At 34.7% G+C, this 144,179-nt stretch overlaps 1 protein-coding gene across 1 annotated transcript; it reads left to right on the plus strand.

Moving 5' to 3' along the window:
* Positions 1-8,028: 8,028 nt before the first annotated feature.
* BCHE (butyrylcholinesterase) lies at positions 8,029-67,020 on the plus strand. The gene is made up of 4 exons (XM_059163583.1): positions 8,029-8,178; positions 14,603-16,127; positions 59,189-59,355; positions 66,104-67,020. The coding sequence occupies exons 1-4, from the start codon at positions 8,064-8,066 to the stop codon at positions 66,226-66,228; spliced, it is 1,932 nt and encodes a 643-aa protein (XP_059019566.1). The 5' UTR covers positions 8,029-8,063; the 3' UTR covers positions 66,229-67,020.
* Positions 67,021-144,179: the final 77,159 nt, after the last annotated feature.

Below are 144,179 nucleotides of genomic sequence, written 5' to 3' on the forward strand. Positions count from 1 at the left end.
GCGGCCAGTGTTTCTCTACTACTTATACACACACACACACACACACACGCACGCACACTCATGTACACGTTTGCTCCAGAATCATTGCGTAACAACACTCACACACACATTTGTTACAGAATCATTGAAAAACCATATTAGTCTGTACTAAAAAACTCAAGGATTCTCAGGAGAGATTTATACCTCACTGCAAACATCATCCATTCCAAAAGGCTTTCTTAGACACACAACTCCACAACATGTGTACTCTTTAAGATGGCTCCCCAAACCACCCCGCTCCTGTTAGTTCTTTTACCTTACCCATCCTAAAATCTACTAGGTCCGCTTCTTCAAACTGCAACTTCTTCTTCTTTTTTTTTTTCTTTTTGTTGTCTTTAACTTATTTTGCCATGAAGTTTGTATATTTTAATATTATCAAATGGGTAGTTTTTCCTCTTTCCAATTCTCTGAACCCGTTAACACAAGCTAAATCATTAGAAAAGTTCAGGGTGGAATTTTTTTTTTAAAGATTTTATTTATTTATTCATCAGAGAGAGAGAGAGAGAGAGCACAAGCAGGCAGAGTGGCAGGTAGAGGTAGAGAGAGAAGCAGGCTCCCTGCTGAACAAGGAGCTTGATGCAGGACTCAATCCCAGGACCCTGGGATCATGACCTGAGCTGCATGACCTGGGATCATGACCTGAGCTGCAATGGCTTAACCGACAGAGCCACCCAGGTGTCCCAAGGTGGAATTTTTTAACTGTTATTTAGATTTGACTTTCAGTCTAGTCATATATAAATAATAATTATAGGATTATAGGAGCAATAGTTTTGCATTACAGAAAACTAGAAAACAGAGAGCAGCAAACATTTAGAAGTATTATATATACTCACTGTACAACAACAACCACTGTTAATATCTTAATGTTTATCCTTTAGAATCTTTGTGTGTGTGTGTTATGTGCACAAACCACAGTGGCATCATATTTTCATAGTGTTCTGTGACCCACTTCTTTTAATCAAGAATTTTTACCACGATTATGCTCATCTAATGTAACACCAATAATTATTCAGATTTTCAAAACTGACCCCCAAAATATCCTTTCTAATATTCAAGAACCCATTGCTAGTCTTCACCATGCACTGCATCTGATTACATCCCTTACATACTACCCAGTCTTCGTAACTGAATCTTTCTTCAGTTTTGTTGAAATGACCAGGCCCTACATGGAGCACTGGGTATGGCCCATAAACAATGAGTGTTGGAACACTGAAAAAAAAAAAAAATTAAATTTAAAGAAAAGAAAGAAAAAAGAAAAAGAAATGGCCAGGCCCAAGCGACCCACTTTTGGGAGTTGCTGGTTACTTTATTGTGATGTATTTTATTTTTTAATTTATTTTCTTTGTTTCATATTAAATCATATTTTAAAGCTTGATGATAAAACACGCAACTTAAAATTTTTTAGGTAGACTAAGTATTGTGCTATGCTCAGTATTCGACTGATCCCACCATCCATGAGGCTAAATTTGACCCCCCTGCTTAAGTTATGAATTTTCTGAATGTATTCTGTGTGGGTTCTTAGGAATATCAAATATCCCCAGTTCTTCATCAGTCATACATCTGATGATTTTGACATCAATTGTAAATTTTTGTCTGACTCAGTATGTTCATCAGGTTTTGCCAAATTTTTTGTTTCTAGCATTTACTCATTCTCCATTTACTGGTGGCCCTTTTTAAAGTTAAAATTGTCCCTCAATAGCAGAGTTATTTAGTTGGTGTTCTATTTGTCAGACTGCTGATCGGACTCACTTACATCTACTGCCAGAGGCAGGTAGATTTCCATAGATCTTAGAGGATTATTTAGGAATAAAGGATTATGAAGACTGCAAATAACACTGAAATAATTCAGAAAAAAATTATAGACACATATGTGTCTATATACATATATTATTCTATATATACATATGAAGAAAGAGAATGATCTTGAAAATGGGTTAAAATAGTAACATGGGAATCTGAGTAAAGGTCTCTGAGAGTTCTTTACACAGTTTTGAAACTTTTCCACATATTTGAAATTATATCTAAGTAAAAATTACATTTCAGAAAACTAATAAACACATGACAATACATAGTTGTGTGGCACCTGAGTGGCTCAGTCAGTTGAGCATCCAACTCTTGATTTCAGCTCAGGTCACGATCTCAGAGTCCTGGGACTGAGCCCTGTGTCAGGCTCCACACTCAGCAGGAACTTGGCTCAAAGTTCTGTCTCCCTCTCCCTCTACCACTCTCCCCAATCTCTCTCTCTCAATCTAAAATAAATAAATATTTAAGAAAAGAAAATACATAGTCAATCATATCAGTAAGCAACTGAATTAAACATACCAATATTATTTATCATGTGAAATGGGAAAATAATAATCAATTTTCTTCTGAGCATTAGAAAAGGAACATGTTCTTAAATTGCAGTGGAAATATAAATTGATAATATTTTGTGGAGGTAGCTGGTCATACAAACTTAGTCATAAAGTGCACATTACTTTTGAACAATTCTGATTTAAGTAATTATCCCATGAAAAATAAGAAATGTATAAAAATATTTACAATTGTTATGTTCACTTTTATATTACTATTCCCCTGATAAATTTAAAGCAATCCACTTTTACAACAAAAATGAATTAATAAAATAATAGTACAACCTTAGAAACGATTAAAATACAGGCAATGAAATTAAGTTGAAGAGAAATATTTGATAGCATCAGTTATATGAAAGCCTACTACAAAACACTATATTTAACATTGTTTCCAAATTAGCTTAAATTTAAAGGTAATGGCACATAAGTGGCTAGGAGGGAAAAGATAAGGATACATATGATAGGGGGGTAACAATTTCTTGAGGAGCCCAAGCCTGAGACTCTGCCTCCTAGAGTGGGATCTGTGAACTTGCTCAATCAGCCCCATATAGGAAGCTAGTTTATTTAATTATTTTTTAAAATTCTTTATTTAAATTCAATGTAGTTAACATATACTGTATTATTAGTTTCAGAAGTAGAATTTAGTGATTCATCAGTTGCATACAACACCCAGTGTTCATCACATCGAGTCCACTCCTTAATGCCTGCCCATCACCCAGTTACCCACCGTATCCCAACCATCTCCCCTCCAGCAACCCTCGGTTTGTGTCCTAGAGTTCAGCATCTCTTATGGTTTGTAAGAGGCTAGTTTAGAAGATCCCATCGAAGATCTACTAAAGCCAAAGTCCAGCATGATTCTTTTTAGGAATCAGGATGTTTAAAGAGCCCTTGGTCGATTCTGTGGCATGTTACTGTACAGTTTTTCTGAAAGTAGAACTCTAGGATTAATCAAATGTTGGGCAAGAGTAAATTTAAGCCACTTCAATAAATCAGATTCTAAACAAAGAAGGTTGCTGTTCCTTTTCTCTCTTTCTTCGTGCTTAAAACAATGAGTTTTTCTTTCCTTGCTCAAGCACTGTGTGATTTAACTTCGAAGTGTATTTCCTTATTTTGATTCTCCTGCCTTGCAACTTCCATAAAAATCAGCTTGGTACCACATAACCTTAGAAGCCATGAATTTTTCTTGATTTTAATTATCTTCTTCGAGTCTAGGGTTCAAGATCCTAACCAGACTCTTGGTTGCAAATAAACCTCTCTCCAGAACTCTTTTACGCAAAATCCCTGTATGTCCCTTAAATAGCACAGGGCTACTTCAGACTCCCCATCTTTCAGTCTTCCTTAACTCCCAAAGACCTTTGTTGCATCTCTAATCACCTGTGGGCACTTTCATATGAGTTGCCATCAACTCTTTTTTTTTTTTTTTTTTTAAGATTTATTTATTTATTTGACACAGAGAGAGAGACAGCAAGAGTGGAAACACAAGTGGAGGGGGGAGGGTAATGGGAGAGGGAGAAGCAGGGTTCTTGCCAAGCAGGGAGCCAGATGTGGGACTCCATCCCAGGACCATGGGATCATGACCTGAGCTGAAGGCAGACGCTTAATTACTGAGCCACCCACATACCCCATTGGTTGCCACCAACTCTTAAATAATTTTATTGTTTGCAGTGCTAAGCCTACTTCTAAAATCTGTCCAGAAATCCACATTTAAACACCCATCATATCCAGGTATGAATATATAGTTTCTTAGTTCCAGAGACTTTCTCAGATTTATTCTGATTCAGAGGTCCCCTTTTTGCCCAAACTGTTGGAAACAGTCCATGGAGAATCTCAGAAGATTGGGGAAAAAAAAAAAAAGAAAAAAGAAAAACAACAACAAAAAAAGAAGAACAAAAACAAAAAACAAACAAAACAAACAAAAACAGCTACTTTGTATGAGTCATATTCAGTTATTCCACATCTAGGAAAATATATTAAGAAAATAAGCAAAAGTTATTCCTCAGTATACATGCACAAAAATGTCAATTGTAATAGTGTTTACAAAAAAATATATTAGAAAATACTTTTATTACCTGTATGAAACTCTCTGTGGCTAAGTTTCTTCCACTGTAAGATAAGGATAATAATTATACTTATTTAAAAGGTGCCTGGGTGGCTCAGTGGGTTAAGCCTCTGCCTTCGGCTCAGGTCATGATCTCAAGGTCCTGGGTTCAAGCCCCACATTGGGCTCTCTGCTCAGCAGGGAGTCTGCTTCCTCCTCTCTCTCTCTCTGCCTGCCTCTCTGGCTACTTGTGATCTCTCTCTGTCAAATAAATAAATAAAATCTTAAAAAAAAATGTTTTGAGCTTTAAATGAGTTAATATATTTAAGCTGCTTAGCACAGTGTTTGCAAATTACAGTTTTTATTTAAAACTATTATCATTAAAATAATAAATGGTACAATAAATTATGGTATGCTAACTATAATACATCACTCAGTCTTCAAAGTACTTAATAAAAATTAATATGATGAAATAAAATAAAAAGCAGGAAACAAATTTATGATACCTATTTGACTATTGCTATATATAACTCTATAATTATATGCATACCTTTTTAGAAGGCTAGAATGAAATACAGCAAATGATCTTTTTCATCTCTGTGATACGTAAAATGTAGATATATACTTTTTATAATCCATATTTTCTTTAGAGAAGGTATTATTCTTGTCAAAAAAAAATGACAACAACATACAGAGGATTAATAAAAGATTAAGGTATCTTATGACATCAATATATGCCTAAGGAAGACTAATGTATAATATGGGATTAGTATTTCCCACTCTTTCAAATCTCCTTGAGTGCTGCTATCTAGAAAGAAACAGCCCATAGTAACTAAGTTACAATAAAAGCTTAGAAGCAAAAAGCCAGCCTCATAGGCTAACTGCAAATGAGCAGAGTCAAGACCATAATGGCTGTCTTTCCAGAGCTTCAGCATATATGCTTGCAAAATCTGAGCAATGTTAATGCTTGTCAACAGTCTTATGGTATTTTAGCAATGTCACTTTCGAGGCATACCTGACAGCAACATGATCTTCATCATCCACGGTGACAAGTAGCAGAATAACACTTCCCTAACCCTGAAAAAAGACTCTCACGGAATTCGACCCACATGATCCGCTGGATATATGTGTACAAAAAAAAAAAAGGTGATGTCACAGAAGTAAAACAGCTGTTGTATGTTGAGCCACAAAGAAAGAGACCCTCAAATAAAACAGGAGGAAAAAAATGCAATGAAATAATGCATCAGGTAATGTGGCATAGTTGAGAAATCTGAGAAAACAAACTAAAGGGGCAGTTGTAGGTAAAGGTGGCCCACTGAAGCAAAAATGCTGAGTTGAGGAAAAATAGCCAGTTTTTGTAGTCAGTTGATATTGCTAGTTGGCCAATTCAAACATGTGTTGAAAATAAAAATCTGCTGGGACTCCTGGGTGGCTCAGTCGGTTAAGTGGCTTCCTTTGGCTCAGGTCCTGATCCCAGGGTAGGGTCCTGGAATCAAGTCGGACATTGGGCTCCTTGCTCAGCAGAGAGCCTGCCCTCTCCCTCTTCCCCTGCTCATGAGTGTAGTGTCTCTCTCTCTCCCTCCTTCTCTGTCAAATAAATAAAAACTTAAAAAAATATGCTTATAACAGATTATTGTATTGCTTAGCTTTCTATTTAATGATGAAAAGGAAATATGTGTATATACGTGATATATTTTACACGGGGAGTCGATATGAGGAAAATGGAAAAATGTTCTGCCGAAATTCACAACCAAAAACATCCCTTGACAACTGTCAGATGTGAGAATAAGCCACTCCAGCACCGAAAACAGTGCAGCAGAGCTGTGTTGGAGAGAATTTTGACAATTGCATACAAAATCACACTTACTAAACCAATTAACTCTCTTTCACCTTTTTTTTTTTTTTTTAAGATTTTCTTATTTTAGAGAGAGAGAGAGAGCACAAGCAGGAGGGGCAGAGACAGAGGGAGAGAGAATCTCAAGCAGACTCCATACCAATGAGTGTGGATCCCCAGGTGGGGTTCCATCTCACAACCCTGAGACCAAGACCTGAGCTGAAAACCAAGTCAGATGCTTAACCAATTGCTCCATCCAGGTGCCCCAGAATGACTACATTTTAGACGAGATCGGGTGTGTTCAGGTGGTAATGGCTGTAGGCCAGAATGACTACATTTTAAACAGAAATCCCATCAATTTATAAAGCATTGCTTAACTGTCACTATACACCTTTTAAAAAGCCCTTCCTTCTTTAGGTAAACCATATATTTTATAACTTTCATGTGACTAGGTTGTCTATATGAACTATATTCTAAAGGCCTTACAAATCATTGTGATCGGGAGGTTTTTTAATCTCATAAATACCTCCTGAGTAGTAATTTTTGCAGAAAAGATATTTTTTAAGACCAAAGTGGCTATTAACTTGTAAGCAATTGAAATGAAATGACATCAGACAGATTTAAATTAAAATTTTCATTCCAACAACTACTAGTGGTGAAATATACAACAAGTATCTTATCTTTATAAGCCTTAGCTCCTTCATCTAAAAAACACAGTTAATGATATTTAACATATATTATTGGAATAAAGTAAAATAATTTATGTAACTGTCAACGATAATGATTGGCACAAGATAATATCAATAACAAATGACAGTTCTTACACTTGCATGTTTGAAATTTTAGCACAGTATTAAAAACAAAAACAGGTTTACCTACAATTACATGCCTACTAATTAGTCCATAGTGAGCCAAAAAGTGAGAGATTTAAAAGTGAAAGCTATCATTTGCAAGAGATAAAGAATGTAACTGTGTTGAGAAATCAAGCATTAAAAGTTTTTCTTTTTCATTTTCCCAAATATATATTTCAAGGAAGGTAAGCCTGAAATTTAAAACTACATCCCTGAGAATTCATATTCTTCCTGCTGACAGATGTATCTTTTTAAGAGTTTGAAAATTGTTCATTGTATTTTTTTTTATTGACCAGAAAATTGTGGCTTCTCATCACATTTGACCACCTGCAGGACCCCTGACAGAAAATTACAAATGCTGAGATTTATAGAACTTAAATAAGTATTGGGATACAGGGCTTGGAAGGATATACATAACAGAGACATTCATTCAATTAATGTAACTAACCTTTGATTTGCATAGCTTTATTTACAGAGTAATTATTTTGTTTCCAGTTTTCTCTTTTGCACTCCTTTATAACTACATGAAAGGCACAGGTTGAAGGTACAAAGAATTTCAGTACTAAATTTCTTTAGAACCATGTGTACGTCTTTAAATCTTAAAATGAACACCACCACCACCACCACCACCACCCCCCGCAAATGTATATTCTATAAAAAAGGGGAAAGACCTTAAAAGTTCTGGTGGCATTTAAAAAGGAAAACACATGCATTCTCTGTTCAGTTTCAGCTTCTGTTAAAGAAGCTTCTGTATCGTTTTTTTTTTTCTTCACTCTGAAATGAACGGCTGCAATCGTAAAGCATGAATCTGGTAATACTTTTGTAAATGAATCACTATTGCATTCATACCATTAGCCTCTGAACAGATGTCAGAAAGTAAAGATTGGCTGCCTCTAGATCAAGTTGCTGCTGCCAACTCTCGCGAGCTTTGTCAGTAACAGTTGATTGTAATGTCAGTGCAGTCCAATTTACAGGCTGGAGCAGCAGCTGCATACTGCTTTTCCCTGAAGTATTACATGATTTCCACTCCTTGCAAACTTTATCATCTTTGTTGCAGTGAGTCAGGTAAGCTGCTCTGAATTTACATGTTCCTGTAGAGATGCAACTTACTGTGAAGCTCATTCTGTAAGGAGGATTGTTATCCCTTCACTTGTTTGCTGTGCCCCTTTGGTGCTCTGTGGAAAACAGTTATTGCAAATGGGACAGATGAAGCAAGCAAGCAGACACATGCATAAGATCTGCCTATTATTCAGGGAACGCAAACTGAGCCCATTTTAACTGCTGAGGAAATAATTAATTTATTCAACTTTGTGTAAAGGACCGTAGCACTTGTGGAATCACTGTGGTATATGTTCCTAGTGTGCTCCCTAAGGGAAAACATTTTTATGCTGTATTTTACCCTTAAATGCACGATTCAGTGAATCTCTTTCTCTTCTGAAAAGAGTAACAAAAGTGGTCTTTGACTAGTCTTAGTTTATTTTCTTTTTTCTTTGTTTGTTTTTTGTTTTTTAAGTGAAATGAAATGAATAGTTCTCTTATTGTCTGTTTTGACAGGGTACTTTTCTTAATCAACATTTTGTCATCTGAAACTATCAACTGGCAAAGAATAAAGTCAAAGTTTTTTTTTTTTTTTTATATCTAAAGGAAAATTATGTTTCCTAACTTGATTTACAAACTTTACCCCCTTGGTTCTAATTGTCCTTTTTTTTTTATTAGTGCATTTAAATTGTAGCAAAATTTTGTAAATTTGCTATTATTTCTACTATTATAGAAACAATGAGCAAATACAGATTTTTTAGTATTGTAAATCTACCTTTACTTTGATGGTATCAGTTCTTGTTTAATCAGAGAATTAAGCATTGAGTATAAAATGCATGAATGATTAAAAGTAAACTGAAATGCAGAATTATTTCATTGTTTATGATTTCTATTTATAATTTATTTTTTATTTCAAAAGTAGATCTTCCAAATTTTTATGAACATATTACATAATAATAGACTCAACTAGGAGTTACTAGTCTGTATAATGGCTTGCATAATCTAAACTATCTCATACTTATGATAAGTATGATATTTCATTTATGTAAATAGTTACGTGTTTAAGGATGAGCGTGTGTTTTTAAAGAGTTGCTTTATACTTTAAATGAAAATCTTTAGACTTCTCTGTGAATTTGAAATAACGTCACCTTTGAATGACAAATAAAATTGCTCATTGGATTTGTTAAGTTGTTTTGTTTTCCTGATTTGTTGTTGTTTTATTGTTGTTTACTTTTAATGTCCTGCCTCTTTAACTGTAAGAAAATATTTGAGATCTATTCCACATCTATGCCAGTTTTTAAAATATGAGTTGATAATATCTTTAAAAGTCACATCTTGCTTATCAATTTAGTTTCTACTTTGAGTCATTTTTTGACAACAATTATTAATAACATATTTAAATTTTATGTTGTATTCATATTAATGCTGTATGACAAAAATCTGCTCATTCTTATAAAAACTGAAGGATGTTAGAGAATTATAATTGAATAGATGTCAACCTAACACCAGATTCAACTTTCAAAGAAGATCCAAGATATCTCTCTAATATTAAACATTTGAATTATTTGCCTAATGAAAAGTTTGTGAATGTTCTTCCTGATTAAGGACAGATAGGGATCTTAGGTTTCTCATACCTAATATAGTGTCTTCTCTCTGTATGTGTTCTTTTAGTGACTAGTGGGTATCTGAGGGATCCCTGTGGTATAGTCTATTTATAAACAGACTTCCTTAATTCCCCACTTCAGATAGCCTTCAAAAAAACAAGCTTTTTAGGTTTGGTATAAAGGCTTAATTGTTTAATTTTACCAAATACATTTCAGAGGCGCTTATTCTAGATCACATTATCTAGATGGCTTTTGTCCCACTATTTTATGAAGGTTTGTTTTTATATAGAAATACATATTATAACTTTTTTAAAAAACAGGAAAATTACACTCAGAGAAAATTGTTACCATCTTTTAAGAAGTCCTTGGGTGGCCAGTCGTTTTGAAAATGTGGCTGATAATCAACCATGGCAAATATATGGCAAGTTAAATAGCTCTTTCTTCCAATCATTTCATTATAGCCATGTCTTACGGTACAACATATATTTCTTAAAATTGATACTACTTTCAAAATTAAATCAACAATGAAAAAAGTAATTTTTTGCCTTTTTTATTTTCAATGCTATATTGTTAAAAGTTTGAAATATTTCCCAAAAATCACCAGGAGATTTTGATATCCCAGACCACTTGATAACTTTGGAATACTATACTCTTCATTATCTTTCAGGTATTTCCTTCTTCCCATGCTCATCATTCACTTTCTCTTGCATTTCCAAACAAAGACTCTTTGCCTTTCTTTCAGAAACTGTAGCGTAAGTTAAGTGATCTATTTCAGATACTCGGTGATAGTTTGTATGAAAATTTTCCCATTCTTTATCATGTATTATGTATTCTCAGAGTTTAAATTGTTTATCAAATGTGACATCAACCAACTTGCACCAAAATTTATTGAAAAAAAAAGAAGCTTTATTTAATGTTTTAATTATTAGTAAAGATTTAGATATATAGACTAATCACATTTTCTTAGTGATTCATCTTTTGATTATTTAATACTGTGGTAACATATACAAAAAATACAGAGCAACCTGTTAGAATAGAGAATACCAGATTATGAAAAGAACAACATAATGCTTATTTCAATCAGTACTACAGCTAACTATAAAAATATTACCCTACACTAATAATGTGTATGTGAGCATATACATACTTTCATATTAAAGTCTAGACTTTATAGTATGGTGTATTAATGCTCCACTAGGTAACATGATGGTGAGCTGGAATTATAATACCATTCTTTCAGTGAATATATGATTACCATGATACTCTTTAAATGTTATTAATTACATTATTTGTGAGGTGAGGACTCATAGATCGTAGCTGAGAAAGCAAGATTATTATTCACATTAATCATACTATACAACATCATCTATTCAGCACAAATATAAATAAAAACATACAAGAAAATCAAGCTAGGCGGCATATGAATGAGATTATAGACTTTTAGGTCTTATAGTAGATATGTTTTAAAATATTCAAGGAAAATTGTTACATTTATTAAATACATACAAAACCAAAATGTTTTGGTAGTATTATACTTGCTGTGCAATAAAATTATTAAACCGTGCAACAAACATTTGAAAATTAACAGAGACCAGAAGTTATTAACATTAGGTGTTTGTTTTATAAAGGTAAAATGATATTTATATAAAACCCCAAATACACACACACAAAAACAGATGATCTTTACTTTAGATTCAGAAGAACATTGCTTGAATTGGGCCACAGGGAGAAATGAATACAACCAGAGATGATGCAATTAATCTGTTGAAATGCAGCTTAGAAAAAACCCGCTTTGTGTTTTAATTCCTATTTTCTTTCCAAAGCAGGTTTTTAAAAAGAAACAAAAAAAAATCCATTGTAGCACTTTGTTCTCCAAATGTCACCTCCATCTATTTGAAAGGGCTTGGAAATTATCAGAAGGAAAAAAAAATAAGACTATGATAGCTATGCCTCTAAAACTCCTAAATTGTCAGAAATACAAAATTTCATTAATAAGTGTTAAGTCTATAAGAACTTTTACATTATTGTTATATTATCATGGAATTATGATATGATATGATTATATTATATCATAATCAGAATAATATAATAAATATTATATTATAAATATTATATTGTATCATATCATAATAGTATAGAAATCATAAATAACATGATAGTATAGAATAGTATTAAAATGTTATATAGCTCAATAATATATTTAATAGTCTTAACACAGATTCAATTGTATCAAAACTGATAACATAAAATAATGTCATGATTTTATTTCTTAAAATCTTATTATTTTTATACTTATTATATATAGACATATATGTGTGTGTATACACACACACATATAAATACATATATGGACATTGATAGAATTAGATGTATATATATATAGATATGTAGATATAGAAATACCCATAAATACATTAAACAAAATACTGTACAACTGATCAGGTTATCCAGATCTTTTGGGGGGACTCAAAAAATACTTGTTGATCAATAACTGTACTATTAGCAGCGGTGAATGAGGTTGATTTAAAATGTGAGAATCCTAACCCTGAAAGAGTTTTCAGAATAATACTTTATTCTCTCTACCTTCTGAGACAATCTAAATTAAAAAAAAAAAACAAAAAAACACTAATACAAATTCTCAATGCTCACAGCACTAGCTTCTTAGGCACCTTAGACACATAGACTGTATTTAAAATTACAGTATCAAAAAATAATACAGAAAAAAATTTTGTACATTTATGGACCTTTGTTATTATTGTGTGCATGAAAATCAGTATTTGTATTTGACTGTTTTAATCAGGTTTTCTTTCAGTTATACAAAGATGTTATTTCTTTTAAATGATACGGGCATTTCATTTTTGTGTTCCTCTTTGTCATGTAAAGTTTCATAATCTGATTTTTAGGTTTTATTAATTTTAAAGAAATTCTGGTGTGCAATATGAATTTTTTTAAAGATAGATTTATTTATTTGAGGAAGAGAGAGCATGCAGAGCACGAGTGGGGGGCAGGAGTAGAAGAAGGGGGAGGGAGAGAAGCAGACTCCCTACTGAGCTTAGAGCCCTATGCAGCTAGATCTCATGACCCATGAGATCATGACCTGAGCTGAAACCAACTCACTGAGCCACCCAGGTGCTCCACATTATGAATTTTTTTTAAATTTTTTTATTTTTTATAAACATATATTTTTATCCCCAGGGGTACAGGTCTGTGAATCACCAGGTTTACACACTTCACACACTTTTGCACTCACCAAAGCACATACCCTCCCCAGTTCCATAATCCCACCTCCTTCTCCCAACCTCCCTCCCCCCAGCAACCCTCAGTTTGTTTTGTGAGATTAAGAGACACTTATGGTTTGTCTCCCTCCCAATTCCATCTTGTTTCATTGGTTCTTCTTCTACCCACTTAAGCCCCCATGTTGCATCACCACTTCCTCATATCAGGGAGATCATATGATAGTTGTCTTTCTCCGTTTGACTTATTTCGCTAAGCATGATACGCTCTAGTTCCATCCATGTTGTCGCAAATGGCAAGATTTCATTTCTTTTGATGGCTGCATAGTATTCCATTGTGTATATATACCACATCTTCTTGATCCATTCATCTGTTGATGGACATCTTGGGAGAGCTGGAGTAGCCTAGAGGTTAAATGCACAGAGGGTGGAACCAAGCTCCACATTATGAATTTTTAACAAAATTTTGATTTCCATAAGCAATCTTTTCATGTCATCAATAAATATTATTTAATAAAATGTCAAATAGTTTTGATTTCGTAAGGCTCAAAGATTCCTTTTTCTTCTTCTTCTCTTTCCAGTAATTCCTCAGCATTAGTCCTCTTAATCTCACTTATTTTGTCCACTATAAAAATGCAAGTAATCTGACCATGTTAACACATGTAACCTCACCAGTTGCATATACTTTGATCAATTAACAAATAACAGATGTGCATTGAGTAATCCCTGCATGTAAAATTCTTTTGAAGTATCTGCTCAAACATTGTATTATCAGCTGCTGGTTCTCCCATTAACATTGTAGTTCAGCTAGAGAAGGCTTTCTTCATTACTCACTTTCAGGGAAATTGTCTGGTATATATCCACAGTTCTCTCTCCCAGTTTTTCCCATAGTTCTTTACAGTGGCAGCAGATTTGTTACTATTCACAATTTTTAAAATTGATGACAACAGTTGTATTTTTGTTACTTAATATTCAATGAATAGATTGTCCAAATTCTCTTCTGGATTGTGTAGAGGAAGAAACCAGGAGGCAAAAAGAACCACAGGAGGGACTATGGAAAAAGAAAATGCTACTAACAGAAGTCTAAGGACCTTTAAAGGTTCTCAATCTACTTCACAGTCTGTCAAGAGTCAGCTGACCATGAATAGAACTGTACATATTTCAGAGAACACATGAGCTTATATTTTCTCCTCTAACTGAAGTAGAAATGATATCTTCATGAGTTGACTACCACTTAATGCCACTTTTGGTGGGTCTGTGTATGATTAAAAAAGTATATATACCCGGGACAAATTTCCTCCTTAAAATACTAAATCTTCCTTACAGAAACTTGATAATGAATCTTCCCAAAGTGAAATAATTTGTAATTTCCATTCCACTTATTCCTGTTCTAAATTGAAAACTGAAATATCCCCAAGCATTTTCTATATGTGTGTGTGTGTGTGTGTATGTGTGTGTGTTTGTTTAACAAAATCTTTATAGTAGTAGCAGATTTATTAGTTTTCATAATTGGCAGGATTAATAAGAACTACTGTATTTCAGTTAATTATCATAAATAAAATATAATACTTGATGCATGAAGCTTTTAAAACTTTCTAATTACCTCTCTTTCAGAAATCAAAATGCAGAGCAAGCGTACAATCATAAGCATCCGATTTCTCTTGCGGTTTCTTCTGTTCTGGGTGCTTATTGGGAAGTCACACACAGAAGAAGACATCATAATTACCACCAAGAATGGAAAAGTCAGAGGGATCAACTTGCCGGTGTTAGGTGGCACGGTAACAGCCTTTCTTGGAATTCCCTATGCACAGCCACCTCTTGGTAGACTTCGATTCAAAAAGCCACAGTTCTTGACCAAGTGGTCCGATACTTGGAATGCCACAAAGTATGCAAATTCTTGCTATCAGAACACTGATCAGAGTTTCCCAGGTTTCCCTGGATCAGAGATGTGGAACCCAAACACGGATCTCAGTGAAGACTGTTTATATCTGAATGTGTGGGTTCCAACACCTAAACCGAAAAATACGACTGTAATGATCTGGATCTATGGTGGTGGTTTTCAAACCGGAACATCATCTTTGCCTGTTTATGATGGCAAATTTCTAGCTTGGGTTGAAAGAGTTATTGTAGTTTCAATGAACTATAGGGTGGGTGCCCTAGGATTCTTAGCTTTGCCAGGAAATCCCGAGGTACCAGGGAACATGGGCTTGTTTGATCAACAGTTGGCACTTCAGTGGGTCCAAAAAAATATAGCAGCCTTTGGTGGAAATCCTAAAAGTGTAACTCTCTTTGGAGAAAGTGCAGGAGCAGGTTCAGTTAGCCTTCATTTACTTTCTCCTAGAAGTCAGCCATTGTTTACCAGAGCCATTCTGCAAAGTGGATCCTCTAATGCCCCTTGGGCAGTGATGTCTCCTGATGAAGCCAGGAACAGAACGTTGACCTTAGCAAAATATATTGGTTGCTCTAAAGAAAATGAGACAGAGATAATCAAATGCCTTAGAAACAAAGATCCCCAGGAAGTTCTACTGAATGAAGTCTTGGTTGTCCCCTCTGATCCACTTTTGTCTGTAAACTTTGGTCCAATTGTGGATGGTGATTTTCTCACTGACATGCCAGATACACTACTCCAACTTGGACAGTTCAAAAAAGCACAGATCTTGGTGGGTGTTAATAAAAATGAAGGGACAGCTTTTTTAGTATATGGTGCTCCAGGTTTCAGCAAAGATAACAACAGTATCATAACTAGAAAAGACTTTCAAGAAGGTTTAAAGATGTATTTTCCAGGAGTGAGTGAATTTGGAAGGGAATCAATCCTTTTTTATTATGTGGACTTGTTAGATGATCAGAGAGCTGAAAAATACCGTGACGCATTGGATGATGTTCTTGGGGATTATAATATCATATGCCCTGCCTTGGAGTTCACCAAAAAGTTATCAGAATTGGGAAATAATGCCTTTTTCTACTATTTTGAACACCGATCCTCCCAACTTCCTTGGCCAGAATGGATGGGAGTGATGCATGGTTACGAAATTGAATTTGTCTTTGGTTTACCTCTGGAAAGAAGAGCTAATTACACAAAAGCTGAGGAAATTTTGAGTAGATCCATAATGAAACACTGGGCAAATTTTGCAAAATATGGGTAAGTGCTGATTTTTGTGATTGTTCTTGTTTGATTTTATTTGGTTTTTGCTTAGCTTTGCTTGTTGTCTGGTATAGGTGTCATTAAAGGCACATAAATGTTTTAATTATTTACTCTTTTTGGACCATAAACTACTTTTGGTTTTTATAATTTTTATAATTTTGGTTTTTATAATATACTTTTATAATTTTATTCTATTAAATAATATTAATAATATTATTATATTATATAATGAATTTCAATTTCTTACATCAGGGTGGTTAAAAGAAATCATGAAGAACTTTTATAAAAAATATTTTCTGATTTCATTTCTAAAATACTGCAAAGGACTGTAGTAATATTAGCCAAAGTTTATATGCAAATAGATGTTAACTTTGAAAGCTAAAGTTATAGTGACCATACTTTTTAACCTCAAAGTCTATAGCGTTTCAAGGTTTAGGGAAGTGTAGGAATGTATCTTCTCCTCATACTCATAAGCAAAGGTAGTGGTAATTGCTAGGTGGAAAAACACATTGCCATTCAGGAAAATCAAAGGGCAAAACAGTGTTGGGTTGGCCCTCAGATTACTTCAAATACAAACGCAGAATTTGGCATTTTATCAATTTTTTCCCTAATAGGTTTATTCAGAGCTTTCAGGTGACCTGTGTTGGACAGGAGCAGCTACAAGGGTCTTCAGGTTTAGCTAAACTGCTTTTGGCTTGAGCAATCATATAGCTGACATTAGCTAGTGAGAAACATGATAGAAGAACATATTTTTTCCTTATATGTTATAAATATTCTGATATTATGTCCCCAAGAGTCAGAAAAAAATAATCTGTTCAAATATATTTTCTTATTTGTGTCTCTTAAATATACAAATGGATGTGTATAGAAAATAAGGGTTTTTTTGTAACCCCCAAAAGAATTTTATACATTGGGATAATTCGTATCAAAGAGAAAAACCAAAGAAATAGAAATTTGAGCATCTATTTTTAAAATACTGTGAGTACTTGCAGAAACTCACAAATTAATAGATGCATTAATCCAATCTGTCATATTATCTTTTATAATTGGGGAGAATGTTGATAGTGATGCTATTGCGTTCTAGTTTTCTCTTCCAACCTCCATCTGAAATTCATTATTTCATGTCACTAAATATATCTTCTACAAAGTTCTTATATGGTATAATTCTTCTCAAAAATTTCTAATGCTATCCATTGTGTCTAAAGCAAAAATTCTTCATTCTGTCATTAAAAGACATCTATAATCTTACTGCAACCCATAATCTCCAACAATACCTGGTTTCTTGGTGGGCCAGTTATCTCATGAATGCCAAAGATTTCAAGCTTAATATACCTTCTAGTCTTGTTCTTGTTCTGCACCCTGTTTAGAACAGCTACCCCTCTCCTTTTTAATAACATGAGTCCTACTCTTTTTTTAAGGTCCTGAGCACCCAGAAGTTTCACCTAGTGTATCTTTAATTCTTAGAGTTGCAATTGCTTCAGACCTCTTTTTCACTCTCAACAGAAGTTACTGACCATAACTTGTCTTGGTGAGCTTTTTCATTGTATGCTGAGCTTCCCAAACTAGGCTGAACTAGCTTCTGAAAAGAGAAACTGATTTTACTGGAAACTCATTAAGGTACTGGGTGGGTATGTGACATATTTATCAAATATTTGGTTGTCAAACCATTGAACAAAAACAGGTTAAGGCTAGAATGAGTAAAAAACATACATATGTTTAAGACACGTGGGCTATTAATTGTAGTTGTGCAATATCTTATGACTTCTCCACGTCATTTTCTGCTGAAGAGGGATCATCATTTCTAGAGAAGCATTAGAGTTATTTCTGTCTCATTCTGTTCTCGCCCTAAAGACTATATCCATATTAAATCATTTTATTATGTTTTAAATTCTTTCTTACAATTCTAGAAAGTATTTAAGGAGATATTTTTCTTAAAATTATTGATGCCTGTAATTTTTAAAGAACTTTATTTTGCATGTTGAAATCATCAAGGAATTTACACTTTCTTATGTCACAATGGAGAATACTGAGAATCAGATGTCATGAATATCTTGACACACAGCAACAGTTCAAAGAGAGAATCTCCGATGCTCAATGGAATAGATTGTTGAATTCTAATCTACTTCCATGATTAGCATAATACCATGGGAGTATGTGAAGGTTTACACATTTTAGTTATAATGATAAATTCATTCAATGAGATTATAAATCATAAAGATTAAAGTAAACTTTTTGAAGTAGTTTGGCTATCACAAAATGTCATTTTCATTGAGGAGTTTCTTTACAGTCCATATTTGCACAGTGAAACAGAAATAATAATACTTCGTATATGTTGAGGGTTCACTTATTGGCAAACACAATGTTAATCACCTGGTATACATTATCTTCCTTTAAAGTATACCTAGGAATAAATATAGAAACTTAGAATGGTTAAGAAAACTCCAATAGAAAAAAAGTTGGTAAATGTACAGTTTGTAAATCCATCCCCATTTATCTGACTACAAAAGTGACCACAAAAGTTCTAGTTCTGTGGTTTTCAATGCAGGGAGATTAATCTCCTGATACCTCCTCACCTTCCCACTTCTAGAAACATTCAGTAATGTCTAGATCTGTGTTTGAGTGCCATATCTGGGAAGGGGAGTTGCTACTAAGGAGCCCAAGCATGTTGCTACACTTCCTGCAAAGCACAGAATAGCCTCTACAACAAAGAACTATTCATTGCAAATGTTAGTTATCCCAAGATGGAGAAACTGCCCATTCCTATTTCTTCATATCCCAAAAATAACACATGAAGAAAGTAAAAAAGTAGAACTAGGAGCAGTAATAATTATTCAGAAAAACGAGTTTTCAAGTTCATGGTTCATTAAGTGCTTTAACAAATTCTCCTTCTTAAATAATGTCTAGTATAAATTATATTTTTGATATAATCAAATTCAAAATAAGGGGTGCCTAGGTGGCTCAGCTGGTTGAGTGTCTGACTCTTGGTCTTAGCTCAGGTCTTGACCTCAGGGTCATTAATTCAAGTCCCTTGTTGGGCCCCATGCTGGGTCGGCCTGGAGCCTACCTTAAAAAAAATTAAATTCAAAATAATTTTGGTGATTTTTTTATTTTGCCAATGGGTCATTTAGTAGACTTGTTATTTAACTCCCAAGTATTTGGATAATTTCTAGATATTTTGTTATTGATTTCTAGGTTAATTCCATTCTAATAATAGACAATACTCTGTAAGATCTTCCCCTTTGAAATATATTTAAAAAAAAATGCTTTATGACCCTTACAATCTGGATGGGTGATTAGTTTATGTGCTCTTCCATTACTTGGTATGGTGTGTTCTGTAAATCAGTTAGTTCACAGTTGCTCAGGTCTTCTTATATTCTCCCTAATATTTTTGCCTATTTGTTTCAAATACGAAGAGGTATTCACATCTTCAGCTGTCATTGTGGTGTTACTCATTTCCCCATTTAGCTCTGCTATTTTAAATCTATGTTATTAATTTTAAATTAAATGTTATTAGTATTTTAAATCTATGTTATTAAATATGTTATTTTAAATCTATGTTATTTTAAATCTATGTTATTAATTTCTGTGCATATTTAGGATTACGTAGTCCTGATTAATTGACCATTCTGTCATCACAAAGTGTTTCTTTTCATCCCAAAGTTGGCTTTGTCTAATATCAAGATAAACATGTCAAGTTTTCTATACTTGTGTTTCACATTTTGTTCTATCCTTTTATCCCACTTGTATTTCTAAAGAAATCTTCCTTAAGTTGAGGTAGTATGATTAACTCATTTGACATTTAATGTGTTTATCAATATGGTTTTAAGTATATCATCTTCCTTTTCTTAAGTTCATTCTTCCTGTTGTTCCTTTGCAGCTTTTTTTTTTTTGCATTAATTGAAAGTCTTTTTTATTCCATTTGATTTTTATATAGACATCTTAATTTGCCTTTAATATTTTTTCTCATGCTTGCTTTAGGGCTAGCAATTATTTCTTTAATTTGTGAAAGTCAACTTGCGTTAAACTGAAACATTCTGCATTTTGTAACTGACATTTCCCACTTTCTTCACAATTCACATTTCCCATTTCTACATCACCCTAACTACTTCACAAACGTAAGAAACTAACATTATTTCATGTATTCTCAGTGTTCCTCACCTTGCTGTTATGTTTAGGCAATGCATAATATAAAATCTCTTTTAAAATATTATTTGCTTCAAACCACCAGTTATATTTAGGCAAATTTATAAAAGAAAAGGAAAAATAGTCTTTCATATTTACCCACAGAATTGCCATTTCTAATATTCTTTATTCTTACCTGTGGATTCTAGTTTTCATCTGGTATCATTCCCTTCACGCTGAGGAACATTCTTAAGGATTTTTCATTGTGTAGGTTGACTAGCTACAAATTCATTAGCTTTCTTTTATCTGAAAATGCCTTTATTTTACCTCCACTGAAGGATATTTTTTAAGAATATAGAGTACTGGGATGCCTGGGTGGCTCAGTGGGTTAAAGCCTCTGCCTTGGCTCAGGCCCTGATCTCAGAGTCCTGGGATCGATTCCCACATCAGACTCTGCTCAGCAGGGAGCCTGCTTCCTCCTATCTCTCTGCCTGCCTCTCTGCCTACTTGTGATCTCTGTCTGTCAAATAAATAAATAAAATCTTTAAGAAAAAAAAAAAAAAGAATATAGAGTATTGAGCTGATTTTAGCCTGCTTCCTCCTATCTCTCTGCTGGCCTCTCTGCCTACTTGTGATCTCTGTCTGTCAAATAAATAAATAAAATCTTTAAGAAAAAAAAAAAGAATATAGGGTATTGAGCTGATTTTTTTTCTTTTCCATTATCTTCTTGTATCTTTAGTGTTGAAGTGAAGTGAGATTTTATTCATATGATTTTCCCCCTCTATGCAATTTTTTTTTTTTTTCCCATGCCTCTGGATCGAATTTTTTTTTTTAACATTTTTTTTTAAGATTTTATTTATTTATTTGACAGAGCTCACAAGTAGGCAGAGAGGCAGGCAGAGAGAGGGAGGAGGAAGCAAACTCCCTGCTGAGCAGAGAGCCCCAGGTGGGACTCAATCCGAGGACCCTGAGATCATGACCTGAGGCAAAGGCAGAGGCTTTAACCCACTGAGCCACTCAGGCGCCCCCTCTGGGTTGATTTTAAAATTTTGTCTTTATCTTGGATTGTCAATAGTTCGTCCATGATGTTTCCCAGTATAACTTTTTTTTGGGGCGGGGTGTCTGGAGTTCACCAAGACTCTTCTTGTTGATTTTAATACCACATTTGTATTATTTTGTGTCAGCATTTCATCAAATATTCTTTCTGCCTCCTTCTCATTCTCATCTCCTTTAAGACTCCAACTATACATGTACTAGGTAGTTTAATATTTCACAGGTCACTAAATTTCTATTCCCTTTTCTTCAGTTTTGCTTCTGTTATTCAAATTAAGTATTTTTTATTGATTTCTCCACAAGCTCACTGACCATTTCAACCTTCTCCAGTTTGTAGCTGAACCCATCCCATGAGTTTTTTATTTTGTTTTAGTTTTCAGGTAAAAATTTCCTTTTTAAAAAACAATTTCATTTCTTTGAGAAGAGTCCCTCCCTGTCTCCTATTTAAAAATATATTGTTTTTTAAGTTCTTGAACTTATTTAAAACAGTTTTAAGGTTTTGTTTGCTCAGCTAATATCTGGTTCATGGGTTCAGTTTCTATTTTTCTATTTCTTTGCATGCTTAATAATTTTCAACTTTATAGTGGACTTCATGGATTATATGCAGCAAAAACTATATTATTTTATCCCTCTCAGAAGAAGTATGCTTGCACTGAAGAATGTTTTCCTTTTTTACCAGGTGATTCGATTAAAAGTTGTGTATACACTGAAGTTTGTATCAAATGTGTAATAGGCATGGTTTTATATTATGTTGGAGTGGATCCAGGGGAGGTCCAACTTGGTAGGAATTAAATTCAAAAGTCAGGCTTAAAAGTCTGTCTTTACTTAGGGTGTTAGAGATACTTGGTTTCAGGATCTGTTAGGATGGGGTAGACTAGGTCTCCCTGTACTCCTTACTTGTAAGGTTTAGCTTTGCCTCCAGCTAAGTATTAAAGAGGTACTAATGTGATGTAAATGAAGTGTTGACAACATTTTGATAGCTATTCACTCTCCAACTTTTCCCATCTCTCTTCTGCTCTCAGCCCCGCTGCTGCTTCTCTCTCTTCTGCCTCTTAGACTCTCACCCTGTACATAATCAGCCCAGGCCTCAGCCAAAAATCTGCAGGAAATCCCTGCAGAGAATTTTAGCCTCACTCCTTCCTTCTTGGAGTCGGCCTCCACAGATTGCAGATTCTGTATCCAGGAACTCTTATTTCTGTCCCTTGACCTCAGTGAAGCTACTCAACTGTTTCGTCTCACACATGCTGCATCTTGGACAAGAAATTCTCATGTAAGTAACTGCAGTAAGCACAGGTTTACATTGGAGTTCCCTGCATTCAAAGAACACAGACTTCCGCTGCCAGTTATCTGGTTCCTCAAACTCACTGCCCTGTTTTTGTTTTTGTTTTTGTGAGAAGGTTAAGCTAGTTTAAATCACTCCATTGTGGATAAACACAGAAGTCCAAACTTCCCCCATTTGTATTTTAAAGGAACCTTAACCTTTGTATTTCTCATTTGGTTACATGAAACTCTTTTTTTGCAGTTACTTTAGAATATCTTATCAATTTTCAAGACAATAAAAGTCTTTTTAGTTTGACTTCTTGGCAAAAATGAGAAAACATTATTCTGTGATAGCACTAAAGTGTATTCAGATATGGTATCTCTATTGTAGTGCTTTAAATTCCTTACAAAACAGAAGCCACAATATCATGTAAACCTTTGCTAATTGTAATTACCACCTATATGTACTTTGGTTGCTCCTACTTTTCCCTCAATCCCATCTTTGAAAATGAATTTAAAACCTTACCCAAATAATACACAGGTCCATTGTGCATTATACCCAATACTCTATACTATTATATGTTGAAATATCAATTCACATATATATCCATCAATCATTCATCCAAGCAATAACTTTATTTTTGAGAGAAAGAGAAAGAAAACTAACAAGGGGGAAGGAAGGTCAGAGGGAGAGGGAGAAGCCGACTCTCTGCTCAGCAGAGAGCCTGATGTGGGGCTAGATCCCAGGACCCCGGGATCACAACCTGAGCCAAGGCAGATGAAGATGTTTAACCGACTGAGCCACCCAGGCGCCCCTAAGCAATAACCTGATGGGCAAGAAATTAAATTAAGCAGAACTTAATAACATCCATTCAGCACTATCCCAATTATACAGGAAATTGGTGAAATCAAACTTGATTTATCAGAGAGACCAGAGCAGCTAAAGAAAGTAAAATAGCCAAATATAATTAGTAGCATAATGTAAGATAGTGGAGGATCATTATTCCAGGACCCCTCCTGTTGCTTCCCACTGTGTCAGATAATCTTTTGTTTACTGTATCCTCTCCAGGTGCTCTATTCAGAGCTTCTCCAGTGTACAACTTCAAGGGGAGCCATTCACCGCTAAGTTACAGTCATCCCAATTGTATGTGACAGCCGTTATGTATCCAGTGTTCATCTTTCTACAGATCTTATGTTTATATCACCTTAGGCAACTTACTTCAAACTCCCTACTATTTTTCCTTATCTATAAAATGGGGATATAAATAGACCTCCATTACTGACATATGTAAATGTTACCTTATCATTTACAGAAAATTGCATTCGCCCTTACAATTAAACAACAACAACAACAACAAACAAACAAACAAACATATTTTCCCCCTACCAGGCACAAACTACTTCAATCTATTCTTATCTAAGATCGAATTTGCCTTCTCCCCCCAAATGTACAATTGTTTACTTCCCAGCTCCACGGGAATTAATTAATGAAGTTTTCAAACAAATAAAGATAAACTAAAAGTTGAAGCAGCTAACTGGTTTCTGTCTTTTTGGTGATAATCCCTTTATTCAGAATCTCTCTGAAGTGGATAATGTTTCCTGACATATTTTTTTTTTTTTTGCCAGACATAAATGTTATGGCATACTTTTGTCTTATTTTGATATCATGACACCAAAAAAATTCCTTAACAAAGTATTTGTAACTTGATTATAGCGTATCTGCTGCTACTCTTATGTATTTTATTTATTTCCAATTTATTCCTTTAGACTGGAAAAAACCTTATCACAGATGGAACAATTTAATAAAAGGAAACAAAAATATACGACTAAACTTTCAGTCCCATGATTCGCTGATCCATTAAAAACAATAAGAACAGTTCCTGATTTTTGTACTGGAAAGTAGGTGTGATTAAAATAAATGCTAAGCCATAATTTCTTAGTGCACGACATTTTTTTTAAAATAATTGAGACAATTTAAAAATAGGCATGCTTTAATATACTAAATTGTAATTATAATGATTATAATTTAGAGATTTGTCAGACTTCTAATGCAGTAAACTTTGTTTCCAATTTAAAATATTTGGGATATATATATCTTCATATACACACATGCATTAAGGATTGGGTGCTTCAAAGACATTGTTGTAACTTCACTATACTAGTAGGAAGACATGCAATAATAATGTATTTTGTAATATTTATAATACAAAGTAGATTTAATAATATTAGTGTTTAATAGGTGTGATTCTATCTCGTTTACTTATATATGACACACAAAATAAGGTGATTGAAAGGACAATTATTTCAACCCCACTTATTTATTTATTTTAATATTTTATTTATTTATTTGGCAAACAGAGATCACAAGTAGGCAGAGAAGCAAGCAGAGAGAGAGGAGGAAGCAGGCTCCCCACTGAGCAGAGAGCCTGATGCGGGACTCGATTCCAGGATCCTGAGATCATAACCCAAGCTGAAGACAGAGGCTTTAACCCAAAGAGCCACCCAGGCACCCCAACTTCACTTATTTTTTAAGTGAGTGTATTTTCTTTATGTGTTCTTATTTTACCCCCTCCTGCAATCATTTTATATTTTCAAAAGATAATAGAAAAACTAAGGAAAGTCAAAGAAAGTGTAAATAGAAAACTAGTGCTTTTTCATTCTAAATTTCTGTAGGAATTAGTATGTGTCCCTATTCATTATGTAAAGTTTGCACAAATCTCTTCACCAAGAAATTAATTTTCAAATTATACTTGAAATTATTTTTGTTGTATGTTTTAACTTAACAAAATAAATATTCTGGGACTTCATTACAACACATTTCTCAATAAGAGTTGCCTTAAATATAGCAAAAGGATAGCAGGTAAAGATTGTGTTAACGTGAATGATATCATTACACTGGCAAGGTATGAAGTGTATGGGTTCTATTATTAGAATGAAAAAATGCCAGAATGATGACATTATCTAACATTTCAGATGAGAAGTGTGTGGTCCATAGAAGAAAAGTGAATTGGAGCTAATAGGTGACAGAACAAAGATTAACTATGACTCTAGACTATTAACTTTCATTTCCTTGTATTATCCATTCACCAGGCTGCCTTCACCATGATTTATTGAAAGCAGTCATTAAACAGTCTTAGGAAATGCATTTGGTTGCAAACTAATAATTTTAACATGTTAGCATGCTGATACCTGCCTGGTTAATGTTACAAGGGTAAGGGCAGAGAACAGACTAAAATTAGACATCATGAGATGTAGAGACAAGTTTAAGTTTGTGAAAGGCTGTCATCTGGCCATCTAGTGCAATTATTATCAGGCTTATAATTAGATTTTCTGACAGATAATAGTTCATGTGGTTTCCAGAGTGAAGAAAAAAAATCCTTACCCTCTGATTCTATAATTATTTGTGGTACATTATCATAATTAACCTAACTGAAATATTTTGATGACTTTGCAAAAGGGTCAGAGTTCCAATCCCCTTGGATTTATTTTATTGCTATCATGACAGCATCAGTGTTCTATCACTTCAAATTCTGCCCCCCTCCTGAGGAATTAGATGTGAAATTACTCTGTAAGGAATAAAAAATGAATAGTAGCTGCAGTGTAAAGTACCTTAAGTTTAACAGATTTTTTGTAGGTTAAAAAAATGCATGCAGGGTGCCTGGGTGACTCAGTCGATAAGCCTATGCCTTTTGCTCAGGTCATGATCCCAGGGTTCTGGGATCAAGCCCCACATCAGGCTCTCTGCTAGGCAAGAAGCCTGCTTTTCCCTCTCCCACTCCCCCTGCTTGTGTTCCTTCTCTTGCTGTGTTTCTCTCTGTCAAATAAATAAATAAATTTTTTTAAAAAATATATATACATGCATTAATGTAACTTATTTGAAAAGGAGGAATTACATTATGGGACAGTTTAATGTGTACATAGGATCACTTGCAAAACCGTTTTAGAGGGCTGCAATATTTTACCATCAGTGACAGTCATCTGAGAAGAAAATACCAGATCCCTGCCAAGGGTTGCATCTATGAAGATAGCTATAAAACTAAAATACATTTGACTAAATGTTTTGAAATACTTTATCACAGTGAAGTAGGGGAGAACTAATGTTTTTATAATATAAGGGGGCTCATTAAAACATGAAAAATCACATTGACAGGAGTTATTTACTTGGAAATAACAATGTGATTTGTTCTATATGGTTTTCGAAATGTTTTCTGTATTTGGGAAAAAATATAGCATTCAGTGCACTTGTAAATCTAAAGTTCAGTCTGACAGTAGAATTAATGAATTATTATTTTAAAAATCGAAGTCATTATTTCAGTGACATATAAATGCAATACTTCAGAAGACCAGTAAGGTATGAAGTAATACGTCATATTTCACTAAGTAACAAAATGCAGTAGCCAAAATGTGAATTTAAATATTTTACTGTATAAAATACGATTTCTCTGACTGTTTCATAATTAGATATAACTAAAATGTGTTTGGTCAGATTTATGAGTTCTAAGAAATTATTCTTGCTTCAGTTTTCCTCCTAATCAATAACACTCAAGATCCTAGTGCTAAAAAGCATAACTCCACCTGATTTTTATTTATATGTTAATATTTTACCTAGACTCCTTCCTATTAGCATGATAGATACTATTAACCTTGTATGATAATCTGTAGATTTATTGTAAATGAAATGCCTGTATTAACTTGTCTACAGACCTTTGTTATATAAAAACAATTGAGTCTTTATCTTATACAAATTACATTATTTTTGGTGTATCAGTCTCTAAGGATTGCTACCAAAATAATATTTGTTTTTATGACTAGAGTTAAAATATTAGCTACCAAAATATATTTTATCTGGTAAACCATCACAAACCAACAAAATAACCCAATGGCATTACAAGTGTTAGAATTCCTTGCTTGTTTAAAAGCCACAATTCCAATCATGCTTGTACTGGTTTCATAATGTTTCTGGAGGTATGAAAATCAGACATTTTGTAAAAGTCCTTGATATGAAAATCTACATTTTTTATAGAGTACTTGTTAATCACAAGTTAAAACTTTTTGTATGGTTGGGTCATATAATATACAGGCCTGAAGAGAGGGTAAGCAATGTTTGGTAGACAGAATACATACATCTGTTGATTAAGTTCTCTGTCTTAAATGGACAATCTTTGTAGTGACCAAAAACAGTTACAATAGTAACATCAAAGGTCACTGACCATGGATAGCCATAAGAAATATAATAAAAATAATGAAAAAAAAATTGCCATGTAGTGAGAATTACCAAAATGTGACACAAAGACATAGAATGAGTAAATGCTACTGGAAAAAAAAATATGCAAATATCCTCGCTGGAGGCAGGGTTGCTGCAAACCTTCAATTGTAAAAAATGCGGTATTTGTAAAGGGCAACAAAGAGAAGCACCATAAAACAAGACATACCTGTACTTTGAAGAAAGATCTCGTAGGATTTACTAACAGACTGGGTGTGGGATGTGAAAGAGTAAGTGATGGCAAAGATGTCCCAAAATTTTTAGTCTAAGCCACAAGAAGTGCCATTTTCTGAGATAGGGATGCCTGTGGGAGGAGATGGTTGGGATTTTGTAACCCAAAGTGCTATTTCAAACGTTGTAGGTTTAAGATGTCTATTTTATAGATACTTGGAGTAATAAAATAACAATTCTGACACTGTTGTCTAGAACTCAGGGGAAAGGTTGCAGTTAGAGATATAAATTTGGTATCTAAGGGCATGAGGATGGTATTTAAAGCCACGAGATTGATAGAGGTTGTGGACGGAGCAGATGCCTGTGCACTCCAAGCCTAGAGGTCAGGAGAAAAAGAGCAACCAGCAGAGAGAATGAGTAATCAATGAGTTAGAAAGGCAACTAGGAGAACAAGTTATCTCCCCAAGAGCAAATGAAGAAAACCTTTCAAGGATGGGGTAATTTCATTTCAAAACGTATCAAGGAAGGGGTAATGAAAGTATTAAATATAATGAATAGATATAATGAAAACTACATGAAACTGTACACAAAGGTCTTTGGGTTTGGAAATGTGGAGATTTTGGGCGGCAAAGGCATAGGATTTTTGATGGAGGGGTTGGGAACTAAAACTTTAATGGAGATTCCAAAGAGAAAAGGAGAAGAGGAACAAGGAATTTCAGTTTGAATCAAGTTTTCGAAGAGGCTTACCCTGAAGTCAAGTCGGGAGATCAAATCTGGGAGGCAGAGAAAAGAGGGCAGGAGCCTTTTTGATTGTGTCAATTTAAAATTAAGAGCCAGGATGAGAGGGAAATGAGTGTTTATTTGGGATCAAAGAATTGCAATTCGGGGAGCACAGAACCCACAGAATCAGGGAGAGACCCAAATAGTGTTTCACTTGCAGGTGAAAACAGGGCAGTTTTGTGAGGAAAGAAAAGGGGGTAATTCCATCAATTGAAGGAAAGACAAAGTTTTTCTGTGGTTGATAGTACTGCTTCTGCAGGTGTTAAGTCGCAGATTACTCCAGGTTATACATGAGTGGACTGCAGATTTTATCTTCAGAAAGTCCACAAGTCTCAGTCTTATGGCCAGGATGTCTGTTTTCCCACCGATTTCTAAAACAATTGCTTAAAGCACTTGCTTTTTTAGCAAGTACAAAGGTTTGGCCCCGAGCAAACAAAGGCACATAAGGCAGTTTGTCTGCAGTGGTTGCTCAGTGGCTCTAGTGATGCCAATTTTTTCACAGTTGTTCTTGCCCCTCCCACCTTAAGATTTTATTTATTTGTTTGTTTGTTTGTTTATTTGACAGAGAGAGAGAGAGAGAAAGTGTGCATGGACAAGCAGGGGGAGCAGTGGAGGGAGAGAGAGAAGCAGGTTCCCCCAGGAGCAGAGAGCCCAATGTGGGGCTCAATCCCAGGCCCTTGGGATCATGTCCTGAGCCAAGGGCAGATGCTTAACTGACTGAGCCACACAGACACCCTTGTTTTGCTTTTTTGATGGGAGATATTGCGACATGTCTATGGGCTGATGGGACTAATACAGTGAGTGATTAATGTGACTATTTTGGTTTTGTATCAGCATCATAACCATCTACTTAATTGTACTTATTTACTTATTTTCTGTTTTAGAAAACAATGCATCTCCATATAATGCACACTACTTAGTTAGAAGTCAGGCTGCCGGTAACTTGGATGTTGCAGAGCACAAATTAATGGAATCAAGAATAGGGAATCAAAGGGAAAATAAACAAAACCACCACCGAAATAATCGGAACATCAAAAAAAAAAAAAAAAAAAAAAAAAAAAAAAGCTATCCTGAGATATTTCTTTGATATTTATTCCACTGAGAAGGTGGTATTTCATCATTTGGAATCTTTTGGCTTTGTAATGTGCCCCAAATTCTAAAAGAATTATTCGTTTGTTTTTTAAAATGGGAAACAAATCAGAAGCAGTAGTTTTTTGAGAGCTGAGGCAGAAAGCAAGCAACTTTGCAACAGTCTGAGAGGTCACAGGGACAGCAAGACAAGCAACTAGGGGGACCATACCTCTGATACTATGAAGCAGGGAAGCAAGGTTCTTTTCTCACAGAGTCCAAGCGTGAATCTCAAGGACAAAGGAGAGTGAGCAAAGCAAAGAGTTTTATTAAGCAAGGATAAAGGAAATACTCTCAGGAGTGAGAGGGGTTGACCGGGGTGCCACCTAAGCTTTTTATCTCTGAACTTTTGTTAGAATTTTACCAGGAACTTACCGATGGGTCAGGGATCTGGAACTAGACATGATGCTTATCATTGTGTGAGAGTCTTTCTGTTTTCTGTGACATCTATGATCTATAGGTAGGTTTTGCTAGGTCTGGTTAATCTTTATAGTTAACTTCTTCAAGGCCTGGTCATTTTTTTTTGTGGTTGTTTTCTATTTTCTGTAGTTACAATGTAATTATTAGAAAAATATTTGAACCCTTGCAGTTGAGACAGGGCATCTGGTTTTGCTTTCTTGTCTTTATTTTTGTTCTGTCTCAGTGTCTGTACCCCTGAAATAATCTCAGAGCCTAGATGGGGTCCCTATTTCTTCCCAACTTGAAGTCCCATCCTTTTCCTATTCAGCTAGTGACAATGATAACGCAATATTAACCCTGAGATCAAATAACATGCTGTGGAATGCCTTCTAGGTATCCTTTCACACTCAAGGAAATATTGTGCAATGCTTGTCAGGAAAATTAATTTGTTAACATAAGATGAATGTGGTTATAATTAAAATAACTGAGGCCTCAAGCAACACTCTTTGCAAGGGACCTATAAGTAATAATAATTTGGCCTTACTGTGTGGTCAGAATCTGCTTAAGAAAGTACTGAGAAGCCTTTGGATTAACAATTTTAAGCCTAGACTATTGTTTGTATTAATAGCATCAATGAAAATACATTACCTGTTAACATGTGCTGGTGGTCTGCTTAGGACTTCACTTCCATTACGCAACTCTCTAAGGAAGTATGGTGGTCATCAACAGATGGTGTGATAGGGCACTGAAGCTTACAGAGCTCAAGCTGCCCCCGATTCCTACAGATATTAATGAAAACCCAAGATCCCCAGTTTGAATCCTGTGGTCTGATAGGAGAACACAGATACTTCTCTCTTCCCTATACTTCGCCCCTCTCTATTAGGATTTGTGTGTGCCATTGGGAAAGGGAAAGAGCAAATAATCGAATCCTTTTTGTCCTTAGTTTCCTCATCTTTAATATGGGGGTGCTAATACCTATCTTCTGGGTTAGCATGTAAATTCAAAAAAACTTTATGCAAAGTAGCTGACATATTTCCAGACACATACTACAGGTAGCACTGCCAGATAAAGTACAAGATACCTAGTTAAATGTGAATTTCAGCTAAACAACAAATGATTTTTCTTAGTGTTAGGTATCCTCCATAAATTTGCACAGGGCATACTATATTAAAAGAATTAAATTACGTGTTGTTGAGCTAAGCAACAAATTCATATTTAACTGGTAGTTCTGTTTGTTGTTGTTGTCTGTTTGGTTCTTGCTAAATCTGGCGACTCGAACTGCAAGTCAGAGGGCCTACAGAGTGTTCTGAGTTCGAGCAGGATTTGGCAAAAGCTGAGAAAGGTTCCGTAAAGACATATTAAGTCAGAGGAAAAACAGAAGGAAATACAGAACATTGTAGTGAGAACTGGCCCTCACAATTGTATCAGGCCAGCAGGGCCTGGAGAATGGGGCTCTGAAGGAACACCTTCCATTTCTTAAGTCCTGGCTGCATTCCTCAAGATTAGCTCTAGGGCTTGACAGGGCTCAGTTTGCAAGTTTAGGATTTAAGTGTCCTGAGCTGAGGTGAGCAAACAGTAACATCAAAAGAGCAAAGGTTGATCAAAATATTAACATTACAACAGAAATAAGGTTTTCTTTTCCCTCAGTCAAAATCTCCAAAGCTCTGAATATTCAACTTGAGTTTGTTTTATTGTTTATTTTTTAATCTTTTACTCTCCTTTTTCACCTAAGAAAAGATAGCCTCTGGGAAATGAATGTTTCATAAAATAATTCATTTTATTTATGAAAACTTTTTTTGAAGACTTTGAATCATATTAATGAAACCTGAAATAAAGAATGAGGGGGAAATAATATAAACAAACAAACAAACCAAAAAAAACATTATTTGCAGGATTTTCTAACATTCTATTCTATTTATAACACTGGATTTGGCAATCTCAGATTTCATTTTCAAATTATTTGTTACTAAAAATAACAATTTACAATGCTCTGCTTACTTATAAATTTGAGTTATCAGAAATAAATTATTCAGACCTTGTAATTATATAAAGGGTTTTATTACAAAGTAAACATTATAGAAGTCAAAGAAACCTAACACTTTTAAAAATGATTAAAATTCAATGAAGTACAAGTCCTAATTTTATCATCTCCATCAAATTTGGGTTCAGATATTCTATTACTTAGGCTTATAATAGACTTTGGGTAAATTAAGATTGGCTTTTTGATCTCTACTGAAATTATTACATGGAGCCACGTTGATTGTTTTATACCTTCTCTATTGAATTACGCTTCTTTTCTACTATTTCTACTCTTAGTACAATAGACATCATTTATATATAATGAATAAATAATGTAACAGTGAGAAAAATTATTACTTTTAAACATTAAATTGAACATCATCTTTACAATTGGCCTTCCTTATGTTAAGACATTTACAGAAAATTAGCTTAAAACTTACAAATGTATATTTATTGTCAAATGACAAAAATGAACACTGTAAAGCAGTGTTGACTTTACCAAATATTGGTATACATATTTAAATTCTCTTATTGTGAACCTATTCTTGATATAATCAGATATCTACAAATGGAAAATAAGATGGAAAAATCAAAATTGATCTTCGATCTTTAGTGATCAGGAACTGAAAATTATTTACTTAATAAGGAAGAAAACCAGAAGAGATAAAAGATGATTGTAGTAAAACGATCAACACAAATATTTGATAATTCAATATATAAAAGAATATAAAAATTATTTCAACATCAAAGAGTCTACCTACAAAGTATCTTTCTCTTATTTATCAACATGCTATAGAGCACTGATTGATCATAATTTTTCAGTTTGTATTGTTTAATTCACAGTAGCTTCTCTTTCTATCATTTTTTGTCCTGATTAAAACTAAAAATTTTGAACCAAAACGTTTACAAAAATATATGCAGAGGACCCTCACTGAAGCTGAGCATAAAAGTAAAGATTTTCTAGCAATTAGAGAATTGTGACAATCTCATGACATTATGAAGGGCATCTTCATAATGTACATGTTCAATAACTTGAAATGATAGATAACAGAGAAAGGGGGGTTAAACAAAATCTGGAGGAACTAATGCCAATGTTCAATGCTTTGTAGCATAGTCTGTTCATGACTAGAGTACACATCCTTGTTTAAGAAGACATACCATCAGGGGCACCTGGGTGGCTCAGTGGGTTAAGCCTCTGCCTTCGACTCAGGTCATGACCCCAGGGTTGTGGGATTGAGCCCCGCATTGGGCTCTCTGCTCAGTAGGGAGCCTGTTTCCCCCCTCTCTCTTTCTGCCTACCTCTCCACCTACTTGTGATCTCTGTCTGTCAAATAAATAAATAAAATCTTTAAAAAAAAAAAAAAAGAAGACACCATCTCACACTATTAGAGAGCATGCCTATTCACAGTACTATGCTTCTTTCCATGAAATATCAGTTAAACATCTTTCATCATGGGAAGATACCACATTAAAGACAGTGCAAATAATTAGTAAACAAATAATAAATTTAAAATGTAAAAAATAAATGTAAAATGTAAAACTTATGTAAAATTGAGTTATGAACATAATGCAAAGAATAAATTATAAGGAAATAAAGATATTATAATCCACAAAATTAGAAATGCCTATCCAAACACAGTTTAAAATTTGAACATGCTGTTTATTTGGAACTATAGTAGTTTTATGGTTTTCCTATATCTAGCATATGAAATAAGTATAACTAGATTATCATGTCAACAAGAGCAAATTAATAACTAAAACTTAAACATAAAATATACATGGTGATAAATATGTTTGTATTTTAAGATTTGTAATAGAACAACAAAAAAGTAAAGGACTTATGAGATTCAAATTTTATCTACTTACGGATCCATATCTAAGAAATCTTTGGATGAAGATATAATAGTATTTTTTTTCTTCTCAAACTGTTTAACTATTCTAAAATTGTATCTTTCAGATGTGTTACCAAAGTGTAAAAATGCATAAAGACCAAAATTATTTATTTATATAAATTTCTGTTTGGTCCTGATAAATCAAGATGGTCACTTATCTGTTCTTGAAAGTTAGTATTCCCATAGACTTCAGGAGGCAACCTGAAAATACTCTGAACTCTTGAACAATCTACATTAAAAAACATCAATAGAGAATGAATGAGAAGGAGAAGAAAGGAAATAAATGAAAAGAGGAAATTTTATCAGGTTTCTAGCTCCTGACAGTGCTTTCACATATTAACACATTTACTTTCTATAACAAATTTGCTAAGATGTTATTATCTCTACTAATTAAATGAAGAGGTAGGGTGAGTTAAGTTGGGCAAAGTCAAATGGCTGGACATGATTTGAAATGAGAAACTTACAGAAGATATTCTGACACCAAAGCCCATTTCTTTCCACTAGATCACTTAAGCGTCTTGTCATTATAGATTTTACTATGTTAACTATTATTTTCTAATCCCCATTTTGGTCAGTACTTACTCATACTTCCAGGCTGAAACTGGAACTCCATGCACTAGGAAGGTAAAACAAGTGCACCTGGGTGGCTCAGTCAGTTAAGTATCTGCCTTTTAGGTCTTGGGATCAAGACCCAAGTCAGGCTCTACTCAGCAGGCTTCTTTCTCCCTCTCCCTCTGTGTGTTTGCTCATTCTCGCTTGCTCATTCTCACTCTCTCACAAATAAATAAATAAAATCTTTAGGGGCACCTGGGTGGCTCAGTGGGTTGGGCCACTGCCTTCGGCTCAGGTCGTGGTCTCGGGGTCCTGGGATCAGGTCCCTCATCAGGCTCTCTGCTTGGCGGGGAGCCTGTTTCCCTCTCTCTCTCTCTCTTCCTGCCTCTCTGCCTACTTGTGATCTCTGTCAAATAAATGAATAAAATCTTTAAATGCATAAATATATAAAATCTTAAAAAAAAAAGAAAAAAAAAAGGAAAAGTAAGGTAAAACAGTGGCCATCCATGTACCCTCCCATCTTGCTGAGGAAATAATGTCCAATTTATCAGATTCAATTGTCTTTATTTCAAATTTACAAATTAAAATCTTAATGCTTAAAACAGAAACCCAAAAAGGGAATTTTTGAAGAGCAAATCAAATTAATTTCTTTAGCTAGTTGAGGGTTTTTGTTTTGTTTTTGGTAGGTGCAGAGAATTCAGTTATTCCTAAAACATTACCACTGTCTGTTTATGCAAAGACTTCTCTCATGTCAGTTAAATTATTTTATTATTTTTTCACTTATGCCGCATTCTTGGATCGCCTCGTATCACGAGCACGCTAAGGTTCACACACAAGTTGTGTCTTTCCTCTCATTTTTAAAGGAATTTAATCCATCTTGGGCCCCTGCAGACCTCCTCTGGTTCTGCTCCTCATCAGTGTTGGGGTGCCAGCTTTGTTCAATCAGAAAGCCATGTTAATCACAATTATAAGGCAGGTTCAGGGTTGCAAATTCCACGACATTTCACCATGTGATAAAACTTGGCTTTTCACACAGCGCACAGAGCAGGACGCAAGACAAATCACACAACCAGCAAGGTAACAGAAAGGTGCAGGAACTGATCGAATGGAAAACTAAGTCAGTCTGTGGGCATGCAGTTGAGATAAGAAATCGGTCTATGTCAGAGTCAGCTCTGGGCACCGCCTACTTCTTGCTCAAGCGGTGAAGGACCACAGCTCTGTTCAGGGATCAATGAGGCAGAGCCTTTTGTGGGATTTGCCTTTTTTAAGTGGTCAGACATAGGGAGGTAGATCTGAAGAGTCAGACAGTTTGTTGCCAAAATCCTCCCTTTTTTAAAGGGATTTAATCAATCGTGGGCCCTTGCAGACCTCCTCTGGTTCTGTTCCTCATCAGTTTTGGGGAATCAGCTAATGTTGGTCCTGGTGATATCTTTTAACTGCTGTACCTTTAACTGCTTGTGTCATTGCTTGACACAGCCTCCTGCCTAACAGGAGAGACTCCATTTTGCTCTCTGCACCCCACACGCTTACACTCTGTTAGGTATGTTTGCACAAGGTGGGGCATCTGTTCATGAATATATAGGTAGATATGTCTTCACTTTTGCTTCAGATTGTTGTCCTTCGGTATCAGATAAAAATTTAATTAAAAGAGTTAGACCTTCACTTGCATATGAAGAGTCATTTCTCATTTCACCTTTTCTGTGGGGCTTGTAGCTGCATATTAAATGGAGATCTAAATTTCTCAACTTTAGATTATTTGCAGTTTGGATCTTCCACTTTTGAGCAAGATCGTTTCATTTCCTACTTCCTGAGTTGCTATATTCTATTAATTAACATTTAACATTGCTGCAAAAACAAAAAAATTGTTTTTTTAAAATAATGATTTATGGTATCTATTTTAGTTATCAGTTGTGTAGCTTTATTTTATCATCCTATGAAAAAAATGTCAATTTAGCCTACGACTCTTAAGTAAAATGTTATGTTTTTCAAAAAAAAAGGGGGGTACTCACTCATTGCATGTTTTAATGCATTAACCCTGAGTCAGATGTTTCTATTCTTCCGAAAGTTTCCCCTTACTTTTATCTTCTGATCTTGCCACAGTCTGTCCTTTGAGATAAGAGCTCCACACCAGTTCTTTTGGTATACTAAAGAATAAAACTTTTTAAAAGAGATAAAAAGAATAACAGCTCACTTCAAATACTGTTAAAGAAACCCAATACCTAACAACCTCCTGTTAATTTCAAGTAAAGGAACTTGTTTCTTTGAATGGCCACCCAGGCAGAACTGATAGCACCATGCACCTCTACTCCCAGTGGCTAGTGGTATTTGTCCCACTTGCACAGCCTAGCCTGGAGACAGAAAATTTGCCGACAAAATAACACACCCAAGGAGAAAATGGAAACAAATGTTATAAAGTGAGAAAGTTATATAAAGTATAGGGGGAATCCTTCAAGATACAACATTAGCACACAAATGAAGGAAGTGTAAGTACCAGGAATCTGCACTACATATATTAAGATTTTTGAGTGGGGGCATAGTCTTCTCAGGAGGGATAGTATGAAAAACTTCCGTAAACTTTGGCTCTGTGAATTGGAATCAGCTGCTAGAAAATCACAACTTGAACAGAAAAATATTACCCTTAACTTATATTGAGTGTAACTGCATCCGGCTCCTTGCTCAGTAGGGAGTCTGCTTCTCCCTCTGCCTGTCACTTTGCCTGCTTGTGCCTTCTCTCGCTCTCTCTGACAAATAAATAAATACAAAATATTTTTTAAAAAATCAAATATTTTATATTAGCATTTGCCCCACATCTCTATAATATTTTATAATTTTATTCATTGAAAAAAAAAACTGTTGAGCACTAATTATAAGCCAGGCACCATGCTAAATGCAGTGGAATCAGTAGAAATACATGGTAGAAAAAAAATGCAGTCCTACCATCCAGGAGGTACCACTTATTGCTGAAAGAGAGCAGCAAATAGCAATTTACCATGCACAGTGAAAAAGACTACACCATGAATGAAAAATAGACCTCTGTGAAATACAACTAGAAGAACCTCGAGTGAGTCCTAGAGTATTATGGAAACCTTTCTCAAGGAAATAGTTACTCCTTTGGGAAGATGAAATAGTATTTGCAAAGACCCAAAGGTGATAGAAAGGACAAGAGAAAACAAAGAAGGCAAGCAGGTATGGGAAGACATGGTTCTGGAGAGACATGCAGAAACCAGTTCATTATTGTGTCAATCCCACTAGTTTGGGATTATATCAGAAGGGTGCCATGTGAAAACATTTCGTTTTGTTGCTTCTTTGTTTAAGTTTGGGTAGAATACTATTAAACTAGCGTTTTAGTAAGATCATCCTGTCTACAGGGAAAAGGATAGCCTAGAGGTGAGCAAGAAAGGTGACGGGGAATATGACTTGGAGATGGGTTTTAATTGTTCAGGGCAGTAATAATAAGCCTAGAATAGAAGGGTTCTTTTGAGAATGAAAAGATCAGCCAGATGCTGGATTTGAGAGGTTCAGTGGATATAAGTCTTAGATACATATAAAGGACATTATAGAAGAAGGGGAAATCAGTGAATGTTACCCAGTTTTTTGACTTGACTAGCCAGGGTCGCTTCCTGAGTTAGGTACATGGGGATAACAGGGTTAAATTGTTTTCAGTCCTTCATACATTGGGTTAGTGCCTATGAAACACCCAATGGAATAAGTTGGTAGGTACTTGGTTATAAATGGTAATTTAATTAACGAAATTGGGTGTGATTACTGAGATATTTTATGTACAATGAGAATCTAACAGGCCTATAATGCTTAACAATAACCGATGTTAGGAAGGATGAAAAGGAAAAGGAACCTAAAGTAGGAAGGAGTGGCTAGAAAATTAGAAGGAAAAAGAGAAAAATAAGAAATTTGTGGTGCTTCTAAAGGCAGTGGAAGTAATTTTTTTTAAAAAGAAAGGTAAAAAATTAGCAAAATAAGCACCAAAGAAATGACCTTTATATTTAATGATCTAGGTCATTGGTGTCATTAATCTGTGCTGTATCTTAGATTTTTCAGAATCACATGAAGAGATAAGTGTCTCTTCTTCTGCCCATATATATATATATATATATATATGTGTGTGTGTGTGTGTATATATATATGTGCAACCATTAAGTTGATTATTCAAAATATGTAATAAAACATCTTATACCACTATGAAATAATCTTGTGTTTAAAATCTCTTTGGAAATGTATTTGTGTGTCTTTAAGAAGCTATACTGAAATATGAGCTAATCAAATTTCTACTTCTTCTAAGCTTCCAAAGCCCTCCTACTGCCCTTCCGGGATTCCCAGTCTGGCAACAAAATTCATTGCAGTTTCAGTTTTTAAACATTTCCTTCATTCTTTGGTATTAACTGATATCGAACTGATCCTGAAGATTCCATTTTACCTTCAGTCCATTCAGGTGATTTCTGTCTTTATTCCAGTATTTATGTACCACAGTGTTGTAGAAATATCTACCTGAGTGTTCATCACCATTTCCAAAGCATCATTCCTCCCACTTCCCTGAGAATAATTCAACTCTGAATTCTGTGAATTCTGTGAAACACTGTCAGACTCTGCTACCCACTCCCCATTTTTGCTGTATTATCTGTTTAAATACTAGTGAATCCTACTCATTCACTAGAGATTTCCAGCATCTAGCACACTTGTCCTCTCTCTACCATAAATCACATAACCATCTTTAAATATTTCAGCATTCATAACAATAATCCATCCAATGATTAGAGTCTTCTCAATATTTCTCACCTGCAGGAATCACAGTATTATTTATGTATAAATATACAATTGCAACTAAACAGTTTAATGTCAACACACACACACACACACACACACACATTGCTAATAAATTCAGGAATTTAAACTCAAGATTTTTAATATTGCCTGGTATTAAATGTCACTAGCCAATTTATTTTTTCAGCTTTTCTAGAGAATATTTATATTTTCTCACTCTTCAAAGTTTAAAAATTCTGCTTCCCATCATAATTTTAGTTATAAACTTGCATTTTCCACACACACACACACACACACACACACAGACTTGGTCAGCTCACCAAATCGGTCAACCTATCAGAATTCATGCCTCTGTACCTTACCTTCCTCCTTCTGTAGTTAACATTCTGTCTCCCATCCCTACTGTGAGTGGGATTCTATAGAGCCCATCCACTCATGACAATGCAAGAACTAGCTTTTAAGATTATTGTCCTTCTCTCTTTCATCATTTATTTCTCTATATATCATTCCCATTATTTTATTAATATATATCTCTCATCTTAAAAAAAATAAAGACTTCACATTGTTCAATAGCTACTTTCTCATTTTCCTATTCTCTTTGACAACAAAACTTTCTAAATGAGTTTTCTCTACCAGTTGCCTACTTTTCTTCTCTCATTATAAATTTCATTATCCCATTACCCCAGTCACCTCAAATTGATGGTCTCATAATAGTAAGCAAATTATATAATCATTTCTCAATCTTCTTGCTTAACCTGTCACTATTGTTTGACCTTCCTACATTCTCAACTTCTGGAAGTATCTTCTCTAGTTGGGTTCTATGAACCCAGCCAAGGCCAGGTTTTGTCTAACCTTTCCAAACCTACTTTCACCCCCTTTATTGTTTCTTCTCCTCTCACCAATGCATGTTGTAGCATTCCCAAACTTAGTCTTTGGATGTGTTCTCTTTTCTGTATATTTTCATCCCATAGGTGATCCTATCCAATTTCATCACTTTAACTACCACCAATATACCAATGACTTCTTCCAAAGTTGTATCTGCAGCCCAGACCTCTCCCTTGAACCTCTGGACCTTATATCTGTATCTGTTTGGGTATTTAGTAAAATCATAAACTAAATAGCCATAATTTTCTTGTAATATTCTCCTCACAGGCTTTCTCATCTCAGTTAAGAACAACTCCATTCTTTCCTTTGCCTAAGCCCCAACTATCAGGATCAATGTTGCTGTCTCCCTTTTTATCCTTCCCTGCATCCTGTTTGTTGGTAAATTCTGTCAACTTGACCTTTAGGAATATAACCACTCCAGACTTTCCTTGAAGAGTATATGTTGCTTACAGTGATTAATGCTCATTGCATATCTTTAAATCTAAAATAGTCATAAATAGAGCCTGAGCATTCAGTGATCCTAAGAAATTACTGTGAAATTTATTAAGTATGGCAGTGCTGTTTTAGCTAGGTAAGAATATGTCCATTTCAGGGAGAGGGAACTTCAACTGCAACTTCAACTGCTTAGTTGAAGAATGTAATGTCTGTACTACAGCATAGAACAAATAAATGGAAGGAGTTTAGGACTCTTGACTGTTTCACTGCTATGCCTTTGGCTCAGACCACCATCATCTCTCACATGTATTTTTCCCTCTAACTTTCTGCCTGGTGTTTGTTTTCTTACGTTCACTCTACCTTCATCTCCTCTCAGCACGCTCTCCATTCCACACCTTGCTGTCTCCTTGCTGTTTCCTGAATGGATGGGTCTCCTTCGATACATTTATCCTCTGACCATCCACAGAGTTCTTCCCCACTGATCTCTTTTTGCCTCCTTCTCCAGATATTTGCACAAATATGTCCTTCATTTTCTTAGGTTGTACAAAAGTTATGGGGGCCTTTTCTGATTGTCTTAACATGGTCTCAATTTGCTATGCATTTAACGTTTTCCTTCTCTATACTTTTGTCCTTTTTATGTGTATTATCTAGCAGATTGATTTTATACATCATCTCGATCTCCCACCAATATATAAGATCCAGAAAAATAGAGGTTTTGTTATTTTGTTCAGAACTGTATATCCAGTACCTGTAACATTGTTGGGCACATAATAGATGCCATAGTCAATGAGCAATTGTTCAATAAGTAAAGAAGTAATTCAATGGATTCTTTTCAACTTTGCTAGCACTAAAGCTCTCCAGATCTCTTCCCTTTTCCTTTACTATACCCTCCCCTAAGTAAGCTCTTCTATTTTGAAGATTTTAAACATTATATATATGTTTATTAATTCCATTTGCAGGTCTATAAATGTCTCTGACATGTATAAGTTGTTCAAAAACGTCAATCTTTCCTATCTTTAATTTTTTACTTTTTTCATTCTACATCAGTGAATTCTATCGGTTCAATCTTCAAAATAGATAATTTAATATATATGTTAAATATATAGATAGATAATTTAATATATTTTATATATATATATATATATATATATATATATATATAATATAATATAATTTAGGTCTCATTGTTTCAGATACAAGCCTGTCCTGTACCACCGACGTACCTATTCTGGTTTACTACAATAGCCAGTCTCTCTGATTCCTTCGTTGTCTCTTTATAGTTTATTCTCCTTCTTTATAGTTGAGTTATCTTTTCAAAATGTTAACTGGATCTCATCACTGCCTAGATAATAGCTCTCTAGTGATTTCTTCTTTTATCTAGAATAAAATCTAAATTTCTTATCATTATCTAAAAGGGCGTATGCGACATGTTCTATGGCTGTCTCTATTAAGATTCTCTTTCTGCTTAGTATGCTCCAGCCAACCTTGTGGTCCTCTTGAGATCACTTATTAAAAATGTATGGATAAACAGGCTCTGAGAAGTTGAATAACATCATGCAAATTCAAGCCATTTTTAGAAGTAGACTCTGGTTTTGAAGTTTGTGATTTCAAACCATACATTTTGTGGCCCCTCGGGGTGTTATGTGATAATAGGTGCACGTTGGGGACATTAACTGAATCTGAGAACACAGAGGGTGTCATTGGGGAGGTTAAATGTAGTGAGGTTTCATAATGCTGAAAGAAAAGCAGAATGATAAATGTAGGTGTATATGCAGTGGCAGGGATTTCCAGGCTAGAGCCCAGCAAGGTGTTATGGATGAAAAAATGTGGAGACTTGTGAGTTCATCATGTACCAGCATAGTTAAAACTGAGAATGGATATGTTTGTCAAGGGAGTGGATAGATGCAGAAAGAAAATTTGAGTCAAAGTTATCCCTTGCAAGCCCAGAACCAAATAGCAGTTTGATTTTTAATTTATTACAAACAATTGAATAACCAGGTCTTACTGGCCTCTGGAATATTGGATCACAATGACTGTGACTGTAAAGATAGGGAAGAGGACATACACTTTGATCAAAATCTCTAAGTGAGCATGTGCAATTTTATAAAGCTCTGCAAATAAATCTGAACAACCCCTAAATAGATGTGTCTCCTTATCACTACCGTTTTCTCCTCTCTTATTTCTCTTCCCATTAAGAATCACTGCTTTATAGCATAGGAAACAAACACACCTAAAATATTTTTTTCAAGTTACACAGACAAAATGAAGGTTAATATAATAGAAAATGATGATAGTAACAAAAGATAGATAGCAAAAAAATATGTATTTAAATTAAAAACAATGTCATGGGGGGTGCCTAGCTGGCTCAGTCAATTAAGCATCCAGCTCCTGATTTGGGGTGAGGTCATGATCTCAGGGTCCTGAGACTGAGCCCATGCCAGGCTCCATGCTTAGTAGAGTCTGCTGGAGAGTCTTTGTCCATTTCGCTCACCACCTCCAAGCTTGTTCTCACTGTCTCTCTCTCAAATAAATAAATAAATCTTTTTTTTAAAAGTGCTGTCATGGATAACATTCTCATCAATGTGCAAATAAGATTAAATTACTGGTAAATGCACATCTGAAGGAATGTGTTTTTTAATAAAAAGTTGGGATGAAGATTTTTTTAATTACACATATATTTGAAAGATGAAACACTATTTCATTTTCATTACTTTTTAATTTTAAAATATTAAAAATAAATCACATTAAAAGTTGAAAATCTAAACATACACTGAACTATGGATTTCTTTGTTTTTCACTCCCCTCCAACAAAAAATAACCTTGTTTTGTTGTTGAACTTCCAGCTAACTATAATGGATCAGAAAGAACATGAACATGGCCATTAGAAGAAGATGCAGTTGATGCTGAAGTTCATGTTTACCATATAGTTTCCACAGTGATTCATTCCTCTGGGTCTCTATTTCCCTAATAAACCTACCTCACATCTTTATTGGAAAACCCTGTCCAGTGAGTCATACAGTCATAGGTATTCTACTGTGGAAAGCCTAAAAGAAGCAGGCAAAATGGTTTTGGTGTTGTAGAACAGTGCTGTTATCTTCACTGTTATTATTTGTATCCACTTCATCATCACCCTTGAATTTATTAAATATTTTATCAAGACCCTGGTATGACTCTAAGCATTCTGCATAGATATTTCATGCATTCTTTACAACTAATCTATATAAAATGCATTAATAGCCTTATTTTACAAATAAATTGATGATTGGAGAGTTTAGGCAAATTGCCCAAGGTCACATAGTCAATAACATTTTTCATAAACACTTTTTCTGCCTCATTTCTTGATACCAAAATTGTTTCTAAATTATGGTACCTGAAATAACAGTTTAGAAAACTTTAAACTGTGAGATAAATGTACTGTTGGCAGGGATACTCCCTATCTTCCTTATATAGCTACTATAGAAATATATAGCTTTCCTTATATAGCTACTACTATGTAGAAAATAAACTTTTATCCCACCTCTCAGATTAAGGACATTTTAGGATTTCTAATTTCAAATGTATATTTATTAATTTTGTAAATTTCACAACATATTTATTTCATATTTACATATGGACATAAAATGTTAAAAATAGATTTGATTATAGCAAGATAATTATTTCTGTAGCTCTTAGCAAAGAAACAGCATACAATTTAATAGAGAAAATATTTTTAATTCTTCAGCATTACCTCAAATATTTTTGCATAAAATTCATGAAAAAGTGTCCAAGGAACACTTCCTTTATATTCACAAGTTATTAAATCATACTAGCCAGTAGAAAATAATTATCTTTTTAACTTTTATTATGGTACATCTGCTTTGAATATAAGAAGTAAAATCCTGTGACTGACTTGGCAGCAATTTGCAAGTCGTTCAGAAATTACATTCATCATCATCACTAAGGAAAAGTCTGGAAGGAATTGCCTGAGCTGTATTTAGCATCTATGAGAACTGCACAGTCCACTCTGTTCATCCTTCTCACATTTCCTTTCGTAAGGAAAAACCAGGAAACTATAGCTAAGAAGCAGTACATAAAGTAAGGTTTGCTTTCAATATCCTTCAGCTCACCTCAAACTCTTTTCTATGACTCAATAAATAGCCACTTCTAAATTAGTACATGTTTTTTTCAAAGATGTTTGGTTGCATTCCTTGTCTTTCTTCAAAGACAATATTACTATCTGAATTTTTAATATCTATTACTTTGTTTGTGTATTGTCTATCTCCACAGATTAAAATGAATCTCTGTGATCACAGAACTTCTCAGTCCTATTCACTGATCTTTGTGATCACAGACCTTCTCAGTCCTACTCAATGCTATATCCACTATCCAGAAAGGAGTTCCTGGCAAAAACTGGCAAACAAATTCAAAATAAATAATAATCAGCTTCTTGAAAATAAAATGAGGTTGATATTTTATTGTGGATTTAAAAAATTCAGTAAAACACTATCATGTGATACATCTACAATTAAGAATAACCTTATTGTCTCACAAGTGAAGAGGTTACGTTTAGTCTGGAGGATATATAAAAAAGGGTTCGTTGAGGGGGTCGGTGTATGTGGCTTCAAGTAAAACAAAAATGTGTCATAAAAGAGAGTTTAGATATATTCTATGTGGGCACAAAGCAGAGAACCTTTGGGTAAAATTCATTCAGAGACTATTTTTAACTTAGTATTAAAATAAGAAAAAAAATATATTTCTTTTTGAGAATGAATAAAAAACAACGTTAGTGCCTGGAATTCTAGTAGAGGCTAAATACAGGTCTATTCTATCAAGAAGAGTTAGTAGCAATAGAGTTGTCAGGGGTTAAAATGACCTTCTCCAGAATGTGAGGCACATCCCATTATAAAAAGTGCTCTATTCATTTTAGAGAAAATGAAACACTGCATAGGAGATTAGACAACAGTATTTCAAGAAACCTTTAACATTATTTATCTTTGAGTAAAAAATTAAAAATTATTTAAGCAATACAAAAGTTAGAAAAAATACCCCCAAAACAGTTAATTTAAAAATAGAGAATCATTGATTATAACACTCCAACTGTCCAACTCTACAGTAATAAATAATAAAATATAATACGTTAATGAGAAATAGTTGAAGGTTGAATGAGGCATCATGAAAGTTTTAAATAATGGCAAAAAATGGATAGCATAATTTTGAATTTACTAATTATTGGTCAAATAGTTAATAGAAAACTATTAAAAAATAACATCATAATTTATATAGTAGGTGGCAAACAGGTATTTACTGTTATCTCTGATAAGTTATTAGTTATATATGATAGACTTACTATCATTTAGATCAAAGGTTTTCACCTTTCATTAAAATGAAATAAGATTATTTTATTTACATAACAATTTTAAAGATTAGAAATTCAATATGCTTAGGTGCTTACTTTGGAAAATTCATTAAGCATCATTTGAAGCTCTGTATATATGCATATTGCAATAAAACACAGTTAAATTATTTGTTGTACTGACAGTTTTCTCCAAAAATAATATTAATCGCTGTCTATGTACCTTAATGTAGCACATTTGTTTCTTTTAATTTTCCCTAGAAACAATGCTCCATAAATATGTAACTAAAATCACATATATAGATAATTTTAAATTTTATTTTGCAATGTATTCATCATATTAACTAATTTCTTTCCTTGCACATCAAAAAATTATATTTATACATCTGTACAAAAATTACACTAAATTCCAATACAATCAATGTAATGGTTTACTTACTTAAGCAGGTTCTGGTAAGTAAAATCTTTACCGAGTAACTTTACTGAGCACTGACTATATTAGGCTCATAGAGCTTTTCACTCTAATGGAGGTGATTACTCAAATATAGGGACCTCCAGTGAATAGTGATATAAAGAAAATAACTTTGAATTCAAGAAGAACTATTTGATATGCTCAAACTACCCATTAAGGAAAAAAAATTGCAATAATTATGATTTTGTATAATTTTCTTAGAGCATTTGATTTCCCAAGTCCCTTCTAATGTTTAAGTGTTCCCTTAAAATTAAGCTATTTTAAGACTTATATATGCTACTACAAAACAAAGTTTTCAGGACTTTTTCTTGGCATTTCCTAGGCTTATTCCTGAAACTGTGGGATTGCTGTCATTAACTTTATGGCAGAGACTAGAGCAAACCAACACAAAGAAGAGCAAACTGGTAGAACTTGGAACACTCAAAAGAGAAGCCAATTTGCTTCAAATTTGAGATTATTTTCTATCCATAATTAAGTCCACCCTTTATTAAAATAAGTGCCATTATGGGAAAGTGCCTTTGAACTTTCTACAGACCCTTGGACTATAGCCTCTCTGGGAAATCATGTGAGTTATCCAAATGATAGTGGTTGCCCTAGTGTCACTAGAAAACAAAAATAGTTACAAATATAGTGCATTTTGACACCTGGAAATTAGGCAAGATATCTGGGTGCACTTGCCAAGCTAATAAAAGAGAAAAGAAGAATGAAAAGAAGGAAAGGGGGAGGAAGAGAGGAAGAAAACATTTCTTCTTCTCTCTAAACTTCTGCACAGTGGAGGAAACAATCAACAAAACTAAAAGGCAATGTACGGAATGGGAGAAGATATTTGCAAATGACGTATCTGATAAAGGGTTACTATCCAAAATATACAAGGAACTTACAAAACTCAATACCCAAACATGAATAATAAAAATGGGCAGAAGACATGAACAGATGGCTAACAGACACGTGAAAAGATATTCAATATCACTGATTATCAGGGAAATACAAATCAAAACTACCATGAGATATCACCTCACTCCTGTCGGAATAGCTAAAACCAACAACGCACTAAACAACAGGTGTTGGTGAGGATGCGGAGAAAAGGGAACCATCATACGCTGTTGGTGGGAATGCAAACTGGTGCAGCTACTAGACAAAACAGTATAGAGGTTCCTCAAAAAATTAAAGAGAACTACCCTATGACCCAGCAATTCCACTATTTACCCAAAGGTTATAAAAACAGTGATTCAAAGGGGCACATGCACCCTGATGTTTATAGCAGCATGATCAACAACAGCCAAATTATGGAAAGGGCCCAAATGTCCACCGACCAATGAATCGATAAAGAAGAGGCAGTGTATACATAATGGAATATTACTCAGCCACAAGGAAATAATGATCTCTTGTCATTTGCAACAACATGAGTGGAGCTAGAAATTATTATGCTAAGGAATAAGGCAGACTGAGAAAGACAAATAACATATGATTTCACTCATATATGGAATTTAAGAAACAAAGGGGAAAAAGAGAGAGAGAGAGGGAGGTAAACCAAGAAACAAACTCCTAATCATAGAGAACAAACTGATGGCTATGAGAGGGGAAGTGGGCTGGGGGATGGGTAAACAGATCATGCAGATTAAGGAGGACACTTGCTGAAATGAGCATCAGGTAATGTAGGCAAGTGTTGAATCACTGTATTGTACATCTGAAATGAATATCACCTGTACCCTAATGAACTGGAATTTAAATAAAAACTTTAAAAAATGCTAAGTAAACAAACAATTCAGTCTAAGATTCAGCCCAGTTCCTCCAGCTGGAGAGCTGGAGGAAGCTAAACATTGCCTGGTATTCCTCTTTAACTCTCTAGGTAATTAAGCAATTCCTTCTGTCCAAACAATGCAGAGGACGGAAGAAAGAATAACCTTCCAGCCCATGAAATCTTTGTTCATCCATCACACCATACTTTGACCGGATAGTGAAGATCTTAGAGATCTTCTGTTTAGCAACCTTTTGCCCTTTCAGCTGATGAAAACTGAAGATGAGCAGTGCAACCCAATAAATGGCAACTGGGCATTGGGAACCAATTCATGACTCTAGCCAACTATTTTGGTGAAGTATTTAAGAGAGTGGGTTAAGTCTAATAGCCACTTTGAAATACTAATTGAAATGTAAAAGTTCTTACAAAACAGAAGATGTGTTTGAAAGTGGGCATCTTCTTCCTACTTATAAATTTAGGAAAAGAATACTATACTTCAGCAAAGGTGAAAATGTGGAGGATTTTGGATTAAAAGGAAAAAGATGTTTGAGTTTGAGACATGTTTGAGGCATTTTTTATGTACTCCTACTCTTTTTTCTTAAATATGATTGATTTCAACAGCACTGATAACCAGTGCCAGGTTCTTCGTTAGGGGCTATTTAAAAAAAAAAAAAAAAAAAAAAAAAAAAAAAAAAAAAAGTTTAGACAAGGTCCCTGATACCAGGGAGCACTGAAGAAGTCTCCCTTTACATGCAATATTCAGCAGCTTGACTTTTTAGGATCATGCTTTAGACTGGATGTTTCTTTCCTACTGGCCGGGCATCCACTTTCATAGCACATTATCTAGCTATATTGGGTCATAACTGGTCTTTGCTTATTGCCAGTGCTGAAAGCTCAGCCCATCTTCTGCATACCTTCAGTTACAACAGTTGCTAATTATTCTCAAAGTTAGAAAATGACCTGCAACTAAGCATACCTCATTTCCCTAATGGTATTTATTTCACCGAAATATAATCTGTTCCTTTTTATTAATGCTGAGTGAAAATAAATCTTTATCCCTTTCTTCTTCCATTGGAGGTTGAGCCCATTGATATGTTTTTGCCTTTTGAGTAGATTGGATCGCAGGATCCTACAGTTTACATATTTCCTTTAAGATTCTTCTCTTTTCTTCCCTTCCCCTCCTGTCTCTTCCCTTTCTTCTGGTCTCTCTTTCTCTCATAAAGTTCTGAATTCTTATTTCTCTGTGAGGTTGAGAATATATCCCAATCCACTACTTAGGAATCATGAAATAATAAAAAATTAATAACCAACTTGACCATGGACTCTACCCACACAACAGATTGAGATGCAAGAAGTCATTGTTAGAACATTTCTGAATTACTAACAACTTCTGTGGTGTACTAATACAGTACCCCTCTGGGTACCCAGATTCCTGCCTAGAAAAACAAACCTGTTGAAGTAAGGAAGAAACTTAACAAAGCAATGAATCTAGGGAATTGTTCTTCAATAATTACTTCTCTTATCTCCATGGTTTACAATAGAAATGTCAGGAGATGGAAGGAAGCAAATAACAAAAGTGAATCAGATTTAGATATTTGCATTAAATAGAATTTAAATTGCAAATAATCCTCTTTAAAAAACTCTCTATGCACAACTACATTATTATACACTGCATATTGTTTTAGTAACTAATATTTTTGCCCTTATTGTCTACAGAGGAAAAACAATACAATCATAAACACCTTTCTAAAAAACTACAGTGAGGCCAGATGAGGGGCTAAATGGCCCTTGGGAAAGAGTTGAATTTCAGTCTGTGAACAAGGCTTAGGAGAAACTCATGCATATTGTAACTCCCCCTCAGCTGATGTAGGACTTTGACATCAAATGTATTATTACATTAGGCACTCGAAGAATCAATAAGTTTTCAAGTTTTCAATCTGAGAAGAGTATTATTTATAAGACCTTTTTGTCATCTTAACACAGAAGAATAAAGTTAATTCCTCTCTTCTAACACTGTGAAAATTAGTATTCTATAACTGATACTGAATTAATCCAAAGTGTTTCCAAAATTCTGAAGGCTGTTCATTTAGTTGTTTTAGCAAGCATTTATTGAGCATATACTTTCTGTGCAGGCTTATGATAGATGCTGAATATGCAAAAGTGAGTAAAATGTGATTTGCTCTAAAGCTCAAAATATAGTTAATACATATACAATTTGGCACTTGTATAGTGAGTTTCAATAGGATGATATAAATTAATTTGTATGTGAGTGATATTTGTTCAATTGTTTTGGTACCCCTAATATTCAAGTTGCAGAATACACACACACACACACACACACACACACACACACACACACACATATGTTGGGATTCAGATACACAGAAATAAGCATGATTGTGTGTGTATATGTATATGTATATATCTGCAAAGGAAAATTATTTAAATGATTCCATTTGTCTTTAAAGATTCATCTTAGAAGTTTCTAGGAATCCATAAACTTCAGTATAAGTTTTGTTTTCTACTGTAGTATTTATGCCATTTTACTATAGATATTTTCCTTTTGTTTATTTTTTTTATGTTCAGTTAACCAGCATATTGTACATCATTAGTTTTTGATGTATTGTTCAAGAATTCATTAGTTGCATAAAACACCCAGTGCTCACCACAACATGTGCCCTCCATAATACCCATCACCCAGTTACCTCCCTCCCTCCCACCCCCCGCCCCATAACCTTTAATTTGTTTCCCGGAATCCAAAGTCTTTCATGGTTTGTCTCCCTCTCTGATTTCTTCCCATTTTATAAAACCAATCAATCAACCTAAGATATAGTCTTATAGGTTAAAATAGAGCCAGTATGATTGTATTATTAGTAATGCATTCATGAATTAATAACTAAGTTGCTTGAATAGAATTCAGTGGCCATTTCATTGGTCATATAATTAAGAATAAATGTACAATTAATTAATTTAATTTAAGAAAGTTATCTTTGGGTAGGTTTTAAAGATTGAACAGATTTTACGCACTTGATTAAATGAAACCAGCGATGGTACTTAGTCAAATTTATAAATATATTAGTCACAGAAAATTCCTCTAGAGGGAATCCAAAACTACTTCAAAATGTATTTGAAGTCTATGTTTATCCTAAGTAGTTTCCTGTATACGAAATGAAGCAGCGACCATGATCTTCAGAGAAACAGTATTTTATTTATTCTTTGCTATTTACTAGCATCACTACTTTACCAGTGTCTTCATATTTTTCTGAGACAGATTCTATTATGAATTCATGTTCATCATCATCTTTAAATATAGAGAAAATTTGTTTACTATTTGAAAACTGCTTTGTCTCTTCTTTATATAAATATGTCAAAATAATAGAAGCAACTTGTGAAATTTTCACTGCTGTTATTCCTACTAATCATGATACTAAATAAGTATCTCCTTTTTATTTTATTTTTTGCTCAATTTTGCTCAATTGGTTACTAATTTTCTTCTAAGAATAGTAGATCTGCACATCTCCCTTTTTAAATGTCAGTCTTCTAAGCATAAGCTTATGCTGTCTTTTCTATTATTTTATTTAAATGCTAAACTATTATGGTAAAAAATAATTTACATGTAAGGTACAGGTTAAAACTATCCCACAGTCTCTTACAGATTTATTAAAAATTTATTTGAAGAAGAATTTCATTTTATTTGGCTCCAAATACTAATTTTACCAAAATTGGAGAAAAGGTCATCTTTGAAATATAATTCTCCATGCGGTGGTAGTTTTTAAATGTGAATATTTACTATAGTTAAAGGAAAATTAGATAACTTGAACTATCATTTGTAATGTTTTTTTTTAAATTTTTCTACTCATATTTCTTGCCTAAATACTATAAGTCAGGCACAATTTCAGGTTGTAAACAAAGCTACCAGATGATGGTTTGCATGGAGCTTATGCTTTCTCTTAGTTTGTTCTGGCTGCTATAAAAAAATACTACAGATGTGGTACTTTATAAACAACAGAAATTCATTGCTCACAATTCTGTGAACTATAGCATGATCAGCTTCTGGTGAGGACCCTCTTCCTAATTGATAGCTCCTTCTCACTGTGTCTTCACATGCTAGATGGGACAAAGGTTCCCTTTAAAGCCTCTTTGATAAAGGCACCAATCTCATTCATGATGGCCTGCCCTTATGGCTGAAGTGTCTCCCAAAGTTTCCGACTCCTAATACCATCACCTTATTGGGGAGCACGTAATTTTTCAAGTCATAGCCTTCAATAATGAGGAAAGAGAAAAATTTATGGTTAAAGTCAATTTTTAATATTACTCAGGCATAAAAAATAATTAAATTTCACCACTGACAGCAACATGGATGGAGCTAGAAATTATTATGCTAAGTAAAATAAGTCAGACAGAGCAAGGCAAATACCACATGATTTCATTCATATGTGGGATTTAAGAAACAAACTTATAAACAAAGAGGGGAAAAGAGAGAGAGAGGGTGGCAAACCAAGAAATAGACTCTTAACTCTAGAGAACAAACTGCTGGCTACCAGAGAGAGGTAAGATGGATGGGGGGATGAGTAAAATAGATGATGGGGATTAAGGAGTACACTTGCTAGGATGAGCACCAGATGATGAATGCAAGTTTTGAATCACTATATTGTATTCTTGAAATTAATATTAACTAATTGGAATTTAAATGAAAACTTAAAAAAATATATAAATACAAGGAAATCAAGACTGGCTATTTTAATGGAGTCATCAAGGCAGACCTGTCTGAAAAGATCGTAGGATAAGCATCGAACAAAGAGCTACAATCTGGGAAGGTACAGGTGCTGTGTATCCTATGAATTAATTTATTGCAATGTGTGTATTTTTAAATATCATTTCTGTATTGAAATTTGGAAATTGAGTCACAATTTTGGTATTCCTGTGGAATATTGCATTAGAAAGCTTATGAATCCATTTGGAAGGCAGAGATTCCCTCAAGAAAATAATGGTTAACTACTAAATTCCAACTGTCTACTTCCAATCTGTATTTGGATCTCAAATTTCATATGTGAAGAACTGAATTCTACATATTTTGCTTCAAACATGCTCTTGCAGCAGTTTCTATCTCAGTAATGGCAACTCCATTCATCCTTCCAATTTCTCAGGCCAGAATCCTTAGTGTCATCCTTGCCTTCTCTCTATTTCTACTCCATTGGATAATTGCTAGGACACTGCCTACCTTCAAAATACATTCAAGATCTGACCATTTCTTTCAATTTCTACCACTACCTCCCTGGTTGAAACAACCATCATCTCTCACTTAAATTATTCCCATAGTATCTGTAGACTATTCCCAGAATTCCAGCCAGATGATCTTTTGAAAAATATTAAGTGAGATCTTATCCTTTCTTTGTGCAAACCCTCCAATTATTTCTTCTCTTACTGAGAGTAGACATAAAAATCATACAGTGACCTACAGGTCACTAAATAATGTGGCATCTCTCACTGCTCCAACCTTGCCTGAGACTATCCCCTTCCTGACTAGCTCCACTCTAGCCACACTCTTTCACTCACTTTTCATGGAAAACTCCAGATGCACTTCTGTCTTGTAGACTTTGCTATCTATTCCTTCTGTTGAAATGCTCTTCCTCCAAAACACTGTTTAGCTCATTACTCTCCTTCTTCAAGTCTCCACTTAAAAGTTTTTTGTTTGTTTGTTTGTTTGTTTGTTTCCATTCAAATATTGCAGAGTTTCCCTACCTGGAGGTAACCAAAATCAAGGTTAAGCGCTGACTTTCAGACTTCAAAGTTGGCTCAAGATTCCTGTGTGTGTTTTTTTCTTTTTTTTTTTTAAGATTTTATTTATTCATGAGAGAGAGAGAAAGTGGGAAAGAGAGAGAGCAGGAGGAGGAGCAGAGGAAGAGAGACAAGCAGACTCCACACTAAGTGTAGGGCCCAATGTGGAGCTTGATCTCAGAACCCTGAGATCATAACCTGAGCCAAAACCAAGAGTTGGATGCTAAACTGACTGAGCCATCCAGGTGCCCTGATGTTGGCTCAAGATTTCTGATACCAGTTTCAGATTCAAGGTTACCAGGGCCACCTCACTTGAGACTAGCTGGCTATAAATTGGAGATCTCTAAGGACTTTCTCAGATTTAATCATGCCCTAGAATGATTCACAGAACTCAGGAGGGTTCTATAAATACAACTGGAATTCTGGTATAATGAAAGGATATTTTATAACCATGAGAGACTGTGGACTCTGAGAAACAAACTGAGGATTTTGGAGGGGAGGGAGTGGGGGGTGGGTGAGCCTGGTGGTGCGTATTAACAAGGAAGCACCCAGTTAGGTGCATAAACAATGAATCTTGGAACACTGAAAAAATAAAATTTAAAAAGAAAAAAAAGAACCGGTCTAGGCACCTGGGTGGCTCAGTTGGTTAAACATCTGCCTTTGGCTCAAGTTGTGATCCCAGGGTTCTGGGATTGAGTCCCACATCAGGCTCCTTCCTCATCAGGGAAACAGCTTCTCCCTAATGCCCTCTCCATACTTGTACTCTCTCTCTTTCTCTTTCTCTCAGTCCCTCTCACAAAATAAATAAAATCTTAAAAAAGAAAAAAAAAAAAAAAGAACCCATCCAAAGAAGAGATACTTAAACAAGATCTGGTACTCACAGTATTCCAAAGGTAAAGCTTCTGTAACCTCAGAGATGCGTTACCTTCAGGGCATTAATTGTGGCAATGTGTACATGGAGTATTGCTAGCCTAGGGAAGCTCACCTGAGCTTGAGGTCCAGAGTGTTATTTTAGTGTTATTACATAGGCATAATCAATTAATTTATTAGCCATTGTGATTGAACTCAATCTTCAGCCTCCCCCGCTTCAGGAGGCCACGTTGATATCACCTGACTCAAAGTCCCACCCTTCTAATCGCATGGCTGGTCTTTCTGGTATGGCCGTTCCTTCCCTGAGATTATCAGTGTGAGCAGGCTCACCCTGAATCATACCTTTAGTAAAAGCCATCAGGTGCCCACCATGAGTCATCTTGTTAGCATAAACAATTAGGTACAGTGCAAAATTCCGAAGATTTATGGGCAAAGGCCAATGAAATTCATGATTACACACTCCTTAACCACTGTCCCATCTCTAGCAACTCTTACTAACATATTATATATTTTCCTTATTTGTCTTATTTATAATCTATCTTCTTCAAAGAAAGAAAACTGCAACAGGCAAGAATTCCTATTTTTCGTTATTTTTCTGTGACTTAAATAAGCCTGACATAGTATGCACTCAATATTTGTTGAATGAATAGACGAATTTTGTTTTGACAAATTCAGATTCCCTTACAGCCCCTCTATTCCTTAAATTAAAATATAATTTTATTTAAGTGTGACCTGACATAGAATAGGAATCTATGAATATTTGTATATTTAAGAAATTATCCAATATAATCTGTATTCCCTTAGCCCTCTCAGGATGGTAGAATATTTATCTGGCCTTTCAATTTACAACTACAAATTATGGCTTTATTTTATTAGATTGTAAGGTACACTGAAATATAATCATTGTATACCTTCTTAGATATCAGTGTCTCTGAATTCCTAACAAAAAAAATCTTATTCCTATGTTAGGATTGATGGAAATCCTGGGGTTTATAATCCCAAGAATACTTGATGCATGGAGCTGAATGTATACTACTTCATAAAAGGCATCCTGAGTCAATTAATGTCTTTTTTATTAATCTGTTCATAAAATAAGATATCAAATCTAAGCTCAAATATCAATGACAAGCAGGTAATTTCCTGAAATAGAGATGTTAGGAAAATATTCTGTCTTTTGGTTAAATAAGCTAACAAAACTTTTCAAACTTACATAAGAGAAAAAGTATAATGGATGATCTTTAGACCACTTTTGTATACCACAAAGTAGAACAAAAATTTCATAATAAATATAGAGCAGACATTTTTCTATTTCATGGAAAATTTTAGGTATTACCACTTCAAACTCTTTATTTTGTGACAAGAACAGGAAATACTTTTGATAAATAACAGAGCCAAGATGTTTAAATATACCTTATAATTTTGAGATTAAAATTATATAGTGTTTCAGAATTGTGTATCTGGAAAATGTGTTGTATTTCACAGTCTTTAATTGATACAGATAGAAAGAGAATTATATCTCTTGTTAAGTTTTAAAGTCTTTGAAGATTTCTTCAAATTACAGTAAAATGTTCCATCACTTTAATAGCTATTTCAATCACTTTTTGAAAACGATATCTGCATCTATAGGCAAAGGAATTTTATTATCTCTGAATTGCATTTTGGAATGTCATGAGATACTTTATAGAACAAAGTTTGTCAAATGAACAGGGGCAGTGCCAGTAGTGGTTTGCTCTTGAACTCGAGTACGAGTCAGTTTTGTTCAAGTCACCATTTGCAGAAGCCAGGAAAGAATGAGCAGTTAAAATGGTGCCATAAGTTAATTAGAGTGGAATTAGAAGGAAAGTGGGCAATTTAGGAACATAAGAATTGCTGTACCGAATCAGACCAATGGTTCTCCTGGTTTAATATCCAGCCTCCAGCAGCTGTACTTGTTAGTTTCTAAAGCTTTAAAGGAAAGGGAAAAGACTACATAATTCACCTAGACAAGAGTGCCATCTGTGATCTGGGGAAATTTTCTTCATGACCTCTCTCAAATAATACCCTAAAGCAGGAGGTTTCAATCCTCTTATGATATTGGTTTAGCTTGAATAACGTAGTTATTAATAATTCTTTTCTAATCATCTAATTCCTACATAAAATCAACTAGTCCATCAAGAAGCTATTTATCTCCAAAGCTCCTGAATTCATGTGTGCTTCTATGATGAAATATGAATTTGTGGTTCTTATATGATACAAGTTCTTGATGGCAAAATTTGTTCTAGATAACCGTGCTCAATGAATGCCTATTTCTCCTTCCAAATCTACTGGGTTTACAGACTTGTGGCCAAAAGAAATCTTATATCTGCTATCACTATTACCAACTTTCTGTTACCAATCTACAAAGATATTTGAATAAAGAAGGAATTTGTGTGCTGAACTTTTAGAAAAGTTCAACTGGAGTTTTTCTTACATGTTTTTACTTAAGGTAGAATAAATCTAAGAGAGAGAGGAATGAATTACTTATCCTTATCACTTCAGTCTTCTGTTTATGATAGAAGTAAAAAAGTAGTTTTTAAGTTTTTTTAAGTTTCTTGGTTATTCTGGAAAACCTTCAGGTCAGTATTTCTAAAATGTCATGTTCAAAATAAGCCATTTAGTCAAAAATCCCTCAAGTATAGTAAAAGCCTACAGTTACAGTCTAAACCATTTTCCTAGGCTGTCAGATCTTAATGTGATAACACTAAAATCCTAAAGCTGTAACGCTAACAGGATCTCCTCTATCCTATATTGGAAGAAAACTTGTTTTTTCATTGTCTTTTGACCTAAGATGAACACTCATTAATTGGAACGATGTAATTCTCTTCCCTTTCTCTAGCTTTCCCAACGTCTCTTTCTCGTTCAGTTCCTTATTTACTCTCCTCACTTCAGCTTAAAGCTTTTTCCTTCAGGTAATTTCTTTTCAAATTTAGTGATTATTCCCTCTTCTGACAATTTGTGTCCCTTTGTTTATGTTTGCTTTAGGCTACCATATATTGGTTCTTTGATTTCATGAACGTTCTTCCTCGTAAATTTTCAGGGGGAAAACTATGTTTCCCATGTTTATTTGTATTTCTAGATCTTAGAGCAGTGTTTAGCTCATAATCACAACATAAAAATATATTAAAGGTAAATCAGTAGAATTGGCAATGACTAACTACTTGGAGCCACTTGCAAAATGTTTACTCTTTGAGTTTGTGTTTGTGTGACCGAGGTAACACCATATTATTGAGTGTTACAGAGTTGTAAACAAACCCCAAACTACACATTTCTAAAAAAAAAATAGAATCAAGTGTTTTTGATGTAAAAATCACAATAAAAGATATGGGGAATATCGGCACAAAAAGAGAACATGAGAAAGAAAATCTGAATTGACCTAGCCCATGCCCTTGGGAAATGAAGGAATCCCAAGCTTGATAGCTGGGGCAAAAAGTCAAGGGAGTGAAAGAGAGGAGGGAATTTCTAAGAAACTGTCCCTAATTTCTGTTGGTTGACTCTCGCAAAGACTATCTGAGAGTAAGCTTGAAAATATGAATGGCACCATGTGTGTTAAAGTTTATCTGAACCCACTGGGGAATTATTGAAGCATTTTCATCAGTGAGCAGATCTATAAGAATATAAGATCAACTTAAAAGTGAGATGGAAGGGAATTTCCTATAGTAATGAAGTTACTTGCATAATAGGACATGTAATCAGTCACTAACTCAGGCAGTAATGACAAGGGCAAATAGAATGACATGGAAGCAAGACATTAGTAGAAAAGATAGGGTCTGAGGTAAAGGAAGAAAAGGAGACAAAAGGAACACTGCCCCTTCAAGCATGTTTAAGTGTGAAGAAAACATTAGCATTCTTGAAATAGAAAATATTTTTTTCTCCCTGTTTGTTAAGCAGAAATGCATGTAAAAGTTATTCTTTTTAAATTTGAAGTCTTACACTTGTAATTTAGTGCTTCAAGTTGCTGAAAACATTCTACCCAGTTCATTTTTACTTTACATCATCAAAACAAATCCACATTTCTTTCTGACTTTTTTAAAGCTGTTGTTGGTTTTTGAGAACAATATTCTTTCTCTCTAACAATGATTTCAGTAGAACTATAATATCTCTCTTTAATTTTTTAGAAATCCCGATGGAACCCAGAACAATAGCACAAGATGGCCTGCCTTCAAAAACACTGACCAGAAATATTTAACCTTAAATATAGAGTCACCAAGGATATACACTAAACTACGTGCTCAACAATGCCGATTCTGGACACTATATTTTCCCAAAGTCTTGGAAATGACAGGTGTGTGTTTTTTTAGTATTTCGTCAAATAATTGGCTGTTAATTATGTAAAAGGGAGAAAAGGTAGAGTATCCAAGGCACAGTGACGGTGTTAATCTGTGAATTTACAACTACTTGATTCTTTCACAACTTTCTTCTAGCAAGTTTAGATATTTTTAAGGGCTTACTATAGGACCAGCACTTTAGTAGTAAAATAAAGAAAACTGAGGTAGAGATTTTCCCCTAAAGGAACATAAAACCTAGTAGTGCAACTAAAATAGGGCACTACTTTCTATTCAGCTCATCTTTGTGGAATTAATTAATTAAAAATGAATAAATAAACAAAAAGTAAGCAATGTATAGAATTAAAAATATAATTAAAAATATAGAATGAATTTAATTTATACTCCAAGAGAGGTAAAAACAAATTTATTGAGAAATAGAACTCTTGATTTCTAAGGGAGGGAAAAAAAAAAAAACCTCCAGAATTTAAATATTTAAAAACACAATCCAAATATTTCTAAATATTCTGAGCTTTGAGACATTTATCATGAACACACACATATATTATACAATACAATAAACTAATTTAGTTAACTAATCTTAAGGAAGGGATTCCGTAAGCTTATATAAGGAAATCTAGGAAAATTGGTTCCAATTATAGTGTTATTTCAAAATTCATTAGTAAGAAAATATTTAAATTAACTTGAAGGATCAGCTTGAGTGATCACCTCCACTGTGAGGAAAATGACATACATATCTCATTCACTTGCCAGTTTTAAAATGCCCAGCTGTTTCTAACCCATCTGACTCCTCAGGCCTTGACTTTGCAAGTAAAAGTAATTGACTTTCAGCCATCAGATATATTGCTGCCCGGTTTCCTTAGACTTTACCACTCTGTTCATCATAATACTCTGTAATTTGGGGGCCATGTTAGATATTACAATAGAGTAAATGCTGTAGTTTCCTGTTTAGAGAGGTTGGGGGTTAGTTTCAGGCAAACATGGGCATCTCAGAGCTGTATTTGATTGTTTAATATGCTTTTTAATTATCAGACATTACTCACCAAAATTATAATTATGTACTCCATCTGTTTGGGAGATGTTTCTGATATACCAGTGCTCTGTGTATTACCAAATGTTCTGTGACATAATATATATCCAGAGATGGGTTTCTGCATCCCTTGGCAAAGCTACAGTGCTGTCCTTGTGTTCTCTGGGTGTGCATAACAATGAGGTAACCTGCTTCATCTGCCAAGAGACCAAAAGAGGTACCATTTAACATAACCCAGAATACATGTTTTTAATCTTTACTTAAAATATTTTTAAATGAGAAGGTCATAACTGAGGGGCAATGAAAAGGGGTGGGGAGGATTTTAAATGACCAATTTATTACAAGCCAAACTACTTTTTCTGGTTCAAGCTGCTGTGGTCTGTTGCAATTTATTAGCGGATAGATTAAAATTTAAGTATCAGCAATTTTTGAAGATATACTTCAAAATCCCTATCTCTAAATACTCAGCCGCCATAAAGCGGGTTGAACAAACAAGCTCCCAAGTTTTTGGCTAGCTGCCACTCCTTCTAGGCAGTGCCGAACTCCTTTCTACTTTGAGCAATGCTGAGCTGTATGGAAATAGTAGGCCTTGCTCTGGATTAGTACTGTGCTCTGGGATTGTTCCAAAGTACCTTAAAAACATAATTTTAGCCTTCAGCATTTTTTCAGATAACTCACCCCAAAAAGGTTATATTAAATATATTTTAAAACTGTACAGTAAATGCATGATAAAATTGTTGTAACATCAACACATCCTCATTAATAATAAAAAAAATGTTTTACATTTAAACAGAACAGTTTGGGCACTTGAATGGCTCAGATGGTTTAAGTGCCTATCATAGGCTCAGGCCATGACCCTAGGGTCCTGGGATCAAGTCCTGCATCAGGATCCCAGCTCAGTGGGGAGTCTGCCTCACCCTCTGCCTCTGTCTTTCTCTCTCTGTCTCTCACAAATAAATAAATAAAATCTTTATTACAAAAAATAATAATAATAAATAAACAGAACGAGTTTGAAGTTTTTTTTTTTTTTTTAGATTTTACAAATGAATAATGTAGGGTGATTAAAAAGATTAAGAACACATGTTCTGGGGCGCCTGGGTGGCTCAGTGGGTTAAGCTGCTGCCTTCAGCTCAGGTCATGATCTCAGGGTCCTGGGATCGAGTCCCGCATTGGGCTCTCTGCTCAGCAGGGAGCCTGCTTCCTCCTCTCTCTCTGCCTGCCTCTCTGCCTACTTGTGATCTCTCTCTGTCAAATAAATAAATAAAATCTTAAAAAAAAAAAAAAAAGAACACGTGTTCTTAGCATATTCTGTGTATTTCAAGGTGTAAAACCTCACACATTTCAGTATTGAATATTTTGAGAATTGGGGTTATTCACATGATCTCTGCTGAAGTTCCTATGGAAATGTTACATTTTTTTAAAAAGCAGTTCTATGTGTAAAGGAAAATTTCAGAGGAAAACTATTGACTGGGTTTCTTAAAGGTGGGAATGTTTACCTCACTCAAGATGGAAACCCAATGAGATTTATAAGAACCACTTGAGAAGTAGTTTACATTTAAGCAATAAATGTTCTCAAATAAAATGATCCTTAAGACTTCTTTAAACACAGGAATTCTAGCACTTAAAGTTCAGACTATACTTCAGCATATGCCTGTGATATTAGGGTGTGCACCGGCAAGAAATAAAATGTGCAATATTTGTTTTAAATGTTATCAAATTCAAAATTTTCACTAAAAAATGTAACTGCACAATATTTCACAATTGTTTGAAAAAGAAATAGAGAAATGACCCATTCAATACCAATAAGATATCAGTATTTCTCACTAAAAGTGAAAGAATAAATTAACTTAAAGGAAAAAACCACTTTGACCTCCAACTCCTCCCAGTACAGAAAAATATTAGATCCAGTGGTTTTTCATTTGTTTCATTTTAAAAACAAGCATACATCAAAGATATTGCAGCTTGGTTACAGACCACCACAATAAAGCAAATATTGCAACATAGTGAGTCAAAAATTTTTTACTTGCCCAATCTATACAAAAGGTTTATTTAGTATGTTTCACTAAAAAAAAAAAAAAAAAAAAAAAAGTTATATTTACATGATGCTGTAGTTCAATATGTATGTAGCTGTATTATGCCTAAAAAAAAAAAAATAAGGAACACACTTAATTTAAAGATATTTTATTGCTAAAATGCTAACCATCATCTGAGCTTTCGTTGAGTCATAATATTTTTATTGGTGGAGGGTCTTGCCTGGATGTTCATGGCTCCTACTGATCAGGGCTAATGGTTGCTGAAGGCTAAGGTGGCTGTGGCAATTTCTTCAAATAAGACAATAACGAAGTTTGCACATTGAGTGACCCTTCCTTTCACGAATGATTTTTGCTGTAGCCTGTGATACTGTTTCACTGTTTCATAGCATTTGACCTACAGTAGAACTTCTTCAAAACTAGGGTCAATCCTTTTAAAGCCCACTGCCATGTTATCAACAGAATTTATATAATATTATAAATTCTCTGTTGTCAAATCAACAGTCTTCATAGCATCTTCACAAGGAGTAGATTCCACCTCAAGAAACCACTTTCTTTGTTCATCCAATGGAAGCAACTCCTCATCCTTTAAAGTTTTATTATGAGGTTGCAGCAATTCAAATATGATAACAATGAAAAGATTGAAATATTGCAAGAATTACCAAAATGTGACACAGAGACATGACGTAAGCAAACGCTGTCAAAAAATTGTGTGAATAGGATCTACTTGATGCAGGGTGGCCACCAACTTTCAATTTATTAAAAACGCAGTATTTGGGATGCCTGGGTGGCTCAGTGGGTTAAGCCTCTGCCTTCGGCTCAGGTCATGACCCCAGGGTCCTGGAATCGAGCCCCACTCCTCATCGGGCTTTCTGCTCAGTGGGGAGTCTACTTCCCTTCCTCTCTCTCTGCCTGCCTCTCTGCCTGCTTGTGATCTCTGTCTGTCAAGTAAATAAATAAAATCTTTGAAAAAAATGCAGTATTTGCAAAGCACAATACAGTGAAGTGCCATGGAATGGGTATGCCTGTATGCGAAGTGTTCACCAAACCTCGCCTGAGTTTAGAGCAGTTCATTCCGCAGTAGCAGTCGTGGTTCACTCTCATCCCACACTCAGGATCATAACAGGACAACTAATGCGTTTCTGATCAGCAACATCAAGAATTAGTATTCCTCGGTAACTTTATTAATTGGGTAACATGGGGAAATAAGCAAGTAATGGGAGCAAAAGAGATTTTCAGTGAAATCTCAGAGTACTTGAATTATTTTTTATTATAATGATTAGCACAATTCAAAATCCAATTAATTTTTTCTTCTAATTTTACCTCCATGAATAATTTTGAGTTGAGTCACCTCTCCTGTATTCTTTCTGTGTCTCAAACTTGATTACATAGACTCTATTCTGGTGAAATACTGCTCTCACTCTTTTTTCATTGACAAGACAAAAAGTAGCCTAATTAGTATTATTCTTTCTGTTGGGAAGAAAGCTTGACTTTTTCTTGTTTCCAAATAAGCCAACAATATGGACAAATCAAGGATCACAAAAGTCCTGAAAAAGTTGTGTCAGTATGTTTATGAACTACTGGTATTGATCTAGCTGTAGATGGATTCTATAAGGAGCAAAGTTAAGAATAAATTTTTGCAAGAGGGCAATAAATTCATTAGTGGAGCTCCCAATAGGTGTATAAACTCGATTTCATAATGTACATACCAGCCAATTTATCCTTCATAGTATCACTGCAAAATAGTGATCATCTACTTCATTTACCATTGGAAACCTAGTTTCAAAAGTTATGAATTTTTTTCTACGTCACTAATATAGTAAGTGATCAGTTTGGAATTTAACCCATGTGCCTCCATAGACTATATAATGTCCCTTCTTTCACAGTGTAGTACCTTGTTAACTACAAAACAAATAGATGTACGTCTCACAGATAATAAATCTATAGTCACTTTAGTGTTCCAATTTGGAGAAGAGAAGTAGGGGGAAGGAAAAAACCTAAGTTTGGTTTTGATTTATGTCATGGGACTCAAAATTTTTATTATCTTTTCACTGTGGTGTATTCAGTTCTGAATTGTATTAGAAAATAATAAAATGTTTCATGTTTTATTGTCTCAACCAATGTTCATTATTATTAAATAAAGTACTCAGGTCTACAAAGCATTTGTACACTAAAAAACAAAGTATTTCAATTCACTAAACTGTATAGTGTTAGATTATGATACACAAGGAAATATATTTACATTTACATGAGTCAATGAATTTGGTATTCTATGCACACGAAAAGAAAATCGAATCTAAGACCTTTACTCTGAGTATTAAAATTCATGGAGTAAGTGGTAGATTATTATCACTTATTTGTTATACCAAAAGTTTGTTCTTTCTGAACTTTAGAGCCTTATTTGGCATAACATTTAAAAAAACATTTAATTATAAAAATACTAAATGAGTAGATCATTTGATGTGATATTTAATGTCTTCCACATCTAATGTTTTTTAGAAAAGCTCTATTATTTACAAAATAATTACAATCATTGATCTTCTAAAAGCCATTCTGAAAATGGGACATTTTTGTATATATTCCCAAAAGTTATCCAAAGTCCAAGCAGTATGAACACTTCAAACTTACATATATCCTAAATTACAGAGGACATTTTAATAGCTGTATAAATGTTTTAAATATTTTGATTTTCATATATATAAAAATAAATCACTAATGTGCTCCATCATTACTAGTATAAATAAAGACACATTTTCATGTATAATGTAGTGAGATCACATGAACTGTCTTCTCCAAATTAATATCTTACAGAGTTGTAATTAATTTTAAAAATGCCTATCTGTAAAGAATATATTTAAAAATTGTCAAGTCTTCATTTTCAGAATAGCTGAAATTCCATAAGATCTTGTTTTTTAATTCAGTGACTAGAGCACAGCATCCTAAAAGTTTAAGAAGTAAGAGAACTACAAATGTGTAAAATACTAATAGATTTAGTACGCAGACCATTTTTGGTTAACTGCTTCACATATTTCTGGGATAAACACTCCCCTATTCTGACACATGCATACACTTTGCAAACTACTGGAAAGCAGAGATTGTCTTAGTCATCTTTCTAATTAGCAAAGCAATTAATAAACTGCTTTCATGTACTAGCTTCCATAAACTGCTTTTAATGACTATGCATTGTTTGGAATTAAAATATATGATACAGAGTGAGAGTAAAATCTACATGCAGTGTCAGTTACAGAGTTACCCCTTAGGCATTAATAAATATATATAAATATTTTCATCAGAAATAAGTCTGCTATATAATTACATATGTAAATGAGATGCATTTAATGAGATTTCTGTTATGTGCTGGAGTTCAAGATAATAATATCTATATATCTTCTTAGAAATGAAAGTAAAGATATGTTATATAATGTAATTAGATGTGATACATCAATTCATTTTCATATTTTTATGCTATATGCAATTTATACATACATATAACTTGCATTTTCATATAATGTGTAAAATTTTATTTAAAGCTTTCTAGGTAGTGAAAGAAGCTGATAATAAATAATGAAATATTAAAAATTATTGTGCAGTGTACTTGGAGAAAATGGCATCTATAATCAAAATTATTTTCAATTAATGTAAACAGATTAAAATTTAGATTAATACAACTTATTCCATGTTTTACAGGAAACATTGATGAAGCAGAACGAGAATGGAGAGCAGGATTCTATCGCTGGAACAATTACATGATGGACTGGAAAAATCAATTTAACGATTATACTAGCAAGAAAGAAAGCTGTGCAGGTCTCTAATTAATAGATTTACCCTTTATAGAATGTTCGTTTTCCTGTAGATCAAGGTAAAAATATCAGTAGCTCTCTTACATACCTAGTAAGAAAGCTATTATATAACTGAAACAAAAATGCCAGAAGGATAATATCGATTCTTCTCATCTTCCACTTAGTATTGTACCTAGCATTTCAAAACCCAAATGGCTAGAACATGTTTAATTAAATTTTACAATATAAAGTTTGACAATTAATTATATGCATATTAAAATGATTTACAGCTTCAAACTCTCTTTCCTGAGTAACTTTATAGATTTTTTTTCCTTGAAAATACCTGTATTCTACTTTTAGTTGTGTATTTTCATTACCACTCATAAAAAGATATCTTTTTAAAAGGCGCTACGTCTTGAAACATTGGAGACTAATTTATAATACTATTTCCCTTAAGAATTTATGAACTTTATGTCAACATGGGATATTGAAACAAGCATAGAAAATAATTGGTTCCCCCCTTTTTTTTTTTTATTTGAAGGCAAGAGAGAACCTTAAAGTAAAAGACTTGGTCACTTTGAAACACCTAATGACTAAAACAAAATGTTGTTCCCAAGAGACGAAACATAAATGAATATAATTATTTCCGTTTTTATTCTTTAAAATATGTATGCTCTGAGTCCTCAAATTCTATTCTATTCTTCATTCTTTCAACTCTGGCCCTCCCTCACCTCCCCACTCCCAAAGTCTCTCCCAAAGGTGTACATCTGTAAATTATTCTTCCTGAAACTGAAAAATAAAACATGCAGATGAGCAGAAGTCTAAGTCAGAACTCATATATGATCTGGGGTGGGGAATTCTTGCCTTGGACAAATAAATATTAGGATTTTAATAGAAAAATTATTTAATTCCAGGAAAGAAATTTTATACTTTCTTCAGACAAATGATACTATTTTTATAATTTAAAAAAAATTACAAAGCTGTATTTACTAATAGGCATGGCAATCAAACATATCCGTTGAATAAATTAAACAGGTAGTTCATTAACAGGAAGAAGTCAGAGATTTTAAGTTTCAGAAAAGGGCAGTGAATGTTGATTATGTTAATTAAGTACTGAAATCCAGCACTAAAGATAGGACGAAGTATTTAATATATAGGTCTGTACACCATTGGTTAAAGCATGTCCCATTGTTCATTGGTCATAAGGATGTTCATAGTTAGATCCAGGATGGTCTGTCGTGCTCACTCAAAGTTTCAGGCCATTTTATCAGCTTTGGCTGATTAGAGAGAGAATTTATTATACAAATCAAGTCACTTCAGTGCTGTGTAAATGGAAATCTTTGGTTTAGAGTTCTTCCCTCAGCCTATGATGAACGGAAGAACAAACAAAAACAGACAAAAAAAATGATAGCCAAATGAGCAGACATTCCATTCTATACCACCATCTTTGTCTCAGTGCCATTCTTCCAGGATCCATTATGTTTTCCCGAATCATTTGAGCCTCTGTTTGATGTAGAACCCTCTGAAACATAAAACAACAGGATGATGCCTCTTCAACAGCATTAAAGACCCTTTAAAGACATTTGATGAGACCAACAATTAAGAAAACATAATTATGTTTATAGAACACCTGTAACCTGCTTTAAATGACAAGTTTTAGTCTTTGGAAAAGATCCCATGGATCACTTTGTCCCACCTTGGACAACCAGTTGGTTTGTTCTTGAATTTTACTGTGACAACACTTGACGTCCTCTGAAGCTTATATCCAAATGCAATGAGAACTGTCAGCCAGCACATAAACCCTTCTGTGTTTGTTCTGTAAGTAAATTATTTTGAATCCACTGTGTCCAGCACAACTGCATGAAGATAGGTTAAGTCTTTTCAAGGAAACACTGTATAACAGAGTCTATACAGATTCTATTACTATGATTTCCATTTAAAAGGCAGTTTCAGTGCAGGATTTTAATTCAGAGACCCCAAGCCAAGGGAAAAATCTGTGCATAAAGTGATGGAAATAAGTATCTTGAAACACTTGGAGATTTGCCTTTCAGCAGGCTCATAGATGAAAGAACTTTTGGTTGTCTGAGATACTAGCAGTACAGAAGCACTAAAACCTAAAATGGCATAAAACCCTTCCCAGAAAGCAGAGTATAGGGAGATATTAGCATACATACACAAAGCCACGGAGGCCATCACCTAATTCTGGTAAAAATTTAAGGGACATCTATTGAAAGTATGAGGGAAAATTATGTCTAAGGTTGCAATAGAACAAATGGAATTAGTCCAACCAGTATCACAACACTTAGCTTGATCAATTATTAAGTGAAAGCATTATTTCTTTCACTGTGGCACTCTCCATAAAACTTTGCATTATGGGGTTCATTGAAAATCGATTATCCTTTGCGGTTTGGTATCCATGTACTATGCAGAAGGATTAAGGTAACAAGTCATACCTCCAAAAAAAATACCATTATAACTTGTTTTATTTTTCAAATAAATTAGCTGCTAAATATTATCAGCATGAAGGCAAGGTAAGTAATTTCTGGCCAATCAGAATTTAAATTTCATGGATGAATCTTAACATAATTACAGCTGTGTCATGTTTAGCAGAATATTCAAATAAATGGAGCCTCTCTGACATTGCTGAAGAAGGATGACAAACTCAACAGCTAGTAAAATTTCCTGTTTTGTCTGTAACCTTACTGATGGCAACAAAGGTGTTTTCTTTACAAAGAGTTCGTTTTAAAATTAGGATGGTAAGGAAAATAAGATATATATATATATATTTATATATATATATATATATATATATATATATATATATTAACTAAATGTACTTAATGTCAGAGTAAACCCACAGTATGGTTTATCAATTCAATCTTGGTGGAAACTTCAGATTATTGAAGAATAAAGTAAACACCAGATTTGAAAATATACACACTCAGGTACATGCATAAATACATACACTTATACATACAGGACTACTCTATTCATGTCCAGCAGATGTTCACATTGAAGAATTCATTAAATAGGCCCAGACAGGGGAATAACAGGGACTTGGAGTATAGACAATCCCTGACTTACAATGGTTCAATTTAGGATTTTTTTTGACTTCACAATAGTGTGAAAGCAATAGGAATTTAGTAGAAACTATACCTCAGGTTTTAAATTTTGATCTTTTCCCAGGCTAGTGCTATGTGGTATGATGCTCTCATGATGTTGGACAGTGACAGTGACCCACAGCTCCCAATCTGCTCTGCAATCATGAAGATAAACAACCTACCCATTTTCAGCTATTGTGTACCCTTACAGCCATTCTTTCACTGTCAGTACCGTATTCAATAAATTACATGAGACATTCAATACTTTATTATAAAGTGGACTTTCTGTTCGACAATTATACCCAAATGTAAGCTAATGTAAGTGTTCTGAGCACATTTCAGATAGGCTACGCTAGACTATGAAGTTCAGTAAATTAAATGCTTTAATTAAATGCATTTTTGACCTATAATATTTTCAACTTAGAACTGGTTTACTGGGGTGTAACCCCACTCATGGCAAGTCATGGGAGATCAGTATTAGAAAAGGAAAGTACATGATGGCCATATGATGGTCATCTAATCATGCATGAGACGCTGAAGTGAAATATAATCTATATTTCATAAATATAGATTATTAGGTATTAATATATAATTATTAAACTATTACTAAATCATATAACATAATATAGATTGTATTAAGCCCAATTTTGATAAAACAACAGTCACCTTGCCATGTCATTGACAAAAGCTGCCGTAACTAGAAAATGTTCTACTTATAAATTGATTGAAAAGACACATAATAGACCAACTACTGAGTGAGGTATGTAGTCAGTCTAAATGCAGAAAAGGCATTACAGGTTATAGGGGACAGAAAAGTTAAAAGCTTTATATAGTCAAGCTAGAAGTCTAATACTATATCCAAATGTGAAGAACATCTAAAATTTCAATTTTTCTGAAAAGAAAGTGAAGGAAGGAAGGGAGGAAGGAAGGGAGGAAGGAAGGAAAGAAGGAGAGAGGGAAAGAAAGAAAGAGAGTGAGAAAGAAAAGGAAAAGAAAGATGCAAATTCCTTCCTCAGGCCCTAGCTTCCATGAGTTCAGCTTACCTCGTCTGTTTTATGATTGGTCTAAAATCTCACTATTAGCGTTACCAGTTGATGAGACAATAAGTCATTAAGAAGTGGCATAGTGATTTTAGAGGTGAATTATAACACAGGTAGCCATAAATACACAACACAAAATTCATTCATTTCACCAAAAAGTCTGTTTTTTCTCTAGGCATAGCTCATTTTCATAGCTTAGTTTCATCCTTTATGATTATCCTGAAAGGTGAAAAAAATCTGAATTTCCAAGGCAATTAACTGCCAATGTCTTGATAATTATGAGATTCATCTGTGTGTGGATTCCCAGCTAGGAACTGTATGCACAATGCCGCCATACTCTATCTGGTGCTGGTTGACTGAGTGAATAAATGAGAAGATACAGCACAGTTAAGTTCCATTACACAGGAGCAAAATGGAAGTGAGAATCTCGAGGGAGACCTGAGGAAGCATGAAAAAAGAAAAATGGATGACGAGAGAAGGAGCAGCAGGAGAAGGAGAAAGCCTTCACCTCGAACTGACTCTATCCAAATAATCTGAGTACTTGAGAGTTTTAAGGCAGAAGAGATCATGAGGAAAAAAATTGCAGATAGATAGATGGATAGATAGACAAATAGATAGAATTTATTAAATAAGTTTATACTGATATATAGGGTACTTAATTCAGTGATTTTCAACCTTCATCCTCAGCTACACATTAGAAACCCTGGCAATAACTATGGCCTGCACACACCAGACCAGGTGGACTAGAATGTGAGAGTAGAGTCTAGACATCAATATTTTTTAGTTTCTCAGGTGATCCTGATTTTATTGGGTTGAAATACACTGATTTATTTTTCTATGGTAGCACTGTTTGTCTTGACAGATTTAAAGACAATGCTTTCTCTAGAGAAAAAGAAAAATCATGGGTCCTAGGTCAATAATTCCTAAATTCCATTACATATTAGATTCACCTCAGAAGTTATTAAAAAAAATCCCAATATCCATGGTATCCATGTCCCACCCAATACCAATCAAATCACAATATGAGGGTGGGAGCTAGGCACCAGTATTTCTTTTTCTTTTCTTTTCTCTTTTTTTTTCCCCCACAGATTCGTTCCCTTTCCCTCTCTCTCTTTCTCTCTCTCTTTCCTTCCTTCCTTCCTTCCTTCCTTCCTTCCTTCCTTCCTTCCTTCTTTCAAGATTTACTCATTTATTTTAGAGAGGGAGAGAGAGCACACATGGCAAGGGTAAGAAGGAGAGGGAGAGAGAAACCCAAGCAGACTGAGCGGAGTATAGAGCCCCATGCGATGCTCAATCTCATGACCCTGAGATCAAGATCTGAGCTAAAACCAGGAGTTGGACTTCCGATGGACTATACCAGCCAGGTGTCCCTAGTAATGATTCCTGACCAGTCGCAATATACAGCAATAGCTAGGAACCAATGGCCCATTCCAGACGGTTAATCTAAAGAACAGGGAAGATATTCATATTCTTTTAGTACTGAGAAACAGATAACTGTAAAACTTGCAATTTTATGTGACAAAGAAATGTACCTATTACTGATATCTGAGAAACGAATAGTTTTTCTCTAAACAAGGAACTGTAACAGAGATTACTGAATTTATGGAAAACATTTGGGATGCATTTCTTCCTCTGTACCAGACATCATTTTTACCAAAAAAAATGTAGAATGTGGGGAGAGCTATGTTTGAAAAATAACATGAGTAAATGCAATACGTATAATATTTTATGGTGGTGTGTATAATAATGGTTATTATAGAACATAATTGTTTGCACTGAGGTAACCCAAATTGGCTCATTTAACAATAACTAATGACAGTAATTTGGATTCAAGATAAGGAATCAAAACTTTGATTTTCATTTTCTAGTGTACTTTTCATGTAAGAATGTTTTGATGGTCTTCTGAACTCTCAAAAATGCAAGTAAGTTTTCGTTCTTGCCAGATTCATAAAGAAATGTTGTCAGGATTAATTACTTAATGATTATTAAACTAAGCAGGTGAGTACTAAGAGTTGTTTTTCATCTCAGAAGAATCAGCAGAAGCTTTTTGCTGGAGGCAATTACTGTATTACCTTGTTTTTCTGAAGTGAGACCTCCCATTCTAATTGTTTTGATTTCCTTTAACGGGTTAGGGAGAAGAAGAAGAAGAAAAAAACTTATTAACAATATCTCTGGAGAATAAACTATGAAAATATATTTAATAATGTTAAGCATTCTAAAATACTTAAAAAATAAATATGCCAAGAAAATGATCTCTATCATCTATCTATCATCATCGGTATATCATCCCCATCTAAAATGACCACTCCTAATTTTAGCAAATGTGGGTAGTGGTGACCAGAGGAATATGACCCCTATATCTCATCTAACTTGAAATATAAATTCAAAGTCACTGTTTGGAGCAAGATGTACTTAATGTTCCCCTCGCCTTGACTAAACTCTAGACAGATTTCTTCCTGACTGCAGGCCTCTGACCTCCTATTTCTTAGAGCATTTACATGAAAAATCTTGCAGTTGTAAATTCATCCTCTGCCCTTTTGAAATAATGCAAATTGCCCTGCCTCTTGCCAGTTTTGCTTCTTAGGAAATGCCTTTTTGAAGGACCGGGAAATTAGTACTTTAAAATTAAGCAGTAGAAGACATAGTGCCTCCATTTCCCAGTCTCTCCAACTTCAGTGAGAGCCAAGTGCCAAACACAGATGCCCCAACCACAGATAAAAACAATTGCAAACTCAAGAATAATTCAGTGTGCTCAATGCCTTCCATGGGTCCACCCTCCCCAAAGGTTCCCCTGTACTTTTCTGCCAGCTCACCTCAGCACTTAACAATCCTTTTCCTTTTGTTTCAAGAGTTCAGTCTTTCTCCACTATTGCAGTAGTCTTTTTTTTTTTTTTTAAGATTTTATTTATTTATTTGACAGACAGAGATCACAAGCAGGCAGAGAGGCAGGCAGAGAGAGAGAGAGGAGGAAGCAGGCTCCCTGCCGAGCAGAGAGCCCGATGTGGGACTCGATTCCAGGACCCTGCGATCATGACCTGAGCCGAAGGCAGAGGCTTAACCCTCTGAGCCACCCAGGCGCCCCTGCAGTAGTCTTGAATAAGGTCTTGCTTGCCTGCTATATATTGTCCAGTACTTTTTTTTTTCTTTAATAGTCTAAACCAAAATCCAATACTTTTTTTTTTTTTTAAGTGCCTAGGGCACACTCCCATTTCTACCAATTTTTTATGATCACATCAGGAAAACACAAATATTTTCTTATAGCTGATATCCTTCAGAAAGACTGATACCCCTGACAACCTAATGAAGAGGGTAGCATAACTTGATTTCATGAGGTGTTGAACACCTACTTTTCGGTGATTTTCTCCTCTAGACTTTACACAGATAATAATTTGCATTCCTGTGTTAATGTCAAGTTTTGGGCATATTTCTTAATTTTCTGTTATTTTTCTTTCCTTTTATGTCAAATTTAAGTTTTCATGGTCATACTGTTTTTCTCTTAGGATGGCCATGAAGAAATGGATTCTCCTATTTTGCATATAGGATTTCTTTCTTTTCCTTTTTTTTTTCTTCTCTCCTTTCCTCTTTTCTTTTCCTTCATGAAAGTAAAAGAATAACTAAAGATCTTTGTGCTGTGGTCTAGAAGTCACTTGTGATATAAAGGATTACATTCACATCTGTAATGCAAATTTCCATTACACTCAGGCTTTTAGGAACAGATAACAAACAACATTTTCATAGAGAAAGACATATCATGAAGCTAATATAACATAAACTTCAGGAATCTTCCCTTGCAAGGACTCCTTTAAAGGTACTACATGTAATTTTGTATTGTAATCTCATATTATTTTTTTTTTTAAATGTTGCTAGAAAGATACGAGTTTTGAGAGGAACAAAATTTGATGTAGCTTTTGTTTTTCACCATCAACAGAAATGAGCCTTTAGTCCCAGGTACAGAACAACATTTTTAGTCCAAAAGGAGTCTTCTTCTCCCACTGTTCTTAAAGATATTTCCTTGGTTTTCTTTAGCTGAAATGTGTTATCTTTGTTTTACAACATTGTAATATGCTAATTTTGAAGTTACTATCTTTGTGCAAGGTAATAAGTGAGTGAAAAACTCAAATGCTAACATCTGCTGTGGCATTTCAATTTTAAACCAAATGTGTGTATAATATTCTCTTTGGTTAAGTGAATTAACATTTTCACATAATCATGAAAGATAAAATTTTAATAATCTCCCTTGGAGTTGTCCCTTTGAAGTCATGTGCAAAATATTAAGTTAGAATTTAAATAGGACACCATTCCTTCTTCAAGATTTCTGGAGCTTTCAAAGGCAGAGAATGGCTACCATGTCTTCTCTGTGTTTACCTGGTATTGCAGTCAGTTGCAGAGACAAAAATTTATGTATGTTAGAGTAGATTGAAGGCTACCAAGGAATGCATCAAATTCCAGAACACTTAAGCTTCTTGATCATTGGTTGGTACTGCTATATGAAATTCCACTATTCTATATACATTTTTCATTACTTGAAAAATATTCTTTTTCTCTGATGTCTTTTAATCATCTTTTAACCCTTTTACACTATCTCTTGAAAGAACAAAGTTTTAATTATTACATATTAATGTCCTCATGCAACGTATTACCATCATCATCACCAATTTAAGTGAGTCTGGCTTGGATTCAAGTAAGGAAATTCCATGGAGGAATGTTTTGGGATATTTTCCCCTTTAAAGTACTCCTACTGAACAAATTTTAAAGGTAGCTTCAGAGGAGGACTCTGCCATATAAAAAGGCAGGTATTTTTATCTTAAAAACAGTTTAATGATTGCATATCCATATCTCAATTAATTATCCTCTCTTTTTCTATCTTATTCATCTGTAAAAAAATATTAATCGTATAAGTCCTAATTTTAAAAATATATGTTATTGAAAAAAAATCTTAGAACATATGAAAGAGTAAAAAAGAAAAGCTATAATCATACTGACCAAAGATAATCTTTTTCTCTTCTGGTATAACTTCATATGCACATATTCATGAATATTTATATATTACATATATAAAAAACATATATATGATTACATGACACACATATTTTTTAAAGGTGCCTCAGGATATATCAGGATACATTTTTACTCACTATTTATTCATTTAGTGTGTTTATTCAAAACTATTGACAGCTATTATTATTACCTGTCAGATATACTTTCAGGGCTGGGGGATAAAGCAATGATCAAAACAGAAAAACCCTATGCTTTCATGAAGCCCACATTAAGTGGTGTGAAATACATGGTGAAGCAATAAATAAATAGCAACTGCATAATGTCAGAACCAGGAATAAATTACAGCTGAGTAAGGAAATAGTAATTGATGGTGGGGCCAGGACAACAGAGGATGTGTGAGGCAACCCTGAAGGAGGTGAGACACACAGCCACGCAAGTATGGGGGGAAGAACAATTCAGAGGGGATAATGACAAGGTTCCGGGTGTACTTCCTCCTAAATTCTGTGTTGAGACAGCAGCCAGGAAGCCTAAGCTGCTGGAGGAAATGAGAGGGTGGTAGGAGATAAGCCAGGTAATGAGAGGGGCGGATTGGAAACCATTGCAGAGCTCTGAGCAGATACATAACATAGTCATGATCATACTTTCATTTAGAAGATCACTCTGGTTCCTTGGAGGCTAGACTATGAGAAGGCAAGAGTGGGTGCAGACCGGACTGTTGATCTACTCAAGGCACGAGAGGAGAATAGCTCCAGCTAGGTCCAAACTGTAGAGGAATGAGAGGTGCCATGGTTCTTAGAGCGTTAGGCAATAGCCAAAAGGATTTGCCGGAAGACAGGGAGGAATAAGCAACAAATACAAGATTTTCTGGCTAAATAGTTAAATGGATTTCATATTCTGAGACAAGGAAAGCTATAGGCTCAGCAGATCTAAACAGAGAAAAAAGAGTTTGGTTCAGGGTATGTTAACTTTCAGCTGCCTATCAGGTATCTAAGAAAGAGAGAAAACATTGTTAAGTGAGAGGAGACTTGAGGGAAGGTGGCTAGATTCAAAATACAAATCAGGTGGTCTCCACCATGCAGATGGTATGCAAAGTCACAGTGCTGAAGGAGGCTACCCAGAGATGGAGTGTAAATCTAGCCTGAGCGAGCAGCACTCCAGCATGGAGACTATAATTTGATGTTTATGTCTCTGTTGAGCTATAGTGCTTACTGCCAGACTTTTATAAAAAACTTCGCTCTTTTTAACTTTCTAACCTTGAGTCATCTCCCATCCATCTGTAATTCAACAAAAATGTTCTTCAAGAAAACTAAACCGAGACTTTCTATAACTGAGAAAATCTTTTGGTTGCCTTTGCAAATAAATGAATATTTGGTTGAATTTGTAATAGGACTATTCAAAAATTTTTTTTTCTCAACTCCATAGCATTCTTTACAGAATAATACTCTAAGGACAATTAGAATTTTATTTCCATGCATGTAATCTGTATCTTGTGGTTGGATGCTTGCAAGATTTATATATGCATGCATACATACATATAAATCACAGGCTGAGTAATATCCCCCCAAAATACATCCCTTCCTAACCCCTGGAATTTATAAATGTTGCCTTATATTGTATGAAGGAATTTTGCAAAAATAATTAAGTTGAAGATCTGGAGGGGGAGAGAGAATGGGCAATCCAGGAGGGCACTAAATGCAATCACATGTATCCTTGTAAGAAAGAGGTAGAGGGAAGTTGACACAAAGAAGGAGAAGGGGGGCACCTGGGTGGTTCAGTCAATCCTCTGCCTTCAGCTCAGGTCATGATCTCAGGCTCTCTACTCAGTAGGGAGTCTGTTTTTCCCTCTCACGCTCTCTCTGCATGCTCTCTGTCTCCCTCTAATAAATAAATAAAATCTTAAAAAAAAAAAAAAAGAAAAGAAAAGAAAGAAAGAAAGAAAAAGAGGAGAAGGCAGTGTGGCCACAGAGAAGAGAGACTGGAGTGATTCAGCCATAAACCAAAAAATGCCAAGACTCACCAGAAGCTAGAAGAGACAAAGAATGAGTTCTTTACTGGAGCTTATGGAAGGAAGGTGGCCTTGCTGTCACCTTGGTTTCAACACAGTCAAACTGATCTCAAATTTTCTATTTCTTGAACTACAAAAGAATACATTTCCATTGTTTAAACCATCGGATCAGTGTTAAGAGGCTACAGCAGCCATAGGAAACAAATACATACACATAAAATTTCACCACGGTATATCTAAATACTATTTATCTAACGTAATTTCCCCTAGGTTTTCAAAGGCATTTCAATCTGCTAGTTGAAATCTGTCTTTATCCGATACATGTCCTTGTGAGTTGTACTCTGTGCACTCTGGCCTCTCCTCCATAGTATGTTATACATGAATCTGATTATCTGATCTGTCCCACTGTGGACTCATGTTCATTTTTCTTGATTCCTCTCCTCAGAAATAAACTCTGATTCAAGACATTTTCATCCAGTGTTTGTTCCTTCTCCCAGATTTAAGTTCTGTAGGTAATCCATTATTTTTATTACCACCATTATTTTCATTAAATTTTATAACTTTTGTATTGCATCCCACATAGTTTTTATTTTTTCATGATTTATTGTTATAATTTAATAAATGCAAAAAAAATCCCTTTAGTCTTTTAAAAACAGATTTTTTTATATTCATAAATATTCTAAAATTGATTTCCTTACTAACAGGATTTCAAAAGCAGGTTATTTTTAGATGTAGACATCTTTAGATGAATTATTTTTCCGTAAGTTTATGCTAACACAATATTATGTGATATAAATGCTGAGATAAAGTTTGTCAGAAATAGATAGGTATTCTTGGTTTAACCCTTCAGACACAGACAAAGGAAGAAGAGTCATATTATATTTAAGATAACTTTAACTTACCAGTATGGAAATCTGACATCTGATAGGGCCCAAGAAATTCCAGTGGAGAGCCCTACTGCAAAAAAGATATTTATCTGGATTCCAGAGAGTTTATTCTCCAAAATAGGTGTGATAGACAGAAAATTGCTTTAGTAATCTCCCATTCCAATTTATTTTTCATTTTACTTGTTTGTTTTGTTTGCATTATTTTAGCCTTCCATGGCTTGGGATCTGCCAAGATTTTCCTTCAGAGGTCTGTTAATTCTTTGCCTGGTTCAGTTTTCAGTATTTGAAACATGATTAGTTTAAATGATAGAATCCAAATGGTGCTGACCTAGAGTGGTAAAGATTTTTAAAATCCTGAAAGTGTAATGGTTTATGTTGGAATTCTGTGTGACACCAGTGCAGAATTTCCTATGCTGGAAAAAGAAGAGAAAAGATATATCCTCAAAAACTACAGGGAGATGAGTGTGTCAAAACCTTTCATCACAATCTCAAGGAGACATTTCGCTTGAGAAAAGTTCAATAATGTGCACATAGTGATCAGCTGGTGATCAAAATATTTATTAATTGTTCTATTAAAAAATGAATATCAACACCATCAGATAAGAATATAAAATTATTTTTACTGAATCACAACGCTGCAATTTTCAGTTTGAGTAGCACCTCTACTAATGATTTTATTTCTTTGTGATAGGCTCCATAGCTCTCAGAATACAAGACATAATATGCTTATGTGTTCAGTAGCATTTAAAGACTCCCCAGTATTTTTCATTGAGGTGTCTTTTTCAATTAAGAGTCAAGAAGTTTGGTGCTGCTAACCTAGAGTTAGAATAAATCAACTCTTGTTGGCCAAACATATTAAATTCATCCTATGCTGCTTCTTTTCAGTATTTTATGAAAATATTTGTTTATAAAAGCCAAGATGAACATGGGAGGCCAATTAAGCCAAGAGATTTTAAATGTCATCATTAAATATCAAAATTTATTTGGAATATAGTAATTTATTTCAATGATTAAGGAAATGTTGCTCTAATATAATGTCCTAAGAAGAACTCCTGCCTCAGATAAAATTTCTGTAAATTGTTGGTCCCAGAACTGAACTCACTGAAGAAATCAGCACAGCATTTACAGAAAAATGTTAGAATAAGAGGGAAGAAAGTGGGAAAGCGAACAAAAACAACAACAACAACAAAAACCAAAAACCCACTAGGGAATAAAACGATTTCATGGAGCAGATAAAAATTGTGATCAAGTATATTGCTGTTAAATTTTAAAAAAATCTTAATAATGAATCAAAAAATGACATGATCTATAGTTCAAAGCAGCAATACAAGAATCCAGGACAGATGTGTAGATAATAGAGAAAGATAGCATATAAGTTAGCAAAACACAGGAAAGAAGAGGAAAAAATAAAATCTCAGGTATAAAGCCCATATTAGAAGCAACACAGAAAAGAATTATCCCAGCTGAGACACAAAGAAAACATGATGGGATTGAAAAGTAAGTGAAATAAAAGTAAATAAGAGTTTTATTAAAAAAAAAAAAAGGTTGGTAGGAAAAAATTATAAAGGAAATTTAACACAATCATCTTGCTAAGCTTGAGAGCTGAAGTAGAAGAAAAAGGAAAATTAATGTAATTCAAGAAGTAGTTTGTTAAATACAACCTTTGTGTGTAAACTAAGAAAGGACAGTATTTCTCAGGAGAAGAAGAAGAATGGTACACATATGCTAGGAATTCTACAAGGCTTAAAAAAAAAAATTTCTTATTAGGTGGATAAGAACAAAACTTAAATACCCAATAACAAGAAAGTATCAAAGCTAATTTGGTTTATCCATAAGGTGGAATACCAAGAAGCATTCAGAGGTGTAACTTTTTATTTGTGAATATGGAAAAATATCCATTTTTTTTTTTTTTAGGATTTTATTTGTTTTTTTGAGAGAGAGAGCACAAGTAGGGCGAGGGGCAGAGGGAGAAAGAGAAGCAGACTCCCCGTTGAGAAGGGAGCCCAAAGCAGGGCTCAATCCCAGGATACCTGAATCACTACCCAAACCAAAGGCAAACACCCAAATGACTGAGCCACACCGTGCCCCTCCAAGATTTTTTTAATTGAAAGAAATCAAAGCCAATATGCATGGGATGTCTGCCTGTATGTACATTAGGTTGTCTCTGGAAACACATCTAGGCAAAGTTACAGTTAATGCCTCTGAGGAAGGAACTAGCTGGCTGTGATAAAAATGTGGGACTGAGAATTAGTTTGTATGTTCTATCTTTGAATGCCTTTTATACCTTGCAGCATGTGCATATATTATCTACTCAAAGAAAATAATAACATGTACTTTTAAAAAGATAGCCTAACCTGTCGTTTAATTATTGTCATGGAAGAAAATGCAACCACAATTAAATACCCATACTGTTGTTTTTGGCAGGCATTGTTCAGCAATATAACAGAAGATGTTAAATAATCCCATCCGATCTGTTAATGCCTTCAACTACTTAGAGCGTTGTTTTGCTGCAGACTAATCCTGGAGGACCCTTGAAAGTAGTGTTATTCAAAATTCTACATTTGGAGGCACCTGGGTGGCTCAGTTGTTAAGTGTCTGCCTTCCGCTGAAGTCATGATCGCAGGGTCCTGGGACTGAGGCCCACACTGGGCTCACTGCTTGGCAGGAAGCCTGCTTCTCCCTCTCCTACTACCCCTGCTTGTATTTCCTCTCTCGCTGTGTCTCTCTCTGTTAAATAAATAAATAGGGTCTTAAAAAAAAAAAATCCACCTTTGGCAAGAGATTTACTAAAGTTTCTCAATATCTACGAATACTCAGTAACAACTACCTTTAACATTTCCATGCCAGAATGACTCTTGCATGATCTGTGGCACAGAACACTAGAATCTCAACCAAGGTATTGATTCTTTTACAGGAAAAAAAAAAAAAAAAGCCAATAAACTTCTTAAATAAAAATACAATTTATAGTTTTTAATTTCCATAATGCAATGTTTAAATGGGCACTTACAGTTTCCTTCAATCAATATCAGAATGTATCTATATCCTCTGCTGTTAGAATAGATAAAAATGGTTGGGAAGACCTGTCAGCCCCATGCAGTTTCCTGTTTCTCTCACAAGAAAAAGAAAAAGTAGCACCAACATTTTGGTATCATAAGACAGAACTTCTTTGATACTCGCATTATGCATATGCACTCCCTTCCTCCTGTTTTCTGCTGATAAGAAATAAGAGGGTAGCAAAGGGAAAAAGTCAGAATACATGCCCAGAGAGGTTCTCTTTCAGCCCATCACCTTTTTTTTTTTTAAAGAAAGAGAGAGAGCAGAAGTAGAGAATCTTAAGCAGGCTTCACATCCAGCACAGAATTTGATCTTACAACACTGAAATCATGACCTGCGATTAAATTAAGTGTCCATTCCTTAACCAACCTGGGTGGCCTGAGCCACCCAGGCATACCCCCATGGGGTCTGTTTTCTGATCAAGATAAAACTACTTCTTCTTAGAATTTCTACCATACTGGCTGTATTTGCTAAAACCGAAGCAAGTAATACTCTTACACACAAAATATAAAGGAGGGGTAACTTTTATGTGTGAATGTGGAATTAGTCTAAAAAATCTAATTGACATTTTTTTGTTACACAACTTTCTTGATAAAGAAAAAAGTACATTGTTTTACATCCTGTTGCAGTTTCTTTATTCTCATTTCCAAACACTCAGAAGGTTTTACATAGAAGAGCACTAATAAGGAACATCTGGAGGTTGACTTGGGTTGCATGGTCAAAATGGTCCCCTGAGTCAGTGATACCTAAATCTGAAATGAAAATAGCTGAGAGATACCTGAGATAGAACATTCTAGGCTAGTGCTAAAACCCCAAGGCAAAAATAAGCTTATTGTGTTTAATGAAAAGAGAGTGAGTTTTAAAAAGAGAGCACGAGTCACAGGAGATCAAATTGAACCATGTAGGGTTTCCTAAGAGCATTAGGACTTTGCATTTTATTTTTTTTTTCAAGATTTTATTTATTTATTTGACAGACAGAGATCACAAGTAGGCAGAGAGGCAGGCAGAGAGAGAGAGAGAAGAGGAAGCAGGCTCCCTGCTGAGCAGAGAGCCTGATGTGGGGCTCGATCCCAGGACCCTGGGATCATGACCTGAGCCGAAGGCAGAGGCTTTAACCCACTGAGCCACCCAGGCACCCCAAGGACTTTGCATTTTATTTTAAATTATATCATGGGGAGCTATTAGGGGAGTAATAAGAAGAATGATATGATCTGATTCAGATTTTAAAAGATCATTCTGTTGTGTGACAAATAGATTTCCAGGAAAGGTAGAGCATACAGAAGCAGGAAAATCAATATGGAGGCTATTATAATAGTCCCAAAAGGAAATGACTGTGGCTTAAAAGTGAAAAATAAGGGTGAAGGTTCAGATAAGAAGATGGAATATGCTTTGAAAGTGAAATCAAAACTTTTTAATATTCTGATACATAGGGTGTGAAGGAATAGAAAGACTTCAGAATGACTAAGATTTTGGCTAGATTCACTCAATGTACCATGGTGCAGTGAGATGGGGCAGCTCAGGAAATGGAATAAGTTTATTACAGAATGTGTAATTCAACTGTTCTATTCTGGACATGTTTATAATTTGCATGGCCTGTGTTTAAGTAAACCCCATACTCCTTAGGATAAACCACTAGATCATGCCTGATCTAAGACTCTCTGTCCAACTACATCTTTAGTTATTTCCAACATACCCGAAATCCATTTTCCAAAACAAATCTGCTCCTCCATTTCCCTTTGTTCGAACTACCTACATCTGAAAACGTTCCTAAGGAAGTGCTGCATACCCTATAAGCCCTAAGTGTACGTCAGTCTCTTTCTATTACTTTCCTTGACCCATTCAGGCCCAACTGCCTCTCCCCCAGCAATATTACTTCACTTTATTCATACTTTCTAGCGAAAGGTGTCACACTGATGTTCTCATCAACTCCACCATGAGTTCCTCAAGGGTGAGTCTATCTCCAAGTCATATTAAAATTCCTGGAAACCAGCCCAGTGCATATATTCTCACTAAAGACAAATTTTCATATGCACTCATGCTGAAAAATGGCTCACAGTGAACACTATTTTCATACTCACCCACAAACATATAAATAGTCACTCTCTCTAGATACATCTTCAAGTTTGAAGGTCAAAGGTATGATTGGAAACTCAAAGGTTAAACTTGAAAATTAATAGCAAATACATGGCTTTTATTAAAGAAAATCTGTTTTTAAGTGTATTTTTTAAGTTTGTCGTAAAAATGTTTCATTTTGGATTGGGAAGAAAATATACTGTCTTCAAGGGTCATAGTTTCTACTTTTTTTTGGTAGCAAAGATTGCCTGAAGGAAAACATTATTTCACTACTTAATTTGTACATTTGCAATTAAATCAAAATGGTTTCTTTGCAAGTTGCAGGGAGGGGTTAAGAATCTGACAGTGATTCAGAGATGAAGAAGCAATGATAGCCGTGAGTCTGGCTCAACTATAGGGCCCACTGCAGAGAAGGATGAGAGCCAGCCGAATGAGTATGTGCTCTCTCTTTGCTGCTTTTTACAACTGTGGGGGTCTGCCAAAAATTTGTGAATTGCTGGCCAGCAGGCAAAGCCAATCCAAGCACCTGTGTTACAAAATGCAGCAATTGTGTCATTGTCATTACTGATCCATCTGTGAGACTAGTACTTGCCACATGTCAGTTGACTCACATAAGGTGGGTTGGAAGAGAAATTCCATTAGATAAGGAAGGCAGCAAAATTAATATACCGTTTGTTCTTTGTGAATGAAAAAATATAGCAAGCACTGATGGAAAGTGAGAACTTTATAAATGATTTGAACAGATTAGTAATGGCTATTACATGACAAATGGGAAAGACCCTTAATTCAAAAAGGAAAAAAAAATTACATAATTTTAGGAACAAAGTCTTTTCTCTCTGTAATGACTCATTACACACAAATGGAATACCAGAGTCACTAGTCCAGAATAGCAGTAAAAGAATGATGTCTTACCAAAGACTATAAAACACCAGGTGAGGTTCATTATCTTAGATTCTTAAATAAAAAAATTTCACTTACCAAAACTCAGAAAAGGTAGACTTTGCAGTATCAGAACTTGTCTAAGTTAATGATAGGATGGCATTATCCATGAAAATAGCATAACAAAAATGTCTATAATGTGAAAAATATTTGTGGGAAAATGTTGAAACTTCTTTTGAGTATAAATGAATTTTGTATATTTTACTCTTATCAATATGCTGACAGTATACAAATCAAAAGTAATATACTGATAGAAATTATTGCTTACGCTTACTGAGCTCCTGACGTGTACTAGATGAGGTGTGCAAGCATGTTATATGACTTCTTTTACAGCTGTTAGGGTTCAAGAAGTAAGGCTCAGAGAAGTTACCTATCCTGAGCATTTGACTAAATGATCTGTTTATTAATATTTCTTAAAATGGGTTTTATTTCTTTTATGCTGTTTTTGTGGCATTCACGGTGGTACCTATTAGGTTGTACTTGATAAACTTCTCAGTCCCTAAGCTATTGAGATAGTACAATCCAATAATATTGTATTATGAAATACATGTACAATATTGTACTAGCTGAAAAAATCAATAGAACATAAAATACCCATGGAATAGGTCAATGAGAAATCTGAAGGATAAGAACAAATATTTGTCATGATAAGGTACAGGTGGGAAATGATAAATTTGGATTTTAAGAAGCTGGGTTTCTGGCCAGATCTATTAAATGACAAAGATAATACATGCTTCCCATATATTTGCTTTAGTGTCTCCAACTTTTTAAAGGGCATTTATTAAAGCAAATTCTAGAAGAATGTACACAGACAATTTACGTTTTCAGATTTTGTTCATATGTATTACTCAAACACATAATTATTCATTGTGGAGGTAAAAAACTTGAAAGGAATAATTAAGATGACCCATTATAAACAGTAAGCCTGCTAAACATTGAACTTAGAAACTTCAAAGGTAAGTGAGTTTAAAGAAATGTAAAATACTATCATGGAAATAGTAGGAATAGAGATTCTCCTAGATTCTCAAATGCATAGAAATATTAACTAAGAATGAATTTTTTATATTATGAGGTGTCAATTCACTATTTATTTTTTCAAACATTTTATTAGGAAAACTTTAAAAATACAGAAAAGTTGAAAGAATTTCACGGTAAAAATTCATATATATATACATGATGTCAGTGTTGAAATTAGCATTGGACTATATTTGCTTTATCACATATCTATTCATCCATATTCTATACACACTCCCATGACCATTGATTCATCTAATTTCTTGATGCATTTCAAAGTTATGGAATCAGTATATTCCTACAAAAACTTCAACATGTATATCAGTAATTAGAGTTCAGTATTTGGTTTTAGTGCTTTTTTGTTCTTGTTGTTTTTGAGGTAAAACTGATTTATGATTAAATGCATAAATCCTTAGTGCCTTTTCAATGAAATCTGAAAAGTAGTTCTAGATGTCAATTTTAAAAGGACATGGACTCATGGTAAGCTCATCTTCTTGTAACTACTTTCTCAATAACATGGAAATCAAACATTCAGCATTAATGAGATGTATTTTATGAGTACTTTCCCGATTGATGAGAGTTGTAAGTTGCAAGCAAGAGAAAGCAACTCAGGTAGATCTAGATCTTTTGCGTTTAAGTAGAAAAGAAATTTATTGAAAATCTATTGCTTTTATATATTTCAATTAAGAGCAGAGAAAAAAGTACTAGCAGGCTGGAAGAGCCAGGCTTTGAAACTAAAGGAAACATGAGTCAAAGTAACAAGTAGGATCATCAAACCCTGCCCGTGTTCTGCCATGGGCCAACACAAAATCCTCCTCATGGCAACCATACATACATCACACCATATGCAGCCCCTGGTGAATGCCCCTGTGTAGCTCACGTGGATCCCATGTTCATGCCTGAGATGTTAAGGAGACTCGGGATATGAGAATCCAGCACATTTAACTTCTATAGTATGTGTAGAAGCTTAGTTTCCAACAAGAGCCACAAAGAAAGCAATTCTTTAAATATAGTAAAGAAGCTCATAGGATTGATGGCTCCCAAATTGCAAATGTTACGAACATACATAATTTCATTTTTCTCCTCAACAATTCTATAAAGTCTTAACCAGGGCAGGGAAAGCATCTTTGTTTTAAGGGTGAGATCATTCTTTAGACAAATGATACATTGTTTATTTCTGCCTTATTACTATATTTTCTGGTTTGACTAGTGAGTACTGGTCAGACTAGAACAAAGACCACTTTCTCTGAATGCAGTCATAAGGCCACAGGACTTGCTGTACTCAGACTAGAAGTGGTATCTTACTAACACGCCAAAAAGTTCCTTAGCAAGAAATTAGACATTTACTCTCTATTATGGCACCCCTCTTCAAAAGAAGATTCTAAACTTAAGAGCTAATGGCAGCCATTTTCAGCTACAAGAGAAGGTTGATCAGTAGCACAAGTGAACAAGGAAACAGCCCAAAATGAAAACTGAGAGAGAGCCCTAACAGTGATCATTTGGTGGTTCCAGTTTCTTTCATTAGGCTTGGCCACATGAGGCCCTTATGAACAGTGAATTACCCTGATATTCCATCCCACTGAAACATTCTCCTTTTTGATAAGCAATTCTCATCAGGTTTGTTATTTGTAGTAAGAGTTATAATCATTATGTTAATTACAGGCTGATGATCCTGATCTGAAACTTTTCACCCATGTTGCAGAGATGTACCACAATTAAATGTGGGCCTCAGCATTTTCTAACTGTAATATTCCATGTTATGAATACTGAATTTTTTCTCTCCTTAATGAGTAGTGCCATAGAATAATTAGTTTTTCTTAGAACAAGGAATGCCTCCTTGTACTTAGAAATAGCTGAAATCACACTACTGGGTATTTGCCCTAAAGATACAAATGTACTGATCTGAAGGGGCACATGCACCCAAATGTTTATAGCAACAATGTCCACAGTAGCCAAACCATGGAAAGAATCTAGATGTCCATCATAGATGAATGGATAAAGACGATATGGTACACACACACACACACACACACACACACACACACACAATAGAATACTATACAGCCATCCCAAAACTGAAATCTTGCCATTTGTAATGATATGGGTGGAACTAGAGGGTATTGTGCTAATCAGAAATAAGTCAATCAGAGAAAGACAATTATCATATGATCTCTCTGCTATGAGGAATTTGAGAGGCAGGGCGGGGAGTCATGGGGGATTGGGAGGAAAATAATGAAAGAAGATGGGACCATGGAGGAAGACAAACCCTAAGAGACTTTTAATCTCACAAAACAAACTGAGAGTTACTGAGGGGTGGGGAGGTAGGGATAGGGTGGTGGGGTTATGGCCTTTGGGGAGGGTACATGCTATGGTGAGTGCTCTGAATTGTGTAACACTAATGATTCAGCCCTGAAGCAAATAATACATTATATGTTAATTTAAGAAGAAAGAAAGAAAGAAAGGAAGAAAGAAAGAAAGAAAGAAAGAAAGAAAGAAAGAAAGAAAGAAAGGAATAAATAGCTGAGAGACCAGAAAAGGACCAAAAAGTCTTGAAGCCCCATCTCATCTTCATTTAAATTATTATCCATTTTATCTTCTCCACCTCATTCTATAAAACATTAATAAGGTTGTAAGTCTTAGCTCTTATGTCATTGTAACTCTGTGTAGCTTTTGGACTCTACAAGAGGTTGACTCCAAATATGGTATTTTCTTGCTACAAGTAATGTGCATATGAGAGGCAATAACTCATCTCTGCAAGGTCTAATTCCATAATAATTTATTCCAAGGCCTTGGCAGCTAATGCTTCACTCACTATTAATAGAAAACTGTGCTAGTGGTGTAGGTGGTACTTTCAGTTTAGTGATGCTGTAGTTAATTTCTTTAATTTATAAAGTATTTATAAATCTCGTCTTTGCAAAGCTGCTGAAACTGTGTAGGCAGAAACCAGTTATCTCCTTATCTCACAGCCTCCAAATTGTATCTACTCCTATAGCCGACATAATCATTTATACTCCTCTTACTAAATCTGTTGCATGACCCCATCTGTTACTTTGTATCTTGTGAAACAGCTGATTATTTGCATGGCTCATGCTTAAGAAATATTTGTTATTGCAATTGCTCTACAACAGGTTTTGCTATGGAGAGTCTGCAGGCTCACTGTCCTCCAGACTCTTCGGCTCTTGCTCAGCAGTGCCTGCAATACTTTTAGTTTTTACCTTTTTGAATTCTACTTGTTCATATCTGGCAAAAACCCTCACTGTGAAGCCTACTTTCTCAGATACTAGGAAAACCCTATCAGCTTTACCATGCATGATGTATCTTTTCTCATCCTTTTACTTTGCTGTGTTATAATAAAACTTTATGGTTTCTAATGTTTGATTTTTATGTAATTTTTTGCTCATCACACAAATTTTCTTCTTTTTATGTTTTCCTATCATTTACCATGTACATACCATTCTCAGCTTGTGGACCATATAAAACAAGTGGTGACCCAAATGTAGCCTATGGGGAGTTCTTTGTCAGCCCCTTCTCGACAACACACAATCAAGTTAATCCTACGGAAAATGTTGGATTTGATATCTATAGTTCATTTTTATTTGTTCTATCGATACTGACTCATTATCTAAATTGGGCAAAGTATTGCAAAATTGCAAAAGTCAACAAATAACTCAGGCACGACTCTAATTCTAATAGGGAAAATAATACATATAAATATATAGAATATCCAACATTAAATGTGGTGAGTGGCAAAAGGACATTAGGTAGAATACCAGGCATTGTTTTGAGGTCTTGTTGAGGTAGAATTTAAAAACAATAAAGTACACAGATTTAAGCTAGAGGAGTTTAACAAATGTGTTCTTCTGTAAAACTACCATCCCAATCAAGAAAATAAGTATTTTTATCATCCTGAGAAAATGCCTCTTGCTCTTTACAGTCAGACCCCCACGAAAAGCAAACTTTATTGATAGTTTTCTCTGATTAGTTTAGTATTTCATGTGCTCAAACTGTATGTAAATAAGATCATGCAACATGTCAAACAATAATGATGAATTTTTCTAGCTTTCCCTTTTGTCCGGACAGTTAGTACCTCATATTTTGTGGAGATCTGTTAGCAGGTACATACGAGTTTAATATTTTAAATCCTCTTGTTAAATTGACCCTTTTACCATTATGAAGATTTCTTATTCCTGATAATACCCCATGTCCATAAGTCTCCTTTATCTGATATTAATATAGTCACACCAGCTGTTTTATGTTCTGTGTTCACATAGCATATCTTTTCTGTTATGTTTACTTTCAATTTTCCTGTGTTTAAAATTAATTTCTTGGAAACTGCATATACATGAGTCTTGCTTATTTGTCTAGTTTGACAATCTCTGACTCTTCATTGGAACATTTGGTCCACATATATTTAACATAAATATTGATATATTTGTTTTCTGGCTATTTGTCTTCTATTTTTCATCATGTGTTCTTTGTCCCATTATTCCTACAGACTTCTTTTAATTTTCTTCTAATTTTTTAGGAAATCACTTTGTTACTTTTCATTTTGAAAGTTCAGCTCAGTGTCATTTGCAAAATTCGTCAAGGAAAAGGACCACTAAATGCCATGTCCTGGGAATCCCTGAGATATAGCCATCCTGTGGACATTAAATGGGAGTGTGTGAGGGGGCAGACTTCACAAGCCAGCATTTCTTGCTTTCCTGCAACATAATCCTGAGAAAGAGAAGCCTGAGCAGATTAAAGGTTTGGAATGAACCAGGTTTACCTGTGATGAAAGCACCTAGATAGGGATGGGAGGTCCCGGATACAGAACATGGGGCTCCTCTGGACTGGGGATTCAGGTAGGTGAACCCCCAGGAGAGGCAGCCTGTGGACTGAACCAGCCCCAGCACCAATCTGTGGAAGGTTTCTGGGTCCCAATATTTCCATCTCCTGAAAAGTGACCCATCAAGCTTTTAGTGGAAAAGCTCTCGTTAGCTATCTTCTGGATAAGGGCCTTGAGGTTCCTTCCAGTTTCACAAAGAACTTGCCAAATGTGGAAGGTCATGCGACAGTTGCTCCCATCCCCTTAAGTCAAAGTTTGGGTGAGGGCCTGGGTGGACACCTTTATTAAAAGTTTTTCAGAGAAATAAATTGTAGCTCAGTTTCTTATTAATTTTCCAGGCTCTTACCTGATCCCTGAGAAACTGAGGTGAATAATGCCTTTGGGAAGCTCAACCACGTCTAATACAAAAAAGGACCTTTGAGTGAAATTTGGCATCCCAGGTTAGTGTCTCCAAAGGAGACATCCCATTTAGAGTTGCATTTAATATCCCATTTAGAATTGCTTTTAAAAGTCCTGAATTGCAATGAAAGTACCCCCTCTTAGGAAGTTCAATTTCTGCAATGTAGCTAAGACATGATTGCCTAACGTAGCTGATCTTGAATATTCTGTTTACACAGAGGTTTCTATCTCTATATGCTACAAAGCCATTTTCTGGAAAATGAAAAAAAAGTAATAATCCTATTCTTCAACCCTATCATTTCACAGTTGCTCTTGCACTTTTTCTAAGTCCTACCTGCCCAGCATTCCAATTTTCATCTTCTTCCTCAATTATTGTAAAAAGCCACCTATTTCTTCCTATTCACCTATTTTCTGCTGTGAGGTTGGAAGAATCCAGTTCACCTTAAAAAAGCAAAGCACTGAGCTGGGAGCCCCCAAATCTCCAGTTTCCAACCCCCTGCTGCTATCCTTTAAAATCACTGTTTTTAGTGTTCCATTTTATCTCCTATATGGAATTTTATTATTAATTCTTTTAATTAGTTTCATGGTGCTTATTTTAAGGATTACAATTTGCTTCCTTAACATTTAATCCACCTTGAATTAATATCATACTTCTTTACATATAATCCAAGAATTATTTCCACTCAGTCCTCCTCAGGCTGATTTACTTCCCACAGTGGTTGTTACAGTGATGCTCAGTTAGCAAACTATTCTCTTGAGTTTTGTTCATCTGAACATGTCTTTACTTTACCTTCCTTTTTAAAGGATACTTTCCTTATCTGTAAAATTTTAGGTAAAAGTGTGTTTTTTTTAAAGCACTTTCAATATGTCATTTTATTGCCTTCCGTCCTTCATTATTCCTGCTGATAAATTAATTGTCCTGTTCATTGTGTCTCCATTGTACATGTTGCTCTCTCTTTTCTTTTCTTTTTCTTTTTTCTTTTTTTTTTTAAAGCTGGTTGCTTTTAAGATATTTCTTTATATCTTAGATTAAGTAGTTGGGCTATGTTGTGATCTGGGATGGTTTTCACTGTATTTATCCACCTTGGGGTTTTCATTCTTCTTGGCTGTGTGAGTTGATGTTTTAAACAGTCTTTTGTGGACGGCACTAACCCCCACCACCACTTTCCCTCCTCCTTCTAGGATACCAATTGTATATATTTTAGACTGCCTGTTATTATACCCTAGGTCATTGTGGCTCTGCTTATTTCTTTCAACCTTTTTTCTGTCTGTGTTTCATATTAGATAATTTATGTTTCAGATTAGTTTCTATTTGCTGGTCTTCACATATAATGATTCTTTTCTCTGCAGTGCTCTATCTGCCATCAGTCCCATCCAATAATTTTATTAAAAGTATTACACCCTTCTGGTTCTGAACTTTTATGTATGCTTTAAAGAGATTTCCGATTTCTCTGAAATCCCCTATCTCTTCACCATTCTATTAATCATTTGCTGTAAATTATTTGACATATGTCTATAGTTATTTTGAAGTCCTTGTCTGCCAAATCCAACAAATCCACTATCTGAATATTCTTTTACTTCACGTGTTTTTTCTTTTGATTATGGATCACATTTTCCTGCTTCTTCACATGTCTATTAAGTTTTAATTATACATAAAACACTATAAATGAAAAGTTGTAGAGAATCTTGATTTTGTTATCTTCATTAAGAGTGTTCAATTTTTCTACATGACAGTTAAATTGTTGGTGGATCATCTATACTGTGAAAGAATTATTTTGGTTTTTGTTGGGATGTATCTGTATTTATTCTATTATTCCTATAACTTAGCTCTTTATTTTTAGGAAGACCCTTTCTCCTAAAACATTGGCCCATCTGTGCTTCATTAGAACTCCTGAAGTGTTCACCAAATGTCCATATGAGCTGTCGAGGCTTCTATACAAATTTGACATACCTTTGCCAGTTCTGTAGCAATTTTGTTACTTCTCATGTAACAAGAATTTCCAGGGTCATACTTTTACTTTCTTTGTCCCATATTTTAAAAAAAATATATTGTATTTATTCATTTGACAGAGAAAGAGAGATCACAAGAAGGCAGAGAGGCAGGCAGAGAAAGAGGGGAAAGCAGGCTCAATCCCAGGACATTGTGACCATGACCTGAGCCAAAGGCAGAGGCTTAACCCACTGAGCCACCCAGGTGCCCCACTTTGTCCTATATTTAAAATAAAATCAAAATTCTGGTTCATTTTGATGATTAATCGTATTTTAAAATAAAGACCTAGGTACCAGATATCCTTATGTCTATGATATATCATTATTTCTGGACACTTTCAGTGAAAAGAGATAGGATTTTTTTTTTTTTCCTGTAGCTTCAAGGACATTTCCACTTCTACCAATAATGCACTGCCTTGAGAATGACCCTGGGTATATCTATACATATATATATAACAACAACAGGTTTCATACATTAGACAACAGCCAACAAAGGACTGTCATCCCTGAGAGAAAGGAAACAAATAAACCAACATGATGATTAAAGGAGGTTATTTTCTGAAAGCAGTTTCCGGGCTGTCATCCAGGGAAAGAGAAACCAAAGAAAGCCAAGCAAACTCAGTAAGATGAAGAGCCAGAAGTCAGAGTTAAAGGAGGCGAAGAAGGCTCAACTGTGCTGGGAAGAATACTGTAGAGGAGTCAACAGCTCAGAGAGGCCTCCTGAAATATTTATCTTATTATCCATCTGTGAGTGAAAAGAGTGAAATTCAGTGAGGGCAGAGTAACACCAATATAAACAAATCCTTGAGTTCAAAACAATGTCAGAAGTAGAAATACATGTCAATTTATGGGGCTCTGGGAATAGTTTACATATGGGTATCACTTTAGAAGTTGAGCTATATTAGCTGTAGATTACTTCTTTGAACCCACCCTCGTCATGCATAATCGCTGCCCTCAAAGGATCAAAGTGACGATGAGTAACTGTATGCCACATGAAAGTCCAAATCTCTTGAGTGAAATAAGACAAAATGTATCACACAACAACGTAAAAGGTATAGGGTCCAGGTCCAGTACAAAATTATTGGGTATGCAAAAATATGATCTATTAGCAGTAGAAAAATGAATCAAATGAAAGGGATACAGAAATAACGGAATTACCAGACCAGTATCTTAAAATAGCTGCAATATATATGCCCCAAATACCTAAGACTCTAAACAATAATACAAATATAATAAGGAATGGATTAGAAAATAGCAATGGGACAAAAACTTGTAAAAAAAAAATTAAGACCACAGAACTTTTAGAGGTATAAAGCAATATTTCAAACAAACCATAGAGTGGATGGTATTAACAGCAGGTTAGATACCGCAAAAGAATAGATCAGTGTGCTTGAAGACATGGTAACAAAATGAAGCACAAAGAGCATGTGGTTTGAAAGGGGAAGAAAAAATGTTTGAAGGCATAATGGCCAAGGAATATCCTACTTTGATGAAAACTATGAACCCACAGATAAAAGTTCAATAAGTCCAACCAGAATATAGAAAAGCATACCAATGCACATCACAGTCAGATCTTGGCAATCCCTGAAAAAGAAAAAAACAAATCATCTTGAACCTTCCATATTCAGTATTAATAAAGATTTAGCAAAAACTCTTATCTGTAGATTGATATGTTGACTCTTTACTAGGTCAGTTTGCTTGCCAGAAAATAACAAGAGGGCCCAAGGTGTAAAACAAGAATTACCAGATCAAAGATAAGAAGTGAAGTGAAGTGAAGTAAAAATAAAGAGATGATAACAGACAACAGATAAAGGAGTTATTGACCAATAATTGTACTGCCTAAGGCAGTATCTGTTTTGCTCACACTATTATCTATATTAATGAGCTTTTTAATACCTTCATCTTTTACTTGTGAATACCTAGACCTTAGAGAACTCTGTGTACATCGATAATTTAATGACATACTATTTTTAGCATCTTCTGGAGATGCAGCAAAATTAATAATGCCACATATACGATATAAGGAGTCTTGTCACTTTGAATTTGCTGCTCGAGCAACTTTGCTTTTAAAAAGTATATAAATTGCACAGTGGTATTTAATGAGTTGAGCAATGATATCAACCCTCAAAAAACATTTATTTGGAAAAAGGGATTTTCTAAATACATTTTAAATCTTCCTTAGAACAACCATGTTTTTAAAAATTTGAATACATAGCTCTTTAACTACCTAACCACCTACACATCCATCAATCCATTATTTTCCTTTTTGAGGAAGCTACATCACTTATGAAACCTAATTACTGTGGAATTATGGAAACTATTCAGAATTAACTGAGAAAATATAAACATTAATATTTCATTTAGGAGCAATCTAATAATAATTGTGTCACATTTACATTATGTTTTATAGTTTATAAAGTGCATTTATACCTGTTATCTCATTAGAATTCCACAGCCCTTTGAGAGGAGATAAGAGCCAGTATGACACCCCTTCGAAATAAGAGAAGCATAGCATGCAAAGGAAACAACAGAACAGATTTGCTCGCTGTCACATGGCTAGCATTGGGCTTGAAGTCAGCTGCTTTGGTTGCTGTTCCCATGCTTTCTCTATTGCACCACAAAACCTCTTTAGAAACTGATTCAAATTGCATACCGCCATTATATTATGTTTCCACTAATCATAAATACAGTGTCATTATTATAATTCTTTAAATTAAGCATACAGTTAAATTTATTTAATTAAATGTATCATTTTTCTATGTTGGTAAATTTCTTAACGTTGAAGTGTAGTTTTAGTAACTAAAACCACAATAGTAATGAACATTGTGTTAGAGTTCTATCACTGCACAACAAATTAGAAATATAGCGGCTTATGACTACATTCATTTGTTACTTGACAGTGTTCGTAGGCCAAAAGTCAAGCATAGCATAGGTGGGTTCTCTGCTCAGTATATCACGAGGCTGAAATTAGAGTGTCAGCAGGTCTGCAATTCAATCTAGGGCTTCGGGTCCTTTTCCAAGATGACTAGCTATTGGCAGACTTCATTTCCTTATGCTTTCCACATGGTCCCCTCCATATTCAAGCCAGCAACAGCAGATGGAAGCCTTCTATGCTTCAAATTTCCCTGATTTATCCTTTATCTGCATCCCTCTGACTTCCTTTTCTGCTTTGAAGGTCTCATGTGATTGTACTGTGCCTACCTAGATAATCCAAGACCATCTTTTTATCTTAAAGTCAACTGATTAGTAACCTTCATTACATCTGCAAAGTCTCTTTTGCCATGTACTGTAACTTAGTGTTAGTATGACACTAGGGGTGAAGGTAATGGGCACTAAATTCTATTATTATAGATAGTGATATTTTTTGGTAAGAAAGATATCTAATAAATTTTTGTCTGGGAAAAACTTTTATCTACTTAAAATTAAACTTTAAGTATTAAAAAGCAAACAAATTAAAATTCATTCAAAAACTATTCATTTGGTGCATAGTAACAGACAGTCAAGAAATGTATACTTAGCATATGCTATAGATCAGAACTACTAGAATCAAGACAAAACTGTATTTTAATATCTTTTTGTCCCTGGTATATTGCATAGTATCTGACAAAAAATATGCTGGGTATACATTTCAAAAATAATCATAGGATAAAAATGTTATCACCTCTGACTACAGACAATTAACAGTATATAAAGAATAATTGGCATGCAATTCTAGTAAAAGAGAAAAACCAGGGGACGCCTGGGTGACTAGGTTGGTTAAGCAACTGCCTTCAGTTCAGGTCAAGATCCTGGAGTCCCGAGATCGAGTCCCATATAAGGCTCCCTTCTGGGCAGGGAGTCTGCTTCTCCCTCTGACTCTCCCACTTCTCATGCTCATTCTCTCTCACACACTTTCTCTCTCAAATAAATAAGTAAAATCTTAAAAAAAAAAAAAAAAAGAAAAACCAGTATCTCAGTAGGTAGAGACCTTGTTGTATAAGGGATAAAAGGGCAGAGGATAAGCCTGGAAAATAAGATCAGATCTTTAAAAGAAGGGTTTGAAAAACTTACTTTAAAAAGTGACCATGAAAAAATAGTCTAAAGGCTTTTTTAATAGTCTTTTTGCTCTTTTGTATAAGTTGAGAACAATGTATTGTCTCTGCTAAGCCACACTGGGATAGAGGACCAGAGGAATAGGAAGCTAATCATTAAATGCGTGTCCTGTTACATACCTTATAGATATTGATAAATAAATGAAGTAATGTACTTTAGGTAAGGAGTTTCTAGTTGTCTGTACATTATCTAACTTAGATCATCACCTGTTGGATCTACATATAACACAAATCTCATGATTCATTATCAAATTCATGAGCAAGTACATGTTTTCTCTGTGTCCCATGATTGGACACCAAAAGTGTTCTCTAAGATTGCAAATTGAGGAAATCATCATAATCAAACATATTTCATAATTAGACACAGCTGTCCACTTCTTCCTGTTGCTCAAAATCTCCAATGCCATCTTTCTGTACTTAATGTCAATTACCTCCTCAATAAGCCCAGACGACTTGACCTTTTCCAACCTCTGTGTACTTTTCCTTTTTACTTTTCTTTCATATCGATTATCTACCTTTACTGTCTTTGCTACATGAACACTGTTCTTATTTAAAGTACACGATAGTACATTCTTCTGTTCACCTCGGATCCTTTTAACATTCTATTCTTCCATACATTCAGCCTAATTAGTTCATAATAATTATGCCAATTGTAAATCAATGGTTTCCTTTTTTTGTTTTTCTTTTCAGTTAGGGTTAGGTATATGTGTTTTTTTTTTTTAAGATTTTATTTGTTTATTTGTCAGAGATGACAAGCAGGCAGAGAAGCAGGCGGGTGGGGGAAAAGCAGGGTCCCCACTGAGCGGAGAGCTAGATGTGGGGCTCAATCCCAGGACCCTGGTATCATGACCTGAGCTGAAGGCAGAGGTTTTAAACCACTGAGCCACCCAAGCGCCCCATATGTGGGTTTTTTTAAATAAATATATTCAAAATATATTTCTTTCATTTTCTACATTGTGAATCATTTAAAATAGCATCAGACGTTACTATTTTAAAAGTTTGATAAAATTCCCATTCTTTAGGCTGGGGATTTGGGAGAGAAGAAAGACAATAGTCTTATAATTCATTAAACAATGACTTCTTTTCTGTTTTCTATGTTCCTACCTTCTGTAAATTGGATATTGGACATTCTGGGTCAATGCTTTAATTTTTCTAACTTTCTACTTTACATCTCTTTTTTGTCACTGCTCTACTTTCCAGAAACTTTGCTCAAATTATTTTCCCTATGTTACCTTGAATTTTATATTTCTCCATAATACTTTAACTCCTAAGATCTCTTTCTTATTCTCTACAGGTTCTTTTTTTATTGTGATTTATTGTAATATTATGATCTTTGTTTTCATATGCAATATTTATGTTCCTTTTGAGAATATAAGCTATAGTTTTCAAAAAAAAATCACCCTCTCATTTTCTCTCTCTCTCATCTTTATCTTTCATATTGGAGCATTTTGAAGTTTTGAAGTGAGTAAAAGTCAGTGCAAAATTTAATTTTCTAGGTCTAATTATCGTGTCTACTAAAACCAAAACCAAATGTAAGTAATTCTAATCCTCAAAAGCAGCTAATATCTATTAATTTTACAGTTATGTTTTTATCAGGGCAATTTCTACAGTGGCTTCTAATCCTGGAGAGAAATGACATTTACAGTGTAATTTCCTAAATTGTATGTCTGATCCTTAAATTTTATGTAAAGAAAATGTACTCCACAGGTGATCAGTTTTATTATCTTCATTAGTAAAGTAACCAACAAAAAGATCTTAAATCGAAGCTCCCGAGGAGCCTCACATGACCTCTACTGAGGTATAATGAATAAATGGCCCCCAATCTTCACCCTTGTACAGAAGATGTGCTGGATGGCTGGTTTGTGCAAACACACCCTGAACATCCTAGTTAATCACTATATTGAGAATATACAGATCCTGTCTTCCCTCTATATTTCCATCAAGCAGGATATATAGAGAAACATGTTGTTCTGTGTTCAAGGTCAGGGACTTTGGGGGTCGCCAACCCAGAGCATCTCCTTTGTAATGAATAATGTCCAGATGGCAGGCCTTGATCTCCTTGGAACACCTGTCGTGCAAGGAGGGAAAAGGCGACAGAGAGTTACTAGACTAGATGCTACACTATAAAGGTTTGCTGCAGATAGACCAGAGCAGCAGATGCTTTGTCTGGTCTGCCGCTCCTGGACTGACTGTATGGAAGTTCTTCCAATAAACCTAAGTCTTGATTGCTAACTTCAGGTCATTTCTTCTGTCTCACTGGGCCAGCAGCCACCCTTGGCTTAGAGTTTGCAGAAGTGCGCTAGCACCTTGCCATGACCACATAATGAACACGGTATCCTTTTCTCCCCTGCTGATTTCAAGCTTAGACATGTGATTAGCCTGGCTAATAGGATCCAGATGAAAGTAGCAGAGAGCCAGTTCCGAGTTTAGACATTAAGAAAATGTGTGTTTTCTTGAGAAGAGAGTCCCCAAGTATATTCTCAAGGTAGTCAAGGAGAGGAGTTTCTTTTGACCTTTTTGTTCAGACTTCCAGCTGATTGGATAAAAACCACTCATATTAGAGAAGACTGTCTACTTTACCCAGTCAATTCAAACATTAATCTTATCTGAAAACATCCTTACAGACACCCAGAATAATATTGACCAATACTTGGGTACCCTGTGGCCCAGTTGAGCTTAGCTTAACCAGGTCCACAGTTTAGAGCAAAGCATAATCTATATCTACTAACTCTGAGAATCCACAAAGGCATGAGAATAAGTAATTTTTATGTTAAGCCATTGAGTTTGGGATAGTTGGATGGATAGCCATAATTAATTTATACCTCTAGCATTTCCTTGTTAGATAAGTGGATGGTCAAATATATTTATGAGAAGAACAAGCACAAAGTCATTCTAATATATTAATTTTAAGATTACACTGATATCATTACCACATTTTATGAATTGGAAACAAATGCATGGTTTTAGGTAGGAAACTATTATAAACATAAATGTCAGTGTCTGTCTCAAAAATGACTGAAAGCTGTGTTTAAAAATGAATAACCAAAATAAATTATTGAAGCAATACAGAAGCAATTTTACTTTTTATTTTGAGTGGGGCATGTCTTTGTGACCATTTATTCTCTGTACTTGGTTTTCTGACATGGGTGCCCCTATAATTTATGTTAAACTAACCAATTTTCTGTTCCTGTACTTGTCATCACGTAATGCCTTTCCGATAAGTGTGTTATGACAGCCACTTTCTAGTCTTCAGGAATCTGATCTGTCACTAGTTCACTTCTAAAAACATCATTTGCAACTTCCCTAATTTCTGCTGCATTTATTAGGGAGTCTATGGATGTATATGTCATGTATTTCCAACATAGAGCATTTTATTTTCCTAAAAAACGTTTGATGATACCTGAATGCTACTAGAAGATAATTTGTAAAATGAAATAAATTTTCTCTTATTTAAATTTTTCCCAGCCTCCATTACGGATAGCTCAATTTCTTCTTGAGATAAAGACAAATCTAGTAACAATAAAATCATATGTAAAACCAGAGAGACACATGGATTTGAATGCTGTGCCCACGACTTAGTAGCCACAGAATACCAAATATATGCCTTTTGTCTCCAGCCATGGTTTCCTCAGCTTACTGCCTAGCTTACAAGTATCTTATAATGATTATATAAGTATACATGAAGCAGGTAATTTAGAAGTCGTAAGTAGTTCAGCTGTGGTATTTCTTTTATTTACAGAAGATCATGTTTCTGTGAGGAGAGGCTACTTAATTCCAGTCTGTGACTTGCTTTTAAAAGAAATTTTTGATACTGAAAATGTCAAGTGACAACAAATTTGTAATAATAATTGTAATTAAAATAATAAGAGGAAACTAGCAGAGTCATGAGACCATAATGGATATATATGGAAAAATACAAAAGAAGTGCTTCTAACAGGTAAACAATAATTTTGTTATTTGTAGTCATTAGAATTCCAGTCCAACTGAGAAACTGCTACTAATTTGTTGACAAGTACAGTATTACTATTCTCTTATCCCTCAGAGAAAGATTTACAAAAGAAATATGTATTAAAATTGGTTGTATTATTTTCTTCTGCTAAGTGCCAGGAATCATAGTTTTCTGAATTCAAGATATATCAGAGAGTAAATACAGAGATAAAAAAGAGATCCATGTATTATAAATAATAAAAACAGCATCTGTGGGGAATTCACCACATTTTTTATATTTGCTAACCATTTTACTTATTAATTAATTTAAAACACAAGCTAGCCTGTGAAAGGGCTGTTGTTATTAACCCCATCTGATCAATAGGAAATACAATTGCCAAGGATTCAAGTGACTTAACTAATGTCGCACAACTGGAAAAAGACAGAGACAATATCAGTAAATAGGTACAGGTCACTTCCATATACAGCCAACAATCAAACCTTAAGATTACCTTAATGGCCATTCTGACTGGTGTGAGGTGATATCTCATTGTGGTTTTGATTTGTATTTCCCTGATGCCGAGTGATATGGAGCACTTTTTCGTGTGTCTGTTGGCCATCTGGATAGATGCTGGCGAGGATGCGGAGAAAGGGGAACCCTCCTACACTGTTGGTGGGAATGCAAGCTGGTGCAGCCACTCTGGAAAACAGCATGGAGGTTCCTCAAAATGTTGAAAATAGAACTGCCCTATGACCCAGCAATTGCACTATTGGGTATTTACCCTAAAGATACAAACGTAGTGATCCAAAGGGGCACGTGCACCCGAATGTTTATAGCAGCAATGTCCACAATAGCCAAACTATGGAAAGAACCTAGATGTCCTTCAACAGATGAATGGATCAAGAAGATCTGGTATATATACACAATGGAATACTATGCAGCCATCAAAAGAAATGAAATCTTGCCATTTGCGATAACATGGATGGAACTAGAGCGTATCATGCTTAGCGAAATAAGTCAAGCAGAGAAAGACAACTATCATATGATCTCCCTGATATGAGGAAGTGGTGATGCAACATGGGGGCTTATGTGGGTAGGAGAAGAATAAATGAAACAAGATGGGATTGGGAGGGAGACAAACCATAAGTGACTCTTAATCTCACAAAACAAACTGAGGGTTGCTGGGGGGGAGGGGGTTTGGGAGAAGGGGGTAGGATTGTGGACATTGGGGAGGGTATGTGCTTTGGTGAGTGCTGTGAAGTGTGTAAACCTGGTGATTCACAGACCTGTACCCCTGGGGATAAAAATATATGTTTATAAAAAATAAAAAATTATTAAAAAAAATAATAAAAATAAACTATAAAAAAAAAAAGATTACCTTAATGGCAATGTGGAAGTTCAAATCTAGCATTTTACATTTGGACCAAAATTTCCAAATTTGTTTAGCTGTTTCAACAATTCATAATCTGCTTACACTTCCAAATCCATACTGTTGAACCAAAAGATAGAAAAAGTCCTATGCCTCCATGTTTATCGCTGCGTAAATCCACATTTGAGTGAAATCTTTCCACCATGTTTTAGTGTAAAGTCCATTTGGAAGTGGAAAAATACGCACTTCACATCCCCTATTCCAAGCCACTACGAATCTCCTGTTGCCTCAGACTTGAGTACTTCCACCATCTCATCCCAGGAATCATAAAATCTTCTTAATTCAGAGGAAATCAATTTTCATCTTTAAATGAATAGTAACTCCTTATCCTTCCCCCGAAAACCTGATTTTCTTTAGTGGTACTCCACTCAGAATAGTATTAGCATATATTCACTTTCTCAAGACAGAAAACTAGAAATCATTATTTATACTTCGACTTTCTCTCATTCTCTATACCAATTGGCAATTCCAGTGATCTTCTCTCCTACGGATCTCCAGAACCCATCCTTTTTGCTTAATCTCCACATTGTCCTCCTCAAAACAAGGTACTATCATCTCCTATCAGGGTTACTGCAATGCAATTCCATTAACTTGTCACTCTGCCTCCACTCTTGCCCATTTCTACTAAGGCAATTGGTTCACAAAGCAAGTCTATTCAAGTTAAAATGCTTACTCAAAAAGCTTCAATTTTTTAATAAAAAGATTGAATAAACCCTCATAGTGTTATATTATTTTTAGTTCTATGTTCTATCACACTGGTCTTAACGGAACTTCAACCTTCACTCCGAGCCTTTTACATGTTTCTTTCTCTGTCAGAGATGCACTTTCCCCTCCTCTATGTGTTTATTTGTTATTATTCCTTCATATCACAATTTAATTTCTTCAGGGAATCCTTCTCTGGTCTCCAATAATAGGTCTTTACCCTCTCATGGTACTGTGTGCTTTATCTTCATAGATCTTACTCTTTTGTAATTGCAATGTTACATGTTTATGATTTTATTAACATCTGCCTCATCTAATAAAGAGCTGTAATTTCCACAAGAACAGAAAGAGTGTCATATATTTGAGCCTTGAGAATAGAAAATCCTTAATAAATATTTGCATATTAATTATTGATGGATATCTGTGGTAGAAAAGTCCTTTATTCTATCCAAAATTTAATTTCTTCTTTCTTCATCTATCCTCCAGAATCTACAGTATATTATAACCTCAGTAACTTGCTCCTTTGGTTGAAGCTTTTTTTTTATACTTTCTCTCTACAAGTCACTTTCATTTAACAGTTAATATGCCTTACACTTTACCATTTGAAATATATATATATATATATATATATATATATATAAAATAAGAGATTAAAAGACATGTAGGTATCTCTCTACCTCCTTTGCTGAGGAGCTTGTCACTAGGGAATATATATATATATATATATATATATATATATATATTGATATACATAAGTTTTTATGTATATCATAGTATATTGATACTATATCATATATATAGTATTATGTTTTATCATATATCAGTGTCTGTAGCAAAGAGTAAAGTGTTATCCATTAGATACTGCTGTTTTGTTGACTAGATGAATAAATTAATACATGAAGTAAAGTTTGACAATAAGGAAAGTCATAAAAGTAGGAATATAGTGAATTTGGTTTATTGGGAGGGGTCTGTTTCTTCTGAAACTGAAGATTTATCCAAACATGTAAGTAAATAAAAAGGTGGACAGGGGGGTATCCATGAATATATTTGACCTCAAAATTATGACCTCAGTATTACTTTCAAATTATAAGGTAATTATTTAATCATGTTTTTGGGCAGGGAGGCAGTAGAACCTGGTTTTTATCAGAATGAATTCTAGTGGAAAGTATCTAAATAGAGAGATAATTTGGGTCTTTAGAATCTGGATTAATATTACAGTGAAGAAAGTGAAATGGAAACGTTTTACAGGTTTTTAAAAGGAAGACATAGAAAGGTGTTATCATCATATATATGTGTGTGTACGTTTTTGAAGGAAAATATAATATTTAGCAGTAATAAGTTTGAAGTATCAATATAATCATCTCTATTCTGCTTCTTGACCCTGTAATATTCCCGAGTATTCAAGTTGAAATTTTAGAGTTTTCCTTCAGATAGGACTTGGAGCAATCATTCTAAAGTGCCAATAGTTTTCACTTGGTTCATGTGACAAAGTAAAACTTCTCACTATACAACACAACCTCTTTCATGACTTGAATTCTGCCTACTTTCTCAATTTTATATTTCTTCTCTTCCTAATATGCATTACCTTTGTTTTGGCAGAGGTTCCTTATGTATGTGAATCTCTGCATTATACTTGCTGTTTTTCCAATATACATTCATTTCCTATTCTTTTTTTTTTTTTAAAGATTTTATTTATTTGACAGACAGATCACAAGTAGGCAGAGAGGCAGGCAGAGAGAGAGAGAGGAGGAAGCAGGCTCCCTGCTGAGCAGAAAGCCCGATGCAGGGCTCGATCCCAGGACCCTGAGACCATGACCTGAGCTGAAGGCAGAGGCTTTAACCCACTGAGCCACCCAGGCGCCCTCATTTCCTATTCTTTACCAAATTCCAATTCCTCTTTTAATACTCAATGCAGTTTTTGCCTCTGATTCAAGAATGGATCCTGGACTACTTTTTCTAAAACTTCCATAATTCACATGAACACACTGATAGAACTTTAAGACCATGAAAAAGAAGCATATTTGTTGTGTGTATCAAATAGCTGTTTTTCACATTTTCTTCTTCCTTCTCCTAGAGGAAGATATTTCACATTTTTTATTTCCTTCTCCTAAAGGAGGGTATCTGAGACTATATTCCATTTAGGGTGGAAATTGATGATGGTCAATATGGAATTAGTGGTCACTGTTCTGCTGCAACAGACCCCACAGCACCAAATGCTTATTATATCTCGTGGTACACAGAAGAGTAATCTCGCAATGGAGTTCACATCCCAATCCCTAACACTTGTGAATATGCTACCTCACGTGGTGAAAAGGGCCTTGCGGATGTGCTTAAGTGAAGAGATGGAGAGATTATATTGGATTATCTGGGTGGCACAATGTAATTTCAAGGGAAATCATAAGTGAAAGAGGAAGCCAAGAGACTGACAGTCAGAGAAAGGGATATATGGGGAAAGCTGAATGAGACCAATGCACTGTGAGAGAGGCTCCATGGCCATTGCTGGTTTTAAAGATTGAAGGGGAAACAAACCAAGAAATGTGGGCGGTCTCTGGAAGCTGGAAGAGACGAGGAAATGGATTCTGTGTAGAGACAGAACTTTAAATTTTCACCATCTCTTTTACCATTTTTCATCAATACTAAATTGATAGCAATGTATTCAGAGACTCACCTTCATCCTTTCCTAAATATTTAAAGAAGGTTGTACATAAATGCCTTTCATTTTGTTCTGCTTTATCTGTGTATGTAATATTTCATTAATTATACAACTATAATAAAAATTATCTGACATACCAAATTTTTTAAAGATTTTATTTATTTATTTGACAGAGATCACAAGTAGGCAGAGAGGCAGGCAGAGAGTGAGAGAGAGGGAAGCAGGCTCCCTGCTGAGCAGAGAGCCCAATGCGGGACTCAATCCCAGGACTCTGAGATCATGACCTGAGCCGAAGGCAGCGGCTTAACCCACTGAGCCACCCAGGTGCCCCTCTGACATACCAATTTTAAGAATAAATGGAGCATGTGGTAAGCAAACAACCCAACGGATGGGAGGAGAGGACACAGACAGGCTCCACCACTCGGGGCTGTGACATGATGCTCAGAGAGAGACAGTTAATCCAGCTAGTTAAATGAAGGTTGGCTAATAAAGCCACTACGGTATATGCTTTTCTTAATTCTACTCCCTTTTCCATCTGGGAATTTCTTATTCCAATTTTAAATTTAATTTACATATTACCTCATCCAGGAGGGTCTCTGACATTATGAAACAGAGTTAAGAACTTCTCTGTTCTCTCGCATTACTTATAGTACTTAAACTTCTGAATAGTCAATACATTATTTTGCTCCTCTGTTATCAAAGTTTCTGTGATCTCCAAAGTTCAGATATTGTATTCTGTTCATTGGGGTATCCCACTGACCAGCATAAGACTGCTGCTATGTGAAGGGATAATTCATTATTTTGTTGTAGTTACTGAATTGGGTCATATTTCAAGAAATAAAAGTGTTAAAATGAAGTAAACATAAAGGAAAGGCAATTGGGTATTTCAGTGAATGATGAACATTTGAGTGAAAGTTGTATGCTAAGAAAAGATTTGAAGGAAAACAAAAGTTTGAAGAAAAGAAAGACTAAACGCTAAGCCTTCATTTATGCCCACATTGGTGGGTGGTATATAGGATCAGTAGTTAGGAAGGTCATCATAAAACTGTCCAGAGACATGGGAGATAGAAGTAAAACAGAATGAGGCATTGTGGGACTGAGAAGCTGAATTATTCCCGCAATTAGCAAGCATCTTGTGGCAGTTGACTCTTGACAGGTCTTGATAAGGTTGTGAGATATGTAGAAGTAAAGAAACCTTGATTACAATGTATATAATTTTTTTAATAATTAAATTTATTTATTTTCAGCATAGCAGTATAATTTTTAATTAATTAAAATTTTCAGAAAAGAAATAGTGAGGGCCCCTGGGTGGCTCAGTTGGTTGGGCGACTGCCTTTGGCTCTGGTCACGATCCCAGGATCCTGGGATCAAGTCCCACGTCTGGCTCCCTGCCCGCTAGGGAGCCTGCTTCTCCCTCTCTCTTTGCTCATCCCCCTGCTTGTACTCTCCCTCTCTGTGTCAAATAAATAAATAACATCTTTTAAAAAAATAAAAAAGAAATAGTGATACTGCTTGAGTCTTTAATTAAAAGGACTGGTAAAATATGCAAGAAAAAGTTCAAATATATCAGTCAATCAAATATGTAAATCAAAAAATGCTCAAATCAACCCCCCAAAATAAATATAAACTGTAGATAATATCAGATATAATACTCAAAATGCTTTAGAAGCAGTACAGCAGGGATGGACACTGACCAAATAGAAAAAACCCAGGCCAGTTTATCCAGCTGGAGCATATCTACTCTTTAGTAGACCTGGATACAACACATTCTTCCCAATAGACACCAATTTATTTCTCCAAAAATGTTTGGAATAATTTCAGAGTCTATTCTTTGAAGAATTAAATTCTTAGCACTCATGTCTTCTTTATTTAGTCCATTATTCTATTCTTCCCTTAAGCCAGGTGTTTAGTCACCTACTTAGATTTTGTATTTTCAGCAGTTTTTTAATAATGCTGAGTTTTCAGAGTTTTTCACTGTAATTTAAATTACAATTTTCACCAGTATTTCTTTTCAGCATTATAATGTGCTTAGTGATATTAAGAAATATAATTGCTCTTTGGCTGAAAATGCATGGTCCAATAAATATGAAGACAGTTTTATTCTGTGCTGTCAAAAACAACTTTTGAACTATAACTGCAAGTATACTGAATGTTTTTTCCAAAAATTTTTATATAAAGAAGTGATGGGTATGTGTGTGTATTCTTTTTATCAACAATATAATCTATTGATATCGTTCCAATATGATATGCATTATCTTATTTTTCTATATGTAAACATGAATTGAATAGATTTTTCCAATCTCTTCTGTTTTTCAATTCCCTCAAAAGAACAGACAAAATCTTCTGAGATGACTTATGCTAAATATAAGCTCTTATTAAAATATGTGCTTTTGAGTAAAATAATAAGTAATCAAATAAAAAGATGAAAACATGAACTCTACTAAATAAAAATTTTAAAATTCACGCTACTAACCAACTTCACAAAACGTTCTATATAGATTTATTAATCCTTCCTTCATTCAATCCTTCAAACCATGTTTATTGAGCACTTGTGAGCAAGGTATTATTGTAGACATTAGTGACAGACAAAAGATAAAGCTCCTACTGTCATGTCATCCATATTCTAGTAAAAGGGCACAGTACAAATAAACCAATGTACATTCAGATTATAAAAAGTTGAGTATTATGGAGAGTATTATGTATTATGGAGATAAAGAACACCGGACAAAGAGGGGATAAGAAGTCTCTACGATGGCACCCCATGACCCCTGTTATTCATACCCTTGTGTATCGCCTCCCTGTCTGTCTACCTTAATACATTCCATAAGTCATTACAATAATTGAATATAATACAGCACATTATTACCAACAGAATACAGCAGAAATGATGGTATGTCACTTCCAAGTTTAAGTTATAAAAGTCTCCAGCTCCCACTTTAGTATGCCCTCTCTCTAGAGGGCTCTGGAAAAGGTCAGTTGCTATTATGCATATACAATGTAGAGGCGTGTAGAGGTCCATGAGGCAAGAAACTAAAATCTTTGGCCAACAGCTAGTGAAATTAAGCTCGTCAACAATCATGAGCGACCTCGAAAGTAGATCTCCTCCAAATCAAACCTTTAGAGGCGACTGCAATCCCAGTGTAGTTTGTAACTTCACAAGCAACCTTGAGCCCAAACCAACCAGCTAAGCGGCTCCCATATCCTTGACCCATAAAAACTGAGAGATAATAAATGTTGTTTAAGCTACTAAATTTGGGGTTAATTTGTTTTGCAGTAATAGGCTAATTAATTAATTAGTAACCGATAATTATGCATTTGTCTATTCAAATATAGCTTGATTAATTTTTCTGATTATAAAAATATGTATATTTTTCATATAAACTTTAAACATTATAGGTTATGTTAATAAACTGCATCCACAAGATACAGAGTTTGATAACAATTGCACCAGATTTTTTTGTTTGTTCATCTTTTAACGCATGTCATGTTAATTTATTTGATCCCCAAATAAAAGTGGATCATATTATATGTTCGATTATTTAATTTCCTGTTTTACAATTCATATACATCATTTTTTCCAAATACTCTACTATACTCAACTCTATGGATAAACCATGATAAGATTTAATGCTTCTCTTCTGATGAAAATTTGGATGAATGTTAGTTATTTTATATTACAAGACAATATTTTGTGAAATTTGCAAGTATTTCTTTAACAAAATATAAATCACATTATCTAGAAAATAGTAGATTTATATGTTGTACTTTGAAAAAAACAAATGAATTTATTTGACCAGTTTGCTTGGAGATTTAAGTTTTCTAAAAAAATGTTTTTAAAGATTGAATTAATCTATTTAATTGAAATGACTCCGTTATGAAAGACAATAAAATGTATAAATATTTTATTCCAAATTCTGCATTTTCCTTAGCAAAATAGTAATCAATTAATTGAAATTGCAATTAGAATATTTAATAAATTTATAATTCATTTTTTATCTGTCTACAATATCACTCTCCCATCCAGTTAAAAAATAAAATTCATATCTAATGGATATAATCATAGGTATGGTAAGTTACCTTAAAAAAACAGAATGGCAAGATTTCATTTCTTTTGATGGCTGAATACTATGCAGCCATCAAAAGAAATGAAATCTTGCCATTTGCGACAACATGGATGGAACTAGAGCGTATCATGCTTAGCGAAATAAGTCAAGCAGAGAAAGACAACTATCATATGATCTCCCTGATATGAGGAAGTGGTGATGCAACATGGAGGCTTAAGTGGGTAGAAGAAGAATAAATGAAACAAGATGGGATTGGGAGGGAGACAAACCATAAGTGACTCTTAATCTCACAAAACAAACTGAGGGTTGCCGAGGGGAGGGGTTTTGGGAGAAGGGGTTGGGATTATGGACATTGGGGAGGGCATGTGATTTGGTGAGTGCTGTGAAGTGTGTAAACCTGGTGATTCACAGACCTGTACCCCTGGGGATAAAAATATATGTTTATAAAAAATAAAAAAAGTATAAAAAAACAAAACAAACAAACAAAAAAAAAACAGAATGACTGTACAGTTAGCTGACTTCATTATAAACTCTTTTAAAATGTAAATGTATTAAATGTATTATGCCAGTTGAATATAGGATACTCAGATATTAACCCATAGAAAAAGTAAAATTTGGGAGTAAAGTGTAAACAATGTCTACTCCAGAGCTTTTTAGAAAAGGAAGAATTAGCCCCCCTCTTTAAGCTGTTTGAATTATTGATAAGTTACATTAAATAGAGATTATTAAAACAGCCTATTTTATCCCATGCTATTAAATAATTAATTGGTCTAACCAGGAAAAAGTCATTTGCAACTCACCAAATATCTGTATGCATTTCCACATTTCTCAGCCCTTTTCCTAGTAGGCAATTTAATTAATTTTGGTTAATTGTTTGAAAGCCAGAATGGTGTATATCACTTTAAAGTGAATATTTGAGAGTCAATATTTATACTTCCACATATCCAAGAGATATTAACCCTCTTTAAATTAAACTCTGAGATTTTAGGGTTTAGCATGTGACCATAGTACAAACCAGCCTATCTGCTTAGTGCACTAATTCACTTTATAATAATTTTCTATTCACTGAACAACAGTATAGTTTTGCTCTGCACATACCCTAGTTATAAAGAAAGAATGTGTAATGAGGTCAACATGAATTCTTATAAATGTGACAGGTACATGTTCCATTGTCAAATAGGTTGGTAGTAGGAGCTTATGTATTAGTCTTCTTATTTTGGCTAATTTTAGTCTGTTAAAAAGGTAACTATTTCTTCTATATAAAAAATAAAGTTTTAGAGCCTAAAAAACTGAGTTCCTGGAACTGAAATATAATACTTTCTCCATGAATGGTACCCTACATGCAAACACTATCTACTATTCTGGTAAAATCTTTTGATATACTTTCCTTCTGCCGCTCCTGCTTGTATTCTTCATTTAACAACTTTTTACAATATACATTTAGAAAAACATATATAAAAATCATAGAACAGTGTGCACAGAGATAAAATAAATAACATTTTTTATATAGACATAAAAAGAAATACCACTTTCTTTTATCCCAGTAGCACTAAATATAATTCAACATGCTTAGGAGTTTAGACTCTTGCCCTCAAAATGCTATAAAAGCACCAAGCTCAGAAATGATTCAAGGGTATAACAACATAGTTCATCTTTATGTTTAACCTTTTTTCTTGGAACAATTTAAGAACACTTTTATATGTTCTGTTTCTGGTTCAAATAGAATTTTTAGTAACTCATTCCTCAGGATTCTCTTTTATAAGCCAACCACATTTTTTATTTTTTTAGCCTTCTTTATATATCTTATTTTCCAGGCCATTTAATATTATCATCACTCATGACTGCACTCCTTGGATTCTTTCCAGATTTTTTTTCTTCCTTAAGATTTATACCATAAAATTCTAGAATAATCAAAACTTGATACAAATTTTAAAATCTCCACATTTACTAATATATCTGCCAGTTAACAGCCTAACACTATTTTTCCAAGTAAAATTAAGGTCTAAAATATTTTATCACTCACATATAAGATGCTTGCTCTAAGAAAGTAGTACAAAAACATGGTACCACAATAACAGTATATTCTCTTTATTTTCACTGATTTCAGAATGAATCTAAAATACATTGAAAAGTGGTCAGTGATTTTGTCTAGTGATTAAACTTGACATATGTTCATGGACATGCCAAGTTATTACATGCAAGGTGTGTAATTTTAAGTATTTTTTTTTATTCTACATCATTTGAGTATTGTTTTTGAGTAAAAATCTTGGCCCTTTTTATTTTAAATAGTTTACTTAATTTATTTTTTTAAGTAAGTGCTATACTTAATACAAAATTTTTATCTGGTTTATATTTTTATCTTATTCCTTATTTTAATTTTCTGTGGATATTTATAGCACAAATAAGTGTATTTTGAATTTTAACAGATTCTTACATGTTTATTTATAAAGATCAAAATCTTTTTAATAACCAGACCCCAAGTTAAAACCCTGCACAGCTAATTGCTTCTTAGCCTTGAATAAATAGACCAAATAGACCTAAACCTAAGTCACAGGTCTATGTACTCATCTTTTAGTAAACATTTTAGGGGGCAATATCCATATGATTGTATTCCTTACAGTATATTCTGTTCCCAGACTCCCAAATAGTGCTTCCCAAAGTTTTCTTGCAGAACATTAATTTCCTTAAAATATTTTATAAGAAACAGGCTCCCAGGTCAATTAAGTTTGGGAAACAGGACATGCAGTTAAAGACTTAAAATGTTCACTAATACAGTCAAGCCTGCAGAATACTGAAGCAAATAAACCCATTTAGTTTATTTTGGCAACCAGTTGGACTACATAGTTGTTTATGTGCATGTATATACACAAACTCTTAATATTCTGTGGAATGTTTACAAATCATGTTCTAAAAACAGAAATTTGCAAAGTCTCTCTAGGCTAATGATTCTCAACCTAAGTATTATGGCTATTTTGGGGATGGACAAGTCCTTTGTTGGGGGCAATGACTGCTGTTTGTGCCTTGTATCCAGAGATCTATGCACCAGATACCTGTAGTAATAAAAAGTATCGCCAGAGGTGCCTGGGTGCCACAGTGGATTAAGCATATCAGATTCTTGGTTTCTGTTAGGTTGTGAACGGAAGAGTCATGGGATCGAGCCCCAACGTGAGCTCCAAGCTCCGAGCAGAGTCCGCTTAAAGGTTCTCTCTTCCTCTCCCTCTCCCTGAAATAAATAAATAAATCTTAAAAAAAAAAAAAAAAAACTCCAAATATTGCCAAATGTATCCACAGGGGCAAAATTGTCCCCATTTGATAAGTATTGATACAGACAAGGCCATTTTTTTTCCCACTCAGGTTTGATCTTACTGAAGGGAGTTTGGAACATTACAATGAGTATCTGGGAGGAGAGCTGAGAAAAAAGGCAAGATAACAGAGGATGTCAAATCCTCCTGGTGACGGCTTGTCAAGTTCTGAGGCTGCTGGTTCAGAGGAGTGAAGTGTGTGATTCCGTCTGCTCTGCATGTTTGCAGTGTGCCGATCTAAAACAATTTCACATCCTACTCAGAGCAGGGAAAATCTCTTATGATCTCTTCCGCTTTATGGTTTTATTTATCCTCCTGCATGGTAAATCTTTAAGGATTCCTTGGATCTCTTCTTAAATCACTTACACAGTCTACCTGGATAATCTTAACCACTGGCATGGCTCTAAAAACTACCACTGTCTGATACAATCCTGGCTTTTCTCATTTTACCAAAAATTTCCGTCTGAGTTGAAAACATCAAACTCAGTGTCTCTTCCTCTTCAGTCTGTTGAAGCATCACTCCCCTTCTGGTCGTGAAGAATGAGGAATGAGAAGCTGATGTGAGTTCCAGTTTGTCCTCACCTGTCCCAGCTGGTGCTCTCTACCTCCCTTCACACCCATCAGCTCTCCCCAGCTCCCTGCATGGCTGACAGCAGCCTCCAGCTTCACACATGCAGATGGGAGCCTTCCAGTGGTCTTACCAGTTCCCACCTCATATGTGTGTGCTCAACTCTCTCAGAAATCTCTTACATATCTTTTGTCCGTGTCTCATGTTTCCTCTTCATTTTTCCTCCCTGTCTTTATCACTTCCTGTAATCCCCTTTCGGATCGTCCAGTCACCAAGCTCAAATTCTTTGTTAACATGGTCCTCAAAGCTACCTTTCTAGAAAGTATCTGTCCATTCATTTATCATTCATTCACATGGACAAAAATAATCAGTAAGCATTCACCGTATGCCAGACACCCTCACAGATCTTGGAGATGAAGTGAAAAAGAGGACAGCCACAACTTCTCTCTTAGAGTCTACAGAGTCCTGGGGGAGAGAGGCAAACAGCGAGTGAGCTTAATGAAATCGGCATAAATGATGATACGTGCTAGGAGAGAAAGAAGGGAGAGGATGAACTGGAGCATAATGAGAGGGCTGAGGAGAGAGAGGCACATTCTGGATAATGTTGACTAAGAAAGTACCTTGAGGAGGGTTGTTTAGGCTGAAGCCTGAGAAATAACAGAACCTGGATCTTTTGGGATTCAGTTGAAGAAACATAATCACTGGGAGGGAAAAATAAGGGATTTCTTATGGAGATTTGAGTCCACGTGAGGTGGGAGCTGATAAAGCTGAGTGAGGCTCTCAGCTGCGCGTGTGGAGCCGGCGGCTGCCGTAGGCGGTGCAGCACATTGGAAAGTGTTGATGGGTGTGAAGCACCAACTGGAACAGATGAGGATGGCCGGAAAGTCCCACCAGCTTCTCACCTCCTCTAAGCTACAGACCTCAGTGATTCAAGTACATACAGGAAAAGCCAGAACCCTGTCGTGGACCTAAGCATGCACCTGGTAGAAGAGTTGAGGAAGCCAAAGGAGGATCTGGTAGGAGTTTAGGCCCCACTGCTGCCCCATGCCAACAAAGTGAGCCAGTCTAAAAGAAAAAGCCTGTGCGAACTCCAGCGGCACCTGCACACAGCTCCCTTGCACCAACAGTTTCAGTGTGAAAAATGTATCTGTCGCTCCTCTTTTGCCTTTCGGTTCTCATGCCAAATATCTGTGTTTGCTTCTTTTTTACTTTTTTTAAGATTTTATTTATTTACTTGACAGAGAGAGAGCATAAGCAGGGCGAGTAGCAGACAGAGGAAGAAGCAGGCCCCCTGCTGAACAGGGAGCCTGACCCAGAACTCCATCCCAGGACCCTTGGATCATGACCTGAGGCAAAAGCAGTCACTTAACTGACCGAGCCACCCAAGCACCCTTTTGTGTTTGTTTCTAATTTGGGACTGTGCAGGGAAGAAAATTCTGGGAATTGTGACTCCCACTTAGCTAAGTTGACATAATAAAACTCTCTTCCTGCAACGGGTCAGGTAAGGAGTAGGGTAAAGTGTGTTTTAGGCATTAGGACTAATATGTGTAAAATCTCTGAAGGATTTGTGTTTGGTACACTTGATGCTTTGAGAAAGAATGTGGTTGGACAAGAATAAAGAAGCAGGAGAAGAGCATGGGATGAAAGAGATAAGCAGGGTTGAGATTCTGCAATGTCACCTAGGCTATGCAGGTAGCAAAGTATAACCATTTCTTTCAGACTCTTCTGTTGTCTGTCACAGTAATCCCAAATTCCTTAAGTTGGCATCCTAGCTGCTAAAATAGGGTTACAACATCTAAGGAAATTGGGAATGCACAATGTGCAAATTGTAATTGCTTAAAGTGATTCTTGGCCCTCACTGCCTGAGGTTATATTTTTAATTGGTCTGAACTGTATTCCCAGTATCTGCTGAACTAGAACAGCATAGAAGTGGCTCACACCAGGGTATTTCTGGATATTTGAATTTTCACTAGCAGTTAGCCATTCCTTTTCTGGGACCCTGAGAGACAAAAAGTTAAGATAATAAAATAATTAATTGGAGATAAACTATTTTTGCATAACAAAACTGGAATTTGGCACGCACCTGGTGTATTTATAACAGAGAAAGGATCTAGATCCCTATTTCTGTTTGCACTGACAGGATAGGACACTTCATTATCTACTCTCCTTACCTAGGTTTGAATGATGTGACTCTTCCCACTGATTTCCGCTCATAATTTCCACTGCCTCCTAAGAAGATGAAATGACTGAATACAACTTAGGAGAATTATGAGTTTTAGTTCATCGTCCACTGGACTCCTAGATATGCCTCATATTTAAATTGAAAAACTCCTTGATAACAAAACCTTCCTTCCTTCTGTCCACACATTAAGTACAGCAAAGGGGTAATGAATATGAGAAGAAAATAGGATAGGATTAATTTTTAGTTTTCAACTCCAAATTTTATATTTTGGTGGGAACTAGTTGCTGTCACTATTTTCCCATTTTCCTTTTTTCTTCCAATAAACAGATATACTTATGTTTTAGTTAAGGTAAAATGATTTTATTTTTATTTTTTTAATTTTTATTTTTACTTAATTTCACAATTTTAAATTCCAGCTAGTTAATATAATAACATAATAACAGTATAGTATTAGTTTCAGATCAGAATTTAGTGACTCATCACTTCCATATATTACCCAGTAACTGGGCTCTATTTTTTTTTATATATAATTTTTTAATTTTTTATACACATATATTTTTATCCCCAGGGGTACAGGTCTGTGAATCACCAGGTTTACACACTTCACAGCACTCACCAAAGCACATACCCTCCCCAATGTCCATAATCCCAACATTCAAGGAAGAAGTTCACATTCCCGCCAACAGTGTTAAGAGGGTTCTCCTTTCTCCACATTCTTGCCAATAGCTATGGTTTCCTCAGTTGTTCTGTATTGTACCCTATGACTCTGCTCAATTCATATATTAATTGTAATAGTTTTTTGGTGGAGTCTTTCTGGTTTTCTACATAAAATATCATGTTGTTTGTGAATAGTGAAAGTTTGACTTCTTCCTTACCTATGTGGATGCCTTTTATATCTTTCTGTTTTCTGATTGCTGAAGCCAGGACTTCAGTAGTATATTAAATAACTATGGTGGGAGTGGACATCCCTGTCTTGTTCTTGACCTTAGAGGAGAAGTTTTCAGTTTTTCCCCAAGTAGGGTGATATTAGCTGGGATCTTTCCTATACGGTGTTTTTGATGTTGATGTATGTTCCCTTTCCCTAGTTTATTGAGGGTTTTTATCAAGAAGGGATGCTGTGCTTTGTCAAATGCTTTTTCTGCCTTTGCTGAGAAGATCATGCGATTTGTATCCTTTCTTGTACTAATGTGGTATATCACATTGATTGATTTGCAAATATGAAACTGCCCTTTCAACCCAAGAATAAATTCCACTTACTGTGGTGGTGAATGATTCTTTTAATGTAATGTTGGATTCAATTTGCTAGTATTTTGTTGAGAGTTTTTGTATCCATGTTCATCAGAGATACTGTAATTCTCCTTTTTTTATTCAAGTCTTTAGCTGGTTTTGGAAATAAGGTAATGCTGGCCTCATAGAATGAGTTTGGGGACGCCTGGGTGGCTCAGTTGGTTAAGCAGCTGCCTTCAGCTCAGGACATGATCCCAGCGTCCTGGGATCGAGTCCCACATCGGGATCCTTGCTCTGCAGGGAGCCTGCTTCTCCCTCTGACTCTGCCTTTCACTCTGTCTGCCTGTGCTCGCTCGCGCTCCCTCTCTCTCTGAATAAATAAAATCTTAAAAAAAAAAAAAAAAAGAATGAGTTTGGAAGTATTCCTTTCATTTCTGTTTGAGAAGAATAGGTATTAACTCTTCTTTAAATGTTTGGTAGAATTCCCCTGGGAAGACATTTGGCCCTACACTTCTGTTTGTTGAGAAAATTTTGGTTTCTGATTCTATTTCTAGGAGCGGGTTCCATGGTGTAATGGTTAGCACTCGACTCTGATTCAATTTCTTTGTGTTTCTAAGCCAACTTTAGGTTTGGTTACCTAAACCTAATTTCATAGTAGTTAATAGTCAATAGGAGGTGATATTCAGTATATAGATTTATTCCGTAAATCCATGTGTCCATATCCATATAGAAATAAGCAACAACATGACAATAATGACTCTGGAGTCAAACTGCTTCCTCCATAATTTTACTGTGTGACTCTGGCCAGATCACTTCACTTCTTAATTCCTCCTATTTCTCATCAACAAAATATTGATTATAATACTCCATAGACTTATTATATATTTTATTTATTTTTTTAAATTAAAAACATTTGTTTTAATTTATGTAGGCTCCACACCCAACATAGGGCTTGAACTTATGACCCTAAGATTAAGAGTCACATGCTCTACTGACTAAGCCAGCCAAGCACCCTTATTATGAAATTTAAAGATGAAATGAATTACTGTATGAAGTACTTAGAAAAGTACTGGACATTACATAAAGTTGCTTTTATTATGGATACCTATGTACAAATATATTTCATAGATATTCATAAAATAGATTAATATGTATATATAAGTATGTAAATATCTATGTATCACATGTTTAGGCAGCATATGCTTATATTTATAATCTTTTATATATTTGTAATCTTTTTTTAAAAGATTTTATTTATTTATTTGACAGAGAGAGATCACAAGCAGGCAGAGAGGCAGGCAGAGAGAGAGGAGGAAGCAGGCTCCTTGCTGAGCAGAGAGCCCAATGTGGGGCTCCATCCCAGGACCCTGAGATCTTGACCTGAGCCAAAGGCAGTGGCTTAACCCACCGAGCCACCCAGGCTCCCCATTTGTAAATTTTTATATAAAAATTCTTAGCAGAAATACATAATCAATCATTATTTATTTAATTATTTATCTTTAGTTTGTGAAGGAAAGGGGAGAGGAAGGGCAGCAGGAGAGATGGAGGGAGAGAGAATTCCAAGCAAGATCCCCGTTAGGCACAGAATCCCATGTGGGGCTCGATCTCACAACCCTGAGATCATGACCTGAGTTGAAATCAAAAGTCAGACACTTAACTGACGGAGTCATCCAGATGCCCAGATGATTTTTTAAAATTGCCAAATAACATCACTACATTTAACTCCCAAGGTTGTGCACAACTGAGATATTGTGACCTGCTCGAAGTAAGGAAGATGAAGCTGTGGATATTAAGATTATTCATTGTATCCCTGCAAGATTTTGAGGTTCCATATGGAATAGAAGATTCTCATTCAATTTCTCTTAAATTCTCAATTCACTTGAATTCTCAATTCAATTTCTTATGATTCAGTTGCCATGTAACAAGATAGTAGTTCAATTATTATGCCGTTTGGAAAAGGTTATGGTCTCAAAAAGGTAATTTTTATTCAGCATTATTACAGGGTATGCAATTGATTCTACTCATTTCAGTAGATAGAATCAGAATCATGATGATGAATCTTTTTTCAAAGAAAAACACTTTCAGCTTTAGAAAGCAATTTATGAGGGCTACATTCATGTCATGGACAGAATAAAGAATGGCATGAAATAGTAACACTGTCCATTATTCACCAGTGGTCCTCCTTTCTTTAGTTTGGTGTATGTTACTCTATTAAGTGATGTTTATTGGTCTTTATTTTTCTCTTTCATGTGAGAATAATTTCTGTGCTCCTCCTTACAAGGTCATGCTGGCTTTCCTCCTCCCTCTACTGCTTTCTCCTGCTGCTACAAATTACATACGCTTTACTAAATCTCAACCAGGAATAAAGATCAAAATAATTGTTTCAGCTAGGAATTATCTTTACTGTTGTTGTTTTACCATTATTGTTGTTGCATAATATTGATATTGTATTTATTTACAGTATCAGAAGATATTGAACAGTCAGCAAGGAGATTAATTACTTCTGATGTCCACAATTATTTCAGTAAGAAAACAGACACATGGAATCAAAATTTTAGAGCTAAGGCAGATTTGAGAATTTATCTACTCAAGGCTCCTAATTTTACAAAAAAAAAAAAAAAAGAAAGAAAAGAAAAGAAATAGAGGTGAAGAGAGTTAATAGCAGAGACACAGCTGAGTTTTAACTTCATTCTTCCTGATAATCCAACTACTATGGTCAAAAATAAAATATCATAAAATAAAAAAGAAAAAAGAAAAAATCATAACCACAACAAGAAAAGACTGGCAATTTACCTAAAAAGACCAAGTAAGAATAACAGGGAATGGAGAACTATGACAGGGAATATGAAAAACAGAGGGAATAAGAAAGAAGCTGGGGAAAAAGTGGCACTACAGACTCCTAATTCTAAAGAGAATCAACAGTAAAGGTGGACAGATACCCAAGGTCTTATCAAGAGTCTGAAACTTGGGGCGTTTGGGTGGCTCAGTCAGTTAAGCGTCTGCCTTCAGCGCAGGTCATGATCCCAGGGTCCTGGGGTCAAGTCCCACATTGAGCTTCCTGATCAGCAGGGATTCTGCTTCTCCCTTTCTCTCTGTCCCTCTATCCACTCATGCTCTCTGTCTCGCTCTCTCTCAAATAAATAAATAAAATCTTTAAAAAAAATTAAAAAGTTTTAAATCCATCCCTGCTACTGAAGAAAAAATATTCCTTGTACCTTTATTTATCTTCTCCAAATGGTCAAAGACCTAGACACTGTGTAGTGTAGGTAGAACCGAAGAGGTTGTGGAGGCTTGGTATATAGAAGAGAGGACTTTGACCAGAACAGTAGTGATATTTTATTTTTTTGAGGGACTATCTAATGAAAAGAGTATCAAATAGTCTATGCAACTATAGAAAAAACTAGGAGAAATAAGTAGGCCCAGAAGAGAGACACTTTCTAAATATACACATAAAAGAGACAGAAAGTGAGTGACCCTGACAGCATTTAAACAGAGAGGAGAAGACCAGTATTAAGGACCAGATCCCAGTAAAGCCTTCTAGACAATATAAAGTTCATTCAAATTGCACTGAATGCCCTTCCTCCAGAGATCTGATGATTCAGGGCACAAAGTCAAGGACGTGCATAGCTCAGTTGACAAGTGGATAGTCAAAGTACATTGTTAAACATAAAACAACTGATTGAAAATTATCAAGTGGTCTGCCCTTCTACTCTTTAAAATCTATTTTAGATCCATTTCCTCCAGTAAGATTTTCTGTTTCCTGCAATTATTTTAATATAATTTCAATAATGTATTGGTTAAGCCTCAGAAACATCTCTTAGGGCCTTAACTTTTTATCCTCTACGAACCCACCATATTCATTGTCATTTGCGTTCAATTTGTCTTTATAATCTATGACATTATTTCATGTTTCCATCTCATTTTTATAATATTTACCACATTCCATCTTAATTAGCTATTTACATCTCTATCTTCTCCACAAGACTGGGAGCACCTTGAAAGCAAGAAGATAATTTTGTGGTTATGGTACCTCAGGACCAAGCATGCATGGCACACTGCAAGCACCTGGTGAATGTTTTCATTAATTAAAAGATTAATTGGGTGAAAAAAAGATTAATTGGATGAATGCATACACAAATGACTAAATAAATAAGAATGTCTTATCTGGTAACTTAGAGTGGTGCACTTTAGGTCTGAGATCACATCTTATATTTTATGGTATCCCATGGCTCTTATTTGCATAGCATGTTAACAAATACTAAATATTACTTTATGCTATCATGAAGTCTCTAGTTTACTTACACTCTGTCTCACTATAGCATCCTGTTATACTACATTGCATTTTAACTTATACGCTTTATAGGTACACCTATATAAAATGAAGTAAATTTAGAATTGATCATTCATAAAATTATTATAATTTGTAGTCTGCCACAGTTTTGAAACTATCTTCCAGACTATTACATAAATAACTCTATAATTATAGACTGAAAGGGGGAAAAATTAAATCGTTTGACCCTGATTCTAATGGATATTTTGTTGTCAGTGGAAAATCATACTAAAAACAGAAATGAGACAAGACAAAAATTGCTTTCATGTTATCATCACTCATTGGCCACGCATCTGGCAAACATTTATCTCATATCCAATCTACAGAAAGCTCTTTGGCAGCTGCTAAGGCTATGGAGACTTTTTCTTTACATTTTCCTTATATAAAAACAGCAATAGTAAGGACTAACATTTTCAGTACTTCTTTTTTGCCAGCCATTGTGCCAAACTTCAAATATAAGTCATCTCACAAAATTTTCATAGCAACGGAGGCTCAGAAAGGTTAGGTGCTTCATGTCTCACACCTGCTGAAGGGTGCGGTTAGAGTTCCCACTGGGGCAGGCTGGCTCTGCAGCAGACTTTACAGAACTCTCTAGTAAACTCAGTTATGGCTCACCTTCATCCACTAGTGAGCCTCTCTGTCCAGAGCATCTATTTCCCCTGAACAACCTGCCATAAGTAAGCCTTGTTTAAATATATTTCATTCAATGGGTAATATGCCTCAGGTTTTATTTTTTAGAATTAAGAAAAGACAGAGTTTTCAAGGATCCACTTTCTCCTCTCTCTCCCCCCTATACCTGAGCATTCCTCCACTCCTATGGTTTCACTTGGACTAGGAGCTCTTACACCACGTTCTGTGAGAGGGCCTTTTATTCTCCAGCAGAGGTAGTGTAATAAGTCCTGGGAATGGCAAATACATAATGTGCTTCCCGGCTACTTGCTAGCTCGGTAAAACGTCACCTGACTTGACTCAGACTTTATGATCTATTCTGTGAAGGGAACAGGAAATGTCTGAAACAAAAAAACATCAGGGGCATTTGGGTGGTGCAGTTGGTGCAGCATGCAATTCTTGATTTCAGGGTCATGAGTTCAAGGCCTACATTGGGCATGGAGCCTACTTAAAATAAATAAACAAACAAGCAAGCCTCATGAGGGCATCTACTGGCAATATCATGTGGTAAATCAGCACTGGAAAATTATCTGATGGGCAGTCTTGTTGAAGATATCTTTCATTCATTAGTTCAGGGTTGATGTTTAGTTCATTATTTAACTGAGTTGGCACACAATGTTATGTTAGTTTTTGGTGCACAGTATACTGCTTCAACAATTTCTGTATATTATTAAATGCTCCCCATGATAAGTGCAGCCATCATCTCTCACCATGCATTATTATAATATTAATGACTATATTCTCTATGCTGTGCATTTTGTCTCTATGACTTATTTATAACTGGAATTTTGTACCTTTTAATCCCCTTCACCTATTTCACCCATCCCTGCACCCACCTCCCCTCTAGCAACCACCTGTTTGTTCTCTGCATTTAAGAATCTGGTTTTTGTTTGTTCATTTGTTTTTGCTTTTTAGGTACTACATCTAAGTGAAATCAGATGGCATTTGTCTTTCTTTGATAATGTGTCATTCATCTGTCATGATAGCCAATACTTTTTAAAATAATGAAATACTTCCTGGATAGCTGCTCCTCTAGGCACTCGTGTCTCTCTGCTTCCCGGGCCGTCTCTTCTGCCACCTTCTCTCTAATCTCTCAGACATTTCTACCGTCCAAAGTGAAAGCTACTGTTGTCTTCAGCAGGACCTCCGGAATTCTGTGCCAGTTCCACCGTTAACATCCTTTCTAACCAAGCAGAACTCTTGTTATCCTGGTTGGAATTAGTTTTAAGGCTACTCTTGCTTTTAACAAGTATTTCCTGAGCATACTAACTGCCTCTAAGAATTAGACATGCATACCCCTGTCAGAGAGTGTAAGGTTTCTGTTTAACCTTTTGGAAAAGAGAACCTGTTTGAAAGAAATAAGGAGCACTATGGCAACTGTTTTACAATATGATTCTATGTCTGGCCTTAGAAAGAGCTACGCTTAATCAGTATGCTGCACAGTTTTCTTAACTGTGTTCTCTTCCACCTAAGTGACTTAAGCTTAATGAGAATGGGGGATTTAAGCACTAGGTTTTTTTCTCTACTATAAGATACAAATTGTTTGTGTTCTTCTGAGTAGTTTGTAAACTCGCAGGAAACCTTGGCACCTGGATTTCCATTGGCATTTGGTTCTTGCTGAATGTTGCGTGTGCTGCAAAGTCTTTTAGTGCTTTATAGCAATATTTCCCTCACCTTAGTCACTAATGACTCATTACTGATCCATTATGGTCTAGCTATTCAACTTCTTTATGGCATAAGCTTGTATTTCATTTTCCAAAAATCTGTGCTTTCAATTAAAACCACAGGAACCATTGATGTGCGGATGAAGCACATGCCTGAGTAAGCTTTCATATGGGAAATATTTTTCTGCAACATAAATCTTGTTTCATTAAAGGAAACGTGAAGATTGGCACCAGAAATAAACTGATCAAAATCTTTGTCATTAGCAGATTACCATATCAAGTGTAAGTATACAGGAGAGAACAATTTGAGTGGAAGACAATATGAGTCTAAAAGTATTCTGATATTAATAGTGAAATCTATTTTATACTTAATACTGTATTTACCTAACAGGCATTAAATCAAACATTAAATTATACATTGAGAAATGAATCCTATTGGGAACACTAAAGCTAGCTAGTAGAACCTAGATATTGAGTCTGCCGTTTATACTGGATAGGAATGCTAATGTTATCATAAACATACATAATTGATGAGTTTATTGCAATTCTGTGTAGAAGTTGTAAAGGCAAAGGACATCCTTAAGGCATCTTTCTTATGGCTCAAAGAATTTCTGATTCTAATTACCTCCACAAGATTGTATGCATCCAAATAGTTTTCTCCATCAGATATCATAATTCCACTCCATAATTATGAATTTAACTAAAGCACAAATACACAAGTAGATCAATTTTCATGTGTTAGTTCAGAGAGCTCTCTTTGCTGTGAAGCTGAAAGAATGCTAAAGTTGGAGTAGGCAAAGGGTTTGTTTATAAATGTAAATTAAATGTAAAACAAGTTTAAAGATGATGTCAGTCATCACTGTTCCTCAATATGCATTAATTTTTTTTCCTGTCAATTTTCTATGAGAGTACAAAAAAAAAAAAAAAAATCTCAGTGATAAGAATGAAACTAAGAGACTAGTGACAGCCCAGAAAGATACTTGATAGTCAAAAAAGAAGGAAGTGGTAATATAAGGAAACAGATTAGATTGAATTTATTCAAAAACATACTGAAACTTATCTCTACATAACACTGAAGGAACCAAAGTTTACTTTTTTGATACACTTTTGTGTGTGTGTGTGTGTAAAAGCTTTCTTCCTTAAAAGAGAATTCTATAGAATTCATGAATATTGGAGATTTAAAGATTACTATTTTATTCTTTTTTGACCATTTCATAGCTCTTCTCTCCCTTGAGTAATGAGCGCTTTTTTCATTTCTCCTAAGTTGTTAAATGACTTTTAGGATGTGATTTAAAGTATCCAAACGTTGTGATTGAAAAGAGCATACAGAATCCAACATTATTTGAAGAAAAGTTGGAAGAAAACATTTACTACAAAAAACAGAAAAATAATTTAAAATTAATTAATCATAAATTTAATTCTAATTACTTTCACAAAAGTCATGCATTGAACTAATTTTATAAGGCAATAAGTTCTAAAACAAATATATGATATTTAAATATAAATATAAAATATATTTTATAAAATACAACACAAATTTAAAATGCTTATTCCTTTAGCATCTTTGTGATGCCAGGGTGAACTCAACAATAGACTTTCATTGACCGTTTATTGTAGGCCAGTAAATAATCATTTCTAAAGCAATTTGCTAGAGTTGAATTACCTAACTGGCTTTTGAGGAGTTTAAAATATAATTTGTGAAAAGATACAAAAAGTATTAGGTAATAATAATTCAAGACAGCGTAACTGGTTTTGTAGTATGAACTAAGTGATATTGTAGGATTTTCAGAGAACAGAGTTTGAATTACAATGAAGTATTTAGGAAAGAAAGAAGAAAGAGAGAAGTAAGAAAGAAAAAAGGGAAAGAAAGAAAGAAAAAGAAAGAAAAGGAAAGGAAGAAAGAAAGGGAAAGAAATAATAGAGTAGGCTTGTAAAGGGGGAATGAATACAGTGTTGACAATAGTAACAATGTAAGAATTTCAAAGCAATTCACTACAAAATGGTAAGTACATAGTGGACTGTAAAAGTACATGCGTAGGACACAGAGAAGAGAAACGTGAAGAAATCTTTAAATGGGTGCTTCTTAGAGATAGATTTTGGTGTCCCCAGCAACAAGACCAGCTGGAAATAGAAAAAAGGAAGGAGGCATTCTGATGGAGTGTACTAAGAAAGAATGTACTTACAGAAGCTGAACCATTTGCAAGCCACTGGATGGCTGAATGCACCTTTGCAAAGTCAAAACAAATTTAGACATTATTTTGAAAGTCTCTGTGTGACATTAAAGAGAAACAAATGTTCCAACTTAATATGTGGCAGAAAGTAAAAGAGCAGCTCACCCAGCAGGTCACCCTTAAGACAAATGCCTAGTAACGCATTATCCCAAATGATCTGTCCATTCATGTGTAGACCTCAAGTCAGGTGAAGAGAAAGTAGACACTACTTCAACTTCAGAGAACAATGTCAAGAATAAACCAATAAATCTTCCCTAGCAAGACAAGCCTGTAATCTCAGCAATGTACTGGAATGTTAATAAAAAAAAAAAATCAAAATATAAACAGAGAACATAAAGAGTAAGAATAAGATCAGACAAGAGGTTTTGCCTGAAGGTATGTTTTGTTTAGCCTATTTGGTGTTTTAAGCAAATATTAAATGAATTCCCAACCTTTAGAAATTAGAATATTCAATAACACGAAGGGAAAAAACAAAACAATACAAACAAATGAACAAACAAACAAAAAAGAAGTTCTAACTTTGAAAAACTCAATCGCAAAACTGGGTTTATATTCCTGAATGGCAAACATAACGAGTTATTCTTTTAGCGCACTTCCTCTTGAATTCACCTATTTCTTTTGTTAATACAGTTAATAATCCATGAAGAATTAATGCACTTGTGTTCACTGCCTGGCTCCTATATACACCAACGTTACTGATCTCCAGTTTAAAATAACAGTGAGGCTCGCAAAGATTTTCTAATATATATGAGGACATGGATGGTTTTAAGAGAGTCAAATTTCAAATCTTAAACACACATATAACTCTAAAAGTGTACTTGCCTTAGAAGACATTTGGTGGAGGTAACCAACCCATTTTCCTTAAAAACCTTTCCTTTCACAGCTGTCTATCCGTACCTCATTAATTTCTAATCTTACTATGACACATTGTGCCAGGGTGTCTAAGTCTTAAGGTCAACAAACTACAGGGAGCGTTCAAAGACTTGGTAGCAGAATGTCTGGTATAGACAAAGTAGGACAAGTCATATAAAGAACTTCAAATAAATAAAGTACTTCGATTCCAATGGATACATTTGCAAAAGTGGCTTCATAGTTTTAATGACAATATTTACATAATGTAGGAAATTACTCTTTTATATTACTTAAACTTGTGATGAAAACTTTTTAGATCCCAGTTTACAAATATATGAAGATGTGTATAATTTTTTTGAAGATCACTGGTTTAGAGAAAACTGAGATTTAAAAGTTTCTTGGTTACAAAAATTTCATTATTGATAAGGTAGTTACAGTTTTTTGGGGGCCTGAGGTATTAATATGTACCACTTCATAATCTGGTCAAAAGTACATTAGAAAATTAGATATGACTGAATTTTTTTGAAGGATACAGCTTTGAAAAACTGGGGAAAGCAGATGCTAATATAAGTGGATAAAAGCAACATGAAAATACTATGAGATCACACTGTGGGAAATATTAAAAATCAGTAAGAGATTTTTTTTTTTTTTTTTTTTTTTTTTTTTGCTTTTTAAGGTTTATTTATTTATTTTAGAAAGAGAGAAAGCGGAGGCGAGGGGCAGACAGAGAAGAAGAGGGAGAGACTAGTCAGCAAACCCTCTCCCCTGACTGCCCTCTGCTGAGCCTGGAACAAGATGTGGGGCTTGATCTCATGACCCTGGGTTCATGACCTGAGCCTCAACCAACTGAGCCACCTAAGGGGCCATCAAAGATAATTTTACATAAATAAAGTGTCTGTGAATATTCTATAGCCACCTCAAAGGAATGTTAAGAAGTTTAAAAAAAAAAAAAAAAAGCAAAACTCACTTGAGTAAAGCTATTATATTTGGAGTAAACAAATTCTAAATACTGGGCAAAATGAAGAATAAAAAACCGATATTACTGAATAAATGAAATGGATAACATCTTAATACTAAGATGTAAGATTATATTAACAATTTACAAGTTAGAGTTAAATTTACTATTATTGTTAAAAGCTACATTTTTTTAGTCTAATTTAAAATCTTAAAGCAGACTTGCTAGATAATAAAATATAATATCTTTAAAATTTTACAGAATTAAAAAATCTTTAAAACCTGATATTTAGTCAAAAACAATATTAGCTCCAATTTACTGAGTGCTTTCTAAGGACCAGGCATTATTTTAATTTTTTACTTTCATTAGCTCATTATAATAACTCATTACACATTTTCCAGTCAACCTTCTGAGAAAGGCATTATTACTAATATTGCTAGTGATTTAAAAAAACTGAGGTATAGCCCATGAAGACTGAAATCAAGAAAATGAAAATGATTAGATCAGATAATTTATTTTTTACTTATCCACAGCTTTTTCAAACTGGAAAAGTTTGAAATTCAAGTCTTGGCACAGAATCTCATTTTATTAAGCGGTTTAGCATTGTGCCTGGACCAAAAGCAAGACCATGATTGGATACTAGCTCTCCTAACTCATCATCCATTGTTTTAACATAGTCATGTATTTGATTAGCAATATGAGGAAAATAACTATAATGCAAAAGGGTTGTTCTGAGAAGTATTTTTTTTTCTGAGTAATAAATTGTTGTGTAGACTAACAATTTTATCTTACCTTTAAATACTTTATTTTGTTTGCAGTTCTGAGATTTCTTTCATTATGTTCCACTATCTTTAACTTCTACATATTTTTAAAGATACAATTACATAAATGTGCAAAGCCTAAAATTCTTCAGTTAATGACTTAAAAATACAATTATTCAAAACAGTTTTTGTACTGTCAAAAATTGAAAATGTGTGATGTTCTCATCATTGACCCTATATTTCTGACAATCAGTAATTTTGTCTAAATAATCTAATGATATGAACATAGATTTCATGTTGTATGCCTAATAACAGATGCAGGATTTTACTTTAATTTTTTAAAGATTTTTATTTATTTGCCAGAGATAGAGAGAGAGAGTACACACAAGCAGGCAGAGAGGCAGGCAGAGGCAGCGACGAGAGAAGCAGGCTCCCCGCCGAGCAAGGAGCCCGATGTGGGACTTGATCCCAGGACCTTGGAATCATGACCTGAGCCGAAGGCAGCGGCTTAACCAACTGAGCCACCCAGGCGTCCCCAGATGCAGGATTGAAGTTAATCATTTCAATATAATATTGAACTTCAAACAACAGGTAACCTTTTTTTCTTTCTTTTTTTTTTCCCCCTGACATAGGATACTTTTCTAGTATACAATTGATTTTTAGTGCAGTGCTGCTGAAGATGGGAGATTAGGAGACTGGGAAAAAGAGACTACATATTTCTAGGAATATATCAGTCTTGGAGGGTGAATAAATTTATAGTTTGCAAAAGACCTCACCTCCAATCCAATATATCCTCAGACAATATGCCCCTAGTTATATCCATTAAGAGCCTGGGCCCTAAGGAAATATTATTAATATTGATGATAAACCTAGGCTATGTTGTTTATAGTTATTAGAAAAACAAAATAGTTGAATGATTAACTTCCAAATAAATTAATGAGATGTTTTAGACAACACCCAGGTGAAAATCAAAAACTTTAAGAAGAAATTTAAAAGCTATAGATTAGGTGCACTCAACAAAAAAATATTCAAATATATGTAAACACTCAGAATTTCAACTGATAATTTTAATTTTCATCTAGTTACCATCATAAAACACAGGTACTCTGGCCCTTTTAATTTGGGGAGGGAAGGAAAACAGGGGAGTGGAACAGGTGGGTTGCAGGGAGAAACTAGTGTCATATCTATAATGTTTTGTGGTCAGAAAATTATAATTTCATTCTTATCTTCTTCAGTGTCATATTGTCAGTTTTGATTTCATTTGTATTAATTATTTTCTGAGGGAGCACAGTGGTTTGCAGTCATGTGTAGTAAGAGTTATCTAGAACAGTCCATGTAAAAAAAATCACAAATTCCACAAGTAATTATTTATGTGGGTTTTTTCTGGACTGTGAGCTCAATTGATGCTATATAAATCTACAGTATGTAATTTCACCATTTATATAATTGACATTTACCACAGTTGTTAAATATTTAGTTAGAATGTTCACAGTACAGTCTTGTCAGCTTAAAAACTATGGGACTCCAGGTGCCACTTGCAAGAATTTATGTTTTCAATAAAATGTCCTCCAACATGAGCAGCTGTGTTTTATCGAGAAGTTTCAAATCCATAACATTCAGTTCCTTCTTTCTTTCTTCATTCTACATGTGCTCACATTCAGATGCCAAAATACATATCTGGTAAAGAACAAATGCAGAGTTCAAAAGAGGAAGGATAGAGCGGGAAGAGGAGAGGGAGAGCAAAAACCCAAACATATAGAAATCAACTGAGAGCCTATTTTCTTAAGCTTTTCATAAACTTTGTGTAGACAAGAGAAATAATGACCCTGGTTATTTTTGTCCCCATGAGGTATTGTTGCATCATTTGGAAATATTTAAAGATTATGAGGGATATGTCTTAATCTAGATTAGAATATTTTAAACCACTTTTAAAAATCATATTTCAACCAAACAATTACATATTTACATTAAAACATAAATAACATGAATGCAAAGCTGTCTAGTTAAAGAAGATAGTGATGTCAGGTGTTTATATTTGTTCCATCCTCAAAAGTCTGTTAAAATGGCAGAAAATAGGGTTTAACTTTTCTTGTTTTTGTTAAATTAAAGCACCTAAAAGGACACAGTGAACAGAAGAGGAAATATCAAAACAACTTTAGGAACTGGAGACAGATTTATGAATGGTGACTTAACGTACACTAGGAAGCCAAATCCTAAAGCTCAATTCTAAAGCCATGGTGTTAAAATAAAGCAACCCAGTTTATACTACAGAGACCTAAAGCCGTGGGGATTGTTAGCATCTGGTATCTCTAAGAAACAGAGGATGAGAGTGAGACTAAACTAAACCAAGGTAATATGAAAGCGTGTTTAAGAAATAGTTAGACCATAAAGACTCTCCCCTTATTTTCATTGCCAGGTAATTTCTCTTACTTTATGCTATTAGAAGTCTAGAGCTTTCTTCTCTATGATGGGTCAAATATTTTCTATCAGTAAAAGTATTACATTTGTAAGAGAATAAGATGCCATATAAAGCCAGAAGAACAACAACAAAAAGCTCTGAGAAATCATAATTTTATAGTATAAATGAACAAAAAGTAAAGTTGCAGAATCTTCTAAAACACAGAGCAAAAGAAATTGAAAATTAAGAAAGTAAGGATCATAGTTTTAAAGAATTTTTATTTTAGATGTTCCAAATTCAAATAACAGGAGTTCCAAAAAGATAAACTAAAACAAAGGAGAAAAAGATATGAAACAAATAGTGTTAAAATGTCATAAGTGAGAGATATGAATCACCTGACTGTGAAGGATTACTGATTGCCTAGGAAAATTAAAACTATCAATTTCCTTACTTATCACCCTGAAATTTTAGAATACACAGACTACAGAAACCATTCTGAAAGCTTTCATGGAGAAACAGTAATTTTATCTATAGAACTTTTCAACAGCAACACTAGAAGCTAAAAGAAAATGAAGAAAAGCCTTCAAATTCTGAGGGAAAATAACTTCCATCTGGAATTACATATCCAACTAAATTATCTACTAGATGTAAAGGTATAATAAGGGCATGATCCATATACAAAATTTCCCAAGAATGACCTGTGTCACTTTTCTCAACCCTGAGGAAAAAAATTGAGAGCAAATTGTTTAGGTTTAGTCTTTGTTCACCTAATAATCTTCTTGAACTGTGGAGAAAATGAAGTCAAATTTCTTTTTTTTTTTTTTTTACTTTTTTTTTTTTTAAAGATTTTATTATTTATTTGTCAGAGATAAAGAGTGCACAAGCAGAGATAGCATCAGGCAGAGGGAGAAGCAGGCTTCTGCTGAGCAAGAAGCCTGATGCAGGACTCAATCCCAGGAGTTTAGGATTATGAGCTGAGCTGAAGATAGACGCTTAACCGACTGAGCCACCCAGGCGTCTCTGAAGTCAAATTTCTCATAGAATATGAACAGTTTCTTTACCAACAACCAATATCATTATATATTTTAGAATTGTCATTAAGTGATAGAAAAAGCTGACCCAGTTTAAAGAAAAACGATGCCCATGACATACAGGTATTGGCAAAAAATGACAACAAAATTGTGGGAATTTTCCTGCAATTGAGAAAGAACTGAATTTTCTGAAATGGAAAGGACACACCCTAGGAAATTGATTCAAAGTCATCTGTGCTGAGACAAATAATTGAATTTCAAGGATAAAGAGTTCCTCAAACATTTAGAGGGAGAAATAAGGGAAGTCATTCTTCAATGTTTTCCAGAGCGTGATGACCCATAGTAAATCCCAGAAGACAGTGGAGCAATGACTGTAAATTTATGAAGGCCCAAGAGTTGTGTACCCATCCAAATGTATTTAACTATAAAAGAAGGAGGAAAACATTTCCAAACATAAAAGCCATTTTAGATGTAACTAGCAGGCAACTAGGCATGTCAAAATAAAAATGATAAATCCTGATAAAAGAGTAATGACCAGTATTAAATCACTCATATATAAAACTGTCTAAAATGTGACTACAGAAATTAAATGTCATACTATATATATATCATATATAGTAATAACATATAATATATATGCCATAATAGCAACAAATAAAAATTGGGAAGCAGAGTGGGAAATAGCAGATAATGAAAATCTATCAATCTTCTCAATATAGTTGATGGAAAATTAACAAATATTGAATAAATTTGAAAATTAAGAAATAGTTTAAGTAGTCATGTACTGTTTCAGAAAGAACATTAGAAAAATAAAAATGAGATCAAGGAGGTTAAGAAAGAGCTGAAGTAAAAATTAGCTACTCTTTATCCTTCATAACATGTAAATATTGCCTAACATTGCTAATTTGGAAAAATCTGGATATGTATCTGTATCTACACCACTATCTACATAGATAAAAACTACTACAATAACTAACACAGAATGTACTTATATAGGTATCCATCTATGTCTAGATCTTGTCTACACTGGTAAATAAATATTTATTTGGAAAAATGAACAAAACTTATAACAGATGCTATTTTGGAGAAAAAAATGGAAAGTGAATACTTTTAATGTTTGTTTTTTTACCTTTTGTACTACTAGAATCTCTTTTAACACAAGCATTTCTAGGAATTTAAAAAGTGTCAGGATGACTTTTACTAGGGAATTCTGGACCTGTATTTAGCAGTTTTAGGTTCAACAACATGTAACAAAATAAAACTAAAATGAAATCAAACAAAATAAATAATGGACGGACAAGTTAGCTGTTTATCTCTTGAGACCTTTGAATCCAGGCCTTCTCTTCCAAAACCTAAGGTTCATTCGAGCTTGATACTCCAGAGTGATTTTCTCAAACTGGGCCATCATGTTTAAATTACAGATGAGCAAAGGAATAAATAAAGAACCTATCATCCTGGGCGCCTGGGTGGCTCAGTGGGTTAAGCCGCTGCCTTCGGCTCAGGTCATGATCTCAGAGTTCTGGGATCGAGTCCCGCATTGGGCTCTCTGCTCAGCAGAGAGCCTGCTTCCCTCTCTCTCTCTCTCTGGCTGCCTCTCCATCTACTTGTGATTTCTCTCTGTTAAATTAATAAATAAAATCTTTAAAAAAAAAAAAAAGAAACAAACAAAAAAATCCTATCATCCTGCTAAGGATCATTCCCAGAAATACCATAAGAAAAGATTTTCTTAGCTCTTACTGGTAAAAACGTATTAGCCTTTAGTTTCAAGGGAAACTGGAAGATATAATCCTTACCTGGATATTTTGCTTACATAGTTATGTATTTTTTTAAGCTCCTAAGGAGAAGAGATGACATTTGGTAGAAAACTAGCCATCTTTGCCAAAGATAATTTATTTTTTAATGGATTTATAGAACTTTTCATGATATCCTGCTTAAATATAGAGCAAAATGCATTGAAAATGCTTATAGTACACTAATCAATGAACAAAAGGCATTAATTGTATCTATCCTGTGTTTAATATGTAAAAATTATCTGCAAATGGATACAGGCTGATATGTAATGGTAGAAAAAGTGAAACCACTATAGTGGCTGGAGTAGTGAGGTTTTGAATTTTTTCCCTTTCTCTTCTTTCAGTCAAAGTTAATGTTCTACAATACATATTTTTTAAACATTTGATCAGGAGCATTTTCAAGAAACCTTTGCAATTTATCAAATACATTTTTCAGAAACAGTGATAATTAGAACACTTGAAGAATTGAGGAACTTCAAATAAGCCAAGAAAGGATATTGCACATTGCATACTCTATTTATTTTGTTCTTTTAAATTTTGTCTTCTAGTTGTGAACAGTTGATGTTTTAGTGGCATTATCTAGGGGTACCTGGCTGGTTCAGTTGATAGAGCATGTGGCTCTTAAAATTAGGGTCCTGAGTTCAAATCTCATGTTAGGATTACTTTAAAAAATAAGTAACTACTGGGGCACCTGGGTGGCTCAGTGGGTTAAAGCCTCTGTCTTCAGCTCAGGTCATGATCCCAGGGTCCTGGGATCGAGCCCCACATCGGGCTCTCTGCTAAGCGGGGTGCCTGCTTCCCCCAACTCTCTCTGCCTGCCTCTCTGCCTTCTTGTGATCTCTGTCAAACAAATAAATAAATAAAAATAAGTAACTAAAAAAGGAGGCATTATCTAAACCATTTTAGCTCCTAAACGCTTGTTGATAAATTATTTGCTAATTCAGAAGATGGAGGACTTTCTAAGTACATAGCCAAATATATTTCTTCTTTTTTACTAGTTTAGAAAGAAACTTATATGATTTTAAGAGCCCAGAGAATCTACCTTTTACCTAAAGATGAAATATGTTAACTCTCTTCACCAATATTTGATCCTCATCACCTTTCATGTCATGGGAAAATGGATATACACCCTCTCACCTAGAGGTGGGACAAACAGGGTCATATAACAAATCCTGGCAGATGATCTATAGGTTGAAGCCATGTACCTCACTTTCTGACTGGAGAATTTAATTTCCAGAGACACTACAGTCTCACTTTCTCTTTGGTGGTGAATTGGAAAAATTCTTTAAAGCCCTCTTAGACATACAGAGGAAGAAGAGAGAAATAATCTTTGTTGCATTTAGCCAACAAGAATATGGGGCTATCTGTGCCCGCATTATAACCCACAATGTCCTTATATAAGAATCTTAATATAGAAATCAAAAACTATGTTGAACTTAAAGTTTGTGAAGTCTGAAGGAACTATATTTACTTTCCTGAATATTAAATTTTAAGTTACCTACAGCAATCGCTAAATCAATTTTTTTTCCAAAGGAAGGATCATGAATGCTACAGTTTTAAGTAGATCTATGAATTCCCATTGTTACACAATTTTGAACTCCACTTTTATTAAAATTCACTGGTTATTTTCTTAGTATAGAATTTTATTATAAAACAAACTTAAGACAAATGTCAACCATGATTTGCCTTTTTAAACCTAATATTTTTCTTATATGTTTGAATTTAAGCAACATGGAGTTAGAAGTATCAGTTCTAGTTTTAAGCAACCATGTATTAATATGTATTTATATGAGTCTGTGCATATATGTCTGTATACAATTTAGTGTGTGTATATGTGTCTGACTATTGTATAACTGGGTGATCACTATTCAAAACAAGAATATTTTCATCACCTCACAATTTTCCCTTTGCCTTTTCTAGTCATTTTCCTTCCCTCACTTATGGGGAAACCACTTTCTAATTTCTAATATGATAGATTAATTTTGTCTGTTCTTATCCCATAAATTAAACACTTTTGTCCCTCGCTTCTGAACTTGACATCATGTTTTTGCAATGATCCATGTTACTGCATTTAGTTCATTCATTTTATCTAAGTGTGAAATTATTGGACTGTAGCATAGAGAAGTATTTAACTACAAACAGTTCTACAGAGTGATTATACCATTTTCATGCCTGTTGTGGATTGAATTGTGTACCTCCAAAATTCATAGTTGAGTCCTAATCCTCATTACCTCAGAAGGGGGACTTCTTTAGAAATAGGGTCATTAAGGTGGCTTCTAATCTACTATGACTAGTACCCTTATAAAAAGGAGGAATTTGGAAACATCTACAGAGAGGGAGAATATTAAATAAACATGAAGACAGTTATCTACAAGCCAAACAGAGGCCTGGAAGAGATCCTTCCCCACAGCCCTCAGAAGGAACAAGTCCTGCCAATACTTTGACTTCACACCTTTAGTCTGCAGTTGTGAAACAATAGATCTCTTGAGAAATCCACATTGTAGTACTTTGTTAAAACAGCCCTAGCAAACTAATCCAACACCCATCAGCAATACTTGAGATTTTAGTTGGCTCATGTGCCTGATAGAATCATTTTTCCCCTTTGGTTAGCCTTCCTAGAGGTAACAATAGTTATCTCATTGTTGCTTTATTTTGCATATCTTCAAGGACTAAAGTTGTTGATCATCTTTCATATAATTATTGGCCGTTCTCTTACCATTTGCAAAGTATCTCATCAAGTTTTCTGCCATTTTTTTTTAACTGGGTTATCCATCTTTTTATTGTTTATTCATAGAAATATGTATATATTCTGGATATTAATGTGTTTTGCAATCCATATATTCTGAATATGTTTTACAGTGTATGGATTATCTTTTAAGTTGTCTTTTAGTAAGAAAATCTTATCAATGTTGATGAAATATAATTTATCATTTTGCTTCTTATATTCTGTCCAATAATTTTTACTTACTAAGTGCGTCAAATTTACCATACATTCCCCTAATATTATATGCTCATTTTTGTATGACTGAAAGATAATTGACATAGGTCTCTGCTGAACCAAATAGTGTCTCAAGAAAACTTAATATTAAGATGTGTCAGAAATTTAGAAACATAGAATTTCTTTTTTCTTGAGGAACTACTCTATAACCGATTTACTTGATACTTTCCTTTCAGAGTAAATTTAATCTTATACTTTTAATATGAAAATTAATTTAAAGAATTAATTTCAAAATGACTGAAAGAATGGATTGGTTTCTGCATAAGGTTTTGTTTTTAGGAGGGTTATTTTTGGTGTTTTTGTTTCTGTTTTTTGTTTTTTTTTTCTTACTTGAAAGAAGAAAATGTATTCTTGTAAAGCAATTCAATCCCATATTATCAATATAAAGGTTTTATAGAGTTTGCCATGTACAATTTTGGAAACTAAGATACTAAAATACTTTTTCATCTAAGTACGAATTTACAAGTGTTAAGATTTTACTATGACAAATGTTTTTTGACTGTAAAATAAGAAAAAACTTGGGTTCCAAAGCCTAAATTTTTCATTAAGTTCATTTAGGTATGTTTTCTCACTAACCAGTGCAAGCAAGCAGTCCTGGAACATTTCAAAAGATCATTGGTAATAGGATGGATGATGTTTAAAATCTCAATAATATCACAGATTGGGGCACCTGGGTGGCTCAGTGGGTTAAAGCCTCTGCCTTTGGCTCAGGTCATGATCTCAGGGTCCTGGGATCGAGCCCTGCATCGGGCTCCCTGCTCAGAAGGAGGGAGCTTCTCCCTCTCTCTGCCTGTTTCTCTATCAAATAAAATAAAATCTTTAATAATAATAATAATAATATCACAATCATCAAGAAGATAAATCAAGGATAAGTCACACTATGCAAACTTACTGGATAATGATTTCTGCAAACTTATTGGCACTGATTCTCTTTCTTATTGTGGTGATCTATGTTCATGATGTGTTTGATACTTTGAAGATTTACTCTAAAAGGGAGATCTGGCTTCAGCTCTGGAGTTGGCCATTACTTCTAGTCATTGAAATTATCAAATTTGATACTTCTTTACAATGTAATGTAAATATGGACTATTTGGGGCCTAGAAAACAAAGCCTCCATATACATTTACAACTTTAGAAGGACCAGGAGATTAATCTCCTTTTATTTATTTTTATTTTTTTTATTTTTTATTTAAATTCAATTAGCCAACTTATAGTACATCATTAGTTTCAGATGTAGTGTTCAATAATTTATCAGTTGTGTATAATGCCCACTGCTCACCACATCACCTACCCTTCTTAATGTCCATCACCCAGTTACACCAAGCCCCCCATGTACCTCTTCTCCAGAAACCCTCAGTTTGTTTCCTGGAGTTAAGAGTTTTTCATAGTTTTTCTCCCTCTGCAATGACTTCTGATTTAGTATTTCCCCCTTCCCCTATGGTCTTCCCCTCTAGTGTGTTTCTTATATTCCACATATGAATGAAACCATATGATAATTGTCTTTTTCTGATTGACTTATTTTGCTTAGCGTAATATCGTATAGTTCCACCTATACTGATGTAAATTCATCATCCTTTCTGATGGCTAAGTAATGCTGCATTTTTAACTATAGTTAATCAACATAGGTACATAATTTCTATCATAACTAGTATACTTAGAAACTTTTTCTCCCTGGGGACGCCAAGGTCATTAAATGTGTGCCTTCACTCAGGCCATGTTCCCAGAGTCTTGGGAAGGATCTCCACATCAGGCTCCCTGCTCAGTGAGAAGCCTTTTTCTCCCTCTCTCACTCCTCTTGCTTGTGTCCTCTCTCTCTGTCAATAAATAAATAAATAAATAAATAATAAAATCTTTAAAGAAAAAGAAAGAAGGAAGGAAAGAAAGGAAGGAAGAAAGAAAGAAGGAAAGAAGAAAGAAACTTCTTCTACCTGAAACAACTTTTCCCTACTTCCCTATCTCCCACCCCAATCTAGGTCTTGGCATCAACAGAGGATTTTGTTCTCTAAGCCCAGCTTCTTCTAAATAAACTTCTTAATGTATTTGTGGAAGAGACACCACACCTGTATTAGTTTTCCCAAAAAGAAAAGTCTGAAGAATTTTTACTCTCTTAGGGAGCAAATTTATATATCTAGAGTTAGCGGAGAAAGGGGATGAGGCAAGAAAAGAAGGAAAAGCCAGCGTAAGAACATATTGCTGAGTTAGTTACCACTTATTACATGCATTGCTTGCTTGGTCTCAAGATCTTAGACTGTCATCTAAGGAAATACAAAGACCACTACTTATAATGATAATTGGGAACCAAGAGAGGATTATTTATCCTCCAGTCTGGTATTCTATTATCAGAAGTAAATTTATGGAACTTTAATTTCCCCCCACTTCCAAGTTATAGGCACTGAGAATCAGATATCTCCTGACATCTCACAGTCAAGCATTGACAGTTAAGCCACAGGGCAAGGAGAAGAAGCTGTGGGATATGGGCAGAAGGTGAAGCATGTTTCACTGGTGTGACACTTTTTGAAGACCACCCAGAATCAATTAATGAACAGCAGCAGCAAGGCCAGGAACAGAGGCTCAAAATGCCAGAAATAGGTAAAGCAGAAAAAATAGAAAGTAGCATAGAAGAGGCATCTGATGCAGTAAATTAATATTATAAAGGAAATCAAACTATTACAGCTATTTTCAATACAAGCAAAACAGTGAGGTTTACTTCCCCTGAGTTATATTTCTAGGGTTAACCCCTGAAATTCTCTTTTGACTAATTTATTTTCCAAATTGAGATTGTATATTTCCTCTCAAATAATTCATTTCATTAAAAAACTGTGAAGATATAAACACATGGTTATTCAATAAAGCTCTTGGTCAATATTATCTTCAGCTAGACCCACATAGTCTAATTTCTTTTACATGTTCTCATATGCATTAATCTACTTATAATAACTTGGAGAAAGGTTTGTGGAGCATTTGACAATCTTCGGTGACATGAACTATGAGAAAGTAGCATGCTCAATGGTGACAGTGGGATGATTAGACGACAAGGCAGCTTACAGAGGCAGGTCCATCTTAAGGAAGAGCTGGATTTGGGAGAAGGTGATGAAGTGCAGGTCATTTTCACTTTTCTCTACAGGGGAAAGTCTGGATGTAATTATCCAGAAAGGAAACAGAAATGGAAGACTGATTAAATAAGAAGATACCTGAGTTGTAGACGCAGACTCAGATCCATCCATATAGGGAAGAGTTGAGGTTTAGAAGATGAGTGCAATTTCTATTAGACCATAGGAAGAAAGAGAAAGATAACTTGACGTGTCTTTATTAGGGATAGAAAGGAGAGAAAAATCAATAGAAAAAATTTTTTGAAGAAACAAAAGTAAAAAGGTGGTTAACTCTAATAGAAAAACCTCATGAAGTCAAGTGGACAAAGGATTTCAGGCAAGAAATCATAATCACTTAAGAATAGTGTAACTGCATTAAAGACCACAGTGTAAAAGATCTAATGCAGTGATACATGCATATTCGTCATGTAGACTCAGAACAACATTTCTACTTTGAGGTTATCCTCAATTGCTCATGTCTTAATGGAAGATATTATTAAGTCTATGCTTTGTGGCTGGCTACAGTGTAGACACATAGTGTGAATACATCTAATAATTAAATGCTCACACCTCCAGGTTTGAGTCTCGAAATGGTGACCAAATGATATTGGTGTATGGAAACATTTTCAGGCAGTACTGGCAGTAGTGATGTCAGAGTTCAGCAATGCAGACAATGATAAGTACTCAGTGGCATTAGGGCGAGCAGTAATATCCTAACCAGACTGTCCCTGAGGCATGATACTGGCTCTTTTTCCTGCTACCTGCATGCTCTTGGTTGTTGCCCAATTTCCTGAGCCTGGTTTTCCAGCCTTCCATTTATATTAGGAAACACCAAATATCCTTCCAGCAAATTCCTTTCCTCCCTGAGATAGATAGATAGATAGATAGATAGATAGAAAGTGTTATAGTCATTCTGTTGAGACAAGATGGGTCCTCATCTAAATTTTGATTCCTATGACACCACAAATACCAAAAGATATGAAAAGTTTCATTTACTAACATTAAGAGGCTGGCTGCAGAGAGTCATGCTGGTTCTCAAGCTGGTCAGAAATTGACTTTAGAAAGCTGGGACAGGAGAACAGCCGGGCTTTTATGGTAGGCATGGGCTGTTAGCTTGATGAAAGTTCTCATGTGTGCTGACGTCAGTTGCCTGGTTTGATCTTCTTTCAGGTGCCAGAAGAGGTAGCAGCTCAGCTTTCTATCAGTTTGCCTGGTTCTGGGGCAGGAAAGAAAGGGGAGTGGGAGGGGGGTTTTAAAACTGTTAACAATCCAATATAAAAAATTAAGTTAGACTCATTACCAAAGGAACTATTATAAATTAACTCCGACCAAATCAACCAAACCAAAAGTACAAAGAACACTTTTTAAAGAGAGTAAAACTGTTGTCTCATTGAGAAAGATTGAACATGTTTATTTAAAATATGATGAGTGGAACCCTTCAGGGCATTTGAATTAGATATGAATTAAACTCTGATCCTTCTTTGCATTAGCTAAGCAATCTTGTGCTAGTTATTTTGTCTTGGTAAGCTTCAGTTTCAACATCTGTAAAAAGAAAAAAAAATTGGTATCAGTCTTGACAACATTGTATGAACAGATCATATATATATATATTTTTAATTTTCTTTATTTATTTGACAGAGAGATAGAGATCACAAGTAGGCAGAGCAGCAGGCAGAGAGAGGGAGGGGAAAGCAGGCTCCCCGCCAAGCAGAGAGCCTGATGCAGGGCTTGATCCCAGGACCCTGAGGTCATGACCTGAGCCGAAGGCAGAGGCTTAACTAAGCCACCCAGGCGACCCAACAGACTGTATTTTTAGCTAGGTCTCATAATAGCAGGATTGCCCACTAATTAAGAATGTCATCTCAGGAGTCATAGGGCATGGGTTAAAATCCCTACTCTACCACGTACCGACTCAATGGTCTTAGGTACATGATAAACCACTCAAAGAATCAGTTTCCTCATCTAAAGGGAAGTAACAATAGCACTGTTAAAATATTGTTTGGGGGGAATAAGCGTGACCATATATTTGCCTGAGAATAAGAATTCACTAAGTACCAGCTGTTATTATTATTAGTCTACCCACCAAATGGTTCCCACTCCACCGTGCACTAACAAGGACTGCAGAGTTTGCTGACAATACTATGGAATATGTGACCAGGGTTCATACCACGCACCACAAAAAAGATGGTTACTCAAATTACCTCTTTCATGGCTTGATTCTTCTCCCTTAACATCTTTTCTCTGTGGGGCACCTGGTGGCTCAGTGGGTTAAGCCTCTGCCTTCAGCTCAGGTCATGATCTCAGGGTCCTGGGATCAAAACCTGCATCAGGCTCTCTGCTCAGTGGGGAGCCTGCTTCCCCTCTCTCTCTGCCTGCCTCTCTGCCTACTTGTGATCTCTCTCTCTCTGTGTCAAATAATAAATGAAATCTTTAAAAAAAATTTTTAAAAAAAGGTCTTTTCTCTGTAAGTCATTTGTCTCCTACAGACACTAAATGCATTCCATAAATGGATTATTAAAAATTAGTTCTTAGTATCTACTCCAGTACAGTACAGTAATCAGTCAGGCCCAGAGGTCACCAATGCATTGAAAATGTATTATCCTCTAGCATGATTATGGGGGGAGAGTCTTATTTGCTACCACACCCCTGACCATATTATTAACTCAACAATGCATGTGTCCATATAGAAAGATATATGTTTCCTAAGAAGATGAATATATCTAAATAATGCTACATAGGAATTATTATACTTGCCTCATGAGCATGTGGAGAGGATTTAACTAGGTAATCTCTGTATAGAACCTACTACAATACCTTGCTCACAGTAAGTGAAGATCATTTGTTACTCTCATTTGTGCTATAAGAATTTATTTCATATTCCTCAGGATAATATCTAAACTTATAATGGAGCTGACATTTTAAATCATATTTGTTAAAATTATTTCTTATGAAGCTGGTTTATTTATTAAAATTCAAATGCCAAATCAACTTCTATGCAATTAAAGACAAAATAAGAAAATAATGTCTTTAAAATCATAGCAGGGCAACTCTAGACTGATAAAATACACTATCATCCTGGACTTTTTAAATTTTCATTAGTGTTTCAAGTTTTCTTTTTCTCTTTAGACCTATGAAATATAAATTAACTTTGAAAAGAGTGAGAAAATTCTCTTCTTTTATACCATAGAAAATCTTCCAAGATTATAAAATGTTTCATTTATTTCTTAGTCCATTATATATTGTTTTTATGCTTTATAGAGATTCTAAGACAAAATTGTGAAAAAATTGGGCTGCCTGGGTGGCTCAGTCATTAAGTATCTGCCCTCAGTTCAGGTCATGATCCTAGGCATCTGGAATGAAGTCCCACATTGGACACTCTGCTCCACAGAAAGCCTGTTCTACTTCTCTCATTCCCCCTGCTGGTGTTCCTTCTCTCACTGGTCTCTCTCTGCCAAATAAATAAATAAATAAAATCTTTAAAAACAAAAATGGCAAAAAATATATATTTAACTTGTTAGGATTTAAATGTTTTGATGGCATCATTGATTATTGTTCTAAAAAGCTGAACAATATTCAGGGATATTTGGGCAAAAATTTAAAAAAATGCATAAAACATCCTCCCCCCACAAAACAGAAATATGTTGGTTTGGACATTTCCTCAAAGAAGGCTTATAGATCTCTATTTTCAGTAATGTTTGAAACTGGAGAATCCTAAATCAAATCCCAATCCTTTTCTTCTATAAAATACCAAGTCAGGCCTAGGCTAAAAGGCAGAGAAAAGAGCAGCAAGGGTTGTTATATAACGTACAAAAACGTACTATCTCACCTGCCTCGGGAAGAAAAAAAAAGGTCCAAGTTACTTTTACATTTTTATTTATTTAATTCATGGGGGAGAAGAAGCAGAGCAAGAGGGACAAGCAGACTCCGAACGGAAAGTGGAACCCGAATAGGGGCTCAATGTGGGGCTTGATCTCATCTCCCTGAGATCATGACTGAGACAAAATCAAGTGTCCATCATTCAACTGACTGAGTCCCCCAGGTTCTAGGTTATTTTTAAAAGGAAATACTATTGATATTGACACACAAAGACTAGACCAAGCTTGAAGAGTACATGCAGAAATGTTAAAATTGTGACAAGAAATAGGTAAAGGACAAATTTTAGTGGGTGATTCCCAACCTGAAACCCATTTCTTAAAGTTACATTCAATCACTCTAATGCTACATTTCTGTATACTCAGTAAGATTTCAGCATTTTTGTCAAAGGAAGAATACTATGTGAAGGACATAATTGAGGAGGAAGAGTGTTTTCTAAGCCTGATTACACTTAGATTGAAATATAGAATTCTATATTTCCAATATTTATTTCCAATATATTTTCAATATATTGCCTATTTTCCAACAGACACACAAACAGGTATCAAAGAAAGAAAGAAACTATTTACTGAGCAAGCAATCAGCCAGTGCAACAAGCACATATAAATATATTAACACCATGCAAAAGCAATATCCAAGTCATTAGCAAATGTTAAAGCAATGTGTTTTAGACTCAGAAGTTACTTAGTAAATATTTGTTGAATTTAATTGCATGGATACTTCCTAAATTGCTTTAATCCTGATTTGGAAAGTGAGATTTATTTCTTCACAAATAGGACAGGGAAACAATTCTTGGTGTGATTAACATGAGTCCAGAAGATCTGGCAGTGTCTCAGGGAGTCTGACTAAAAAAAAAAAAAAAAACTTACT

This window comes from Mustela lutreola, chromosome 2 (genome assembly GCF_030435805.1).
Source record: "Mustela lutreola isolate mMusLut2 chromosome 2, mMusLut2.pri, whole genome shotgun sequence".
Taxonomy (NCBI): domain Eukaryota; kingdom Metazoa; phylum Chordata; class Mammalia; order Carnivora; family Mustelidae; genus Mustela; species Mustela lutreola.

What these genes read in the sequence shown, in the direction of transcription:
- BCHE (XM_059163583.1), top strand. Translation starts at nt 8,064, where the DNA reads ATGTCAGTGCAGTCCAATTTACAGGCTGGAGCAGCAGCTGCATACTGC. An exon ending in GCAAATTTTGCAAAATATGG is followed by an intron (nt 16,128 to 59,188) that starts GTAAGTGCTGAT and finishes TTAATTTTTTAG; the next exon opens with AAATCCCGATGGAACCCAGA. An exon ending in CAAAGTCTTGGAAATGACAG is followed by an intron (nt 59,356 to 66,103) that starts GTGTGTGTTTTT and finishes CATGTTTTACAG; the next exon opens with GAAACATTGATGAAGCAGAA.